The following is a 119,542-nucleotide window of genomic DNA, read 5'->3' on the forward strand; positions in this document are numbered from 1 at the left end:
GGGGGTGATCCGATCCCCTTCGACACCGACATGGACGAGTGAGAGGCCGCTCAGATTTACTTACTGGGCGAGATGCCGCCTCTCGCACGCCCCGGCTTCATCAGATATTCATGGTTCGAGGTCCAGTTTAGGGTTTAGCCGGCCTTGGCTAAGGAGGCACTGATGAGCCAGGAAGAGGTGGAGCAGTACGCCCGCGACTTCCTGATGTTTCTGTTGGGGACGACCATTTTCGCCGATCGGGCGAACACCGTACCTCTCTATTTGTTGAGTGCGCTAGTGGACGTCACACGGATCTTGCGCTACGACTGGGGTGGCGCTGTCTTGGCCACTCTGTATGGATACATGAGCTCAGCCTCCCGTTGCAGCGGGCAGTTGCTCGGAGGCTACTGGTGGGCTTGGGAGGTACGTCTTCTTCTTCAGTTTTTCATTTCTGCTCTACATTTTCTGTACTCTGTACACTGCACACACTGTGGTCTGCTTCATCCTGACTGTATACTGCACACACGGCACACATATACTTTGTTTTACACTGACTGTACACTGCACACACTGTACACTCTACATAATACACTGCACAATACACGGTTCTGTAATTTTTGCTTTATTCTGTATTTCGCTTTATCTGATAAGCATACTGATACTTACTCTGCAATTATGGATCTACGCCTACTTTCCGAGGCTCGCGCCAGTGCCTGACGAGGAGACCCCTCTTGTCATTCCATTCTCCCGACGCTTCGACGTGAGATGCGTGCGGAGACCGCGGGAGACATTCATCTTCTTCCGTCGCTACTTTGACACCATCACCCCCGCGAAGGTATGTTCAACTTTAGAGTTTATTTAAACTTCGCTTTACACTGTATTTTTAATAACAGTAGATAAAAAATTGCCTGCCATTTACAGATCACTTGGCAGCCTTGGGCTCCATTGCCAGCTGCGATGCGGGAGCGATTTGCCGGTGCGGAGGAGACTGCTCGCTTTAGGATTTTGCTAGAGGGGCCGGTCTGTCGGGCCTGGTATCTGGGTGAGCGTTTCTTACGTCAGACCCTGGGTTTACTGGAGCAGATAGTCCCGGTTCATCCTCCTGAGCACATAAGGGATACCGAGAGGTTCACCCCTGAGCAGATGGTCGACTACACAATCGACTGGGATGCGATATGCTTCAGAGGCATAGGCGACTACTCAGAGTACGTTCAGACGTATATTATGCGACCTTTGAGCAGCGGCAGTCGAGCCGAGAGAGAGAGGCCTGCGGCGTCAGCGGCTGGAGTAGGCGCGGGAGCGGGAGCACCGAGGGTGGCTCGGGCCCGTGGCAAGAGCAGAGCTCGAAGAGGACGGGGGGCTAGTTGGCCAGCACTACCCACGACGATGACATGCAGAGGGCGGGGTGGAGCGACTTGCCAGATCCCCATTGCTCCCCCTCCGGCTGATCATGAGTTAGTCAGGTTCTATGGCTTGCCTCCGATATGTACTACTACATTTTGCATTCTACACAGTCATTTCATTTCAATTCATTTGATATTCTGCAGAATACTGAGACTTCTAACACTTTTGCAAGCTTCCTCCGAGTACACTCGCCAGTCCCTGGAGTTGACCGCTTCGGTGATGGGGATGCTTCAGCAGAGCCTCGACCTTCTGGCCATTTACAGTATTCCGGTACGTTCTTCTGACCATGGTCTCGAACCATACATTGTTTCACACAATCTGATGCACAACACAACACTTGATACACGGCCCTCACGGCATCTGATACACTGTACTCATACACTGCATTCTGCACTGACACACTGTTCACAGCATTACTCACAGCATTCATACACTGTACTCATACACTGAATTCTGCACTGATACACTGCTCACGGTATTCACATACTATATTCATATACTGCATTCTGTAGCATACTAATGCGTTTGCCATTTGTACTTTTCAGCATCGCTTCCAGATTCCTACTGTAGGAGGTGCTCCAGCTGGACCATCCGTTCCTGTTCGAGGGGGAGATGGAGAGGGCAGAGTATACCCCCGTACCAAGGCGGGGCGCACTTATGTTGGGAGTAGCTCACGGGCACCAGTCCCCGATGACGATGAGTCCGAGGCGGAGACGGAGTCGGAGGCAGAGGCGGAGTCATCTGAGGAGGAGACTGGAGATGGCACTGACTCAGGCTCAGATGACGGCGCTGATTACGATGCTCCTGGACCTTCGTCCAGGAAGAGGAAGAGGACAGACCCTTAGGCCTGAGGCTGCTTGACATTGATCCAGATTTTTGCTGCTTTTCTTCTTCTTCTTTTTTTCTTTTTTTGCTGGTAGCTAGAGTACCTTGTACTGTCGCAGGCAGGTTTTGTTTTTTCCAAAATTTTGTACTTGAAAAAGATGATGAAATGAAACAAAGCTTTTTATCTGAAAAAGTGTTACATTTGTACATTTCATGCTTCGCATTACGTTACATCTCACATCACATAACAATGTAAATGGAATTGATCTCCTGTCTAAAAGTCAAATATTTGTATTGTAATAGCCAGATAACGAACCAGCCAACGGCAAAACAACTCATACAACCCACTACTTAGTCTGAACATTCGGCCTATACTCTGCTGGGAATTAATCTACACACAGGCCATCTGGTTTATTCTGCACACGGCAAACCCTGAACAAACAGTCCAATTTGACTAGACGGAATACAAAGGTAGAATCGGTTGAAGTTAAAGCACACTTAGATGCCCCAAATTTTCCCTTTCTTCTTTTGCTTTGCATAAATGTGGAGAATGGCACAGCACTCTGAGCACAGCATGATTAAAATTTTTTGAGAGTGAAAAAGGGTTTTTCAAACTAGGGTATTGAGCCTACAACTGAACACAGTAAAAAAGACTCAAACAGAAAGTACACGACCTAATCACAACGAGACACACTCGGAAAAGACTCAAAACAAAAGTTGAGGTAAACAAAACAAAAGACACGACATACCGACGTGTTTACAAAAATGAGAAACCTTAAATCACGAAGAGCCAGTTCCTTCAGGCATTGTTCCCACCATTTCTGATTTGTGATTCTTACATCACTCGGCCCTCAAGCTCGGTTTTTTCTCTAAAAAACGCTTTTGCTCACTTTTCTCTCAACTTACGCCTCTCTATTCTTTATTCTCTCATTTTTCATCCCTCCCCAGGGTGGTTAGTAGATGAATAGGAAGTTGTGCGTTCACGCCCAACACTATTAGCTCGCGACTATTTCCTCCCGGGACGTCTAGTCGATGTTTTAGATGGAGTATCTTGATCCATTCCAATTTGTGCTTCGCACTTGGCTCGATACCTCGTTGCTTGAAGGTTGTTGAGAGCTTTCAGCCCTTTACTGACAGCTTCAGTTGTGTCTTCTTCTGGCGAATAAAGTGCCCTTCTGGCAAGTATTTGATAATCGGGAGAAAGACAGGGAGCCTGACTCAACTGTGCGCCTAATTCATCATTTTGACCATTTTTTGCTTTGGTTTTCTACTAAAACAGTTTTGACCAATATGAGAGTTAGATTAACATACTGGTTCGATTTTTGATTTGAAAGCCATGCGAGTTAGGCTATGAGCACTGAAAATTTTCCTTTCTTGGGTCCAAGAAAATGGTCCAGTATTGGAAAAGATAGAATAATTTTTGAGAAAATAGTCAACCTCAGTAAAAATTCTCAAAAACCATTTTTGCGAACGGCCACTGCTCAATGAGCGCAGAACTTACTCTCGAGATGCACAACCTTGGATCGGAGGCAATGGAAAATTGCCCCTTGTTCCAAAGGGCGCAGCACGGCAATGGAAAGTTGCCCTTGGTTTGGATGGCGACTCATGGCAACGGAAAGTTGCCCCTTGTCTGGATAACGCCGCAGCATACTATAGTCAGTCCTCATTAGTGATGATCGCAACCGAACTCTCGAATACAGAGAAGACGAAGGTGGTCAAAACCAATATATGGACATAGTCACTTTGAAAGTGTTGGTGGCTGGACTTCAGGATGAAGTTGCCTACGTATCCCAAACAAGGGAATCAAACCTACGTAGTTCATGTTGTCACAACCGAACTATCGAATTCAGAGAAGGCAAGGATGATCAAAACCATTACATGGACTTAGTCGCTATGAAAGCGTTGGGGGCTGGACTTCAAGATGAAGTTGCCTACGTATCCCAAACATGGGAATCAAGCCTTACGTAGTTCGGGTTAAGGTACACTCGGGTATTTTAACCTTCACTTTTTTTAGGCTCTAACTTTTACCAAGGCGCCCGTTGCGGGTTTTCGACCTTGCGAGCTTTGTTCTTCTTTCTTTTTTTAATTCTTTTCTTTTCTCTTTTTTTTTTCTTCTATTTTTCTCTTTTCATTTCTTTTGCATTTTTTTTGTGTTTTCTCTTGCTCTAACTTTTGCCTGGGTTGCCCTTCCGGGTTTCCGGCCCAGCGAGCCTCTCAAAGGGTAAAAGTGTAACAAGTCCAGGCTAAATGGTTTTGAGATCCTGAAATCATCTGAATCCAAGAAAATGACTGTTGTATTGATTTGCTGAAGGACCCATCTTCGGTTCTTCGAGCACATCGGACATTTTTGTCCCTAATTGGAGGGGTGCTTCTGTTCTAGCTTCACAAGCTTCTTCTGATGAGATCTGATCTTCTTGATCTGACTTTGGTGCCTCTTGTTCGAGGGCTGCTTCCAATCTGGCCACACAGGCCTCTCTTGATGGTCGATCGTTGAACACTTCGAATTATGGTTCAAGGGTTTAAAGAAAGGGCTCAAGTCTTGAGGCTGAGAGCTATCCTAAGCTGCACAATCTCAAGAGCGATTCCACACAGGTCTTCGCAAGACTGCGCAAAACGTTTTTTGAAAATTTTTAAGAAAGCGACTAATCGCTCATGCTGAAGACAGTGCGGAACCAATCCGGATCAAGTCAGGGTCCTTCTCAGTACTCACGTTAACAAACATGATTTCAATCATTAAGGGCTTAGCATGCCTCTCTTTCTCTCAAATGATCAAAGTTTTGCAAATCCCGAGGAATCCCTTCCCCTTTGTTTTCACTGTAGTGTTCAAAAAGGTTTTGAAAAATTTAGGTCAATGCAATGATTTCAAGGCACAGAAAAGACACAGCTTCTAGTCAAATACTGCCATCTCATTTAGAATTTCTGGCACAACTGGCACACGACAGAAGCAAACACAAGAGTGTGAGAATTACTATTTTTTCATTCAAATCTGTTGGCACAACTGGCTCAAAGCAGCAATAAGTACAAAACATGACAACCACAGCTGTTTCATTCAGATTTCCTGGTTGCAACTGGCTCCACGGCAGAGACAGACTCAAAAGAAAGCAAAAGGGTAATTATAAAACAAAAGGGTGTTCAAGGAAACAACCCCAAAATCACCCGACATTCTATACAATGGGACTGACTCGACGCGACAAGACAGACCCTTAAGCAAAAAGACTGACTCAAAACAAAGAGACAGACTCAAAACAAGACCACCGAACTAACTCAACACCTAAGTCAAGAACCACAAAAATTGGCATTCGCAGATGCTCAAAAGTGCATGCTAGACGCCACGTCCGAAATGCACCGAGCGCCGCCCATAGGTGGTCCAATCCCTGATCACAAACTTGCAGTATCTTCGAAGTCCAATAGCTCAGTAGTGACAGACTTTGCTGACGTAGGTGGGAGGATAACCTCATTGTCGATCAAATCTTACACTTCATGATGAAAGCAAAAACGACCGTCGGTGTTGTGACCGGACTGTTGGTGGTACGCGCAGTACAAGGTAGCATCATGTGAGAGAGGGAGATTCTTCGGGAGAGGCCGAGGCTCGAGGGGTTTAAGATGCCCCTTTTTAGCCAAAATTTGAAATGCCCTAGACAAAGGCATGTAGAGGGCGTGAAAGACTCTGCGCCCTCGAGGCAGGTACTTCGAAGTCTGAGGGTTCTTGCTAGACGCACTAGCGAAAGGGTTGGCAGGCAATGCCTTGGCTTTCTGATCTTTTCCTGGTGCAGGGTTGGGAATGAAAGGAATTGTCTTGGCATGACGGGACCTATCCCGATTTTCTGCCTGGCTTGAACTGCCTTCGGTTGAAGTGGGGAAAGCATCATCCACAGCTTTAGTCATGACTACGAACACTTGCTGCTTATTCATTCCCCCGGATTTCAAAGCCTCGACTGCCCACAGCAGTTGTCCAACAAGATCAGCATCTGTTCCCACTTTGTTCTTACCTCCAGCCTCAGTCTGATCTAGGGTTTGGGTTACTATATCAGAGCGAAACCCGGTTGTTGTTGACACGTCGTTGCTGTAGCTAGAGGCAATCTCTGGTTGACTGAGCTCGATCACAATCCGCCCCAGTAGCGGGGGCTCCTATGGTACAAAATTCCCGACATATGATGTGGCTGGTGGCGAAGCCGACATTCCATAGGCCAGATCGGTCACGGATCTCTGGAGGTCACTGATCATTCCCATTAACTCAAACGTGGTGGGCTCACAAGCCTGATACAACTGGGAGGTCCAGATCAGGTGTGCAGCAGGCGACCTGGGTGGATGCGGTACATCAACATTGGTCTCATCCTGCGAGATGATCCCTTGGTCTAACGCGGCTGCCATAACCACAATTTCCTCTGAGCTTTGGGTCATCATAAGTCCATTGAACCAAACGGAGACGATGCAGTCGGTGATCGATAGATCCGATATCTGTCTTGCCTCAACGAGGAAGAACACCAAATCTCTGAACCCAAATCTCTGAACCCAAATCTCTGAACTGAAAAGGAAAACAAACAGTATTTCAGCCCAACTGAACAGACATAAGCGTAGCCGAATAACTATACTCTACTACTGATCACTGTTCCACAAAATCACTGCCCTGAAACACTGAATCTGATATCCGCGGATATAATCGATTCTCAAATTCTGATACTGATGCCCTTAGGCCTGATGCCCCAGACTTGCAAACTGGTATGTACGTTCCTGTAAAGATACACTCTAAAAGCACATAGCAAGTAAGAGAGAGCCAAAACACCCCTATGTTGGGGTAGGGTTTCCCTGTCCTATTTTATCAGGAGCTAGGGTTTTACTACGCACACAGCGGTTTCAAACAACCTAACATCGGGTAAGCAACCTGTCCTAGCTTGGAATGGTCACTACGGATTTCGATATGCACTAGTTCGAATGGTCAAAAGGGTGCCCCGGTAAAACCGGGATTTGTGTTCCCATACTGTCAGAGCCCATAACCGGTCAACCTTATGGTCATGCCTTGACAAGACAAGCTTCCGGCAAACCGTTCAGGAATGGCAGATGGCAAAGACAGTGTCCTAGGCGCACCAATGCACATGCAATGCAAAGAATCACATAAGTGAAATCAAAAACAGGATATCACGAGTTCGAGTCAAGCTCTCTAACTCCTCAACAGAGTCGCCAGAAACTGTAGACGTCCCCGAGCGCCCCGGGAGGATGAGTCCCGTTTTGTTCGTTTTGGGCTCACTACAGTTTAGACTCTTAAATCGTTACGGTTCATAATCTGAACCAAAGAGTCCAAATCCGGCAAATCATTTTGGAAAACAGATTTTTAGAAAAAAGTGCCAAACATGGACTGCTTTGCCAGATACAGAGTCGCCCCCTAAATATTTTTTTAATGGGGAAATTTAGGAAATCCTGACTCGTTTGCCTAAGGCCACGTGTCCGTCATCACCAGAGTTGCCTCGGCTCGGGAACTTGGGTACGATTTGGGAAGGTCAGCTGTGAGCACCCCCTCTCGCCTGATCCGAAGATCGGCCTCTACTAATCGTGATATCTTGTTTTGAAAACATTATGCGTTCTTATTCCGGTTATTAGCCTAGATTTACTATGTGATACACACAGCATACAAGTATAGACTGAATCGTCTAAGTTAGAACAAAACATTTCATGTTTATTTTTTTTTAAAGCAGTTTGCTGCTCGTAAGTAGGCTAAAATACAGGTTTTGCCACCCTCAAGTGGGCTTTAGAAAAGATGGTTTTTGCCACTATCAAGTGGGTTTAAAACTCACGATTTTAATGCATTATTCTAATTCAGGTAATTCAACCTCCATCCACAAACATTCAAGCAGTTATATCACATAAGCAAATAGCCTCATGGTAATCATGCTGTCATGGCAACATTCACACGCATGCAAGGATGCTAAAGCGTAAAAGCTTACAGTGTACTCCAAGCCAAAACAAAGAACTTGTTAGCAATCAATGTATGATCCAAGTCCATGTTAAGTGACTAATGTAACGCATACCGAATGCAATCAGGATAGGCTCAGCTAATCCTAGGATGGCATGTGAAATGCAACCATTTGATGCACGTATTCAAGTTAGATTTGAAATACTATGCAGTTAGCATGATGTGTCGAGCCTGATGCATGCAATACCGATGAATGATGTACGCATGCATAGCATAAGGTATGCTAATTTAAATATGTCCTAGTACTAACCATCAAAGCAGGTAAGTAAAAGGGAGAAAGAAGTGGGGGTTGGATGACATGCACACACGCACCCACACTTATTACAAATTTGCCCTCGCTCGGAGGGACCGAAAGAATAATACAGATTTAACTAACCTACAAGCTAATTAAAGACCAATTAAACTAATTAAGCAAGTTAACTAATCTAATAAAATAGTAAACAGCCTCGGGGAGAGGGCCCGATGCAATGCGTGCTCGGCTCCGCTCGGAAGTCCACTGTCATGCACAAGTTTGCCTCTGTTTCCCCTGCTCTGTTCTTCTGAAAACTACACAACTCCCAAGGTATGCTCTATGGACACTGTGGATCACCACCGACCAAGTGGAAACCCCACCGACCATGTCCGGATGGTCATCGACCATTTGTTGAGCTCTCGGCCATCAATAATTGGTCGGTCGGCAGTATGGATGGCCCGCCGGCCAAAGTTTCCTGCAGAAACTGTTTTGACAACAGCAGAGGGCAAAACAAGGCATGGCAATGCATTTCAAGCAAATGTGTGCACCAACACATCCCTTATCATGTTTGTGACTCAAAGGGGTATGTTCCTTGATTCTCGGACCACCAATCGCGCATTTCAATGCGTGATGGCCCAAGGAACCAAGTCTTGCATTTTGATTTCAAATGAAATGCAATGCATAGAAACATACAAAGGGGCTCTATCATGGCTTGATCAAGAGGTGAAAGATGCATGCAATGATATGCAACCTAGACATGTGAGCTAAGTGTGCAACATGAGATGTAAACAAGTAAGCATGCAATAGGCACACAACCTAAGCAAATAAGTATGCAAGACATGGAATAACTATGCAAGCTTAACCATACAAGCATGCAAGATGCAACATGGACAACATGTTAGGCAACTTAGCCAAGAGAATGCATGCCAAATGCAAAGCGATTAAAGCATACAACACATGCAATAGGCTAAGTATATGACAACACACAAGGTGAGCATGCAACAACATGCAAACAATGGACTTATACCAATTTGGGCAGCCCTATACTAGGCCCAAAACAGTGGCCAACACACTAAGGAATGAGAGGCAAAACACACACAAACATGCACATGTTAAGGCCTAAATAGTTAAGCATATGGAGACAACTTTTAAGCACACTTAAAAGAGGATAAACATGGACACATAGCATGCACAGAAAGCTCTAAAAATCATGTTATAAAGGTGCCAAACCAGGTAAATAAAACAAGCTAAACATGCAACAATGGTCCAAGATTCAAGGAAAGCCTAAGGGGCTTAAACCATGGCTAAGTCAAACAAGCCCCATAAAGCTAAAAGGACTTAAAACAGGTCCGAGGCAGACCTAAACAAAGCTAAGGACACACCTAGATGGCATATAAGTGGTTCGCACATTCAAGCATACAAAAGAGGCTACACATGGAGCATAAGATGACAACCTTGTAAGGCATTAAAGGGACATCAAATGCAAGCATACAAGCATACCATGAGGACTGAAATGGTGCTATAAGTAGTGCCAAACCACTGAAATGATGCAAGGATGGCATGCTAGAGGGGTCAATGCTCAAGACATACAAGAGAGTTTGCATGGTAGCTATACAAAGCAAAGCATGGATGACTCAAATGACCAAAAACAGACCTTTAGCATGCTAAAACAAGTATAAAAGCTTCACAAAGCTAAGCCAAAAACATGCTAGAAACAAGGCTCAAAGCACAAGGCATGTTAAGGCAATTCATGGCATTACAAGACATGTATGCTAAGCAAGCATGGTGTGCCTAAGCCAACTCACGACAATGCTATATCATGGCAAGATAGTCATAAAAAATAGTTAAGGCATGGCCAACATACACTTAAACAAGGTGCTCACTAATAAGGCTAAAATGGCCCTTTTCAAGGACAATAAGGAGAGGGGGTGGCCCTCTCCTTCTTAGGACCTTAAACCACCATCCTCACCACTGAAATCCCTCAATATTTCAGTGGTGAGGAGGCCCAAACAAAGTGGTCCCGGAGCTCACCAAAATAGCACAAAAATAGGGCCAAACAAGGCCTAAGAGGGGTCAAACAATCCCAAAGTTCAAAGCAACATTAAACAACTATTGTAAGCAGGTAAAAACAAAACTTTTATATATTATAGGCAAAGTCTAAAAACAGTTGCAAGATAGTCAAAAAAGCTATGCAAAAATGGGGAATAAAGGGCAAGAACACTCACCTTTGAAGAACACTTCCAAGATCACAAGACCATACCTCTTCTTGGATCAAAACCAGCTCAAAAAGTCCAAGATCAACCTTCTAATGCCTTAGCAACTAAGGAAAGGTGTAATGGTAGGTGTTTGTGTGCAATAGTAAGAACAAACACACACTAAACACTCAAGAGAGAGAGAGATATAGAGATAGAGTATGAACAAACCCTAACCCTAAAACTCAAAGCTCTGAAAAATTTGTCAACCCTAATGGAGGAAGAAGAGGCTCCCTCTTATAGACAATCCCTCTTGTAAAGCTTTCCATACAAGCTAGCCAAGAGGGGGATCCCTCCATACATGTGTGTGGAGGGGAGCAAAGTGTATGCCAGCTAGCACAGCTGGCAGAAAAATATCTGCAAAAGCAGATGAACAGTGGTCGGCCAGCCAAAAATGCAATTTGACCAAAATATATGGCCGGTCGACCATCTAGAGTGCCGGTCGGCCAAACATTTTGCCGATGGCAACAAAACACAGCCGGTGGCCTCAAGCCATGGCCGGTGGAGTGTGGGGATGGCCAACAAGCCATTCCCTGCCCTCCAAAGCAAAAACACAAGTGTTTGGTGCAAACCCAAATACAAAACAATCGAGTCAAGAGATCCTGAGACAAGGCGCGTAGCCGAGACCTCCGGGAACTCAAGACGAACACAAACAAGGATGATCACCGAGTGTTCAAACGGTGACGTCCAAGTCTTGAGGACGGTCAGAAATGGGGTGTCTACACTTTGCCATCTTTTTCAACTATTTTGTAGCTAGTTTTGAACTGTCAAAAGCTCTATTTTTATGGCTTAAAAGTGTTAGTTTGAGGCCTTTTTCAGTTACGGGGTGGTTCACCCTTCTTGCTTCTTTGTTTGTAAAGCTTTTGTACCTTTGTTCATCACTTTCAAACCAATTTTTTTGGGCCTTTTAACCACTGAATTTCAGAGGTTTTTTAGTGGAAAAAAACTCACTTTGAAGTCCAAAATTGGAGGGGTTAGCCTCCCCTCCTTGTGTCTTGTTTGCATGCCTAGTTAGCCCCATGTATTAGCTTAATGTTTTAGCTTTTTGTAGCTCAACTCCAACATGTTTTAAATTCTGTTTTGCCACTGTTTTGGTTCTTTGGTACCTTTTGAGTCTTGTATTGCATAGTTGTAGTGTAAGTCCTTTCACTAGCTTAGTGTTTTAAGGCTTTAACCACCATTGGTTTGAGTTGATTGCATGTTTTAGTGCTTTTTCTCACCTAATTTCAGCACTTATAATCTCTGCAATCTCCCTCATTTCTTCACTTTTTCATTTGCTTTGAGGGTTGTTTCAACCTTAGGGTTGTTTAAGCTTGAGATTGAGGCTTGTGCTTAATGGTTTAATCCTCCTTTGATACCAACGGCATGATGCTTCTCTTATGCCTTAAATTATCCCTTGGTTAACACTTCTTTTATCTTAGAAGACACTCACCAATGGACAAATTGATTAATAAATGGTTTGGTAACTAAAATGTGTAAACAAAATTGGCAAGTAAAAGAGGCCAGATAAGCATTCTTTGTATTGCATTGCATGTGTTCAAATTGGACGTTAGTTTAAACACAAGGAAAATGGGACATTTCATACTCAAAAGTGATGAAATGTATCATTTTCCTAGGTCTCCACTGCCCTTGATCATGCATGATAGGGTGATGGTCATTTTGGTCTCATTTTGTATTTATTAAACTTGCACAATTGGTTTCACAAGCCATCATGAAATGAAATTGCTTGATTGATGGTCTATGAACCAAATTTTGTCCCTCCTTTGATTTCCCCATGAAAATGAGAGGCAAATTGTGCAAACAACCCTTGAGAAATACACTGTTTTGCTCTGTTTGCTCTCTAATGTAGCAAGGATGTCCAGGTTATCAGTGGCTGACAGCCACCATCAGTGGCCGACAGCCATCACCAGTAGCTGACCGGCCATCATTGGTAGTCGACCGGCCCCTTCTCGGCCATCAGTGAAATTTGCACAATGTGTTGGTAAGGTGGAGCAGAGGTGTTCTGGAAGTGGGTAGCACTATCAGTGCTCAAATGTGCAAACAGAGGCATTCAGCAGCAAGGCAGTGGTTTTTTGGGTGGAAACTGAGCACGCATGGGCCTCCCTCGCTTCCCGGGATTAGCTAATTAGTTTCATTAGCAATAGATCAAATATGCGTTGTAATTTATTAGTTGTGGCTAATTAAGTGTTGTAAATAATTAGTTAGTCTAACCAGTTATTCAATTTCGTTTTATAATTAGTTAACTAGAATAGTTAATTAATTCGAGTGTCGTAATTAGTTAGCCTAGTTAGTGTAGACACCCCATTTTGACCAACCCTAAGACTTGGGCGCTTTCTTTTGATTACCCAATGATGACAATTAGAATGTGTTTCTCACAGAATCCTTAGTAAGAGAGATGGAATTTGAACTTTAGTCCCAACCTTCATCATTATGGCCAAATTGTTTTAAAATACTGAATATTTCATTAATTTAGTATTTTTATAATTTTGCATAATTTTATGTGTTTGTTCATATTTTTGGTATTTTTATATAAATTGGTATAAATTATATATTTTATATATATAAAAGAAAATAATAAAAAAAAGTTATATTATTATATAATATGTTTAATATTATTATTTTATATGTTTAGTATTTTATATATAGTTATATTATTATATTATATATTTAGTATTTTGGTATAAATGATATATTTCATATATTATATTATATATATTATAAAAAAATAAATAATAAAAAATCGTTTGATGTCGGTCAGCCCTCGGCTGTCGACATCAAACATCAAGCATATATATATATATATATATATATATTATTATGTTTTTATTATTATTATATTATATGCATATAGATGAGGCATATATTATTATATTATATTTTGCTTATATAAGGACAAAGAGGGAGAGGCTCAACAGGGGGCAAACAAAATTTGATTCAAGAGAGAGTTAGAAAGAGTTAGAGAGAAAACATTAAACATTTCAATCTTGAGCCAAAACACTTCCATAGCTACTGAAATTCCTCATTTCCATACAACAAAAACACTCTAAAAATTCTGATATAACCAAAGATCAATTGCCTTGATCATAAGGAAGAGTGTTTAGTGATTGAAAGTGAGAGAAACTAAAGAGTTAGCCACTTTCCATACCATAAACTCCATAATTTCAAATTGAGGATTTGAGAACACACTTCCTACACTTGAGGGTGATCAAGAGGGAGTTTGTGAACTAAAGAGTTCATTCTTTCCTTGGAAGGTGAATTTCACAAACCTTTCATTTTCTTGCATTTCTTACTTATTTTGCTCTTTTGTTATATTGTATATTGTTGTAATCTAATTGAAAGTGGTGAATTGATGTCACATATATGTTGTTTTTTAGCATGAGAAAGAGACCTTCCATGCTAAATGGTTTAATTTCTTCGGAGGTTCATTACTAGGGCATTACATCTCTCTCATACCAAGAACAACTCCTTGTTTGACGCTTCTTTCCATTTAGAGGACTTAAACTCACCATTGAACTTAATGAATTAAAGAACGGATGGTAATTTAAAATTGAGTAACTAAAATTAAGGCTAAAATGATACAAGATAATAATTTGGTTGTGTTCAATCGGACGTTAATTGAACACATGGAAACTTGAGGCAATTTATACTCATTAGTGATGAAATGATTCAAGTTTCCAAGGTCACCACTTCCCTTGATCAATTCCATGAAAGGGAAGAGGTTAGAGTCATATTTTGTTGCATTTATTAAACTTGCGCACTTTGATTCACAATCCATCATGCAATGAAATTGCTTGAGTTAGTGGTTTGTGGCTTAAGTTTAATTCTTTTTTGATACATTCATGAAAATGAGGGGTGAGTTGTGCAAATAACCCTAGAGAATACCCTGTGCATGCTCTGTTTGTCCTCTGTTGCAACAAGGTGAACTGGGTAGCAGTGGCCAGCAAGCCACTTTCCATGGCCAGCAGTGGCCGGCAGACCACCTTTGATGGCCGACATCCCTCACCGGTGGTCGGCCGGCCACTAATGCCAAATTCAGTAGTGTGTTCCTTTGGCGGAGTAAAGCCATTCTGGAAGTAGGCAACAGTGTATGTGTTTTATTGTGCAGCAGAGGCTCTCTAGAAGCAAAACAGTAGCTTTTCAGATGGAAATCGAGCATGCGCATGAACATTCCTTGCTTCCCAAGGCGGAGTAATTAGTTGTTTAGCTTACTTACTTCTTTTAATTATACCTGTGTTGTAATTATTTAATTAGCTAAAGTAGTTAATTAGTTGTGAGTTAATTTATTTCATTTGGTTTGTAATAGCTAATTAATTAACTTAGCTTAAATAGTTAGCTAGTTAATTTATTCATTCGGACTCTCCTTCGTGAGAGCATAATGTTGTAATAATGTGTATGTTTTCCAACCCCACGTCTTTCTCTCTTTTATTTAACTGATTATGATGATTAGTATAAGGACATCACGTTTAAATTAGCATCCTTCATGTTTGCATCCATTTGTATTGCATGCACCGAGGCTCGATTCATCATTCCAACTGCATTATTAGTTTAATACTTATTTGAATACGTGCTTAAACCAAATGCTATCAATTGATTCATATGCCATGTTAAGTAGCCGAGCCTATTTTAGATTGCATATCGCATGTGCTGCATTAGTTATATTGCATAGTTAGAAATCATGTATTTTTTCTAGCTCTCTTATGTCTTTTTGGTTTGGAGTACGAGGTGAGCCTTTACTTGCTTTAGCATATTGCATGAGTGTAATTGTTGCCATGTCTAGCATGCTTACCATGAGCCTAAGTGCTTAATTGATATACTTGCTTGTATGCCTGTGGATGAAGGCTAATTGCTTGAATTGAAATAATTTGAGCCATGCACATTTAAGCCCACTTTTCAAGTGGCAAATTCAAACTCTTTTCAAAAAACAAACATGATTCAAGTGTTCCAATTTTTTGCAAGTTAATCTATACTTGTATTTGTGCATCACATAGTAATGCTAGATTAATAACCGAGACAAGAACATATAATGCAAAGTAAGATTCGTATCATGATTAGTAGAGGCCGATTTTTGATCGGGCGAGCGGGGGTGCTCAATTCATGACCTTTCCCTCTCGTACCTAAGTTCCCGAGCCGAGACAATCTTGGTGATGACGGACACGTGGCCTTTGACATGAGTCATGGGTTTCCTAAATATTCCCAAAATAAAACATTTAGGTGGCGACTCTATATCTGACAAAGCAGTCTATTATTGGCAATTTGATTCAAAATCGATTTTCCAAAAGATTCGCCGAATTTGGACTCTTTAGTGTTTATGTATTTCACATTGCACTTGTGGAATTATAGTCAAAACCGCGAGAGTCCAATACTGTAGGACTTATTTCGACTTCTGAAAGGGGGCGCAAAAAAGTCGAGCTATAGTTAGCTTTTATTCATTCAAACCCTCTTTCACGATGGTGTAATGTTGTAATAAGTGTGCGTGCGTGTGTATATGTCTTCCAACCCCGCGTCTTTCTCCTTTTTATTTAATTACTTTTGATGGTTAGGTTAGAGACATGTTTCAATTATCATACCTTATGCTTGCATTCATTCATTTGTATTGCATGCACCGAGACTCGGCGCATCATTCAAACTGCATCGTTATTTCAATATCTTTTTTGAATACGTGTTTAATCACATGTTGTTCAAATTGCTTCATATGCCGTATTAGTAGCCGAGCCTATTAATTGCATTATTCACATGCGTTGCATTAGACATTTTGTATAGTTAGGATCATACATCTTTCTAACTAGTTTCTGTTTTGTCTTGGAGTACTCGGTGGGTTTTTACGCTTTAGCATACTTACATAAGTGTGAATGTTGCCATGATTAGCATGCTAGTCATGAGGCTATGTGCTTAAATGCTAAACTGCATAAATGCCTGTGGACAAAGGCTTGTTGTCTTAATTGGAATGATTCAACAAATGTATGTTTTAAGCCCACTTTGTTGAGTGGCAAATCATGTTTTAAGCTCATTATGTTTGGTGGCAAATCCGCAACTTTAAGCCCACTTGAGGTGCAAATTCAAACCATTTTTCGCAAACAAACATGAGTTGAATTATTTCAAATTGAGCAAACTAGTCTATACTTGTTTGTGCGCATCACATAGTAAAGCTAGCTTAATAACCGGAACAAGAACACATAATGTTTATAAAAAAATCATATCATGATTAGTAGAGGCTGATCTTTGATCGAGCGAGCGGGGGTGCTCAATTCATGATCTTCCCCTCTCATACCTAAGTTTCCGAGCCGGGGCAACTTTGGTGATGACGGACACATGACTTTTGGCAGGAGTCATGGGTTTCCTAAATTTTTTCAAAAAAATATTTAGGTGGCAACTTTATATCTAGCAAAGCAGTCTAATTTTGACATTTTTTATCCCAAAATCAATTTTCCAAAACAATTTGCCGGATTTGGACTCTTTGGTATTTATCAATTTCACATTGCACTTGTGATATTAGATTCAAAACCGCGGGAGTCCGAACTGTAGAGCTTTCTTTTAAACCTTTCGAAAGGGGGCACGAAAAGGCTAGCTACACCTGGTATGTTCAAAAAAAAAAAAATTATGCCCGTTTGATAACCATAATTAATATCACTTAAAAATTTAAATGCATATTGAAATATAGGCTAAAATTTAAAAAAAAATTAAGTCATATGAAACTTACTTAATTCTGACTAAATTTATAAATACTAAACATAAGTATCGATATGTACTATTATAAACTCACCATTACTACCATGCTACTGCCACCGCCAACGCCATCGCCACCGTCGCCGCCGCCGCCGCCGCCGCCGCCACCACTACTATCATCCCACCACAACCACAACCACAACCATACCACCGTCACCACCATTGCTATCGCTACCACCACCACTATTACCATCGCCGTCGCCACCACCACTATTACTACCGCTACCTTCATTACCATTGTTATTGTTTTCATAAATACCACCATCATTTTACTACCGCTACCATTGCTACCGTTACCACCACCACCACATCATACCATCACCACCACCACCATCATAATATAAAAATTGAAATATATAATTTGAAAATAATAATTTTCAAATTTGATCTTATACATATCAAACTTTTTTTTTTTTCGTTCAAAAAAAAAATTCTTTTTAGTTCAGCGTTTAAATTTTTATCAAATAACTTTTTAACTTAAAAAATTCAACATTCAATTTTTAATACTTAATTTTCAGTGTTCAATTTTCAACTTTATCAAATACCATCTTAATGTTCAATTTTAATAGACAAAAGAGAACATTACAAATAAAAAAGAGGAATGCTGTTAGTTTCTTAGGACCCCTTACTTCTTTAAACCCCTACTTAACAAAATAAGTCCCTTCCATTTTCTCTTTCAACCCCCATTTTAATTCTAACTATACCCTATCCCTAACTCACCCTCCCAACTCCGGCCATACCCTCTTCCGCCATCTTCATCTCCGGCGACCAACCCACTGCCATCGTCCACCTCCATAGCCCATCTTCTCAACTATTGTCCATCCTCCAACCCAGACTTGGCAAGTAACGAAGCAGTCTCGTTGGTTCTTTCGCCAACTTTAACAATAACTCAGATGAGATCAAAAGGCAAATTCATTAAAGAATGCATCAATCCAATTAGATGAAGAATCTGGAAAGTTCGAACATAGGTGGAAGTGGTAGCAATCACAGTTCTAGGGTCTTTGATTCCGTATTGAAGCCACTATTCTGTCTGAACTCCCTCGATTATCCGATGAGCTTTCATGAACTCCACTGGATTCGGATGTGGCCATGGCCGAATCAAGATCTCGTGTCATCCAACCACCACTCTACTGCTCGAAATCACTATGATTCCATTCAATAGCGATGATGAAGAAGAAGAAAGTGTGGTCTAAATAGTTAGGACATCAATAGGGGAGAGATTGTTGTTGGTGTTGGTGGTAGTGGTAAAGGTGGAGAAGAGAAGAAAGAAGATAAGGCAAGAGAATCTGAACCCTAGGACAAGGCTGACAAGACAGTAGAGGCCGTGGTGGGTGTGGAAGAATCTAGATCCTCTCCAGCCGTTCCTCTTGTCAAGGGCTAGGATTTGGCCATGTCACTTTCGCTGGAGAGGACGGTTTTTTTTTTTTTTTCATTCAACACAGCAACCGAGCTTCCAACTTGCAGAGCTACTTCGGCATCCCATTCGGCCGGCCAAACCATCTCTAGCACTTCCCTCTGTCAAACTCTTATCTCTCTCTCTCTCTCTCTCCCAAAACTCTCCTCTCTCTCTACAGGAGCACTGTCGATGCCGATGCCGACATCGACCTACCATCACCGAGCAGAAGTTTCCCTACCATTCTTGCTTCTCTTTCCGAAGCGGTGACAACGATTTGCAGCAGTGGAACAAATCTAGATTCAAATTTGAATCGAAGGTCAATCAGAGATCAATTAAAGCTCAACCCAATCAGTTCAAAGCTTAATCGATGCTCAACCAATTCAAAGATGGGTTCAATGATATCGGTTTCCATGTTCATGGTTCAACAATCTGGGTTTCACGATTTGGGTTTCAATGCTCTTGTAATGTCTGGGAGATCATCGACATGCACGACTTCAAGAAAATCGAAGCATTTTCATCTTCATTCCTTAAAAAGAAATTTTGGCATTTTCGATCTCTCTAATCGATTGCAGATTAGAGAGATTAGAGAGGGTTTGCGGGTTTGAAGAGAGAGAAAGAGAGGAGGTGAAATAGAGGAGAAGAGGAAGGAGGGAGAGGCTGAGAGGGTGCTAGAGTTGCCAGCCGAATAGGATGCCGAAGTAGCTCTGCAAGCCAGAAGCTCTGTTGCTGTGTTGAATGAAATTTTTTTTTTTTAACCAAACTTGATCTGAGCTGTTCTCTACAGCCAAAGTGATGTGGTCAAATCCTGGCCTTGACAGGAGGAGCGGCTGGAGAGGTTGGCTGGAGAGGATCCAGACTTGGGTGTGGCGGTGAGGGATTCTAAAAATGGTGATTGTGACGGTGGTGATGGTAACAATAAGACAACAAAGGGATGATGCTATGGCGGCGTAGGGTTGCGTGATGGTGATCGGAGAGGTACCAGAAGTAACTGAAAGGCCGCCGACAGAGATGGTGGAAATAGGTAGAATTAGGATTAGGGTTAGGAATGAAATTTTAGGTTTGGACAAAATTAGAATTAGAAAAAAAAGAAACAAAAAAAAAGAAGAAATGGAGTCCTAAGAAAATCGATAAGTACTGATAACAGTTCTCATAAAATAAATAAATTACAAATACACCTCTTCACATTTACTTAAAGAATAAATTGTCCCATGTAATTCTGAGAATTACTAATATTGCATTATCAAAATTTTATCTTTAACAAAATTAATAGAAGAAACAATAAGAATTGCTTTAATATGCAACAATAAAAATATCAACGTTGTTAATTGATATATATATATATATATATTTGATATCATTAAAAATAATTAATTGACTTAATAATTTATTAATTGAAATGATCATTTATTATACGATTAGAAATTTGAAAGAACGAAATATAATTTCTAAAATCATAGGAGGAAATTTGTATTTTAAACAAAGAAAATGTTATAGGTCTCAAATTTTCTACCAAATAAATGACCAAACATGAGTGTGGAGTCCACAAAATCGCGAACCCCACACCTATATGAAACATTTGATCATTTATTTAGTAAAAAATTTAATATCTCTAGTATTACCTAAAGTTTACTTATTTATAATTTATCCTAAAATAAAATAGCAACTTTACTTATGATCCAAAGTTTTTGTCCCCCTAACCCAAGTCGCGTAAATTAATTATTCCGATGTGCAAAATCTACAAATAAATAAGCAGAGTTAACAATACGATCATCAATTTACTAAATAAAAGAATATTATAAGTATATTATACATCACAACAAATGCTACAAAATTTACTTGAGAGAATTTGTACCAGGCTATGACCACCCAAAAAACAAACTTGAGAATTTGTACCAGGCTATGACGACCCAAAAAACAAACTTGAAAAGAGTCTTTAATATCATATCTGAACGTGTCGAGTAAAATAAGACTCACTTCCTTTAAACTTATTTTCCTCATTTCTCACTTCTAAAACAATGCCACCAAATTCTCTGGCTAAGCTATACACGAAGACGAAGAAATTTAAAAACCAGGCAAAACCGAGAGGTCTGCTATCCCTTTAGGAAGGTCTGCAATTTTCTTGAGTAGAGAAAGCCGATTCTTTCTTATTTTTTCATCTTCCTGCACATTGAAGAGTTTACACAGAAAAGTATGAGGTTCAACAAAGTTAATGTAATAAACTCTTCATACATTTCATGTTTCATTACTCGAGAAAGATAACATTTACAGATTAAAATCAAGATAACTTTTACACATTCAACCCACAAAAATTCCTCACCCAAGAACCAATAATTTTATCAAGTACTAGAACCTGACTTCGCCAACTTTAAAATAAACATTACAGAAAATGGGTTGAACTGTATTATTATTATTATTATTATGATTATTATTATTATTATTATCCATAATTTGTGGTGGTGACCTGGGAAGTGTCAAAAGGAATTTGCTGACAAAATTAAAATAATGTCGTTTGAAAGAAAAAATATCAATAATAAACCAGGTCTCAAAGGGGATTCACAAAGTCTAAACAATGTCGTTCGAAGGAAAAAATATCAATAAAAAACAAGGGTTTATTTGGTAATAAAATAGAATATGCACCTAATCGTCTCAAATTTTATGAATATAATAAAGGCCAGCGCATCATGTCAGTTTTGGGTAAAAGAAAAATGCCACTGATTAATAATGAAAAAGTTCTTTAAATTTGTATGTAGAAAATATTTCTTGTTCACTAAGCACAAAGTGTACAAGTGCAATTTTCTTGTTCCACGTCCTCTACTTTGTATTAATCTGCTGGAAATTGTGTTCATGCATATAATATGATAGTGGTGTTGGTGGTAGATAGTGGCATGTATAGAATATGATAGTGGTGTTGGTGGTAGATAGTGGTATGTATAGAATATGATAGTGGTGTTGGTTGTAGATAGTGGCATGTATAGAATATGATAATGGTGTTGGTGGTAGATAGTGGCATGTATATAATAAGATAGTGGTAGATAGTGGTAATATATAATATGTAAATGGCATATAATGGGTTATGATGATATTTGTAATATCTCCTATATAAGGAGTGTCATTTGGTCTTGTAAGATAAGAAGTTTTGAATATAACAGAAATATATTCCTTCTTCCTCATATTTTCGGAGTTCTTCTTCTTCATATTTTTTAAGTTAATCATTTCGTAAGCAGCCTCAAATGAAAAAAACTAGCAGCACGGGATGAGTGATAGAAAAAGTCTAGGTCACAGAATTGGACATAACCATCGTACGTTAGGGACTATTATAATTTTAAAACGATTATTCACCTTCAAACTAAAACCTACAAGTCCTTCTGGATTACAGGGTGTATTTGGGCATGTAAAGCAAAGAATAGTTTTCCATTCAGCAGTAAAGATGTGAAAGAACATACCACCATCACGAAAACATTATTAAAGAAGTCCTCTAGTGGTTGTGATAGTTGAACAGATGTTTCAACAAAATCCTCAACCTCGATACCTATAGAGCAGACAAAACCGTTAACAAAAGGGCAAGTTTACCAAATATTGTTGAAATATGACCAGTACAGAATAAAGAGAAACAAACACCCAAGCAAAAAAATCAATTTATCATAAAATTCAAAAAGCATCATGCTCTGCAAATTTATGAACCAATAAACAAACTATGAGGACCTTCTATTTCTGCACACCACCTTATCTCAGTTTGCACACTTTTTTTTGTTCAGATATTAACTTCCGAACAAAATCACATGGTGTGAAAATCAACTTCTGAACAAAATCTTATGATTTGGCTACATCTTTGGTTTGGAAGTTGATTTTTCAACCATCAATTTTCGTTCGAAAGTTGATTTCCAAACCATGTAGTTTTGTTTAGAAATCAACTTCTGAATGAAAAATGGTGCGTTTGTGAAAAAGTTGCGTGGAAACAGAGGCTCCCCAAACTATGGTGGACATATAATTATGGGTACCAGGATGAATTCTGCTTCTTAATGACAAGAAAGTGCTCCACAAAGCTCTCTCTTCATCTGTTTCAAATGCGGCTTCATCCACCTGTTAAGATTATTTGAGGGTGGTGTAAGAGCAAAAGATAAATATTGATCATGATAAAAAAGGAACCACACATAATATAGATACCAGAGAATGTTTAATTACATCCGATATATAGGCAAACAGAGTGATCAAATTATTTTGTTATTATTATCTATGTTATATGGATTCTTCAAAATAAATCAAAAACCTGTGTCGAATATCCAACACTTGGACAAGGGTGCGGGATATGTGTCCAATACTTTTTATTAGATACTTCTTATATATTTGTAATTAATAGTATCATTATATGTATATGTTGTATAATTGCAATAAGTAAAATGCTTTTTCGACTGTATGTTACAGATAACACAATTTTATATCACATAATAGATTTAAAATATAAAATTACAATCCTTTTTGCCCAGTCAAGTACCCTTAAATTTGAGATTTGTTGGGTCCGTCCTCTAAATATGCACTCGACCCTACACTCTTACCCAAGTCCATGTGACATTGATTATTATTATCATTTGGTGGACAAGCAATTGTAATAAGGATGGAAAGCATTTTACAAGAAAAAAAGGTTCCAAGACCTTTATTAATGTGCTACCAAACTCTTTTAAACATACCCAGTGATTAATAATGTAAGGAACCAAATGTAAAACTACATTATAATAGTAGTTTGGGTTCTACCTAAGGCTACACATACAAATTATGAAATTGCCAACCTAATGCTAGTCCTAACACTAACATTGATATGGTGAAGGTCTATCACATTCAAAGCCCTTCGATGATATGGTGCTTCATATTTGAGTACCTTGAACAGTGTATTTATTAGTTTTCAGATACATGTGACTGATATGTAAAATTTGTCAGAAAAGCATTAAAAATAAAAATAGAGAAAAAGACTATCTCGATTTGCTGAAAACAACAGCTCATGAAGTGAATTTCTTTCTCTTTCTCTTTTTGTTTTTTGAAATTTTGAAAAAACCTTTTACCACAACATGTTTAGTTGATTTGAACTTCCTACAGCATATCATTGACAAACACTGTATATTAAATTTTAGATATCAAGAAAGAAGATTAGCTGGGGGCCATTTATAAACATCAGTTCGAGCGCTTAACAATAAAACTATACCCCCAAAAAATAATTAATCAAATAAATAAGAAGAGCACCTCCATATCAACATTCACATCCTTTCCTCGAACAATTCTTGTTGGACGAGAATATGCTTCAACAACTTTTGGCAGAAGCTCACCCCTTGATAAGGCATCCATCTGCAGACAATTACTTATATGGCATTATAAATTGATACATCCATAAGCACAATCAAATTGAAAGATAAAATCTCTTAATATCCTTTTTGCAATAGAGAACTATGGAAAGAAAGAAAATCAGAGTCAAAATGAGTGCATTAATTTCCACTTTAGCATGCAAAATTGACACACCACATGAATTTTTAAAAGCCTCTAGAAAACAATATGAAACAATGCCATTTAAAAAAATAAGAAAAACTCTTTATCTTCGGACAAAAAATGTATAACCTCAACAGAAGTACTGTATCTGTAACGCTGTGTTCAGATCATGAATTTTGGTAGGGATTTGAAAAGGAAAAGGAAAAGGTGAGCGGAAAATGAATTTGGGTAGGGATTTGGAAAGAGAAAGGAAAAGGTGAGGAGAATGGAGAATCCCTCCCCTTTTCTAAACACATGCTAATGATGTGTTTGGATCATGGATTTGGGTAGGAATTTGGAAAGGAAAAGGAAAAAGGTGAGATAAATGAGAATGAAGTATAAACTAAATTTTTCTCCATTTCCTTTTTGTTTCCAAATCCCTATCCAAATCCATGATCCAAACACATCCTAAGTGTCCATGCAAACACAAAGATATTGGCTAGAAACAACCAGCAGGCTTTTGTTCCACCAATTTTCTTCATTTTAACTCTCTTCTATGATGCTTTTTAAAATACAAGATAGGAGAAAATAATTCACAAGAAAATTGGTGGAACAAAAGCCTGCTGGTTGTTTCTAGCCTTAACTCTCTTCTATGATGCTTTTTAAAATACAAGATAGGAGAAAATAATTCACAAGAAGCATAGAAGTTAGAACAAACAAAAAAAAATGACTTCATAATCTCGTCAGCCAAGAAAGCAAAAACACTAGACACGGAAGGGCCATATAAAATAAAAGAACAGACCTATGAAATCTTGAAATTTTAAGCAGGTAATCCAAGCATGTCATTCTCCAAGTAATAAACATATTAGTTAATATGTCTAGTTCTCTTCAATCTTCCTAATTTGGAAACTGGATTCCCACAATGCTTCCAGGCAGTGTCGTATTCCAACTGTTCAAAGTTGGAAACTGTCCCTTGGAACAGAGAGAATATCAGAGGTTCAAGGTTTGAGTTGATGGAGTGACTGCGGCCCTTTTATTGTAATCTAACTTACTAACCCACTAACATGCTATCATTTGCCCCCCCCCACCCCCCCAAAAAAAAAAAGAAAAGAAAAGTTGGAAGCTGTCATAACTTGCTCTACTGAAGGAGTAAGGAAATTTTTATGTATCATAGAAGTTATTCCCTCAAATTAATAGAGATGGAGATGTCTATCAGCATTTTAAAAACCATTTATCTATCTCGTCTATTTTAAAGACACTGCCATGACGGAAACATGATAAGTCCAATAAGAAATCAAAAGAGAAGGTTACTCGAGTAAGGATCAGTAAAACAAAAGAAATAAAATAGAGAGAGAGAGAGAGAGAGAATGGTAAGAATCTCACAGATCGCCAATAGCAAGATCAGTTCATAAGCTCAGTTATCCACGGTAGTTGATAAATTCTCGTAACTACTACAATTTACTTACTTTATATGCAGACTTTGCCGCTAAACAAGGCCAGTTTGCTCGCTCCGCAAGAGTCGAACGAACAACTTCAGGATTAATTCCCTTATCAACCTGTAACCAAGACATAGCCAATGTGTATAAAATCACCTCATCTTCCATCTTAGAATATTATGTGCCATCTTTATGCTTGTTCTAGGGGTTGTTTGGATATGGATATTTTCTTATTCAACCAAAATTCAGAGGAGTTTACTAAAGTAATCTTTCATTATTCATCATAACTCGGACTCAGCATGTCAAAGCTCCAATCAGCAACATAAATAGTTATTAGCTCAATAACTAAAGGAGGCACATATGGACAACCAAAATCACAGATCGGCACAAATTTGGAGAAAATCCATGATGTTTAGGGACATATTAGGATTTATCTTTTATTTTATTTTATTTAAAACTTGCTTGGAATAATAACCTCACAACATTTCATAATTCTAGTTGTAAAATATAATTAAAAGCTGCCATTACACATGCTTTCTGTCACGAGACAAAAAGCACTTGTCACGTTGGTCGTGTCAGGCTCAAAAAAATATCATTGGCTGTCCAATCTGAAGGAAAGGCAAGTACTTTTCTACTACTGATTGATTAAGAAACAAGCATATAAACATAGGACACAAATACAACATAATATGGACACGTTGACACGATAATTTCAAAAAATAAGACATGCAAGGGCACAATAACAAATATTTATATATATACAAAAAAATACTAATTTCTTCAATTTTCTACACCACAAATACATTAATATTTTTCTACTCCTATATGTTACGAAATAAGCGTGAGAATAAAGTCCTAATATCTACCTTAAAAAGCAATATTCACAAACAAACTTGAAGTTAAGCTTTAGAGTCCCTAAAACTAAAATTCCAAAAAGGAAGAAAATTAATAGGTATAAATCCACATTGCTTACATTTTAATCATAGGTTCCCAAGTTATTTTCTTCAAAATCTGTGATGTGTTCTATGTATATTGAAGCGATGGACATGTCGGCACATGATAGACATTGACACAGACACGGAATTAGAATGACACCCCCCCCCCCCCCCCCCCCAAAAAAAAAAAAAAAAAAAAAAAAAAAAAAAAAAAAAAAAAAAAAAACTTTTTTATGATTCTAATCTCTTTGCAAGTGGTCTACTTCATGGTTAGATAGAGAGATGTTAGATACAAAACCAGAGTAAAAAGCAAGCTTGAAGTACTCCATTATGAGTTCAAGTGCAAAGAAGGCTAGCTAAGCTTGAGTTGACCCACATTCAAGTTGGAAACAAATGAGAATTGAAATAAAGAAAAAATCCAGGCTAGGTTGATGTTCTCCATAAGGGAGCACGAAATGGGTTGACCAACTAGGTATATCACGGAACCTAGTTTTACCCTTCTTCCTGATTTCAAGTGTTTTTTTGCTTTAATTTTCCGCAAACTGCTTGGGAGATCCCCAGTTGCAATTACTTGACTTCAAATCTGTCCAATCTAAGGCTGCTGTTTGAAAAACTAATGCAGACATAAGAGCTTAAATATGCAGAGCAAAATCTGAAGCATTCATTAAAATGGAGGGCTTTGTTTCACGCCCCTGGTGATTATCCACCTTATTCATTGCATAAAGAAAATTTGAAAAAGAAAACCACCGTTTGACAAAAAACGCAAAGTTGTTCATAAGTCTTAACAACCCTTGATAGAAAATCATACATACCAGAAATTGCTCTAGCCTCCGGGTTACAAATTGATGTACCTATGAAAATAGAAGTAATGAGTAGATGACAATGATGCCTAATACATAAACAGGAAAATCTCAAAAGGTGGCTCAAGATCTAGTGTTCGTATTTGTCTAATATGATATATTTTACGCGGAGTTAAATACAATTAAGATGCATTGAAGAAAACAAGATTTAATCAGACACAAGTTGCAATCCAATCAGACTAAGTTCCCAGCATCACATATTGATCATCCAACAGAATATGGAAAGGTTATGTAGTGCTGCTACCGCAGTGTAAAATGTCTATGCAATTACGATGTTGAACATGGTGCTTGGTAGCAGTAGTAATAGGAAAAGTCAATGTAAAAACTCTTCAATGCTCTATTTGGTTCACTAGAATGAGATGGAATGGAATGGAATGGTCATTCCTTGAACTCCCCTATGGAATAATCATTCCCATACAATGGTGAACGATGATTATGTTTGCAGTACATTTTTCATTATTTTTTTAGTCAACCAAACATGGTAATGGACATTTTGATGGAATAATCATTCCATTCTACTTCAGTCCGCTGAACAAAACTCTACCTAAATGGCTTGACACAACTCAATAGAGGCTCAAATTTCAACAGCTCAAATATAAATATGACAGTCTACGAACTTTCTAAATGAATACAAGAGAGAGGAGATTACATCATCAATTGCTCTGGCATCCATTTTTATGGGTTGGACAGCAGCAGCAAGTTCCAAAGCTTGTCTTAAATCCAAATTTCTGTTGTTTTCCACCAACACTTGAACCTACACCAAATTAAGGTACCATTATGTTGATGCCATCAAATGAGATTGAAAAAGTTTTTAATGCTCATAAGACATACAAGACCATAAGAGATTCTCCGCAGGCCAAATGGGTCATTAGTGGAGCTTGGCTGGCAACCAGCTCCAAACAAGCCAACAAGGCTATCTAACCTGCAGAACGTATAACATAATATGAAACCATTCAATCAACCATTCTAGATGAAAAAGAATATAGGTGTAATAACGATTAACGATAAAGAAAGACTGACTAATCAAGAAGATAAAACTCATATTTTATATGTAGGTTTGACCCCAAAAGAACCATGTATATGCTACGTTTTTTTTTTTTATAAATATAGGATAAAAATAGATGGCAAGTACGTGTCACCCAATACTAAAGGTATGTCAGGTATTATATATAGAAGGAAAACTTACAATTATAAACCATCCATCCCCAAGTCTAAATTCTCCCAAAATCCACCAAAATAGAAGGAACCATAAAATTTCTCTTCAAGCCAAAAATGTATGCAGTGAAGCAAAGCTAACTTGATCCTCTAATCATCATCTCCGCATCCTCAAACATACACCAACTCCTCTCCCTCCATCAAGGTTTTAAAAAGCAGCCGCAACCGTTACGTAACGCCGTTACGTAACGGTTTTGGAGGTTACCGCCACCCGTTACGGCCACTTTTGCAGTGTGATTGAGATTCACAGGTGTATCGGTCGTAGCGGCTGCCGTAGCGGTCGTAACGGTGCCGTAACAGCCGTAACAGCCTGTTACGCACCGTTACGTAACGGTTCCAAACTGTTTCTTCCGAAAAAACACACAAAAAAAAGCTGAAAATGGGGAAAGAGAGATAGAGAGAAGAGAGAAGATAAAGAGAGAAAATGGAGGTGCAAGAGATAGAGAGAGAAAAGGGAAGATGAAGAACATGTTATTGATTGTTGAAACTATAAGACCTATGCTATTCTATTCAGCTGCTATCACTAAACCATTTTGTTTGTGTGTGTCTATCTATATATTGTTTGAAAATAATAATAATAATAAGTGTGGTTATTATCTATTTGGTTTGGTTAAAATATGTATATATATATATATATATTTAGGCTCTTATTTATTCTCTTACTTTTGTCATTATTTATCTTATATATAATAGTTAGTGATTGATTTTTTATATAATATAAAGTCATTAATTATTAAAATAAAATGTAAAAAACTCAGTTTATAGTGATTTAAAAATATGAAATATATTACATCATACTTAAAAATTTACAAAAATTGATCAATATTTATTTTTAACCCAATAAATATGATCATGGAAAAAAAAAATATGCGTATCGGTAAGTTTTTTTCAAATTGTGCAAAAAATAAAAAAATTCACGGTTCCGGTTACCGCAACCATTACACTACGGCCTTTACACCCCGCAACTGCAACCGCGTCACCGCCACCGTTACGGCGACTGCAACCGCTTTTCAGAACCTTGCCCTCCATACAAACCATATTGAACACATGGGTTACACCATCCAAGCCTTGCACACCCTCTTTAAATGACATCCACGAGGCCAACATTGACATAACTGACTAATTAATTCTGGCATGACAGCCACAAGGCAAGGTGGGAAAACCCCCCACCTAAAGTAGGGCCTGGGACAAGGGTGGGGAGTGGGACACCCGCAAAATATCCACCTGTTGCCATCCCCATCCACAAGTATTGGCAACATCATGATGCAACGAAAGACGATTCACCAAAAAAACCACCTTTGAAGGGTCCTAGGCCTCCAAATAGTCTTCCACAAGAAAGAAGAGTCCACAATGCCAAAACAATACGACTTGGCTACAAATTCCCCATTCACTTCCAAATGGTAACATATTAAGGGAGTTCTATATACAAGTAATATATTAAACTTGAATTGCCCAATATGTTTGCTAGGTACATGTTCAATGCAAATGTTGGACACAAATCCCACATCTTTGCACAAGTGTCATGTGCCACACATGGGTGCTACACACATTTAAAACAATCCATGTAACATAGCTCTTAGTTTTAAAAATCCTTACCTTATTCAAAGAAAAAAAAAACACAAAATAAATTCTGCATGACTGCAAGATTTGTATCAAGGAACACTAGGTAGAAGCATTTTTTAAGTAATCTCTACACAAATTTAGCTATCCAATGAGGAACATTTCTCAAAGAGTAGATTTGTGGCAATATAAGATGAAAAATAACTTGTAAATTCTATTTGACCTGTCAGCAATTGCCAATATAGTCCCCGCATCAGTTTTTGGAAGTGTATCTCCAGAAAATCTCGGAAGTGTGATCTCAAGCAATGCCTCTGAAATCTGCAACATGTGGAACACAAGAACAATGCTGAGATACTAAAGGAATTGAAACAAAAATGTTAAAAAAAGGACTGCACTACAGCATGGTAATAAACAACCTAGACAGGACTCATATATGAATTCCACAGGTCAGAGTGAAAAAGGGAGAGGTCTGTGATGATTGCTGCGTCTGGTTTGGTTAGAGGCTTGGTCAGGCTCTTCCTCTAATTCTCTCTCTCTCTCTCTCTCTCCCTCTCTCTCTCTTATTTTTTTCTTTTAACTTGGGCAGTGCCTCCTTGGCACCATCTTTAATCTTTTCTTTTCTTTTTATATATATACACTAAATCAAACATATATATGAAATACAGAGGAGAAAAAAATGCTACAAGTGTTACCATGATTTATCAATACCATAGAAAATCCACAAACCATATCTTGTGATCTGTTAGCATCCTGTTAGCATTTTGATATATTTTCTTCAATCCCGCTAGGTAGCTTGAAAACTTGTGGCTAAAATGGCTTGAGGTGCCAAAACTACGTCGTTTTGGCACCTTTTTTGTTTTGTTTTTTTTCCTTTTCGTCTTCCTTTCCGACTTTTCTATCTGTTTTCTCTCTGATAGAGAGGAGGAAGAAGGAGAAAAGAGGGAGGAAGAGAGAAGAAAGAGAGAAGAGGGTGGAGGAACAAAGAGAGAAAGACAAGAGGGGAGAACAGAGAGAGAGAGAGAGCCATCACCGTCGTCCATCGCCATCACCGTCGCAAACCCCTCCACCCACCGGTGTCGCCATCACTATCGCCCATCGCGACCCTCCTATGTGTGTATACACAGATCTGTTTATATCTCTCTCTCTGTTCCCCCTCTGTTCTTTTCATCTTCTCTCTTCCTCCCTCTTCTCTCTGTTCCTCCTCTCTTTCTTCCCCTCTCTTCTTTTGTTGTCATCTTTCTGGATTTGCATAGACCTTTTTATTGGATATGATCATCAATGAAAGCTGTTAGAATTTCCCATCTTTACCTTCACCTACTCCACTACACACTCCACTTCACCTACCTCCACTTCACCACACACTCCACTTCACCTAACCCACTATCACCTCCACTACACCTACTACCACATTTTCTTCTATATATAGATTGTATAGGAATTGTAATTAATCAATCTTGTAATACAACAATCTTGTAACATCACTCAATAATACATAAATTTTTACATGGTATCAGAGCAAGCTTAAGAAGCTAGTACTTCTGCTTCCCCGGCGGGCGGCAGCCTCGCCTTGGCCGCCCGCCGGACCTCTACACACTAACCGTCTCTCATCTCTCTCTCTTTCTCTTACTCAAATTTCTGTCTCTCCTTCAATCTTGCGTCAGCTACGGAGGAGCGTCGAACCTGTCAAGCGTGTATTCATCAAGATCCGTGGGCGATAGTTTCTTGTCGGCAGACTCGTCCTTGCGAGGCTCTTCCATTCTTCATCCTTTTCTTCTTGTTCACCGGATTTTTTAAGTTCACCGGACTTCTCAAGTTCAACCTCCAGATCCTTTGATGGGTCAAGTTCAGTATCCGTTTGCATTTTTGCAGTCGGATCCCTTGAGTCGGATCCCTTGAGGTCATTATCCGATGTTTCCATGGTGTTGCCGGCATTTGTTTCTTCTGCAGATTCTGTATCTGTTGTATGCACTGCAGCATCATTCTTGTTGCCACAACTTTCTTGATTGCTTGGTGGAGTTCGAGGATGTCTAAGATTTGCATCATACCGCAAAGGTGCTGGAGGTGGTCTATAAGTGTAGGGAATTGAAGTTTCCAGATTTGTGTCGACTAAGAGCCCAGTAGAAAGTGCAGAGACTGTGCCATGGTGAGCTGACAAAGGCTCGTGCTTCTGCTCAACACTCTTGATGACACCAACATCCACCCAACATCCCACTCAGACCATCATCCTCTTCTCTTATTTTAAAATATCTCTATATATATATATCTATGTTTATTTTATTATATTGCACACACCATCATCTTTTCTTTATTTAATCAAACCCACTCAGATTGTCTTCACCTTTCTTTTATTTATACATAATTATCATGTTTTTTTCTATTCCACCCATGTGGGCTTGTCTCCCATTATTATTATTATTATTATTATTATTATTATTATTATTAAAAAAAAAAAAAAAAAAAAAAAAAAAAAAAGGCAGACGACGAACTTGCACAATACACTCATTTTATTCATCTCGGGATCAACCCCGATCACCATTTTCCAACATATAAAAAAAAAAAAAAAAAAAAAAAAAAAAACAAAAACAAAAACAAAAACAAAAACAACCACATCCACAGTGGGATTTTTTCCTTCTCTACTCTGCAGCCGGTCTTTTCTTCTTGCCCCCGTCCTGGGCAGCCCTTGCCGGTGTTGCCTCCGTGTTTCCCACTCCACTGGGCACGATCACTCCCCCATACTCCTCCACTGCAGCATATGGCGGCCCTCCAAATCGGAACATCACGGTGGCTTTCCGCTTCAGCTCCTTGTTTTCTGCTCTTAGCACGCTTATCTCTGCTCGCGCATCCTTATACATGCGTTGGAGCAGAGACAGCTGGGAGTTTAAATGCTGCACTTCATTTGTCCTACTCTGCAGCCGGTTCGACAAATTTGTGACCGCCGTCATACTTTCCACACATGCCTTCAAAGTATACTGATTGGCCTCCACATCCGACAGCACTGCCATTCTTTGCTCCACAGACCGCATCGGAAAGTTCAACGGAGTATACTCCGGGGCGCTTGGTTGAGTTTCCAGTGCCACCGCACCAGTTCTCTCTCTCGTTGACTCATTGAGGTCGGGAAAGAGGGTGAGCAGCCCGCGGGAAGACGATGAAGCCATTTTCTGGGCAACAAAGTGTTACAGACTATTTTCTGGGCAACAGAGTATTACAGACTCTCTCTCAGCAAACGGAACTATCTTTCTCAGCAACACGAAGGATTTTTCAGAGGTTTCTCTCAGTTTTTTTCTCTGCCTCAGCCTCTGCCTTCGTCTTGGTTATATAGCCAAGGCAGACACGCGCATCGCGCGACGCCAGCCGACAAAACGGGCACGCAAGCCAAGACGCCCACGTGCCTCGCCATCATGTTCGGCACACCTTTTGATGAATTGGGCACGCCTTTTGATGGCACGCCTTTTTATGGATTGGGCACGCCTTTTGATGGCACGCCTTTTTGAAAAATTGAGCGCACCTTTTGAGGATGCGATTTTTTATGGGTCCGACAAGACTCTGTAAACTGTCCCGACATTGATTCCGGTTAGCTCCTTTATGGGTCCGACAAGACTCTGTAAACTGTCCCGACATTGATTCCGGTTAGTTTCTACAAGGGTCCAGCAAGACTCCGTAAACTGTCACAACATTGTCTTCTACAACGGTCCGACATGACCCCATAAACTGTCTTCTACAACGGTCCGACATGACCCCATAAACTGTCTTCTACAAACGGTCCGACATGACCCCATAAACTGTCTTCTACAACGGTCCGACATGACCCCATAAACTGTCTTCTACATCGGTCCGCCATGACCCCATAAACTGTCTTCTACATCGATCTGACACCCCATACAGTGTCTTCACCAACGGTCTGACACGACCATACAGTGTCTCCTATCCTTTTTTATTTTTATGTATTTTCTTGTTTTGTTACTCTCTCCAAACTCAAGTTGGTTAGTTTCTCTCCTCCTTGAGTTTGCGGGGGGCTGTTAGAATTTCCCATCTTTACCTTCACCTACTCCACTACACACTCCACTTCACCTACCTCCACTTCACCACACACTCCACTTCACCTAACCCACTATCACCTCCACTACACCTACTACCACATTTTCTTCTATATATAGATTGTATAGGAATTGTAATTAATCAATCTTGTAATACAACAATCTTGTAACATCACTCAATAATACATAAATTTTTACAAAAGCCTTTGAAATCATTGGATTTATATTGATCGTCAATTGAGTTCCTCCTTCTCCCTTCCTCCCTCTTCTCTCTATTCCCCCTCTCTTTTTTCTCTCGCCTCTCTGTTTCAAAGAGAGAAGCGGGGGGGGGGGGGGGGGGGGGGAATAAGCCAAAATGACGTCGTTTTGGCATTCAGGCCACTCGAGCCGCCAAAATTTCAAGCTACGAAGCAATTTCTATTTTCTTTCACTGACGAAAAAGGAGAGTCATCCCCAAGGCAAAGGTAGGATAAGTACTGCCTAATCCTAGCCAGTTAATGCTTAACCTTGATGTGTTAGACTAGGTAATGCTTAAGAAAGGTCCGTGGTAAACATGAATTAACATACATAAGAATTGAAATAATATAATGTTTTGTATCTGTTTACCTCCTCTGAATAGCCATCTCTAAGGGCATAATGCCGGGCCATTATCCCTGAGAGGGAAGTAAATTCTGTAACAACAGCAGTAGCAAGATCTGACATGGCCAGTGAAGCAGCCTCCTCAACAATATGCAGCTTATCTTCACTAATACCAAGAGCCAAGCCAATTTGGGTAACTGTATTTTGAACACGTTTCATCTTGTCCAGCATTGATCCTAGCTTCTCCTGTTTAATTTTCCCATTATTGCAACATAAAGCTATTAATAGAGATCAAAGGGTATTTGTTTAAGCAAGAAAACATATGATGTTAAACCACAAATAGGCCAGTCACTACCATCAGCAATTATTTTGCAAAGACATGGCATATTACTTATGTTAAAAAATAAAAAATAAAAAAAAAGAAGCTATAATTATGTCTCGCTTAAGTCATTGTATCGCCTCTTATTTCCCTTAGATATCAAATGAGAACCAGAAGTGCAAATTCACCTAATCACAACCCCTTCATGCGTTGGCAAAACATGCAAACCACTTATAAAATGAAAATACATACATGAAAAAGAATCCCATTCAGTTGATTTCGAAATTCTGAAATTTTTCTGCGAGTGTCCATCTCATAGAAAAACTTAGCATCTTCATATCGAGCTCTGCACAAAATAATTGAATTATTCCATTTAGACTGTGAAACCTAGAAAAAGAACAAAAATAAAACCATAAAAGATGGCATAATATCGAAATTTTAGAACCAAAGAGTCAATCCAACACATACAAATAAGAAGTGAAAGTAAATGGGCTCTGATGTGAATTTAACTTTTTTTATTTTTTTTTTATTTTTTTGAGCAGTGATGTGAATTTAACTTTATATCTAAGTCATCAATTGAAATTTGTTATCGCAGATTCACTTTCAACTCAAGAAGGAAGAAATCTATACTAAGAAGCATGGACATGGACACAAGACATGGCACATACATGACAACATGACAATTTTGAAACATGCAAGACATGACACAGGAGGACATGCACAAAACACATAGCCCTTGACTAATCAGGAAAAAAAAAATGAATATATTTAATTTAACTAAGCATATAGCTCTTAACTAATCAGAATAAATATAGCTGACCCCACTTGATTGGTACACAAGACTTAGTTTGGTTTGGATGTCCTCTCTCCCTGTGCTTTCCCTTTCTAGACTATGACAGGGACTACGTGGATAGGATGTTTGTTGCAGGTTGGAGGAAGCTGATTTGGGTTTAATTTAGATTTGGGTAGTATTTTTAGGATTTCTGTTTTGTACTTTGTGTTTCCAAGCATGCTAAGATCTAATTATAATTTATAAATAGAAGTTAATCATTATTAATCTCTCTCTCTCTCTCTCTCTCTCTCTCTCTCTCCTTATTTGTCCTCTCTCCTTCTTTAGTTTGTTTGTTAGCCTACATTATAGCGGTGGGAGATACAAGAAAGAAAACAAAAATTGAATGTAGCTTCATATAACCTGAATGTGTAATATCTATATGCCACAATGTTTGATACAAGAAGCTAATTTTGTGAATCAGCAATTCCTATGTCGTTTGCAGCAATTTGCTGGAGAAGCATGGGTCTGGATGCAAATGGGTCCAATACTAGCATGTGTTTGATTCCTAATACTATCTAACTGTATATAGTTATGTAATACACACACACACACACCCCTACACATGCAAATACATATAAATATTACTTTTTTGGTTTTTCTTCTCTGTAATTTTTGTTTCAAAATTAAATTGTCATCATTTCACTAAATTGCACTTAAACTTCTTCACTTTAGGACATTTAATTGTTTCAATTATTGATTGTTCACTCATGTATCCTTTTTGTTTTTCTCTTCATCTGTTTTTGTGAAATATAAAGTGGGAATTTACATAGCATGTCAGTTTTGGAAGGATTTGACACAGTGGAATAACTGTATGAGGAGGGAATTGGTTAGTGGAAGAAGGGCAGGGTAGTTTTTAAGTATAGCGCAAACATGTAGTGTGAAGTTCAGCAATCAATTGTATGCACAAAAAGTAAACGGCCAAGTTCAGCAATGACCTGAGTACAGCTTCATTTCCTTTCTTCACTACCATCTCATTAATTGCTCCATTTGCAACCTAAAAGGAAACCAAATGTCAACTGACGAGCTAAAAAAATAAACAACCTTTCACTTTTAAGATCAGCACCTAACTACAAAGCACATGTAGATTGGAAGCATAACTCACAGCAATGAAGTATGGCAACAGCTTTCCATCCTCATCAGTTATGGCAAAATACTTCTGGTGCTTCTGCATAACCTGCATCATTAGCAAGCATTATCAAATTTTGGCAGTATAGGTGTAGACTAGTAACGCTAATTCACAAGTATCAGATCAGATAGATGATGTTGCTCGAGGCATTGCAACAACATGGAAGGGGTTTAATCATCAAGTCCATCTCTTTATTTTATCTTTTCTTTGTTTAACTTTTACCATACAAAGTTTTAAACAAAATACAAGCTTGTTAATCTTTCTTTTTAGTATAATTTTGGACAATGCATATTTCCTCAAATATTGCAGATCTTTGAAAGGACTTAGATCCAATAAACAATTTGATAAAATATTCAAGATCAGAGTGTTGCAAGTACAGTTTCTACCGCATCAATTGACAGAAATTTAAGGCATCCAGTCACACAATTGGCTAAAAAGTTCATATCTGCTTTGCAACAGAACACAAAACAGGGAAACACAGTTAAAAGTCCTTGCAAATTGAAAATCATACCATTATTAATAGATCTTTTGGAAGCTCTAAGAATGACTCGTTAAACTTCCCCAGTACTGGAACAGGTGCCTCAACAAGATTTGCAACCTAAATTTCATAAGGGCAGATATTTTATCATTCTAGATGATAACAAAAACCACAAAAGCCAAAAACAAATATATTACCTCATCAAGTAACACACTTTGTACAACAATACATCCATTAACACCTTTTGCTAAAGCATTGGAGCGTTCCAAAATTGTTCTCTTGCGTTGCTGTAAAGGAAAACATTTTCTTTAGATATTAGGATTTTCTGCTTGACTAGGCTAATTCTCAAAATGAGAAGAAACAAGCAAGAATCAATAGCATAGTTTATACCTCAATTTCAACAGAAATTCCAGCCTGCAGCATTATTTTGGAATAAGATTCTGCACTTTCAATCTGGGAAAAGAATTTGTACCAGATATTTTGTATGGATTAGTTCAAGACAGTAACCAACCACGCACTATAAAAGTTTGTACTAATGACATGGAATTATGAATGTATATTATGATATTAACAAATTCACAGCGTCGAAGGAAAGATGTCACCAAATGAGGGTGTCGGACAATGAAATCCCTGAAAGCCACATGATGCAGAACGGCTATGAAGGCGGAGTTCATTCAACTATCTATTCAATCTAAAACCGGAGTGTATAGAGGATTGATCCAAAAGAGAATATCAAAAGTTACAAAGAAGAATAAGAAGAGAGAAGAATACAATGGCCAAAACCCTAATCTCACAAAAACGCCACAGCCTTTAACTCAATATCATTATCTCAAAGCTAACCTAAAACTATTACATAAAACCATATATATAGGCAATATAGGAAACCCTAATTAAAAATAGGAAACTAAATCATAACATTATCTGAAAACCTAATCTCTAATAAAATAAGTAACTAAATATATCCTAATTAAATTAACAATAAAAATAAATAAACATAAATGTAAAATTACAAAGTAAATAAAATTGCCATGTCACACTAACTAGTACAAGAAACAAAATATTTTGAAGGTTCATGTTAATATGGACATACCTTTACAGTAGCTGAAGGAGTATTCCGAAGACCATAAGATAGGTTTCCACTACAACATAATATTAGAAAATGAAGTTTTAATTATCAATGGGGAGAAAAACACTAACAGGAAACCACAACGAATACAAATACATTTTGGTCATATGCCTTAACAATCATTATTCATTAGCATAAATCAAACATATAAAAGGTAAAAACTAGCCATATTAAGTTAGTTAAATGATTCAACTACAACCTACGAGATTTATTAACGCTAAGACAATAGTTGATTAAGAATTCCTGTCTGACATGCAGTTTACAATCTATTTTATCTTTGAGAACTAACCTAAATGCTACAACCAAGGTTGCAATTGTGAATGTTACAAGGAAAATGCATAAGATCCCTAAAATATCACCCCAGGGCTTACACAAACAATAATTTAAACTTTGTTTCTGCTAACTGTTGTTCCAGCACAAAGAAACAACTGTAATAACAACAAATAAATCCTTAAAATTGTACTACTAGATAACACAAACATAGGAGGGAATATCCTATAAAAACATATAAAAGCACACACAACTGCACATCAACAGGTATGCATGCACACAGACACATTTAAGACACATGATTCTATTCACCCAAAAAAAAGACACATGATTCCTCGTCCAAACAGACAAGAGCAAACTGCACTCTCAAAGAAACTGTTAAAACCTACCATCACCTACTCCACCTACTACACCTACCACCACCTACTACCACCTACTACACACCTACCACTACCACTACCACCTACTACCACCTACTCCACTACATCTCCTATATAAGGAGCCCCTCACCATTTGTAATATACAACATTCAATCAATCAATAATACATCAGTTTTTTTACTTGGTATCAGAGCAAGGTTAAAGATCTTGGTGTTCTTCGCCTTCCGGCGGGCGGCAACCTTGCCTTGACCGCCCGCCGGATCTCAACCAATTCAAACCTTCCTCTCCCTCTTGAGTCTTGGCCGAAAGGTGTTTGAGAAACTCGTAGGTAGTGATCATGGTGGTTGCTGACATTGACATGTAAGCCCAGCGAGGTCCAAGTCCTCTGTAACAAGCCATCCATCCACCTTCTCTTACCAAATTCCGAACAGTTTGTCGCATTGTTGGTACCCCTTTACGCCCATTATTATTCTCATCTCCATCCAAAACCTGTAACCTTGTCTTGATTGTATCAAGTGGCATCGTAATCAAAGCCGAAACCCCACCTGCCATGGCTGCACTCACCCCCTGAACTGCCATTACAGTCTTCGAATCTGGTCTAAAACTGTTCCCACCATTCTCATTCCTGCACGAGTCTTTCTTGCAAAGATAACATCCAATTCCACCCCAAACAAGCCTCTGCGCAACAGAGTAGGATGCTCACCAAACTGCATTTGAAGGATCATAAGTCAGTATTGAAATCCCAAATCCTCTATACAGACCCCTCGGTCCATCCGTATTCAGAATCTTTCTAAACGCATCGAATCCACCAAATCCTTCTACACCTCACCCAGAGGCCTCACCCTCTTCACTCGATCATGGCTTCCCCTTTCCAGCTCCCCTCCACGTGGCGTCATTCTGATGGTCCACAGCTACGGCAACGACATCAGCTGGACATTCCAGTCCACCCCAATCTTCCTCGCCCAACATGGATTCGCCTGCTTCGCCCTAGTTCTCGAAGGCCATGGCCAGTCCAACGGCCTCACAGCCTTCCTCCCCGATGTCGATCTCGTCGTCGATGATGTTAAAACCTATCACCTACTTCACCCACTAAATCTAACCCACTACACCACTACCACCTCACCTACTTCACCCACTAAACCTAACCCACTACACCACTACCACCTCACCTACTCCACTAAACCTAACCCACTACACCACTACCACCTCACCTACTCCACTAAACCCACTACACCACTACCACCTCCACTTCACCTACTCCACCTACCACCTCCACTTTACCTACTCCATCTACCACCTACTACCACCTACTCTTCTATATATAGGAATCATTGTAGCATTCAATAATTAAAACAATTACAAACATCAATCAATAATACAATTCTCTTTTTCTCTTTATACATTAAATTTCTACATGGTATCAGAGCAAGGTTAAGCACTTAGTATTTTTCACTTCACCGGCGGGCGGCAACCTCGCCTTGGCCGTCCGCCGGACCTCAACCTAATCTGCTAAAATTTTTCTACACATACCTTGAAATTTCCTTTCTGAGTGCACTACTGTTCAGTCGCCGGAGACCACCACCGCTTGCACGTCGATGTCCCTTTGCCAAAGCTCCGTCGCGACACCGGCCTTCCTTGCGTCTGGTTTCAATCCCCTGCTATTCCAAGCCACAAAATAGGGCACGACTTTTGAGGGCTCGATATCTATATCCATGTATATCTTTTGGGCAGTCTATATACACACTCATACAATGTCTTATACACCGGTAACATGGTACAAGGGCCCAACCCTTCTTGATGCCCTCGATATGATTACAGAGCCCAAGAGGCCATCAGACAAGCCTCTTCGTCTCCCACTTCAGGAAGTCTACAAGATTGGCGGTATTGGTAATTTGGCCCACTTTTTTGATCAACACCAGCATATAGTTTCAAAGAGATAACTATATTATATAATTTTTTCTATTTTAAAATATTTTTCCACCGTCCAAACCTTTTTTTTTTATCTTATATATATAAAAAATTGGATGGAACTCACGTGGGTGCTACTTTTTCTTTTTCTTCTTTCCACAGCCCAACTTTTCCTTGAACCTCAATTTTTTATTATTAAAAATAAAAAAATAAAAAAAAATTCATTCCATCTAATTTTTCTGCTAAGTCTTGTACCTTCAAGCCATTCGGATTTGCACAATACACTCATTTTATTTCTATCGGGATTTCGCCCTGATCACAATTTTACATCAAAAAAAAAAAAAAAAAAACAACAAAAAAAAACCCAAACAACCACATCCACAGGCGGGATTTTTCTTCTCTACTCTGCCGCCGGTCTCTTCTTCTTGCCTCCGTTCTGAGCGGCCCTTGCCGGTGCTGCCTCCGTGTTTTCCACGCCGCCCAGCACGTTCACTCCCCCATACTCCTCCACTGCAGCATATGGCGGACCTCCAAATCGGAACATCACGGTGGCCTTCCGCTTCAGCTCCTTATTTTCCGCCTTTAGCACACTTATCTCTGCTCGCGCATCCTTATACATGCACTGGAGCAGAGCCAGTTGAGCGTTTAACTGCTGCACCTCATTTGTCCTACTCTGCAGCCGGTGCGACAAGTTTGTGACCGCAGTCATGGTTTCCACACATGACTTCAATGTATACTGATTGGCCTCAATATCCGTTTGCACTGCCATTTTTTGCTCCACCGACCGCATCGGAAAGTTCAACGGAGCAAAACCAGAGGTGTTTGGTTGAGGTTCATGGGCCACCGCACCTGTTATCTCTCCTGTTGACTCATTGAGGTCGGGAAAGAGAGTGAGCAGACCACGGGAAGATGAGGCCATGTTCTGGGTAGCTGAACGGGAAGAAGAGGCCATGTTTTTTGGGTTGCTGAGTGTTTCCGAGAAGGGTTGGATACAGAGTATTTACAGATTGTTTCAGAATGACAAGTTCAGAGGTTTCAGTCTGGTTTGGTTTCCTCCGCCTCCGCATTGGTTTATATTGACACTGACGACGCGGCCGACACGCCGCTCTGTCGCTCACGTGCCTCGCCGCATCTCCGGCTCACCTTTTGATGGCTCGACGCTTTCTGTCGGGCACGACTTTTGATGAAGTGGGCGCGCCTTTTGAGGGCGCAACTTTTGATGGCACGCCTTTTTATGGATTGGGCACGCATTTTGATGGCACGTTTTTTTATGGATTGGGCACGCCTTTTGATGGCACGCCTTTTGAAAAATTGGGCACGCCTTTTGAGGGTGCGACTTTTTAGGAGTCCGACAAGACTCTGTAAACTGTCCCGACATTGATTCCGGTTAGCTCCTTCAGGGGTCCGACAAGACTCTGTAAACTGTCCCGACATTGATTCCGGTTAGCTCCTTTATGGGTCCGACAAGACTCTGTAAACTGTCCCGATATTGATTCCGATTAGCTCCTTCATAGGTCCGACAAGACTCTGTAAACTGTCCCGACATAGATTCCGGTTAGTTTCTACAAGGGTCCAGCAAAACTCCGTAAACTGTCTTCTACAACGGTCCGACATGACCCCATAAACTGTCTTCTACATCGGTCCGACACGAGCCAGTGTCTTCTACATCGGTCTTCTACAACGGTCTGACACGACCATACAGTGTCTTCTATCCTCTTTTATTTTTTATGTATTTTCTTGTTTTGTTACTCTCTCCAAACTCAAGTTGGTTAGTTCCTATCCCCCTTGAGTTTGCGGGGGACTGTTAAAACCTATCACCTACTTCACCCACTAAACCTAACCCACTACACCACTACCACCTCACCTACTCCACTAAACCTAACCCACTACACCACTACCACCTCACCTACTCCACTAAACCCACTACACCACTACCACCTCCACTTCACCTACTCCACCTACCACCTCCACTTTACCTACTCCATCTACCACCTACTACCACCTACTCTTCTATATATAGGAATCATTGTAGCATTCAATAATTAAAACAATTACAAACATCAATCAATAATACAATTCTCTTTTTCTCTTTATACATTAAATTTCTACAGATGACTGTCTCAATTTCTTCAAATTCATCACTACCCAAAACCTCACCAAGAAAGACATCTTTGCACTCCTCTCTCTCGCCCCTTTCCTTTCGGCGATGGCACCTAGGCAGTATGGTTGGACAGGGTTACAGGAAGGGTTTGTCTGTCAATCTCGGCAAAAAGGGTTGCCCCGTGATGGTGACAGCAAATCACAAGGGCTCTTTCTCTCTCCTTCCTTTTCTTTTTTAATCACACCCTACCAAACGAATCTCAAGGATATCTCCAAGTGGTCTGCGAAGAAGATATTACATTCTCCAAGTGGTCTCACTTTTTATTTTTTTATTACTATTATTATTATATCAAATACTCAATGCACTCCTGTTCCCCACTCCACCTTCTTTTCCTTTTTTATATTTATTTTAATCCATCTTTTGCAAAGCAACCGAAAGTTTGCACACCCATCATCATTATTTTATTTTACCCAACTTTCTTTATGCTGGAAATTGTGTTCATGCATATAATATGATAGTGGCATGTATAGAATATGATAGTGGTGTTGGTGGTAGATAATGGTATGTATAGAATATGATAGTGGTGTTGGTTGTAGATAGTGGCATGTATAGAATATGATAGTGGTGTTGGTGGTAGATAGTGGCATGTATATAATAAGATAGTGGTAGATAGTGGTAATATATAATATGTAAGTGGCATATAATGGGTTATGATGATGTTTGTAATATCTCCTATATAAGGAGTGTCATTTGGTCTTGTAAGATAAGAAGTTTTGAATATAACAGAAATATATTCCTTCTTCCTCATATTTTCGGAGTTCTACTTCTTCATATTTTCTAAGTTGGTATCAGAGCAACAAAAAACACAGCAGCCCTAAAACCGTCATAGCCATGTCGGAAGTCACGTCCGGAACCACTTCAACCCCTGCCGCTGCCATTCCGGTGAAAACATCCAACTCTCACTCTGTCCAAATCACCACCATCCGCCTAAATGGTGATAATTTTCTCCGCTGGTCACAATCTGTCCGGATGTATATCCGTGGGCAAGGAAAGATCGGTTACATCACTGGTGACAAGAAGGCTCCTGCGGTTAATGATCCGCTGTTCGACAATTGGGACGCTGAAAACTCTATGGTTATGACATGGTTGGTCAATTCCATGGAGGAGGATATAAGCTCTAATTACATGTGCTATACTACTGCACAAGAATTGTGGGATAATGTTAGTCAGATGTATTCTGACCTAGGAAATCAATCTCAAGTTTTCGAATTAACTTTGAAGTTGGGAGAGATTCGTCAAGGAGATGATTCTGTCACCAAATATTTCAATTCGTTGAAAAGGTTGTGGCAGGATCTTGACATCTTCAACACATACGAATGGAAATCAGTTGACGACTGCAACCACCACAAGAAAACTGTGGAAGACAGCCGTATTTACAAGTTTCTTGCCGGCCTCAACATTGAGTTCGATGAAGTGCGAGGAAGAATTATTGGCAGACCTCCTCTCCCATCCATTGGCGAAGTATTTGCCGAAGTCAGAAGGGAAGAGAGCCGAAGGAGCGTCATGCTTAAGAAAAAAGGTAATGGTGAATCAATTGAAATTTCTGCTTTAATTAGCGATGTTGCGGCCAACAAGGCTGCAAATTACCAGCGCAGGTTTGATGATAAGCCACGGGTCTGGTGTGATTTTTGCAACAAGCCTCGCCATACACGCGAAACGTGTTGGAAGACTCATGGCAAACCTGTCAACTGGAAAAGCAGCAAACAAGGAGAGAAGAATCGTGGCTTTCCTACCGCTAATGAAGCCGATTCAGGTCCCTTCAACAAAGAGCAGATTGATCAACTCTTAAAGCTGATAAAATCCAACTCCTCAACCGGTACTCCTAGTGTTTTGTTGGCACAAACAGGTAGAAATCCTAAAGCCTTCTCTTGCCTAAACTTCTCTCCGTGGATCATAGATTCCGGTGCCTCCGATCACATGACTAGTTTTTCCCATTTATTTAGTACCTATTTCCCTTGTTCTGGTCATGACAAAATCAGAATAGCCGATGGTAGTTTTTCACCTATTGCAGGAAAAGGATTTATTAAACTAACTGAGAAAATTAATCTCAATGCTGTTCTTCACGTCCCCAACTTAGCCTGTAACCTTTTGTCTGTCAGTAAACTATCTAAGGATTCTAATTGTCGTGTTACATTTTTTGAATCCCATTGTGAATTTCAGGACCAGAACTCGGGGATGATGATTGGGCGTGCTAGGATGCTTGAAGGTCTTTACTACTTTGATGAAGTACCTGTTAGTAATAAAAAAGCTCAGAGCTTTAATAGTACCAGTTCAATCTCTGTTCGAGAAAAAATAATGCTATGGCACTATAGGCTAGGACATCCTAGTTTTCTTTATCTGAAACATTTATTTCCAGAATTATTTAAAGGGATTGATTGTTCTTCTTTTCATTGTGAAAGTTGCATTTTTGCAAAATTTCATCGCTCTACTTATTTGCCAAAACCTTACCAGGCTTCAAAACCTTTTTATTTGATTCATAGTGATGTTTGGGGCCCTTCTAAAATCACTACTCTTTCTGGTAAAAGATGGTTTGTTACATTTATTGATGACCATACCCGCTTATGTTGGATTTATTTGATGAATAAAAAATCTGACGTGAAAAATTTATTCACAAATTTTTACAATATGATTGAAAACCAATTTCAAACCAAAATTGGTATTTTACATTCTGATAATGGAACAGAATATTTCAATGAGCAGTTGGGTGAGTTTTTGGAAAAAAAGGGGATTTTTCATCAATCTACATGTCGGGATACCCCTCAACAAAATGGCATTGCAGAACGAAAAAATAAACATCTACTTGAAGTAGCACGTGCTATAATGTTTTACATGCATGTTCCTAAATATTTATGGGGTGAAGCAATTTTAACAGCCTCGTATTTGATAAACAGGATGCCTACAAAGGTGTTAACATACAAAACACCTTTTGATTGTCTCAAAACTTTTTTTCCTGACACGAGGTTGTTTTCTGATTTACCCGCCAAAGTTTTTGGATGTACTGCCTATGTTCATGTTCCCAGTCAATTTCGTTCAAAACTTGACCCCCGTGCTATAAAATGTGTTTTTTTGGGTTATTCCTCAAACAAAAAGGGGTATAAGTGCTTCGATCCTCAAAACAAGAAATTTCATGTGAGTATGGATGTGTCATTTGTGGAAACAAAATCCTATTTCCCCAACACTTCTCTTCAGGGGGAGACAAGTGGAGTAGAAGACCGTTTTTGGGATATTTCTATCCCGCTCCCCAATGTCATTTATCCTACACAAAAACCACATCTGTCTGATAATGATCACTTAGGAGAACCAAGTTCTATGGTGCCTAGTCAAGAAGATTCTTGTTTAGGGGGAGAAGTACTACAAAATGATCTAAATCCTGAGCTTCAGGTTTATACTAGGAAGCGATTTCATCTGAGGAATAATGACCCGAATGTCCATCCTAATGACCCGAATGTCCACCCGAGTTCTGGCATCGAAATTTTAGGTAATCCTATTCCTTCTATTTCCGACCTTGATGTACCTATAGCAATTAGGAAAGGTGTCCGAAATTGCATTAAACATCCTATTGCAAATTACCTCTCCTATCAAAGACTGTCTAAAAACCATAGAGCTTTCACATCTAGGATTTCACACTTGTTTGTTCCAAGGAATATACAGGAAGCATTGGATGATCCGAATTGGAAATTAGCAGTCATGGAGGAGATGAATGCTTTAAGGAGAAGTGGTACTTGGGAGATAGTTGATCTACCCAAAGACAAGAAAACAGTTGGGTGTAAATGGGTGTTTACGATAAAATGTAACGCAGATGGAAGCGTTGAGAGATACAAGGCGAGACTGGTAGCTAAAGGCTTCACTCAAACTTATGGGATCGACTATCAGGAGACGTTTGCTCCTGTTGCTAAAATAAATTCCATCAGAGTACTGTTATCTCTTGCAGTAAATTCAGATTGGCCTCTACATCAACTTGACATTAAAAATGCATTTCTCAATGGTGATCTTGAAGAGGAGGTGTACATGAGCCTACCGCCGGGATTTGAGCAGAGACTTGGAAGTGACAGAGTATGCAGATTGAACAAGTCATTATACGGACTCAAACAATCACCAAGAGCGTGGTTTGAACGCTTTGGGAAGGCAGTTATCAGTTGTGGCTTCTCGCAGAGTCAAGCAGATCACACAATATTTTATAAACATTCAAAAAACAGTAAAATTGCAATTTTGATTGTTTATGTTGATGACATCATTTTAACTGGTAATGATGAAGCAGAGTTAGCAGCCCTCAACGAGAAACTCGCCAAAGAATTTCACATTAAGGATCTGGGAGCCCTCAAGTATTTCCTCGGAATGGAATTTGCAAGATCCAAGGAAGGTATATTCGTTAATCAGAGAAAATATGTTCTTGATCTCCTTGGAGAAACAGGTATGCTTGGTTGTAAGATGGCGGAGACTCCGATCGAGCCTAACTTGAAGTTACAAGCTGCTAAGGCTGAAGAAGTCAAAGAGAGAGAACAATATCAGCGACTTGTAGGGAAATTGATTTACTTGTCTCATACGCGGCCTGATATTGCCTTTGCAGTCAGCATGGTAAGTCAGTTCATGCACTCACCAGGGGCAGAGCACTTTGAGGCCGTTTATAAGATCTTAAGATATTTGAAAGGAACTCCAGGGAGAGGCTTACTATTCAAGAAACATGGACATCTTCAAGTTGAAGTATACACAGATGCAGACTGGGCAGGAAGTGTTACAGACAGGAGATCAACATCCGGATACTGCTCCTTTGTAGGTGGGAACCTAGTTACATGGCGGAGTAAAAAACAGAATGTGGTAGCTAGAAGTAGTGCAGAAGCAGAGTTCAGAGCTGTTGCCCATGGAATCTGTGAAGTAATGTGGATTAAAAGAATTCTTGAAGAATTAAAGCTTTCTCACCCGACACCTATGAAGGTCTATTGTGACAACAAAGCAGCTATATCTATAGCTCATAATCCAGTTCTACATGATCGCACAAAACATATAGAAGTGGATAAACATTTCATCAAGGAGAAAATCAATGCTGGCATAATCTGTATGACCTACCTTCCAACAGGTGAACAATTAGCTGATGTGCTAACGAAGGGACTACACAAGAAGCAATTTGATAAGCTGACTAGCAAGCTGGCTATGGAAGATATCTTCAAACCAGCTTGAGGGGGAGTGCTGGAAATTGTGTTCATGCATATAATATGATAGTGGCATGTATAGAATATGATAGTGGTGTTGGTGGTAGATAATGGTATGTATAGAATATGATAGTGGTGTTGGTTGTAGATAGTGGCATGTATAGAATATGATAGTGGTGTTGGTGGTAGATAGTGGCATGTATATAATAAGATAGTGGTAGATAGTGGTAATATATAATATGTAAGTGGCATATAATGGGTTATGATGATGTTTGTAATATCTCCTATATAAGGAGTGTCATTTGGTCTTGTAAGATAAGAAGTTTTGAATATAACAGAAATATATTCCTTCTTCCTCATATTTTCGGAGTTCTACTTCTTCATATTTTCTAAGTCTTTATTTTATATCTATATATATATCTCTCTTTTTTATTATACTCTATTATCCATACTTCTCTTCATCTTTATTTTCTTTTCTTTTCAAACCAAAAACAAACAAACCGCAGATGAAGAAGAACTGCACACCACACTCATTTTATTCATGCTGGGGCTCACCCCGATCACCATGCTCCACCATACCAAAAACAAAACAAAAAAAAAAAATACACAAACATCCACAGGCGGGATTTTTTCTTATCTACTCTGCCGCCGGTCTCTTCTTCTTGCCTCCGTCCTGCGCGGCCCTTGACGGTGTTGCCTCCGTGCTTCCTAGACCACCAAGCAAGTTGCCTCCTCCCTGCTCCTCCACTACAGCATACGATGGACCTCCAAATCGGAACATCACGGTGGCCTTCCGCTTCAGCTCCTTATTTTCCGCCTTTAGCACACTTATCTCTACTCGCGCATCCTTATACATGCGTTGGAGCAGAGCCAGTTGGGCGTTTAATTGCTGCACCTCATTTGTCCTACTCTGCAGCCGGTGTGACAAGTTTGTGACCGCCGTCATGGTCTCTACACATGACTTCAAAGTATACTGATTGGCCTCAATATCAGTTTGCACCGCCATTTTTTGCTCCACCGACCGCATCGGAAAGTTCAACGGAGCAAAACCAGAGGCGCTTGGTTGAGGTTCACTGGCCACCGCACCAGTTATCTCTCTTGTTGACTCGTTGAGGTCGGGAAAGAGAGTGAGCAGACCACGGGACGAAGAGGCCATATTCTGGGTAGCTGAACGGGAAGACGAGGCCATGTTATGGGTTGCTGAGTGTTTCAGAGAAGGGTTGGTTACAGAGTGTTACAGAGTATCTCTCTCAAGACAACGAAGGGTTTCTCAGAGGTTTTTAGCCAGTTTTTTGTCTTAGCCTCTGCCTCAGCCTCAGCATCCATCTTGGTTAAATAGCCAAGGCAGACACGCGCATCGCGCGCCACTTGACGCCAGACGACAAAACGGGCGCACAAGCCAATGTGGTGACGCGCCTCGCCATCATGTCCGGCACACCTTTTTATGACATGGGCGCTCCTTTTGATGGCACGCCTTTTTATGGATTGGGCACGCCTTTTGATGGCACGCCTTTTGAAAGATTGGGCACACCTTTTGAGGGTGCGACCTTTTAGGGGTCCGACAAGACTCTGTAAACTGTCCCGACATTGATTCCGGTTAGCTCCTTCATGGGTCCGACAAGACTGTGTAAACTGTCCCGACATTGATTCCGGTTAGTTTCTCCAAGGGTCCAGCAAGACTCCGTAAACTGTCACAACAACTGTCACAACATTGTCTGCTACAACGGTCCGACATGACCCCATAAACTGTCTTCTACATCGGTCTGCCATAACCATACAGTCTTCTACAACGGTCTGACACGACCATACAGTGTCTCCTATCCATTTTTTTATTTTTCAGATTATTTTCTTGTTTTGTTACTCTCTCCAAACTCAAGTTGGTTAGTTACTATCCCCCTTGAGTTTGCGGGGGGCTGTTAAAACCTACCATCACCTACTCCACCTACTACACCTACCACCACCTACTACCACCTACTACACACCTACCACTACCACCTACTACCACCTACTCCACTACATCTCCTATATAAGGAGCCCCTCACCATTTGTAATATACAACATTCAATCAATCAATAATACATCAGTTTTTTTACTGAAACAAACTAATATTCTCCTCTCATAAGAAAATCCTTCCCAAATCCAAGTGATAATCTCAACTAGCGGACCAATCCCATTTAACTGAAAGTCTATATTCTCCAACAATCCTCAACAAAAGGAATCAAAGTTCAAAGAGAAAGAAACAAAAAGTTAATATGGATGTAGGTGGTGATACTAACCTTAACACGGCAGCAAATGTAAATGGAATAACCACATCTCCATGGAGGGCCAAAACCCATCGAATTGGCCTGCTAAACATGACCTACAAAACAATATCAAGCAAACAGTACAACTTATATTCAATGAAGCATGAAAACATCAATAGATAAATAACATATAAACGAGACTAATTGGCAGAGCCATTGCATGATTGATCTGAACAACATGGGAACTGCAAAAAGCCCTTCGCAATCAAGCATCACACACCCAAACTACGTCATCAAAGTGGCACACACCTGAGAGTTCCAACGCATTGACTTCGGGAATGATATTCTAGCGATTGTAGAGGGCAAGTCCTCAGACAAAACCTAGGCAAAGTAACAAACGGTATCAGATGTAAAAGAAAACATAAGTTCACCTCTTGAGTTTAAGCATAGTCATTACTGAGTAGGATGAATATATTGCAGATAACATGGTAGAATCATGAAGTCCACAAATCCAGCAATTTTTCCAGCCAATTCAACTAGAACTATAACAGCACAGCTGAAGGTACACATTCCTAAAACCCATGTTTCCTTTCAACAATTCATTAAAAGGCACGTAAAGGGGCCGCGCGACCATAGTAGACAAAAAAATGTACCAAAAGGGAAAAATTAAGGCCCTAGACACCAAAAAAAATCTAAGTCATCTACAAAATCCAAAATGCCTCGAGGAAGGGATTAGCCACTTCAAAACAAAAACAAAAACAAGGGGAGAAAACAGAAGATTGAGATCAATTGGCAAGAAAGCCTCCCAAAAGTAATGAAGCTTCATCAACAACACTAGCAAAAGATAATGTTTGTCAATATACCTCCAAAGCCAGTCTCGCAGACTCCACCACACGAGCGTAAACATATTCCATTTTCCCTGCAACATAAACACCAATAAACTACATTCATGTACTTTTTACACAAGAGAAATAAGTAAAATTCCTATTATGTAAAACAGATTCAAGTGCTCAGCAGAGAAGCATGTCCTACCATCATAGCTAAGTCCTTTATCCTACCAATCAACAATAACCAAGCATAATCAACAATAAGGTCACTGGGAAGTTTTTGCATGTACTTTTTGGTTGAAATTCAGAAAGAAATTGACAAAATTGCTATAAATTCCTGAAGTTAAAATATGATAACCTAAACAAGGAACAAAATACGCCTATAAATTGCTTTACTTATCAAAGAAAATGCTAAAGATCCACAACACAATTGAATGAGTAATGGTAGGTAGGTTGTTCAAGAGAGAGAACAACATGAACATTGTGTTTGTACAGGCAGCTAGATTTTTAAACAAGGAACATTGTGTTTATACCTATTCACTTATTATGCTTTGTATCTTCAGCAATATTTGTAGGTAACCTTTTCTATATACACTCACAATCCCTCTAAGCACCTCATAATAAAGGATTTTGTGTGAGTAAACACAAAGGAGTGACAAAACTAAACCCAAAGCTGCCCTAACGGGCAAATAATAAATTAATTGGGTGAACACATGTAGCAAACCAAGATCCAACCAAATCATAAATAACAAGGATTAAAGGAAGGTCCAAATCAACTAGCTCCACATTTACCTTACAATTGGAAAATATCACACCAAACCAAACCAAACCAAACCTTAAGTCCCATCAAATGGGGATATTTGCAATTGGAAAATCTTATCGTAATTTTTAATATTATAGTATCACATGCCAATTGGGTGCTCAAATAGATTCCAGATTCTAAATGGCTCAAGCATTTATTTGCATCCAACCAATTGCTAACCCAAAAGAAACAACTCCACATGCATTAAATGAATCAAGAATTTGGAGAAGAAGAAGAGCGACCAATATAACAAGATATCTAATTAACATCCCTTAAAAACATTTTTTTAATCAGCACCAGAAACAGGAAATTAAAAAGGAGAATAAAGAAAGTACAAACAAGAAGGCTACCAAGAAGAATATCCCTTTAAAACATATTCAATGAATCAATGGCTTCATATTTAAATGCTAAGTATCCAACTTTTAGAGAAAAGCAAGAAAACCACAAACAAAGACTTGGAACAAATAGAACTGAATGTTAAGTTGAGATATAGGCACTTTTTATGCATCTGCAATAATATACCTTCAACCTTTTTATACAAGGAATCCACATCCACTTGGTATCTACGACAAAATCCCTCAGCAGCCTGACAGACAGTATGAAGTTATACATTATTCCAATTCAAATTCATATCGGGTAAAAAAAGAGATACAAAAATGCTAAAACTCCCATGTAATGTGAATGAAGTGATAAATTAATATCCACACACAACAGCATATTGTGTTATTTTTGTCCAAATTACACAACAAGCCAGGCAAAAAAAGAAAATTTGCAGAAACAATCATTCAATGGAAGAAAGTTGTGCAAACCTAAGAAGGCCACTGACTTGCAGGGAACCCTGTCCACATCACGTGTGCAAAGGGTACAACCCCTTCCCAAACCCACCTTAAAAATCAGGACAGTGTCCTGACCTAACCATCCCATTGCCATCCCACAAATACTTCAGGTTCAATTCACCATAAAATGAAATTCTTAGTTATAATTTTTCAACAAAAATCATTGGATAAAAGCAAACATTACAAAGCACAATCAACAGCTTATACTTTAAAGAAGGTGAGACCTTCGTAGGATTTCCTTGATGGTCAAATGCCTTTGAAACTGGGGGCCCTCGAACCTCAACCTCATTTTCCACTTGCCTAGAGCATAGGCTCTCAACTTGAACCTGCAAATGGTAATACAACATTGCTTACTTTTTTTCTTTTTATTTTCATAGATTATAATACAACAAACCTACCAATGTCAACAAACAGATAATTGGCGTGCAAAGAACAATAAATATGGACATGTAACATAAAAATCCATCTGTATGGAAGATGGCCAAACTTTAGAACGCCCTTCAAAGAATGAGGGGGAAGAGGTGACATGCTGGTGGTAGTTCCATACAGAAGTATTATTGTTGTTATACATTCCATTTACACCTAGCACAGAACAGAATTGAAACACAATTCCTCTGAGCAAGAATAACTATTTCTCATTATTCTTTCACCACCATCATCTTGATAATTGGGGTATGATGAAAGAACTTCATTGAATTAAATTATTTTTCCTCTTTTTATCAACTATAACAATAGTAGACAGTTTCAGTGGACAAACCTTAACTACAGAGACTTTTACCATTGAGACCCTTCTAGCACCACTGAAGACCACACATACAAACAGAATAAGCAGTCCCAAATACAATCCAGTTACAGCTATGTCCAGTAAAACTCAAAATTACAAAAATAACCTTTACTTTTAAAACATGAAATAAATAAAAGTAACAAGCAGTGTTTGACACACATAAATAAAAGTAACACCCAGACATGCTTTGAACACTTGGTGGACAAACATTTCCATCGCTTATACACACACATTAGTTTGAACAAAAAAGTTTAGAAAATACAATGATAAAAGAAAATTAATATAAAGTTGCACCAATAATATTCTACATTTTTTGAAAATTGACATGTTAGCATGTCCATACAGTGCATGTCTGTGTCTGTGCTTCTCAATAGAATAATGAACATTAAAGTGAACAGTATATTAAATAGAAACAATATATGGTAAAACTCCAGTTAAAAATATTTTTAATTAACAATATCCGTAGCATTTGTGAACATTATTCCTTGTGATCATCCAGATTGGCCTCATGCTCCCATGTACATTCCAAATTGGCCTCTCCTCTTATTAGCATGTTGCACCAACTAATCATTTTATACACAAACACAGTTGGTATACCGAGTGGTGGCCAACTATGATGCTCTTGGACAGACCTGACCTCAATCGAGCTGAGTCACATTTTAGAACTTGGAACAAATTAAGCTTGAACCACGGTTGCATGCTTCTGTTGCTGACAATCCAGGTTCAAACACAACGAAGCTTCACTTCAATAGAGCTTGCATATAGTTAAGGTCATGTTTGGATCATAGGATTGGAACCCCAAGGATAAGACGAAAATGGCTATGAACCTACCTCAAGAAGCAGAGGTCCTGAGTTCGAGTCCGGGGGTACCACATGTTCCTGGGCCTAGAGTCCAGTAGGATGCTCTAACAGACCGTAACACTTTTTAGCTTTGAAGCATTTCAAATAAATAAAAAGAGAGAAAAAAGAAAAGGTTCGTGGGAATAGAAAGTTTTAATGGGAAACTGAATTCAAGTCTTCTTAATTCCATTGCTTAGGCGCATTTAAGGCTTGGAAAATCATGACTAGTAATCTATATCCAAGGCAGAATGAGATTGCAGTGGGAATCTTCCTATAACCAACCCTGGAAGCCCACAATATTTACAATCTTACCATTTCCCAAAAATATCTAGACTACTGACATATGTAATGTTACATGGACTCTTTTATTTCCCCCAAAGCACCCGTGAAAAGGATGGAGAGAATTATTTGGCTTACCCATCAATGAGGTAGAGGCCATGTATGTATAATATATTCATGATACAATTTAGGAAATAATATACACAAGGAGAGATTCCTACAATCAAAATAATTCCTATTCTAATTCTTATTATAATTTCCATATTCAAACATAATATTTTGCTTCTTATATTCAACACTCCCCCTCAAGCTAGGAGTGAAGATATTCAACAAATGCACGTTGTTAATGGAAGACTGGAGCAAAGTTGCTCCTAAAGATTTTGTAAACATATCTGCCAACTGCTAAGAATAAGAAACAAAGGATGGACGCACAATGCCAGTCCAAACCTTTTCTCGAATGAAATGTATGTCAACCTCAATATGCTCGGTACACTCATGAAACACAGAATCAGAGGATAACATAATGACCGATTTGTTATCACAAAATAGAGAGGAAGGAACAATCTCCTCAAAACCCAACTCTGCCAGAATAGAGCGAAGCCAAAGAATCTCACATGTCCCATGTGCAGATCTAGCCTACCTCTTACTTTTCCATGAGATAAAATGATCACCATAGAAAGTACAAAAGCCAAAAGTGGAACGCCGATCAGTCTTAGATCCTGCATAGTCAGCATCTGTGAAACAGGAGAGCCTAGATTGGAGACCAGCTGTAAAGAACAATCCCAATCCAGGAGAAGTCTTCAAATACCTCAAAATATGATGAACCGCGTCAAGGTGCTCTTTACGAGGTGCATGCATGGATTGACTCACAACACTAACTGCAAATGTCAAGTCAGGTCTAGTGTTGGTCAAATAAATGAGGCGTCCAACAAGACGCTAAGACATGCCTGGGTCATCTAGCAATTCACCAAACTCTGATATGAGCTTGATATTAGGATTCACAGGAGGAGAAGCAGGTTTACACCCTAACATACCAGCATCCTTAAGCAAGTCAAGTGTGTACTTTCTTTAAGACAAGGAGATCCCCTCCTTTGAGCGAGCCACCTCAATTCCCAAAAATATTTGAGATATTCCAGATCCTTAATACCAAAAGTTTGGCCCAAGTCCTTCTTACTTGGCCACTGCCGATAGAGTCATCACCTGTGAGAAAAATATCATCTACATAAACTAACAAAACTATACACTGACCTATAGAATTCCGGCGAATGAAACAAGTGTGATCTGAGTGGCACTAAACAAAGCCCATATATATAATAACATAACTGAAGCGACCAAACCATGCTCGTGGAGATGGTTTCAGACCATACAAGGATTTGCGTAACCAGCACACTTTTCCCAAATATTCCCCTCAATCCGAAAACTGGGTGGAGGAGCTATGTAAATCGTCTCAAGAAGATCCACATAAAGAAATGTATTCTTGACATCAACTTGATGAAGAGGCCAAGAATGAGATGTTGCAAGGGAGATAAGGAGATGCACAGAAGTAAGCTTGACAACAGGGACAAAAGTGGCACCAAAATCCTTGTCAGGAATTTGTGTGAAGCCTTTGGCCATCAAGCGGGGCTTTGTAACGGTCAACTGAGCCATCAGTGAGACAGTTTATGGTGAACATCCATTTGCAACCAACCGTGCTTTCCCCAAGAGGTAAAGGGACAAGATCCCAAGTGTGATTTTGTTCTAAAGTTGCCATCTCAGTCTGCATAGCTGCTACCTATTTGGGATTCTGAAGAACCTCAAAACACAAATCGAGGAATGAACTCTAACTCAAGCTTGCCAAGGAAAGAACTGTAAGAGGTGGAAACCCTACCATAGGAAAGATATTGGGAAATAGGACGATTAATACTACTCAAATAACCCAAACGATTTGGAGGATGTCGATCCCGAGGTGGGTTACGACAAAGAGGTGGAAGAGGAGCTAAAGGAGAAGAGTTACCTGACCCAGAGATCGGAGAGGCGGCAGGGGGAGCTGAGTGCGTGGGCGACAGGAGTATATTTGTAATGCGAGAGGGGGTGAAAGTTGAGAAGAAGGAGGGAGGGAGACAACCTCAATCTCAATCTTGTCCAAAATGGTCATCGGGCGAACAATGGAAGTAACGGGCAGAGAAGTCTGCAAATGAGGGTTTGTACTAAAGAAAGTAAATCCTCTCAAAAAGTAACATCCAAAGTGTAGTGAAAGTGACGAGATATAGGGTCATAACACCTATATCTTTTGGACATGGAAGAGCACCCTAAGAAGATACAACGAATAAATTTGTTATCTAACTTTGTGCGAGTGGGACTTCGATTTTGAACAAAACAGGTACACCCAAAGAACAAGGTAAGAGTGGAAACAGAATAGTAGTGGGCATAAAGATATGAAGCAGAGTGAGACCATGCAACACACGACTAGTGGTCCTATTAATGAGCTAAACAGTAGTATACCCTGAAGAAGACACCAGACAACAGACAACAGACATAATATGATGATTTTTGCGTTCAACAACACCATTTTGTTCAGGGGTCCGAGGACAAGTAAGTTGTTGAAGAATATCGATTCGATTAAAATGGAAACACAATGCATTAGAAATATATTCTCCACCATTATCAGAATGAATAGTCCTAACAACTGTATGAAATTGAGTTTTGACCATTTGTAAAAGCTGGACAAAAATGGGAAATACGTCAGACTTACGACGAAGTAGATAAACCAACGTGCACTTAGTGTGATCATCAATAAAAGTCACATAATATCTATGACTCGAAAAAGCGGTGACAGGGGAAGGCCTCAGACATCAGAATGTATAAGATCAAAAGCACTAGGAGCACGAGTCACATGAGGGATATAGTTAGTACGAGTTGTGAGAATATTATGTTAATTATGGAAATGTATTTTAGATTGATTGTGAATATTAGATTGATTGTATTTCCTATTTCAAATTAGGGTTAGGATTGTTATATATATTGGTTGTAATCTTTGTATTAGCACAAGTTGAATATATAGAATTATTCAGAAACTTACAGGGTATCAGAGCGACATCCGAAACCCTAGGTCTGGCCTTGATCATTTGAAGTCCTTCCTCTGCATCTCTGTTCTCTGATCTTCTTCACAGTCGCGACTTAGGGTTCGTGGGTCACGATCATCTTCAGTCATCATCAGCAACTCGCCATCAACTTCAGTCCCCTGCTTCGTCGCAACTCAGTCCTAGTACTTCTGGTTCGCGAACTTAGTATCGTTGTGCTTCTGATTCAAGTTGCAATCAACTTCAGCCCCCTGCTTCGTCGCGACTCAGTCCTGGTATTTCCAGTTCGCAAACTCAGTCCCTCTGGTTCGCAAACGTCATCGTTGTGCTTTCGATTTAGGTCGTGATCGTCTTCAGCCATCGTGACTCACCTTGCAATCGTCTTCAGCTATTGCGACTCCGTCATGGTCTTTTGAAGCTTCTCTGGTTTGCAATCGGTCCTAATATTGATACATATAACTAATTTGCTAGTATTTACATTTTGACCCCAAAATTTCATTGATTATTACACTTGAACTGGTTCTCTCGTGACTTGTCTTTTGCTACACGACTGGTCATCTCAGTGACTAACCCTTTTGGTTCGCATTGCAAAGCTCTTTGACTGTTCTCTGATTCGTTTTCGCTAATTGCTGAATTCTCTAGCTTCGGATGAATGTGCCTTTTGTCATCAGAAGGGCCATTGGAAGTATCACTGTCCCAAGAACGGATGTCCGTGTGGCTTGTCTTCTCAGCAATCTCAGACCCAGTTTTGTCCTTTTTCTCTGAGTAATTTTCAGTCTTCCGCCGATTCTACTGTATCTGCTCCAGCTTCTGATCTTTGACTTGGCTTCCTTGAGAGCTCAGATTAATCAGCTTTAGCATACATTGTCTACCTCCCAGCCCTCCCCGTCTGCCTCTATTGTTTATTCTATTCATTCAGGTTTGTTTGGGACTTCTTCAGGTATCTCTTTGTCTGTTTGGATTTTTTTCTCTGGTGCTTCTCATCATATGACTCCCTATCTCTTCTTACTTCAAAATTGTACTCCCATTTCCTCTCCTATTAGTGTTAATGCTGCTAATGGGTCTAGTATGTCTGTTATATCTGTTGAGTCTGTCTTACCATCTGCTATGTCTGCTGTCTCTATTCCATATGTCCTTTATGTTCCTCAATTATCTATCAGTTTATTATCTATCAGTTAGCTTGATTCCTCCGGTTTTGACGTTGTCTTCTCTTCTTCTATCTATTCTATGCAGGATCGGATATCCAAGCAGCAGATTGGGACTGGCCGTAGAGTTAGAGACCTCTATGTGGTGGAGAGGCCTATGACACCCTCTACGACTGCCTTTTCCTCTTTTCAGTTAGATTCTCTGTCTAGTCCTTTCTCTTTTGACATTCTAGATTAGGACATTTGTCTGCTGACCGCTTACGGTCTTTAACTCAGTCTGGTATATTGGGTAAAGTTTCTCCTAGTAAACTTACTGCGTGTTAGGGTGTAAACTTGCCAAAATGACAGCCTTACCTTTTCGTAAAAGTACTTTCATATCTGATATACCGTTTTCTTTAGTTCATACTGATATTTGGGGTCCTTCTCCTGTTCTTACCAAAGGGGGTTCTGCATACTACGTGTCATTTGTTGATGACTGCACTCGTTCCACTTGGATTTATCTTATGACTCATAAGTCCGACTTCTATTAGATATACCGTACTTTTTAGTCTATGATCATTACTCAGTTTGGGTCTACAATTAAAGTGTTACGGTCTGACTTGGGTAGGGAATATCTTAAAAATGAGTTCTGTGAGTATTTGGCCAATTTGGGTACCATTCACCAAAATTTCTGTACTAATACACCTGCCTAAAATGGTCAAGCCGAGTGTAAACACCATCAACTCCTTGAGACAGCTAAGTCTCTTCTTCTGTTTACTTCAGTCCCAGCTTCATTTTGGGGAGAAGCAGTTCTTGCTGCTGCTTTTCTTCTTAACCGTATGCCTACTCCCCTTCTTTCTGGTCGATTTCCTTATGAGGCTCTGTTCTCTCAACTTCCCAATTACTCTCTCATTCGTGTGCTTGAGTCTACTTGTTTTGTCCTTCTTCCCCGCAAAGATCGAACCAAACTTAGTGCCCGGTCTGTTTATGTGTCTTTTTGGGTTATAGTCCTACTTAGAAAGGCTATCAGTGTTACGACCCTGTTTCCTATCGTCTTCTTTATGTCTTCCGTCATGTTTCTTTTCTCGAACGTCTGTCTTACTTTCAGCTTCCTACCGTCACTGCTCCAGTTTCCAAAGGGGATTTGGTTCACATTAACCTATTTCCTTTTAAGGTACCGTCTGATGAGTACATTTCCACAGTTCATCCTGAGCTTATTTCATCTTCTCCTCCTGCTTCACCTCTGGCTGCTTCTCCTCCTCCACTGTTAGTTTATTCTTGTCGCAAGGCTCCTCATCCACCAGTTGTCTCTACCCCTACTACTGATCCTCCTACTTTTGACGACTTTGATCTTGCTGCACACCAATATCTTACTCGAGCGCGTTATCCTCCAAACAGGTTGGGTTGGTCTAATACATATTTTTCTGCTTCCTATCATACTTTTTTGTCTACTATTCACTCTTTTTCAGAACCTCAGCCTTTACAAGAATGAGTTGTCTGCTTTACAGAAAACTCGTACTTGGGAGTTTGTTCCTTTGCCTGCTGGTAAGAATCTAGTTGGTTGAAAATAGGTCTACAAAGTTAAGACTCATTCTGATGGTTCTCTTGAGCGCTACAAAGCTTGTTTGATTGCCAAAGGTTTCTCACAGGAGTATAGTATTGATTATGAGGAAACCTTTACTCCTGTTGCCAAGATGACTACTGTTTGTGCTTTGATCTCTGTTGCTGATGTTCATTCTCTATTACTGTTGTTCGTTCGTGCTTTGATCTCACTGAGGAGGTTTACATGCGTCCTTCCCCTAGCCTTCACCATTCCTCTAGACAGGTTTGTCGCCTTTGGCGTGCTCTGTATGGTCTGAAGCAGTCTCTTTATGCGTGATATGATCACTTTCAAACTGCTGTTATTGAGATTGAGTTTTATCCATGTGCCCAGGACTCGGCTTTATTTCTTCTCCACACCTCTACTGGATTTGCTACATTATTACTATATGTGGATGATATGATCATCACTAGTTCTAACTCTTCTGCTATATCTGAGGTCAAGCAGCATTTTTTTCGCACCTTTGAAATGAAGGATCTGAGCCAATTGCGGTATTTTCTAGGTATAGAGATAGCTTCTTCTCCCAAGGGCTACTTTCTATCTCAGGCCAAGTATGCCAATGAGGTTATTCATCATGCCGGTCTTACTAACACTAAGATTTCTGATACTCTCATTGTGCTTAGTGTAAAGCTCAACACTACTGATGATGTTCTTCTGGATGATCTTACTTTGTATCGAGAGCTCGTGGGTTGCTTAGTCTATTTGACGGTTATTCGTCTTGATCTTGCCTATGTTGTTCATGTGGTTAGCCAGTTTGTCTCTGCTCCTCGCTCTACCTATTGGGCTGCTTTGGTTTGGATTCTTCGCTATCTCCGGGGCACTATATTTCAGGATTTACTGTTGTTTTCTACTTCTTCTTTGGACTTGGTAGCTTATGCTGATTCTGATTGGGCTGGTGATGTCACTGATCGCAAGTCCACTTTTGCCTTCTGCATGTTTCTTGGTGATTCCTTGATCTCTTGGGAGGTAAAGAAACAGACTATTGTCGAGTACCGTGCTATGGCTCATGCCATTGCTGAGATTATTTGGCTTCGTTGTCTCTTGACTGAGTTAGGTGTCCCTCAATCTTCTCCGACCTTCCTTTACTATGACAACCGCAGTACTATTCAGATTGTACATAATACTGTCTTTCATGAGCGAACGAAGCACATTGAGATTGATTGTCATTTTATACGTCAGAATCTGCAGTTTGGCTCCATCTCGCTTCCTTTCGTCTCTTCGGCATTCCAACTTGCTAATTTCTTTACGAAGACTCATACTACTGCCTCGCTTTCAGTTTCTTCTTGGCAAACTCTCAGTATTTTCTGCTAAAACACCTTAAGTTTGAACGGGAGTGTGAGAATATTACGTTAATTATGGAAATGTATATTAGATTGATTGTGAATATTAGATTGATTGTATTTCCTATTTCAGATTAGGGTTAGAATTGCTATATATATTGGTTGTAATCTTTGTATTAGCACAAGTTGAACATATAGAATTATTCAGAAACATACAATCATAAACCACACAATGAAATTTTGAATCTTTGCAAGCTTTATTAAATGACGGAAAAAGTTAACATAAATACTAAAAATTAACATGATCCATACGAGCATACCATAATTCTAAAGTCTAAATATTAAAAACACAAGACGTAGAAGTAGGCAAAACAGAAACCTGAAAACTAGCTAAGAAAGAAGATGAAGGTTTGTCCAGTGGATCCCTAAAGTAGTACAGTCCATCACGCTCATAGCCCTTGCCAAAAATCCTCTTCAAACTCAAGTCCTTTAAATGGCAAGAAGAGGGTAAGAAGATGACAACACAATTAAATTGTTTAGTAAGACGACTGACGAATAAGAGATTATATGCAAAATTTGAAACATGTAAAACAAATGATAAAGTAATGGTAGGAGATAAAGACACTACAACCTTATGATGAACAGAGGATAAAGAATCATCAGCAAGACACAAAGATTGGGCAATGGTAGTAGGGACTAGCAAAAAAAGAAAAGCAAACTCACTCATATGATCATTAGCCCCAGAATCCAGAACCTATGAAGGACTAGTAGACTGAACAAGTAAAGCAGTAGAAGTACCTATTACAAGGGTGGCATGGCAACAGTGGTAGATGATGTGCCATAAGAACTAGTAGTAAGAGATCTAAGCTGAGCCTGAAGCTGACCAATCTGAGTCTGTAACGCTTGTAAATTAGGGATATTAGGAGACTCAGGAACAGGAATAGCCTCCACGAAAGCAACAATGCGAGGGGTGCTAGTACCACAAGGGCAAGAAGAATGTTGCCTCAACTCAAGATGCAATTTGAAGCAGCGAGCCTTAACATAACCAAAAGCATCACGATGATGACAAATTACCGGACCAGTAGAACCCCGAAAACCAGACTAGGCTGCAAAAGCCATCTGATCCGATGAAACTGGAGACAGAGGAGAAGGATTCGGCTAAACCAGACACTTATGACGCTCATCACTATCAATGGTGGCAAAGGCCTCATAGAGAGAGGACATGAGTGATGTGTCTGAGCTCAAACGGATTCAAACTCAAAGTTTAAACCTATCAAAAAATGGTAAGTGTGTTGGCGAGTAAGGCGTTTGGACACAAGAAAGGCACCATTTGTTAGTAGCCAATTCTTCCCAATGAAACACAAAAAGACCTAAGAAAGACTGGGAAGCACAAGCAATATCCTAATAGAGCTCAAAGATGCGAGCATCATTATGAGCATGAGCACACATCTGTGACAAGGCATGCCATAGATTGGGAACGGTGTCGCAATAGAGAAACATGCGATAAACATGGTCTTCCATGGAGTTGATCATCCATCCCAAAATAGTACACTTATCAATATCCCACTGTGCACGGGGTAGGATCTGTTGCAGCAAGTTGGGTAGTGAAAGATAAAAGACAATGAGCTTTTCCCTTTCCCCCTAAATAGAGTTTAAGGGAATGGCTCCAGGCGGTAAAATTTTTCCCATTCAACACTACACTCGTAATACAATGAACAGAAGTGTGATGAGAAAGAGAAAAATCAGAACTAATTGGGACAGGCTTGGTAGTATATCGGATGAAACAACAAAGGATGGATCAGTCATGGTGGGAGAAGAGAGGCTGAAAAACAACAAAGATAGCAACACAGGCCAAGAAAAAATAAGAAGCCAAAAAAAAACTCAACGACTTATCAAAATAAATGCTACTGAACAAACCCGGCAGTCCAATGAGCAAAGTAAACACAGAAAAGTGCTTACCACATCAAAACAAGAACCCTAGAAGGGTAAGAAAGGGTTAAAACTATCCAAAAGGGACAGCTGCACTAGACCCAAGCTAGAAGGGGTCTAGGTGGCACCTAAAAAACGGGTAGCATCAGTTTTGAAAGGCTGCCGAGGGGCTGGGAAGGGAGAAGGGTGGCAGTCGACTAGGGTAGAAAAAGGAGGAGGGGTTGTCGGGTGGTTGGGGAAGGAGAGAAGGGGTTGTTAGTGAGAAGAGCTGCCAAAATAGAGAGAGAGGGGTGGTGGGTGGCTAGGGTTTGGTGGCTCTGATACCAAAAAGGATGGAGAGAATTATTTGGCTTATCGATTAATAAGATACAGGCCATGTATATATAATATATTTATGATACAATTTAGGAAACAATATACACAAGGAGAGATTCCTATAATCAAAATAATTCCTATTCTAATTCTTATTCTAATTTCCATATTCAAACATAATATTTTGTTTCCTATATTCAACACCGTGTCCCACCAGATATGATAAGGGTGTGGGGATATATGTCCAACACCTATAACCAATCTTCAATTTTTTACAATGTTTGAAGAATAAGAAACTCACATTTACTAGTAAATAAACATTTCTAGCCTCTTATATAGATGAGAGAGAAATTCTATATTTTCCCTTAATCCAATTTAATTTCAAGTACCTTTCTACATAATTTACATCTTATCTAAGAATATTATTCAATATGCAATATATATATGGCGAACCCGTGCCCAATTTAGACACTTGGAGCCTTTAATTTTATTGATATTGAAGAAGATGCTCACATTTGCTTACGAAAAAAACATTTCTAACTTCTCACACAAATGGAAGATATAAAATTTTATATTTTTCTTAAATCCATACAATTTAACTCACATTTCTGAATAGTTTACAACATCTTACCTAAGAATATTATACGATATGTAGTATATATATGTGTGTGTGGGTGTGGATGCGTTTCAAAAATGTCCTTGTACCTATAATCGTTCCTGTACCCGAGTCCTTGCAACATTTTGACACTTGAATGACAATGATGCAAAAATCTCATTACTAGCTAAGAAACATAGACATTTCTAAGAATGTGGTACATCCGCAGACATGCTTAATATTCAGAACTAGACACATGCATATTGCTCACTTTGGGCACACCCGATTTTGAAGGAAATAAATAGTTGCTCACACTCTATACACATTAATAACCTAGGGTTCAACCAATATGTGCTTAAAATTTTTTCAATTCTTGCCTCAGCTCCGCACAACTTATTCACACCCCAAACATTACAATGAAACAGCCCATCAATGCAATGACATGACAAAATGGATTTATGTTAAACACAACAATGGATGAGGGTGTAAGCTTTCTAATTCCCATAATCAGGTCCTAAAATTACAATTAAAATAACAAGGTGAACCATGTCACTTTTTATACCAACATAATTTAAGCCAAAAAACCATCAACAAGACCAAACAGGTAGAGAAAGAATTCCATACCACTAGTCTGCGTGGTGTACCAAATGCTAGCACTTTACCATGGCTCAACCGTTGTTTTTCCAATAACAGCACGATTAGATCTTTAAGCTGCAATGGCCAGCACGATCAGCAGAAGCTGTTAGATAACAGGCAAGTACGACAACATTTTGCCATGAATACTCTACTCGAAGAGCTAAGAATCACTTAGCAACTATAGAACCAGTTGCAGTCAATCAACCCACACAGTAGACTGGTAAACAAGCACATGAAGAAAACAAACATATCTAGCCACATAAAAATTAAATACATACTTGTTGGCTTGCATTAATTACATCTGTAGGTGGCAACTCTTCTGTGCCTATTTCAAGCACAAACATCCTTGGTTCCGCAGGCACCTGTTGTGACATAAAGAACAATTATAAATTCAAACATAAGCAAAACAAAAAAATAAGTACAACTTCCCTAGGTTTTCCTATTCTTTTGATAAAAAAATGGAATGCAGCACAGAGAAGAATAAATACCTAAAGACTGGAGGACCAGGAATCTTATCCATCATGACAATGACAAGAGGAAAGGAAGAAGAAAGAAGCAGAATAGTGGCAGAAATGGCAAGGAAATTAAAAAAATGAAAAAATAGAACACAACCCCTCACAAAAATTATTCACCCAAAAAAAACCCCTCACAAAAATCTACCATCCCCTAGAATAATTTCCAGAACAGTCATGATATCAAGGTGGCTAATAACACTGGAAATTTTATTCCAACAATGAAACTTTAATGTAAAATTAACAAAGTGTGCAATGCAACAGTTAGGTAGCTACATTTCATTTAAAATCAAAATATTAACTGGTAAAGATATGCTAAAATTCATTGAGAGAGAGAGAGAGAGAGAGAGAGAGAGAGAGAATTTTACACATTCAAAATAGACAAAACTATGGTACAGAATGTCGTCGGACAGTTGTCAAACAATTACAACCAAAAATACAATAACTAAAAATTAACTGTAGCCACCACCTCATTTTTAAATGGATAACAACATAAGATGAGAAAAAAACAAAATAAGAATTGAATGCAGTTGTCAGAAGCAAGAACATGCCTGAACAATGACAGGCTAAGAGAAATGTATCTACAGTGGTTTAGTGATATGCAACTAGACAGGGGCAAGTAGAAGCAAGGACTAGTGATTTTAATTCAGGTTGAAGGTGCAACAAGGACAAGATGCAGATGGAAAAGAAAGTGATCGAGCCAACAAGAGAAGGTAGCATGATTCATTTACCATGGAATATGGCTGGATGGTAAAAAGATGATTGGATGAAGCCAACCTACACTAGTTGGAATTTGAGGAACTATTCAGTCACTGTTGTATGGCAAGGTAAGGTTTTGCAGTTTAATGAACCTTTAGGTCCTGAAACAAGTATTACTTTCTTTCTTATTTAATATAGGAAAGAAAACTCCACATGAAGTTCATGTTTAAGTATCCTCCCAAGTTTCTCAAGAGCATGCTGATGAAGTGAACCTAGATTCAATATTATGTAGTAATTGACAACCGAATACAGGCATATTTTGTACGACAGCATGAGAAGAGGGAGTTATTATTTTCTAAGCAAGTTGAACCAACTTCTCTGTTTAATTATAGGAATTTAATGAATTTTTAGTAAACCGAACAACCCTTTAATTTTAAATATTTTGTAAATATAAACATTACCCGGGCCCATTTGCTAATGTTTATTTTTAGATTTCCATTTACTTTGAAAAAGAAATTGAAAATTATAAACAAATGCTAGCTTGGAGTCAATTTTCAATTTCAATGAATTGTAAACCATTTAAAAATTTTACTAAATTCCGCCCATCGCTCATCACCATCACCAGGCACCACTTCCGGTTGCCCCTACACCTTTGACCACCATCGCCAGCTACCACCTTCAACAAAAAACACCTGCAATCGACAACTACCACCTGCTGACCACCATTTCTCACTGGCAATCACCACTACCTTTTGTCATAAAACCAGCGACCACTGCCTCCAGCAACCGGAAATAATGTCCACCCACACCCTTTTTCCAAAAAATATTACCCACCACCCCCACCAACGACAGATAACCACCACTCGCCACTAAATCCACCACAAAGCCATTGCAACCCCAAATTAGAATAAACAAAATGAAGAAGATTCAAAATTAAGATGAGATTTATAAATAGAGTAAGTCGCGGGGGGGGGGGGGGGGGGGGGGGGGGTAGAGATTAGAATTTATGATAAGGAGACGATAAAGAAAATTGTGTTCAAAAGAAGATGAAGGATTCAGAAATTCAAGAAAGAAGAGGAAGATGAAACAAGAGAAAAAGAAGAATTTAGAAGACATGATCGCCCTAAACACGTCCATACCTCAAAGGTGAAACCTAGTACCTTCGGCATGCAAACAACCTACTTGCTTCTACTTCAAAGTACATCCCCACCCTCACCACCCAATTCGAAAAACTCTAACATCCCCACCTTTACCAATTAATCTTCCCAAGAAGAAATTATCCCTCATCACTCTACCACTTCTCCCTCTCATGAAGATTTAGGTAGTTGAATTATTAGCTAGGAAACTGAACACGTCCACCTCAAAGGCAACCAAATACGTCTTTCTGTCCGACCTTGTTCCTTCGGCATGAGAAACCACCCCTTCTTCAACCTACATGCTTTTACTTCAAAGAACATATCCAACCCCCCAATTTGGAAAACTCAGTCACTCATCATTTACCAATTAATCTTCTTAATAAGAAATTATCCCTCATCCTTCTAAAACTTCTCCATCTTTCACTCCACCTCATACCAACAGAGAATCACTAATCTAAAGACAAACCTTAACCTCTTGACCAGGAGCATCTTCTTTGGGTTACCATTCCCATAGTCTCCGGATGTGAAGGTGGCCGGTGGTTGTGATGAGCAGTTAGAAGGATTGAATTTTATTTTCTAAACAAACAGAGCCAACTTCTTTGTTTAATTATAGGAATTTAATAAATTTTAGTAAACTGTCTACAATTTTTTTAAAACTAAAATACACACCGTACGAGCATTTCCGTAAAGTTTTTAAATTTTTTGCAAACATAAACATTATCCGGGCCCGTTTGATAATGTTAATTTACAGTTTTCCATCTATTTAAAAAAAAAATTGAAAATTGTAAAGAAATGCTCATTCGGAGTCTATTTTCCTTTTCAATGAATTGTGAACAGTTTATAAAATTTACTAAATTCCAGTAATTAAACAAAGAAGTTGGTTTTGTTTACTTTGAAAATCAAATTTCATTACGTACTCTATCTTCCACCCTTCCGACCACCACGCATCGCTTATCACCATCAAAAGCCACCACTTCCAGCTTACACCTACCTCCGACGACCCTCGCCAACGATCACCCTCAACAACAAACACATGCAATCGACAACTACCACCCGTTGACCACCACTTCTCTCCAGCAACCACCTATAAACATTACATTTTGTCACAAAACCCGTGGCCGTAGTGACCGGCAACAATGTCCCACACTCTCTTTATGGAGACCACTCATTACCCACCACCGATGACATATCACCATATCACCACACCACTCACCGATTTCTCTGCCACAAAGCCATTGCAGCCATAAATTACAGTGAAAAACATGACAAAAAACCAAAATCAAAATAAGATTCATAACTGGAGGAATTCCCGAAAAAAAAACAAAAAAAAAAAAGGAATTGAGAATCAAGAAAAGGCGAAGACATAGAAAGTACTATTCTTTCGCACAAGAAATTAGAAATTTGTAAAAAGAAGAAAAAAGAAGATAAGGATCGAAGCAAGAAAAGAATTGGTAATTCAAAAAAAGAAAAAGAACAAGAATTAAGAATACATGATCGCTTCCCTCCATACTACCGGACTTAGGCATGAGATAAGGGCCTCACTCTCATGAAGATTCATCTAGTCGGAAGTTATTAGCTAGGAAACTAAACATATTTACATAATCTTTCAATTGTTCAAATAAAATTTCTTTTTGCCCGTAAGTTTCTATAAGCACGCATGTAAAGAATTTGTTCTTTGTTCTTCCCCTTTAATATGTTTGAAAGGACGAAGATTTAAATACAGTTATTGATGTACTATAAAATGAAGTATAGTGAGGCTTAACCAAAGAATCAGTATGTCTAGGGAGAATAATAGTAGTGAAATTTCACAAGAATACACAAACTAATAAACCTGTGAGCATATGGGAGAAAAAGGGCACAAGACAAAAACAAAGCTAGCTTTCATTGCATAAGAAAACTGATAAATCAAAAAAGAAAAGGGAAAGAGATGAAAAACTGAGTTGCCCCAAGCAAACCTTTGCAACTGCTCCCTCCAGAAATTCTTTTGGACAAACAAGATGATCAGGTTCAGAAAGGATACCCAAAGGATGCCCAAGAGACTCCCTTGTCTTTAACCAAAGTTGTGCACATTGACGAGCTAAACTGGAAAAAGGAAAATGAAAATGAGAGCATAATAAACAAAGTTAAGAAACTTGGCAAACATCATAATTAAAGGTTTAAACTCTAAAGTACCCACCAGCCCAAGGAAAAATAAGAGAAGACATCATGTAGTGAGTACTTTAACACAAGCCAAAATCAACACACAAGTGAAAGCAAGAGACGGAAACCTTGACAGATGCATCACCATGTCTATTACATATGCTAATGAGTGAAAAACATCTTTACAGCAGTTTATATCTGAAAATAAGCAAGAAAGGTATAATCACCTACGCATCCGACCAAAATAACGAGCCCGTTCTGTCACCCCAACAAAGCCTCTAGAGTCTAAAATGTTAAAAGCATGAGATGTCTTTAAAAGCTGATCATACCTAGCACGTTGTAGAAGAAAACGTCAATTAAAATAAAAACTTACTCAAAAAATTTCAGGACAGCATATGATCTAAAATACAAAGGACATTAAAATTTCAAAAGCACATGTAGGCTTTTGGTTTTTTTGATAAGTAAAACATACGCAGGTATTGCAAGGCCTAAATCAAGCAAAGAACAGGCTTCTTCCTCAAAAAGATCAAAGTGTTTCTGAAGATGAGCGACACTGGCATGCTCCAGATAGTATCCACTCATTTCCTTCCTGAAAGAGAAACACATGACCAATCACCATTCTTATTTAGTAGGAACATATGAGGCAAATTCAAGCATGGGAAGCAGACACTTGGAGATAAATAAATATAACATAAAGTGCAAAAATCACAGAGCTTATGGCAACATAACAAACAACCTATCCTAAAATATTCCATTCAGTATCACAAATAAGCAAAACAAAAGGCTAAACACACAAAATAATTTTTAGTTATATACTTAGGAACAAAAAAAAAGGGACAAATTTCACTTTACCCCTTGTGGTATAGGCCATGTGCACAAAGACCACCCTGTCATTTGAAAACATTCACTTACACTCCTGTGGTCTGTGGATTATTAAGATTAAAACCACCATCACATTTTTCATCCAAATTAATGGGAAGTGCATTACACGCTAAACTCTTGTGGTTTGTGGCTTAAAATTAAAAACCACCATCACATTTTTCATCCAAATTACACACGCCTATATTTCCAAATGGCATGGAGTTATGTCCACAAAGGGGTAAGGAGAAGGAATAAGTTCAGGAGAGAAAGAAGATGAGAGTTTTTAGGTTAATTTATGTGTCATTAATGAAAGTTAGCGTTGTATAATCCAAGAACCACATGGGGTTATTAAGTGGTTATTTCCAAATGACAAAGTGGTGGTATGTGCACACAAGTATCACAGGGGGATAAAGTGAAATTTGCCCCCAAAAAATTATACTAGTTTTTTTTTTATCAACAACAAAAGCTTTATTGATAAATCAAAAAATGAATAGAGGATAAGGTATCCTCTTACAACAGGACAATGAGAATACAAACACAAAAACCCCTAACAAGCTAAACACAAGCAAAAGCCTACATAACACATACCGCCAACCAATCTCTAGCTAACAAAAAAAGTGAGACTCCTTTAAATAAAGAGTTCCCCGACGCCCAAAAAGAAGATAAGTGACAAACATGATCCCACAAACAGCCCACCTCCCGGAACTTATCTTCAAACAACCTCTGATTTCGCTCCATCCATAGAACCCAAAAAGTTGCAAAAACGGCACAAAACCATAGAATTTTGGCTCTCTTCGATCCTCTGAATGTCCGAAAATCAACTAGGAGCATATGCACACTCCCTTTTGGGGACAGATAAAGAGCCCAAACCCTCTTGTCCTCTAAAAGAGGAGATAAAGAAAAGTGGTCAATTCTGGATAATAGAGAAATCAACTGTGAAGCCTCCCTATCATTAAGATTCCTAGAAAAATCAAAATTCCAAGAAATTAGAGCCAAAAGTGAGCAAGCCATGGAAGAGCCCAAACTCTCTTGTCCTCCAAAAGAGGAGATAAAGAAAAGTGATCAATTATGGATAATAAATAAATCAACTGTGAAGCCTCCCTATCATTAAGATTCCTAGAAAAATCAAAATTTCAGGAAATTGGAGCCAAAAGTGAGCAAGCCATGGAAGCAATTGAAGAATTATGAGAACGAGCCACTCGATATAGATGCGGGAAATCTGCAGCAAAAGAAGATTGACCCCATCCAAACATCCTCTCAAAACCAAACAATTTCTCCATTGCCCGCCTTTACAAAAGGATGTCGAGACCAACATGTGAAAATTTGAGAAATTGACTTCCAAGGAGCACGACAACTACCCCTCAAAACCACTCGTGAACCCCTACCGTTGTCTTGAGTCGCATATTTGCTTCTTATAACCGAATGTCATAGTGAATCAGTCTCAAGTGGAAATCTCTATAACCACTTGCCAAGAAAGGCCAAGTTCCTAGCCACAATCCCGTAGGTAACGACCAAGGTTCTAAAAAGCATCTGTGGTCACCGTAACGGTGGCGGTGGCGGTGGCGGTGGCGCGGTTGCGGTTGCGGTTGCGTTGCAGTTGCGGTAGCGTAACCGTTGCAGTAACCAGAACTGTGAATTTTTTTTTTTTTCGCCCAATTTGAAAAAACTTGCCGATACGCATATTTTTTTTCCATGATTATATTTCTTGGATTTAAAATAAATACTGATCAATTTTTGTAAATTTTTAAGTATGATCCAATATATTTCATATTTTTAAATCACTATAAACAGAGTTTTTTACATTTTATTTTAATAATTAATGACTTTTGTTGGCATATTATATTCGCCGAAAGTCACTAGGGTCTGTAATCATTTTTATGCCTTGTAAACCCTAATCTTCATGTATAAATAAGGGGTGATATCTCATCATACCCTAAGCTGGTTACTTAAAGCTTCATGGTATCAGAGCAGAACCTATAGGGTTTAGGCTCACCCTCGTTGGTAGACCTTTTCACCAACGACACTCTAGGGTTCGAAGCTTACCTGGGTGGATCATCACTCAGCCGTCTTCCTCAGTCGATCTCCTCAGCTCGTCGTCCTCACCTCGTCGATCTCCTCGCCTTCCTCTGTCGATCGTCACTCAGCCGTCAACTCCTCAGCTCGGCGATCTCCTCCAGCCAGTCGTCGCTCATCTTCTTCGTCACTCGTCGTCCTCAGCCTCTGATCTCACTGTGGTATGTATAAATATATATACATATATATCCTGATATATATATATATTTATATATAAAGACATGTATACATAAATAAATCAACTTCAAAAAAAAAATTAAAATTAAAAAAAAAAAAAAAAACAAAACAAAACAAAACAAAACAAAACAAAACAAAAAAAAAAAAAAAAAAAAAAATCGTTTCTTAATTTTGTTATGTCTTTATAGTAGTCATTGTGCCTGTTATCTCACTACCACCTTCCGGGTTTGTGATTTCCACTAGTTTTGTTGCGGGTTTGGTAGTATTGTATCCATGACAGATTCCACTAGTGTGTCCCCTTCGTCTCAAACACCAAAGAGTGAGAGTCTCATTCTACCTACTACCATGACTGAGAACCCCAACCCTAGTCTGAAAATCACCACCTCTCTATTTAATGGTCAGAACTACCTAGCATGGTCTCAAAGTTTGACTTTGTTTTTGAAAAGCAGAGGAAAGATGGGGTATGTTGATGGCAGGATACAGGCACCTAGTACCACTGACTCAGGTTATGACCAATGGGAGATTACCAACTCTTTGATTATGAGTTGGCTTATCCATTCGATGGTTCCAGAACTTGGTGAGGGCTACTTGTCTATGGAGACTGCCCAGGACATTTGGGAGGCTGTGGCTGTTACTTATTCCCGCAAAGGAAATTTTTCACAGGCATTTGAGTTGCGTCGCTCTATTGAGAGCTCACTTCAGGGGGAGCAGACTGTTCTTCAGTACTTCACTTTCCTCACCAACGGCTGGAAACGCCTTGACCACCTGGAAGACTATAAGCCCGTTTGCCCTACTGATTCTGTCGGGTACAAGAAGTTCATCGCACGGGAACGGGTCTTTAAATTTTTGGCCGGCCTAAATATGGAGTATGATCCAGTTAGGGGTCGAGTTCTGAGTATGGACACTCTTCCTTCACTGCAGGAGGCATTTGCCTATGTACAAAATGAGGAGAGTCGTCGGTCTGCTATGATGTCCCCTGTCTCTACTGACCGTTCCGCATTACTATCTACTCCTCGAGATGGCCTCAGCCTGCCTCCTCCGTTTGCTGCTAAGGAGTCTGCATTCTGTGATTATTGCAAGAAGCCGCGGCATACTCGTGAGACATGTTGGAAGCTTCATGGGACTCCATCTGGGGGTCGAGGTGATCGGTCTGGTTCTCGAGGAGGTCGGTCAGGCCAATCTCGAGGACGTGGTTCCTATTCCCGGGCTCATCAGTCTAGTGCCGTTGATACCCTTGATTCTAATTCTACTTCTGTTACCCAAGCTTCTGATACTGAGCTGGAGGATGCTTTGCGCCAATTATTGGACCGCCGATCTTCTACTGCTCTCAGTACCGCTTCCTCGTCCTTTGCCCGCTCAGGTAACTTAGCATCTTCTCCTTGTGCTTTCCTGTGTCATACATCTTTGCCTTGGATTATTGATTCTGGTGCCTCAGATCATAAGTCTGGCTCCTCTGATCTTTTCTTTGCCTATAAGCCCTCTTCAGGTCAGGACAAAGTTAGGATTGCCGATGAAACTGTTTCTTCCATTTCTGAAAAAGATTTAGTCCAAGTCACTCCTACCATACATCTATCTTCTGTTCTCCATGTTCCCAAGTTTTCTGTTAATCTGTTATCCTTAAGTCGTCTTACCCAGGATTTGAATTGTTGTGTGACGTTTTTTCCTGATCATTGTCTTTTTCAGGACCTTGTCACGGGGAGGACGATTGGCAGTGGTAGTGCAGAAAATGGTCTCTACTTCCTAGATCAACCGGACAAACTTGCTTATTCTTCCACCATGTCTTCTACTACCCCCGCTGATGTATGGCTGTGGCATCGGCGTCTTGGGCATCCCTCATTTCATTTACTTAAGCATTTATTTCCTTCTAGTTTCGCAAATCATCATGTGTCTGACTTTCTTTGTGAGTCTTGTCAACTTGGAAAACAACATAGAGCTTCTTTTGCTCCCAGTTTGAATAAAAGCTTAGTTCCTTTTTCATTAATACATTCTGATGTTTGGGGTCCCTCTCGTGTTCTGTCTGTGAAAGGTCATCGCTGGTTTGTTACATTTATTGATGATTTTTCTCGTGCTACTTGGGTGTATCTCATGAAAGATAAGAGTGAGGTTTTCTCTGTGTTTCGCACTTTTCATAAGATGATTTGTACTCAGTTTGGGGCCACTATCAAAATATTTCGTTCTGATAATGGCGGGGAATACATAGATTCTGGGTTAGGACAATATTTCTCTACTCATGGCATTATCCATCAGACCTCTTGCACCAATACCCCTCAACAAAATGGGGTGGCCGAACGCAAGAATCGACATCTTCTTGACATGGCTCGGTGCATGTGTTTTTTTATGAATGCGCCTCGACCATATTGGGGCGACGTTGTTCTCACCGCTGCCCATCTTATTAATCGTCTCCCTACCCAGGTCTTGGACAAACAGGCTCCACTTCACGTCCTCCTCGGTTCTTAGTCCTTGTTTTCTATTCCTCCCAAAATATTTGGTTGTGTCTGTTTTGTCCATAATCACTCTCCCTCTCGTGGTAAGTTGGACCCTCGCTCCCTCAAGTGTGTTTTCCTTGGTTACTCTCCTACTCAAAAGGGGTATAAATGTTACCACCCTTCTTCTCGTAAGTGGTTTGTGTCCATGGATATTTCTTGTCCTCTCCGGTGTCACCGTCCTCATTTCCGGGGGAGCCTTGGTGTGAAGTGAGTCTTGTGCCTCCTATGGTAGAAGTGAGTCATGTGCCTCCTATGGTAGAACCAGTTGCTCTTACACCCCCCTCTTCTACTGGAACTATAGAACCCACTGTCACCAAGAATAAGGATGGGCATGTTTATGTCCGGGACATCGACAAAAAACAAGTTAACTGGATACACGGGATCGTTTCTGCTACTCCACTGCCATCTCCTGCTTCTGATGAGAGTCTAGGTAACTTTGAATCTCGTGAGCCCATTGATCTTGATGTTCCTATTGCCAAAAGGAAGGGTGTGAGATCTTGTACTCAACATCCTATCTCACAGTTTGTATCATACTCTCATTTGTCATCCTCATATAGAGCGTTTGTGTCCAATATTTCCTCTGTTAGTATTCCTAACCATTTTCAGGATGCTCTTGCTATCTCTGAGTGGAAACTAGCCATGATTGAGGAAATGAAAGCACTTAGGAAGAATGGCACTTGGGAATTGACTGAGTTACCTACGGGCAAACGACCTGTGGGCTGTAAATGGGTATATACTGTGAAACACAAAGCAGATGGGTCTATTGAGCATTACAAGGCAAGACTTGTGGCAAAAGGGTTTACTCAGACATATGGCATTGATTATCAGGAGACCTTCGCACCCGTAGCTAAAATGAATTCAGTCAGAGTACTTCTCTCTCTAGCAGCTAATCTAGATTGGCCGCTTTATCAATTTGATGTCAAGAATGCTTTTCTCCATGGTGACCTCGAAGAAGAAGTATATATGGACATTCCTCCGGGTTTTGAGGATCATCAAACAGAAGGCAAAGTATGCAAACTTCGGAAGTCATTATATGGTCTCAAACAGTCTCCAAGGGCTTGGTTTGAGAGATTCACTCAGGCTATGTTTAAATATGGCTTCAAACAAAGTCAGGCAGATCACACATTGTTTGTGAAACATTCTTCATGTGGTAAGACTACAGCACTTATTGTTTATGTAGATGACATAGTTCTTACAGGCAATGATAGTGGGGAAATACCTCTGTTGAAGAAATATTTAGCCAAAGAGTTTGAAATCAAAGACTTGGGAAGCTTGAAGTATTTTCTGGGAATTGAAGTTGCTCGCTCTAAGGATGGGATATTTATCTCACAGAGAAAATATGTGCTTGACCTGTTGAAGGAAACTGGGATGCTTGGCTGCAAGGCATGTGCCACCCCACTGGAACCCAATCAGAAATTGGGGGATGATGAAGGAGGAGAAGTTGTGGATAGGGGGAGCTATCAACGACTAGTGGGTAAGCTCATTTACCTATCTCACTCCCGTCCTGATATTGCTGTTGCTGTCAGCGTAGTTAGTCAGTTTATGCATGCTCCTCATCAGATTCACTTTGAGGCTGTCATGAGAATCTTGAGGTATTTGAAGTCTGCTCCTGGTAAGGGTCTGTATTTTTCAAAGTATGATCATCTTCGTGTAGAAGCCTATACAGATGCTGACTGGGCTGGATCAGTAATTGATAGGAGATCAACTTCAGGGTATTGCACATTTGTTGGCGGCAACCTAGTTACTTGGAGGAGTAAGAAACAGAATGTGGTTGCCAGGTCAAGTGCAGAAGCTGAGTTTAGAGCTATGGCACAAGGTGTGTGTGAACTTTTATGGATCAAATTATTGTTGAGTGATCTAGGTATTGCTCAGACGGACTCCATGCGGTTATACTGTGATAATAAGGCCGCCATCAACATCGCTCACAATCCAGTTCAACATGACAGGACAAAACATGTTGAGATTGATCGCCACTTCATTAAGGAGAAACTCACTAGTGGTACCATTTGTACTCCTTTTGTCCAGTCTGGTGAACAACTTGCTGACATTCTCACCAAGGGAATTGGGAATAAACCATTTCATGACATATTAGGCAAGCTGGGCATGAGAGATATCTTCGCACCAGCTTGAGGGGGAGTGTTGGCATATTATATTCGCCGAAAGTCACTTAGCATATTATATTAGCCGAAAGTCACTAGGGTCTGTAATCATTTTTATGCCTTGTAAACCCTAATCTTCATGTATAAATAAGGGGTGATATCTCATCATACCCTAAGCTGGTTACTTAAAGCTTCAACTTTATATTATACAAAAAATCAATCACTAACTATTATATATAAGATAAACAATGACAAAAGTAAGAGAATAAATAAGAGCCAAAATATATATATATATATATACATATTTTAACCAAGCCAAATAGAAAATGACCACACTTATTATTATTATTATTATTATTATTATTATTATTATTATTATTATTATTATTATTTTCAAACAATATATAGATAGACACACACAAACAAAATGATTAAGTGATAGTAGCTGAATAAAATAGTATAGGTCTTATAGTTTCAACAAATCAATAACATGTTCTTCATCTTCCCTCTTCTCTCTCTCTATCTCTTGCTCCTCCATCTTCTCTCTTTATCTTCCCTCTTCTCTCTATCCCTTTTCTCACATTTTCAACTTTTTTTTGTGTGTTTTTCGAAAGAAGCAGTTCAGAATTGTTACGTAACGGTGTGTAACAAACCGTTACGGCACCATTACGACCGCTACGGCAGGCGCTATGGCCAACACACCTCTGAATCTCAATCACACCGCAAAAGCGGCCGTAACGAGTGGTGGTAACCACCACAACCATTACGTAATGGTATTACGTAACAGTTGCGACCACTTTTTAAAACCTTGGTAACGACACTAACTTCCAATTCACCAAGTGATCCTTTTTCCCCCCATCCTTACCTTCCCAAAGAAAATCCCGCATCCACCCTTCCAATCTCTTGCCAATCTTTTTCACCACTGGAGTCCAAAAAACTTCACTCCTAGGATTACCCCCCAATGGAAGACCAAATACTTAAACGAAAGTAACTCTATACCACATCCTAAAAGAGAGACTCTGTTTTGAAGTCGATCTTGCTGTATATTAATTCCCACCACACTATTTTTGCCCAAATTATCCTTGAGCCCCGAAAGAAGCCCAAAAATTCTCAAGATCGAATAAAGATTAATTAACTATCTGATTTTCATCCCCTGAAGAAAAAAATATAGTGTCATCCGCATATTGTAAATGAGTTACACTAACTCTATCCCTCCCCACCTCCAACCCCTCAAAAAGACCTGTTTCTTTAGCTTTATTGACCATCCTACCCAGTACATCAGCCACCAAGATAAAAAGAAAGGCAGAGAGTGGGTCCCCTTGTCAAAGCCCCCGCGAAGTCCTAAAGCACTCTCCTGGTTCACCATTAATTATGACTGACATATTGCAAGTCGACAAACAACCCCTAATCCAAGATCTCCACCGTCCAGCATATCCTTTCTTGTCCATTACAAAATCCAAAAACTGCCGATCCACATGGTCATATGCCTTTCCAAAATCTACCTTAAAAATAATTTCCTCCCTCCTTGAACTCCTATATTCCTTCACTACTTCATTTGCCACTAAGGCAACATCTAAAATTTGTCTCTTTTCACAAAAGCCCCCTTGCGCCCTAGACACCGTATCCCCTAAAGAGATCCTTAGTCATTTTGATAAAACCTTTACCAAAATCTTATGCAGTGACGTTACCAAACTAATAGACCTAAAATCTCCAATTCTAACAACATTTACTTTCTTAAGAATTAAACAGATGAATGTGGCATTTGAGCTCAAATTAACAACCCCCGACTCATGAAATTCTAAAAACAATCTCAACAAGTCCCCTTTCACCACCTCCCAGCAATCCTGAAAGACAACTATAGAAAAACTATCCGGACCTAGAGCTTTGTCTCTCTCACAATCAAAGACCGCCTCTCGAATTTTTGTTTCATCAAAAGGCCTTTCAAGCCATGTTGCAATTTCCAGATCAATGGTTCCCCATTCTAGTCCTTCAATCCCCGGTCTACTCACGTCTTCCTTCGAATAAAGTTGAGAATAAAAATCATAAATACCACTGACAATCTAATTCTCCCTGTCCTCCACAACCCCTGGGCTTACTTCCAATCTCTTGATGAACTTCTTCTTCATTTTCCCGTCTGCAACCTTGTGAAAAAATTTTGAACTAACATCCCCTTCCTTCAACCATTTGATCTTTGCTTTTTGAGCCCAAGAAACTTGCTCCCTAAAAGTCAACTCTTCCAATTTCAATCTAAACTCGGATGGTATTAAAACTTGAAATTCTGATGGTATCAATCAATAATTGATTAAAAGGAGACAAGTGCGTGTTAATTGGTGATGTATTCGTAAGCATGATGAGGAAATGGTCGACTACGTGCCTATCCATTGTGAGTTGGAAAGGGAGTTGTGGTCAATAATCGTACTATCGTTTCGTGTTGCTTGGGTGTTTCCAGGTAAGGTGAACAAGCTTCTTTTCCTTGGAGTTGTGGTCGGGTGCATAGGTAGAGGAGAAAGGCATGAGGCTTGGTGCCATTGGTGCTTATGCAATTAGGGTGAGCAGAATAGAAATTTTTTGGTTTTATGGTGCGGAGAGACGTGAATAAATTAAGAGTAATTTTTGTCGTTGATGTATAGTTGGTTCTCAGTTAACCTATCCTTGAATCTGTTTTTGGACTTTGTAGAGAACTTTGAATAGGTTTTTGTTGTATAGCTGTATATGTCTTGTGTATAAGATCTAGGCACCCCTTTAGGGCCTTTTATTTAATAAAATTTTACTTTAAAAAAAGAAGAAAAAAAGAAAGATAGTCTAATGGCATTAGCAAAGAAATTAAAAAGAACACCTTTAAGGTGACGTCCTAATGGGAAAAGAGTGAGGAAAATGAGAGCTTGAAAATGTCCATCTAAGCACGTGCATAGCAAGAGAAGATGGTAGTTTCCGCTCCATGAGATTTTATTCAGTTTATTTAGATACATGAGATGGAGAGAATATGTTGCAGCAAGGATGAATGGTGCATTCCAGGACCAACAATTATCTTGTGAAAGAAAGAATGCAGTAATCAACAACAATTAATTAAGCTTCAATTTCCATAAATATATTCTGTGCAGATTATTGTAATAGTAAAGTCAACTAGCTTACTCATTCTCTAGAAACAGCTCTCCATATGTAATTCCATCTGCATATTGAATTTTCTTGAAATGATCGACTCCCTGCAAATTAGTTTGACCAAACTTCAGGCAAGCATATACGGGGAAAAGCTAAAAAAAGAAAAAACAAAGGAAAGAAAAAACAAAGGAAGATACAAAGTGACCTGAAGTAACATGAGGATACGTTCAAGACCATAAGTTATCTCAACGGATACAGGCATCAATTGCAGACTTCCAGCCTGGAGAAAGAGGGAAAAAGGGGGGAAACAAACAATGAAATAAATAACCGAAGGAAGAAACGAAGGAAAATAGATTAAGCAGAAGGATGTTTTACAAACTTAATTTTCAATCAGGTTATGCAATAAGTTCATAATCTTTAAAAAGGAAGATCATATCACTTAGAGAAAACACCTGCTGGAAGTAGGTGAATTGTGTGATTTCCATCCCATCCATCCAAATTTCCCAGCCCAGTCCCCAGGCACCAAGTACCTACTAGCATTTCAAGTCAAGAAAAAATAACCAAGCTTGCAAACTGATGTTTGCAAATACAAAAATTTATATTGAATAAAAGACAAGGTAAGGAAAAGGGTACAGATTTATATAGCTTTATGGTGTTGTTGACCACTATGAGCCAGAGTTACATAACCAAACCAAAATGCTTGGATTGCACCCCAACGAAGTGGCATCAATCTATACTGCGTAACCTCAACTAGAAAGATTACACGCATCCAAAATAAGCTAAATCTTACCGGGCTTTCCCAGTTGTCCTCCACAAAACGTATATCGTGCTCATTAACATTAATACCTGTCAAGCATTAGGCTGCAAAATCTCAAACCTAGGAAATAAATCAGGGAAGAAATGCTATAAGAGGATCACTTCTGAAACTAGTACATGATCTCATTGATGGAAAAGAAGAAATTAATAAAGCAAACAACTCACAACTGATGATGACTACTCTATAATTTTTTAAGTGATATGACAATGAGTCTAGCCCGTCCTTGCTTTCCATTGTCAATTAAGAGAATTAATATTTGCCGTGGATCAATTCATTTCTACATAATCAAGTAAATGCTCAGCATATAAATCTATACCATGGCTAAACACCAACCTATTACTAATCCCATTTAACCAAGATGCAGGAATGATACACTGTTCATGATTTGTGGACCACCATGTTGAGGATGCTTCTTTTTTTTTCTTTTTTTTTTTTGGCTGAGAAAGTGTTTTCCTCCTCCAACTTATTTTTTTATTAATTTTTAGAGAAATTATATATAAGAGAGGCTTATGCTTCTTTGTATATGGCCTGTGTAGAAAAAACAAAAAAACTACACAGAATAACATGGCATAAAATGAGCACAAATCAAGAAGAGAAGCATTAACATTAACAACTGGAAAACCAGATATAGACAACTTTCAAAAATAAGTTTTGGTAATAGTAGTTGTAATACAAGCAGCAACAACTACAACAGAAATAATAGAAAAGGTCCAATCACTACCTAGGGCCGATAGGCTGCGGATGAATAGGTCTTGCGAATTTCCAGGATCAGGCTTCAATATCACCTGAGAAAACATCGAAAGATAAACACAAAGTCATATAAAAGACAATCAAAAGCCAAAATGATAATCAAAGATCAAAGAAAGCTCCATAAGAATATCATGATTGTATCATTTCAAGTGATTCAAAAGTGAGACCAAAGTTAACCTGAAATTGAGTATGCCGCTGAAGTCTATTTGGGTTTTCACCATAGCGACTGTCATCTGGCCGGATACTGGGCTCCACATACCTTCCACCAGAAATACCAAACAGTAGTCACATCAACCAAAATTAAAAGGCCATTGTGTACTCTCAGTAGTCGGAAACTAAAAAGAGTAAATATCGCAACAGCACATTAGTTCAACTGTAAACGAAGATCTCTAACAAAAGAAGAGTACTATAGCTAATATCAAAGATAAAACTCCCACACAACAATAAATAAGAGTTATACAGAATCCAGCAAAGATTACAAAGACAGTAATAAACCCAGGAAAACATTCTTAAGAAGGGAAGGTCCATCAAGTGAAGGCAAAAGTTGGGGCATCCTTCCATTCCATACAACCCCTTCACTAATGCATTAAATCTATGGATCTACAATTTCTTTTTCAATTTGTGTGGCAACATTTTACTATACAAATCAGCATGCATTATCAGCTAAAAAAGAACAAACTCAATTTTTTTAAATAATTGTAAGCTTCCAAGGTAAACAGATTAGACTTCGCACAAGTGGAAGATTTTCTTAGTCAAACCACAAGAGAAGATGGAAGTGACAGAGTGATTTGAACCACATCAAAGCAATTAGTTCATAACTATTTTTCCATTGACGTGGGTCATGATATGCTTATTTTTATCACAGGAAGGAACTCCGATAAAAAGGCCATGTTACCTTGAATACCTTTAATGGATTACCAAGTAGTTGGCCCCCACAGCAGTCTCATCTAACTTCTTTGACATTAAGGGTTAGTTTGGCATGTTTGAAAAAAGTCAAAAAGTCACTATCCCATTTAAGTCACATCATCTTATTTAAGTCACATCACCTCTCTAACACATCACTTCAAACCCAACCCAAACCCAACTCATATTTCATAAAATGTCAAAAAGTGCACTTATTTAGATCATCCCAAACAACCCCTACATACTTGCTACTACAGATGGAAATGTTTATCGATAGTATGCAACTAGAGACGATCATTACAAGCTTATTATTGAGTCAATTGGTATACACTAATAATCATAAGACCATTTTTTCTTAAGCAGATGCATGGAAAGAGCACATGGCTTGTATAAGACACATCGGTGGACTTGACTAAAATATTACGAACAAGCATACATCAGGATAGTACAGAAGGGAAGGGCCCAATAGAAGGTGAAGAATTTCTTAAATTACCAACTCACATGTGTGTGTTTGAGCATTTTATGGTATCACAAACAACAAAAGCTTGTCATTAGAAAGAAAAGATCAATAACCACACACGCACATAAAGAGAATGAACAACAACATTTAAACCACAAATAACTCATGAGACTAGATCAGTATAAGAGTAAAAATAAAATGAAAACAATGCAAACATGTCTCCTTCAGAAAAACATGTTAGGAAAAAAAATGTGTGAATTACTTCTGGAGACTCTTTGACTCATATACGCTATTGAGTTAACATATGTATTATTCTGCAAAAAAGGACAATGGTCATCTCAACTCCCCTAAGCTACAATATGAAAGTATTTTTTGACTGGAAAAAATATCCATGGCATACAGAAAGCCAAATGGTGGTCCCACTTTAAAGGTAATTATCAGACCAAACTTTCATTATTCCCCCCTAACAGCCCTTCAATTTCTTTCCCAACAAAGAGATTCAAAGAAGTTAAATGGTAAATTCAAGTGGTCAAAAGTTACCGCACAAATCACTAATTTCCCTAACATCTTTTTACCGCATTTTTCCCCTATATCTCTCTCTCTTCTCATCTTATCTTTTAATTCTATCTGGGGATCATCACACACAACATCCATGTACCATTTTCTACAATATATTATTGGGAGATTATTTAGAAGGGAGGGAGTGCCAATTAAATTATTGCATAATACACCACTCATTACACAATGAAGAAACAATCCCACAATTCATTTTTCTACAATTTAACAAAGAAATTATACAAGAATATCTATCATTAATATTGTTGACTGGACTATGAACCATTCATACAAGAAAGAAAAACATCACAGGAAGTCATACAGCAATTTAATAAACCATCATGTAATATACCAAACCAAATTAAGCCTTGTGTCCCGATCAAGTGGATTAGTAACATAAACAATGAATGATGGATAGATTTAACTTGTTCAAATATATTGAAATACATACATACATACATACATAAATACATACAAATAGCGTGTGTGTGTGTGTGTGAGTAACATGAATATTTATTATTGATTGGTTTACATCTAAGCAAAGGTACAGTACACAAGCATCAGTATGTAGATTTAGATCAGCATAAATTTCAATACTAGATGAAAATATAAATTAAAGAATATAGCGCAATGTCACCAAATAAATGAAAAAAGAAAAGCAACGACAGTGATTCCCCACCCAAGACACAAGTACAATTGTCATGTTTCTAAGGGCAACCACTCTGATCAATATTGAATTTGCATTGTGACTGTGTCAGTTCCAAAATTTAACATGTCTTCAAATACCACTAGCATAATCATCACTACTTAAACTACAATTTCCATTTAATTCAATCCGTGCTTCTTGTGATCTGAATCAAAAATTTTGACATTGATATAAAAATTCATTTAAAGTGTATTCTGATGTTCCCAGCATAACCAATGTCATCAATATCTAGAAAGCATGAACAGCTACAAAGGCCAGACATACTTTTTTATAGGAACAAAATAAAAACATACTTACGCAACATTCCATGGTTCTGGACCAAGTACCCTTAAGAAAGTTAGAGGATTCATAGTCCCAGCTCCAACCTGGACAACACAGTCAATGCCCAACTAAATCAGAAAATATATGACAAGAAGCTGGATTTGCAAAATGCAAATATGTTTCATCCGTTCTCAATACAGCTAAAGACATATCCCAGTGTGTGCCTGTGCTCGCATCCTTAAACCTTTTTCTTTGACCATTAATTAAAATGTTAATCACAATAAACCGGTATACTGGAAGACATCACTCCAGCGAAAGCAAGGACATGACCCACAGTTAATGCCATGATATTTCACAATTTGGTTGCAATAAATAATAACAGTAAAAGGAAAGGAAATGCAAGTGTAGACAAAAGTCTGAGAAAAATAAGCTAATATTGTTGATTACCTCAGTGTTGCTGCACTGCATTATGGCACATCCCACAGAAGCCCAATATTCCTACAGTATTTAAAAAGATAATAAAGAAGAGGGGGAAAAAATCATAAAATGGTAAGGCATGGAGGAGAAATACCATTGCTCAAATTCTAAACCCAAATCACAAACTTCTCTCAAAAAATATATTTCTCTAAAACACTGAAAAACTGGAGCAAAGGACACTATAAACCAGATCCACTGGTTCCACTTCAAAAAATCCGAACCCTATTTGACAAGAACCGAAACAAGTCAAACAACAATCAACAAATTGGGCTTATACATAATGCCAGTGATTTTCCACACATTTGGAAGCCCATTTCAAACAAGTCAAACACTTCAGATTCTTTCATCAAATACAGAAAAAAGGGGAAAACCAGCCAGACCTGTAGATGGGGATGGCAATGGGTCGGGTTTTTTCGGGTGTCGCAAGCGAATTCTTGATTTTAAACTCAACTATTTTGGTGATACAATTTCATACTTTATTCCAATCCTGACAGTTTTAACATTCCTGCTCCTATAATTTACGCTACCTACCCTATCAATGTTCTCCCAAACATTTGATTTTAAAATAGGGCTCCAAATACATTTGAGTCGGGCCATATACAATTGGTTTGGGTAATTTTGCCACCCCTACCTGCAGACACCAAATAGCTTGTTGGAAAGTGAGAACCAAGGTGGCTTTCTTAGTGGGCCCTGGGTCCGTGGATGCATGCTGGGAATTCACAGAGGTGGGTGGTTGCATAGTGGTGACTCTGGTTGTGTTGTATGTGCAGTGAGAGGTGGAATGTGAAGAAAAAGAAAAATATATGTTTCATAAATTGACCAAATTATGTGATAAGAGCCAAATTATCCCTCCTTCCTTTGTTAAATAAACGGAACTCGACCCATGATTAGGATTGATATCAATTTAAAATAGAAAAATTAAGAACTCATTCAATCCTTAAACCCTCTTTATCTAATTTCCCCAAAAAAAGGAAAACCTTCAACTTCTTTTACTTCACTTTCCAACATTTTCTCAGCAAACAAAAGGCATCATCAAAATCTAAAAGTGGGTAGTTCATAACATCAAACAAACACACAAACACAATGGTGGGTTTCACTTGATTCCACGTCTCAACTCTCTCTCTCTCTCTCTCTCTGTCACACACACACGCACACATCAAAACACTTCAAATTCGCAAATATAGAACACAATGAAGAATGAAGCATACCTGGAGACGCTGAATGGCTTGTTGGAAAGTGGGAATTGATGAGCGTTTTTTGGTTTGTTCTGGATCAGGGTATGTGGAGGAATGGTGGGGATTCGCAGAGGTAGTGATTGCAGAGACTGTGCTCTTCGCGAAATAGCGTTTGCGAACAAGGAGACTGTTGGGTCGTCTTGTGAAGAGGAAGGAGAGGTGGGTTTTATGGGGTTTAAGGAGAGAAGTGAGTAAGGGAAGAGTGAGAATCGCCATTAGTGTGAAAGGCGCAGAGACGAAGAGAAAAGACCGTTGGGTTGGAGCTATCCGAAGTGGCAAAGACTAGGGTGAGAGAGAGAGAGAGAGAGAGAGTTCACTTCGTTGGATCTTTGGGCAAATTACACGTTTAACCACAAATATTTACTTAATTTTATTTTGATCCCTCGTCTTCTACTTTTTAACATTGTAAACCTTAGACTTACGATCCCCACAACCAATAACAATATAATAATAATAATAAGGGAAACTTGCATGTAAATCTTGCTAAGTAGAATTATTGTCTAAGAAGTCTTACAATAATTAATGATATTTTTCATCATACACTATTAAAAAATGTCATTAATAGTTAATTTTTACTATAATTTAAAATTTTTGTCACAAAAAATGTCACTAATTATAAATTTTAACGACATTTTAAAAAATTAATTACAAAAAAATCACTAACTGTCAATTTTAGTGACATGTAAAAAGTCGTCACAAAAAATTATTTTTAGCAACGATTGTACTAATACTTATTTTTAATAGTACTTGATGAAAATTAAATCCAACTATTGTAACTTATTGATAATTTATCCTAATAGTAATAATAATAATAATAACAAATAAATATACCTGTGATCCCCCAATTCAATTTCATCTTTCAATATCAATCACTTTGCTTAGTTTTTGTTAGGGAGGCTCGCGGATTGATTTTGTGCGGCTTGGAGAAAAGTCAAACCGCAGCCACCTGCAGTGCAGTTTGCGGTTTGTGCAGATAAGGTTTGCAAATGTACGGGCGGTTTGCGGTTTGAATTTTTTTCTTTAAAAATTAATTTTTGAGTTTTGTTTTCCTATTTTGTAAATATTTATTTCGGTGTCATTTTCTTCTAATTTTCTAAAATGCTCCAACATTAATAATAATGAATTAAAACTTATAAAATTAAAAACACAACAAAATCAATTCCTAATAGGGGTGGGCATAGGGTTATCTGACCCGCCCTACCCTACTCTACCCGCAGACTTTTGGGCGGTTTCGCAAACACGTTAAGGACGGGTGCAGTTTGGATTATGGCTGAATTTCGGGTTGCGGGTTTGAACCGCACCCGCCCAACCTGCTCGCTTACACAGTTTTTTTTTTTTTTATATGTAAAAAATGAACCGTTGATTTTCATCTTTATTCTACAAACAAAAGTAAAAAACAAAACCCTAACAATTCATTCTCATCTCATCTCACACATTTGCGCAGCTAGAGCCTGGAGGAGAGAGTTGAGCTCCTTCTCTCATCTCATAGCAGTCTCTCTCTCTCTCGTTTTTCATCGCCGATCGATCTCTGCTTTCTCATCGCAACTCTGTCCGCAGCTTCACTTCGAATCTCACCCTCTCGTGCTTCACAAGATCAACTCTGCTCAGGTAAGACTCGGTCTCTGTTTTTTTTTTTTTCTGAATTTGTTGATGTCTATCTGCTCATCCTTAACTTTGCTTTCTCATCGCCGATCGATCCCTGCTTTCTCATCGCAACTCTGTGCACAGCTTCACTTCAAATCTCACTCTCTCGTGCTTCGCAAGATCGACTCTGCTCAGGTAAGACTCAGTCTTTTTTTTTTTTTTTTTGAATTTGTTGATGTTGAATCTGTTTTTTTGAATCTGTTTTTTTGCTTTACTTCGACTCTGCTTCACTTCGAATTTGTTTTTTTTTTTTTTTTTTTGAATTCGTTAATGTTGAATCTGTTTTTTTTTATTCACAAGTAAGCTTCACTTGGACTCTACTTCACTTTCGAATCTGTTTTTTTGAATTTGTTGAATTTGTTGTTTTTGAATCTGCTCACAGCCTCATAGGTAAGACTATTTGTAATTAAATATGTTTATGTTGAATTCGTAATTAGATCTGTTTATGTTGAATTAGATCTGTTTATTTTCTGAATGTTTTAGTTGGAGCCATATGTAATTAGATCTGTTTATAGATCTGTTTATGTTGGATATGTAATTAGATCTGTTTATATTGGACTTTGTAGCTTGCCCTGATGATCTAATTAGATCTGTTTTTTATTTGATATTCTGGTTGCCCTAATTAGATCTGTTTTTTATTTGATCTAATTAGATCTGTTTTTTATTTGATATTTTGAGGAATCTGATAAGGCATATATGAGTTGCTTGAGGCATCCTCTTGTTTGACTCTGAATGTTTTAGTTGTTGGGTTTGATCTGGCAATTGAAAACTTGTCTTTTGTTGTATATCCTTTTCTTTTTTTCAAATGGGAAGAGATATTGTGTTGATGTCAATTATTAGGAACTTTATAAGGTTCTTTTTTTTTTATGGATCAAGCAACTCTTTGGAGAAGGGTTCTTAATGTTTTGTTTGCAATAATGAGCTTTTTTTTTTTTTTTTTGGTTAACGTCTTTGATATAAAGGAATTGGGGTGCTATTTTACTTTATTTGAATCCAGTTGTATGGTAATTTGTGAGTACCAGACATCAATGGCAAGACCATATTGTTAGTATTACGAAGTCTAATCCCAGTGGTTTTTCTTCTTAACTTATCAATAAAAAACAATAATAGCTGAATCTTTTGGAAGAAGTATCTGTGAATTCTCAAAATGTCACTGATGTTTTTGCATGCTTTTGGTATGAAAACCGTTAATACAATGCTACATAAGATTTAATAAGACAAGTGTAATTATTCTGCTTCTTTGATGGTATCCTCATCAAGGTATCTTTTCATTTTGATTTTGTGTCTTGCTCTGCTTCTTTGACTGCATGTCATCTTTAAAATGTAAATATAAAATGGTAAAGCATAAAGGGACACCCAAGAGAGCAAGTGGAACTTTGGAAATTTTTATTTTGTGATTTACCTGTGTTTGCTTCTGAACTGTGATAGATTATACTTCCCATACATTTCAGTTGTATGTAAGATGGCAAAGGCCAACTTCCCATTACAGTCAAAAAAAGAAAAGGATATACAACAAAAGACAAGTTTTGTTTGAGAATTTTTTTATTTTTATTTTTATATGTATTATTCATTTTCTAATGTAAGTTTTATTAATCTTCTCTTGTTGACTTCTAATTAGGTACTTTGGAGTCAAGCACATCTTCAACTTCAACCTATAATGTTGATGCTATAATTGATGTCTAACATCCATTTGGTCATTGGTAATTTTTTCATATACTAAGCACATTTTCTTACTATATTGAGATGCAATACATGGACATTTGTTTATCTTTTCATTTCTTACTATAATTGAAGATTAAAGTTTATATTTTTTCAATTTGTTTTTGTGCAGGGTTCATCAACCAAATGCATGGAATTAGAATTGGAATTGGAATTGGAATTTGTGAAAGTTGAATTGGATGTGATTTATGAAGATAAAGTTTGATATCTTAGAAATGTTTTAATTTTATTTCATGGGTTTGTATTGAATGAAGTTTGACAACAATTTTTTTTTTTTATTTGTGTTTTGGTTTTGGATGAATGTAAGTTAATGAATTTTTATTTTTTTTGCATTTTGGATGAATGTAAGTTAATGAATTTTTATTTTTTTTTGCATTTTGGATGAATGTAAGTTAATGAAGAATTACTTTTTTTTTTAAGGGGGTTAGGAATGATGAATGTTGAATTTTCAATGTAGGATTTTTTTATTTGGGTTATGAATGATGAATGTAGGATGAATGCAAGTTAATGATGAATGTAGATTTTATTTAGGTTACAAATTGAATTTGTTGTGTTTTTTATGTTATAAGTTTTTTATAAGTTTTAATTCATTAATTATTAATGTTGGAGCATTTTAGAAAATATGAGGAAAAAGGTCCAAAATAAAGATTGACAAAATAGGGGGAAAAAAAGGTTTAAAAATAAATTTTTGAAAAAAAAGTTCAATTCACAAACCGCCGGCAACCGCTTGCACATTCGCGAACCCTATCCGCACAAATCGCAAACCGCATTGTACATTCGCGAACCCTATCCGCACAAACCGCAAACCGCATTGCAGGCGGTTGCGGGTTGACTTTTTTTCAAACCGCATAGATGCGACCGAGTTCAAATCAAACCGCAAACCGTCCCAAACCGAATCGCGGACACATCTAATTCCTAACACAAACAAATTATTCAAAATTCTAAAATCATTCAAAATCCTAATCATTCAAAATTAATCTACTACCCGACTGTCACGACCCAAACCTGCCCTTAAGGGTGTAGCATCGTAACCGGCCAGTAATCCGTGATTACCAAAGGCCTGCTTAACAGTATTGACAATAATACAATATAAAAGGGGACTGACAGAAACCAATCAATAATAATATGATGTCCAATGCGTTGTGGGAACCTGAAAGGAAATAAACTTTCATGCACATAGCCGTATTCACAACCACTTATACCAAAAATACATATGTAAGCCATTATGCAAGTTAGGGACATAATTCCATCATCAAAAACTGTATAAACAAGAGTCTTAAACATTTTTTACATTAGAAAAGACAAAATGGCGAATTTGAATCACCTAAAAAGCCTTGACTTGTGCAAGTTCTAAACCTCGTTATGAGGTATAACAGTTGGCTTGACAAAACGTGAGCTTGGGTTAACACCTTTAGCTTTGATCCGATGCCTGGCCACCTATATATATATATACAATAAACTGTGAGCTAAAGCCCAGTGAATAACGAATGTGTAAAGGGGTTAAGGATGAATGTCCTTTTAGTATTTAAAGCAATCAATTACATCTGTAGATCAGTTATTCAATCAATGTCTTATATTTCATGTCATATCATTCATTTAGAAATCATAGCAGTCATACGTGGTACATTCAATAGCAGAACAGTACAGTAAGTCTTAATAGACCAAACAGTAAGTTGATGACCATCAATACAGTAGCAGTAGTTCCAAAAATAGGAACTGACAGAGATCTCTGTAACAGTAATAGTAACAGTAACAGTAACAGTCAGTTGCTATGGATGCCACGAGTATAGTTCATAAAATAGAACAAACATTCATCCAATAAACAATGTCATTTCAGAAAACAGAACAGTCAATTGTTCAGAAAATAATTATAATTGAACATAGTTTTATAACATTGTTACTCACAGATAATAGGGTTGTAAGCAGGCTATTCAGCTTTCTTGAGGTGCGTAACCTACACAGTTACAAAACGAACGTATACTAAATTACACACCCGGAGTTGATAACTTAGTCCTCTCTACTTGTTTTGGTGTGGTTCTACTTCATTATCCTCATTATAATGTCTTAATCATTGCCTAGGAATGCCTAGGATGGAAAGATGATGCAAAAATATACTTGAAAATATTTTTTTTTAGATTATTTCTTCTACTCCTTTTTGGAATTCCTCTCTAGATAATCCTCATTTCATTAATTTCGTATTTAAAGTCATGGGGAGATTATCAAGAGAAACCATTTTTAGGTTTTGGTAGTTTTCGATCGATATTTTTTATACAGATCTATTGGTAATAAGGATACTTATTGTTTTGTATCCTATTTATTTTTTCATCTGAACTTTTTTGTACACGAGATTCTTGTACACTGAATTTGTCAATGATAGCCCCATCTTTGTTTTTTTATTCTTTCTAGGTTACTTATAGAATTGGATCTAGTAAAAAGAATTGATTTTCGTCTAGGTTATTTAGATAAACATCTTTATTTTCTCAAATTGTTAAATTTTTGACATTTTTTCGATCTGGAGTTTCTTCAAAAACCCATTTCTTAGGCCATGATAATTGTTTTACATTAACCTTTATGGATTGAAATTTTATTTTATGAATTTTTTTTCTATTTTTTGACAAATTTTTTCTTTTTAATCAATGATTTGGATTTCTTATCACAACCATAATTTTCTACTATACCTTCTGTTTTTAAACATCAATTATAATCCATATATGTTTTTTTCCATATTTTTTATAGCTTGTCATTTTGCACAATATATATATTTTATAACTTCTTGCACAAAAGCTATTCTTCCATCTAAATAATTATAGATTTGATTTTTTTCCGATCGCCTTTCAAACTCATTTTGAGATAGTTCATCCTATGGTTTAAAAAGTCTGACTATAAATTATTTTTGCCAATGAATATTACTTTTAGGTCTAATTTATAGAACTCTTTTTTATATTCATAACCATAATTTTCAAAATAGCATATATCATATATTCCTATCTTAATTGGATTTGTGATTGCTAAGGGATGTTCCACAAAATTCTCGTTTAAGGTTGTCTACCATAAACATGACACTTTCTTTAGTAGTAGATAAAGCTAACCATTGAGCTCTTATGTGATCATTATCTGATAAAGTATCCTTAAATTTTATAGCTTGACCTCTCAGAATAACTTTTACAAAAGCATTTAGGCCACTGGTGTCTATAGTTTGTCTCGCTATAATAATTCTTGCTAGTTGAACCCAATTATCTATAACATCTTCTGTATTAGTTACATAGTCGAGATCAAGATATATTCCATATTTAGTAACAACACACATTTTTTGCAACTTTAAGAATAAAGTCTTGTTTATATGAGTTTTTAATGATAATTTTTTTCCTAATCTCCGAAGATTTTTCTTCATTATCTCCAAAGATATTCATAAAATCGAGATTTTCCAAAAAATTGAAATTTCCAAATGTTTTGTTTATTTCGGATATTTTAACTTTTCTTTCTGATTGATAGCGTTGTTCTTTTAATTCCGTTGGATCAATAGAATCGCTTATTGGTTTTTTAAGCGATTTTTCTCTTTCTTAATTATCCATATATATATATTTTTGAAGATCTTCTGAGAATATTCATTTTATATAATTTTTTGGTACGAATATACTATTACCATCCTGGTTTTTTCATATTTTACAACTTTTGCAGTTTATTCAATAACCATAAAAGGAGTTATGAATCTTTTAAACTTTTTGATTTTTAAAAGAAATTCCTTTTATTTCTATTAACTCTTTAGATAATTGGGAAAATTATTTATAAGTCCCATTAGAAGAACTTATTTAATGTGTAGTCCTGTATAATTTCTTAAAAAGTTTTAAGTCCTATTTAGATAGAAATGTGTTCCACAATGTCTTATGAGTTGTGAATAAATGGTATTAATATACTATTACCCTTTATACGTTTCTATAAAATGTATCATTCAGCATATTACGTATTTGGAGACTTTTAGGAGAGTGGATTGTACAGGTTGCTTCCGTAGGCATGAATTTCGCATTGATCATGGATTCTGGTGGATTGGATTTTACCAAAAAAATTGAAAATTACTTCACAAAAGAAATCTTTTTGTCATTGAATAATGTGACCATATAAACAAGAATGTGCTACGTGAAGGTTGACATATAACACACTACGAACATGAATGTGACACCATGAAATGGGGACAATACACAAATTGACATATATGAATAATGTCAAACAAGACATAACACAACGTGTAGGATAACGAGACGCATGCCGCTTTTTCGAACAATGTGAATACATAAATGAGAATGTAAATTGAAAATATTGACGTGCGGCACACCCCTACACGAATGTGGCAGCACATATAATGGGATATGTAATACTTTGAAAATGTGACAAACTGAAATACAATGTGACATATGCCATTTGAAACGTGAACCAAATCTGTCCAACATAAAAACACAACCTGGAGTCGTGTAAGTTGTATTTTTCGGCTCCTTGTGACAAATAACAAACACTTTCACAAATTCATATTCACATTTTGCATACTACATCTGGGAATTCAAATTTGGTAAGAATGTGACAACATCGACACGTAACGTGAATGTCACAGCTAACAACTTAGACGACCTAGACAATATATTAACGATTACCATGTGCATTACAAAAAGAAACCCACATATTGTACGACACTCTACAAATGTCAGCTCATCATTTCTCAATCATATTAACATTCCTATTGACATTACTAATTGATAAATGTTGCCATATTATACCAAACAAGTGCAAACAAATATTTATGACTGAACCATTTTAACATATTCCCACAAAAAATGTACGAATCGGAAACCGTATTGACAATGCTACCCAAAATAGCCAAAAACATGATAACAACAAAAAATGTTTAACGTCAAACGTAATGTGCCATTCAAATACTAACTACTCGTGAACTTAAAAAAATAAAAAAATAAAAAAAACACGATGTGTCCCATTTGTCACCATTAGAAGATTGTTCTGTATGTCAATTGTTGTCAACAAATGACCTTCTTGGGTCGTTCACAAATGACTTCACCATCCCAGCTCGCATCGTTTTACAACTTTCCCCTCCCCTTGACTTCTCCATGTCAAGATGATGCATGAGTTGCTTGATAATGAAACATATTATAATTCCACAATCAGCCCTATCAGGAAAATTTAAGACATTAGTAAAAACGTTAAAACGCATCATATGCAATATTTGGAAACATCAATGAAATTCATTGCAAACAAACATAATTCACACATATGAATCTGTTTTTTGTTGCGGACAATCATCGACCACTAAAAGTTCCTTCACCAAATCTTGCATTTCAACTGCGCCAACCTTAAGTGTACGCCTTATGTAATTCTCAAAGTATCCATTCTACATTATTGTCAAATTTATACTACCAAGTAATTAGTACTGGTGTAAAAAATAAATTATAATGACTAGCGAAATAAACTAGTTCACGTTTACTAACCAACAACCATGCTTCCCAGTAATGTTTGTCTTCCCGTCCATGTCTTGGTTTCAATGAGTTGTAATGCATCCAGAATCCCTCTTTGGTGTCATAAACCATAACTGTCTAAATTGTACTAGTTCAGTAAACTGAGCTTCATATTCTGCCACTGATTTATTTACTTATTTTAGCTGCTCAAATTCTGTTACTTTTTTATCCCCGAACACACTGCGGAAAGTATTTCTCATAGAAGATTTCTAAAAACCGACCCCAATTAATTTCCCTGTTAGTATGTTGCACTAACATCCACCACATTCTTACTTCATCTTCTAAGGTGAAGACGGCTAACAACACTTTTTGTGTCTCTGTGCAAGGAAACACTTCAAATAGTTTCTTGATTCCCAATACCTAGCCCTTAGCCCTTAATAGATCAATTCTCCCATGGAACAAGAGTGGCTTCATCTTTTTGAATTCTTTAATGAGGGTAGTAGTTCTGTCATCTGCAGGCGGTACAGACATTGGCAATAGGGGTGATGGTTGTTATTGCTACCATTGTTGTTATTGTCTTAGATTCTTAGCCATATCATGCATCATCATTTCCATTCGATCAAGATGATTGGAGATAGACTCATCCAGTTCATCCCCTCTCGTTCTCACTATTATCTGTATGAAACCTGTATCATAACAAATACGTTGTATGCACACATATACTTATAAACATTTTATTATTCTGATGTTCCAATGCATATGAATGCAATCCCTAAGATTTATAGACACGTTATTGCTCAATAGACAAGTGAGTGAGGTATAACTCGTGCTCTGATACCAAATTGTCATGACCCTAGCCCGCCCTTAGAGGTTCAGGCCATAACCAGACAGTAATCCTAGATTACCTTCAGCCTCAAAGTCGAAATCATTCATAATATAATAATGGGGCTTAGCAAAAGTAATAGCATAAGATAATAACAGACCATTGAGCAGTGCATACATGGCGAAATTATAAGCATTAAAAAAAAAATTAACTCCACACAACTTATATACAATATCTCAAAGTCAGACTTCTCACCCAACTACATACATCCAAGTTGCAAAATTCACAAAAAAACAAATGCAAAGAAAAAGTTGGGTTGATGACGGTTGACTCCTCTCAAGTCCAAGGTCACCTCTTTATGGAGGCATTTTCCAAAAGGCTTCAAGGGGTAGACACTGAGGTGTCCTTAAACGTGACGTTCCGCTTGCTCACCTACATACATATAAGGAAAATGGGTAAGTTGGAGCCCAGCGAGTAATGTCAGTATAAAGGGTTGCATAAATGAAGTCCAACAAATTATGACATATCTTCCATTATTAAAACAATACATTCCAGTAAGCAATTCAATATAATTCAATCATTTCAATTCCTTTATGCAATAGTGATAAACAATCATTCAATTTATGTGGTACATCCAATAAAGTTCAATAGACAATGTGCTGAAGCCAATGGACCACAAAGGTCAATCCAATAGGACCATGATAGATCATTTAATAATTCAATGGACCTTTAAGGCCTAACATCAGAGATCTTTGTGTTTCAATTAATCCAATAAGCCACGGTATTGTTTCCCCTGGGCGAGGGCCAATGGCCACAATATTATTCCCCCAGGCAAGGGCCAATGGCCATGGTGTTGTTTCCCCCAAGCAAGGGCCAATAGCTATGGTATTGTTTCCCTCAGGCAAGGGCCACACTAAATGATTCCACAAATACATTTCAAAAGGGACATTTATTTATTCATGTAAAATAACATTTCAAAATCATCATCTTGTAACAATCTTCAAAGCATATTTTGAACATATCTTTATAAAGACAATACTCACAGTGGGTTAGATCGATAACAAGCCCCGGACGTCCACCTACACAAAACACATAGCACCAATACACATTGAAGCAGATATTCAAAACGAGTATCATATCTTAATTATTCTTTTACGTGTGTTTCTAGCTTATTGCATGATTAAGGATGTTCAAATGAGGCTTAAGAATGCCTAAATGGTTACGAGGATGTGAATATGAACACTTAGCCGCTCGAGTGCACACTTAGCTGCTCGAGTAGTCTGTAAAGACTTTAAAAGTACTGGATGCTTGATTTTTACGCTTGATGGTCACTCATTAGTCGCTCGAGCCAAGTATTGGGCAAAAGTGGGTTCGCTCGAACGCACACTTGGTCGCTTGAGCTATTGGCCAAAAGTCTGTAAAATTACCGGATGCCTTCAAAGTTTGCTCTAGCCATGGTTCCTTCGCTCAAGCAAAATGTAAGGATTCTAGGTTTTCCAGATTTGAGTTTGAAGTTCAAAACCAATGTTTTCATGCCCAAGACTTGCATGGTTGGTCTCAAAAGCTTAAAATTCATTACAAAACATGAATTGTTGGAGATTAAAGAACCATGATCTCAAATACTCCTTCCAATTCTTCAAAACAAAGCTCAAAACATCATATTCTCGAACATGCATGTAACAAACTCAACTCTTTTCTTTCTAACATATGTTTATATGAAAATGTTGAGTGCAAAACCATGAAAAACTTCAAGAAATAACCTAAGGTTCATACATGTATGAATTTTGAAGAACTAAGTTCAAAGGTAAAGAATTATGCATGCATGTATACAATTCCATTGAATTCACTGAACTCTTGTTGATTCTAGCCCATTTCTTTCAATTACATACAAATGGTCCTACAAATTGGTGAATTCATCTTACTACATGGATTAATTTCATGAAGTATAGGTAAAGATCATACCTAGACCTTGGATTAAGCTTTAGTTAAGCTAAATCTCCTCAATCCCTCTTGAATTCCTTTGAATTCTCTTTCTCTCTCTCTACAATGTTGAGTTCACCCTCTTTATCTCTAAATTTCAGCAAAGAGTTGAAGCAAAAAATGAGTTCCTAAGCTCAATGAAGACATATATATATATATATATATATAGGTTGATTAAGGCCTCACTAAACACCTATGTTTAAGGCTAATCAAGTGGGCTTAAATCTAATCAATTATGATTATTTTATTCTAATTATTTTGATTCGAATCAAATTTTAGTCAAACTTACTATATGATTCTAAAAATTCCAACTAGCCTATTGAATTAACCAATTTCGATTTCTGAATCCGTTTCGACTTTCAATTTCAAATTCTAAGTCGACAAGCAAACAGATATCTCACAAACAAACAGATAAGTATCAAATAAACACATAATTATGCAATGTATGCCCAATAAAATATTATGGAAAAATAGTACGAAGGTCGGGGTCATTACATAAATTGCATTATCCATGTCCATCATGTTTAAAATAGAGGACTACCATACCCTAGGTGGCGACATCTCTTTAAATTCCTAGCTCACAATGACTAAGTAAGGAAAAAACTTCTTTTGGACCATTGATCATACCCTAGCGGCCTTTATTGATCATCATTAGACCATCATGGCTCGATGAAATCTAAGAACCACTAATTGGATATCTGCTTTAGGCCATAAAAGATTTATTCACTGTGTTTGGTTTGAGTTTTCTGGATTAAGTTTTTTGAAAATTAAGTTTTTTGATTTTCGTATTTTTTTGTTTTTAGTGAATTTTTTTAAAATTTTAAACATTTTTTTTACTTTTTTAGATGCACCTTACTTAGATGTGTCTAAAAAGTAAAAAAAATTGTGAAAAAATATTTTAAAAAATTAAGAAATACATAAAAATACAAAAAATGTACTAAATTCTTGTATTTTTTTTTTGTATTTTTGGTATTTAGTGAATTTTTAAAAGATTTTTTTTACTTTTAAGGTGTATTTATGTTAGGTGTATCAAAAAAGTAAAAAATTTGCATAAAATATTTAAAAAATTCAATAAAAACAAAAAAACACGGAAAATAAGAGTGTAGAATTTTCTGAAAATTGTTTTTAAAAAATGGGAACCAAGCAAATTCTTGGAACTAGTAACCTTTTGCGCTCCAAACCTCTTGCTATAAAGCAGAAAGTGAATCCTTACAGATGTACTTATCCAATTCAACAATGAGAAGTTAGGTCACAATGTTCACAAAGTAAAGTTCCAAACTCATGTCAATCATAGCCTAAGTCGAAGTAACCTCACTCCCCAAAAAGAAGTCTTCTCATAGACTACACATTCCTCAATGGTGCGACTTTTCGATATCGAGCGAGCCTTATGCCTCAAAAAATGACTATCCAGATTGTGCGCAACTTTAAAACATTTTCACATCATAGTGGAAAGTCAACCAAATCCTAGAAATTGTTAATCCTCAAAGACTTCGTCTTAAAATACGCAACATTCATCCACTTTCAAAAAATAGTAGACTAGAGGGCCTTTGGCACTACCTAGGCTCTTTATTATCTTGCAGAGCAATCATGAATGTTCTCTCTCAATCACATAGGATGACGTGCAAAATTTTCACATTCGCTACCACGCAACTAAGAATATAGAGTATTCTTCTCTAATGGAGTAATCCACTAGTAGGCATGTCGCTCCCACTGTCCCTAGAATATTGAAATTTCTTTTCCATTCTCAACTAATGGTTGCCTAAGTGGATTGAGAATTGAATATATCTGGCTCTGAGGGCATGAGGGGCACGAACCGCCAAGTACCTATCACGCGCATCTTCGCCCACATCTCTAATCGTACGCTGCACGCATTTGATTTTGTGTCAGTTACAATAATTTATCAAATGCCACATCTTACCAAACACAAAGTGCTGCAAATACATGAATTCTCCTCATCTGTGGATCCATGTTCACAAGATTCAAACGTTGCAAAAAGAATTAGGGATACCATACTTACATTGCCTCGTAATGTCAATCCCTTAACAAGTGCCCGTATATCATTGAAACACACATAATTGGAACCATTCTGCCTAGTCCAGATGTGCACACTACCAATTCAACAATACATTGATCAAAAATAAATTCACTTGCAAATGGAACTAGTAATTGTAAGTTTGGAAACGTACCTATCCCCACCTTTATCATAAGTTTCTTTAATCTTGTCTTTTTCTTGTTTTATTAACAACTTCCAAATCAGTAAATGGTTGGTCAAGTCAACATGAAATGGGGACGTGAAATGACAACCACAATACGGTACCGTGTCACATATAACAATGTATCCATATTCCCATACATGTTTACAAAAGTGACATTGCAGTACTCAACTTAAACGTCAACAATGTGACACATGTCGATTTATTGAAATATGTGGCAATATAAACGAGAATATACTATGGGGAGTTTCACGTACAACACAATACGACTATGAATGTGACACCATGGAATGGGGACGTGAAATCACAACCACAATTCGGAATCATGTTAGTTACATTAGTCGACTCCCTGTGACAATAAACAGATAGTCTCATAAATTCACTTCAAATTCAGAAAATGTGGTCATATTCGCATTCAGAAATTGTTGAATATGGGGTGACATTCATATTTAGATAGTGGACAATACAAAACATAGGGGCGTGGCACCTGTTGCATTCAACAACATACTTTTGTTATTTAATGCCAATAACCAAACGACATCATAGCACAATGTGAACCCCCTAAAAATTAGAAAATCAACCACTATCATTTTCATGGGTAAGAAACAACCACGTCATACCCACCATGTTACATGCCACCATTCAAACCTATACAACACGAAATAGACCCCATATTCAACAACACAACAACAAATCACACGCAAAACACCCAAACTCGACAAACCACCGAACCCCTATCCAAAAACACCAACAAAAACAAGACATAGCATACACCCAATTGACAACCCACATATATATACTGACATCTTCAAACCGAAAACAAACAAAAGATGAAATACTCATAAAACTCACAAAATATACAACTAACATTTCAGCTTTTGACCGATATAAATTGAAATTGACAATAACCCCATATTCACATAAACCCTAGTTATGGATTGATAACCAAAATCAAATGAATGAACATTGCAAAACAGGGAGAGAGCCACACTTACGTTTTGGGGCCATCATTCATTGTTGTTCACTGGAGACGTAATTCCGATCCCACCGTTTCGTCGAACCTCACTGTTGAATCGCACTTCCTTTTCATCTCGATGGTAGCCTTCCAAATGTTCTATAATGAAGCAATACTTCATAATGAGACAAAACATATCTCATTTATTTTGTTTCCTAATATTTTGCCTAATCAAGGCTGTAATCACCAAACAGAACAGGTATTTTGAAATTCAAATTCACATCCATATAAATATGAGCTATGGTAACATTCAATTTCCTATATATGATTTTGTCATTATTTATGATATTAATATCTAATATTGAGGATAAATGTATCAACAAATGTCCCACAAGACTTATGGGAACATAAATTTTTAATCTATATAATAAGGGAGAAGGGTTTTTGAAAATATAAAAAGTGTATGAGAGACATATTTCCTTTGAATGGTTCAGATCAATTCTAATATCTATCCATGGCTCAGATCAATTCTTCAGATGATGTTCCCGCCCAAGACTATACCGTCTGTTTCTCCACTCTTCTCTCTCAGTATCTAACCTCTGTCTCCCCATCTACCCTCTGTCTACCCACCTTCCCTCTCTATTTCTCTGCCTACCCTCTCTATCTCTCTCTTTCCCTCTGTTCTTCTTCTTGATTTTTTTTGAAAATCTCAGCTTTTGTCTTCATCAGAGCTTACACCGTTGTTCAAATCAGAGCCTTCATCAGAGCTTACACCGTTCTCACTCTGGCACTCTGGTACTTTAGCACCGTTGTTCACTCCGGCACTTTGGCACTGGGTTAGTTTTTTTTTTTGCTTTGGTAACTGAAGAATAAGAATAAAATTGACTCAATCATCAATCTATTTTTTATTAGTCATCAGTGCTTCTACGTTTTTTATTAGTCATCAATATGTTTTTTATTAGTCTGAATTCAGAATTTGGAGCTGATTTATATTAGTCATCAATCTGTTTTTTTATTAGTCATTCTAATTGCCTAAGCCATGGTCCTTGCTCTTCAAAGCCGTAAACGATGCCGAAATAGCTCCAGTCGCCATTTTCACAAACAATCAATAAAATTTGGAGTTCCTCATTTTCTCTAATACATGTTTTCTGGGTTTGTTTTCTCGGTCTCCGAAGTAAGATCTACCATCATTTCCATTTGTTCATCGTGAATCTGATTTATCAAATCGATTTACCCATGTCAGAATGATGATATGCTTAATATTTGGAAAATTTGAAGCTTTTGATATTTTTTTAGTTGTGTTTCATTAAGTTCTGATTTATGATTCTCATTTTTGTTTCTTTCAAAGCAAATAGCGCTCCAATTAAATTTTTCAGGAATAAAATTCGTTCTTTCATAAGCTGATATTGGATTTGAATATATTCCTTTCTCTGTCTGGGATTCAATGTATTTTGATTCATCAATTTATGTTTAAATCTCGCTGTCTATCAATCAACACTTTCATTTTTTGATGTTGTTGTTTTATTTCTAATCATTTGCTTTCCATTTCATTAAACCATAAGATTCTAATTGAATTTAGTTGTGTTTGATTTTATTCTGATTTGTAATTCTCATTTGATGACTTTGGATCTCATGTGTTTGTTCTTTACATTTCGAGCAATTTTAGTGTTATGAGTTCCAAACAGTTCACTTATTTCTCTTGGCCTTATTATTATTGCATCATACCAGAATAGATCTATATTTCATTTGTTTTAGTTTCATTCATTTTTTTTTTTTTTTATTTGTCTTTTGGGTAAAACAACCAGAACAACTAAGAACAACCAACGATAAGAACAACCAACCAACGAGAAGAACAACTAGAATGGATAGAATACGATTGGACAAAACATAGAAAATCATCTGCATTTTCAGCTGGAGTGATCCGTTCAGCAACATCTTTTATGTCTTTCATGTCTTGGCACGTAGTGTTGATTTTTTTAATCAATCATCCTCTACAATTAACTGGTGTTTCCCTTTTTCTGCTATTTTTCTACTTAATCATCCTTTTTTCTACTCCGAAATAGTAGACCTGATTGAACAAAAAGGGCAAGACTTGGTGTATAGCTTAAGTCTAAAATAAAGGAAACAGAGTATTGGTGTATAGTCCTTGGATATATGTATTGGAAACATGAGTACTGGATATATGTATTTGAACTGGTTTCTGAATAATGAAACATGAGAAAAAGTACTTTCTAATTCAAAATAAGTCCTAAGGACTTTCTATTTCCTTGGATATATGTATAAAGGAAACAGATATTGAAAATCAATATCCTTAATAATATTTTGAATTCTGAATTTCTGTTTCCTTGGACTTTCTGTTTGCTTGAATTCTGAATTTTGAATTTTGAATATTTTGAATTCTGAATCCTTCATTCTGAATTTTGAATTTGTTGTTTAAATTATTTGGATTTGTTGGTGATAGTTGCAGATGAGTTGCTACATCAACTTATCTCAAAGTATTCATATCTAATAAACATATTAAATATTTGATTATATCATTAAAATATTTTAAATAAATAATATTAGACAGCACAGTATTCTCCTATAATGTATTCATATCATTATGGAATTGTTAAAGTATATCATTATGGATATATGTATAAAGGAAACAGATATTGAAAATCAATATCCTTAATAATATTTTGAATTCTAAATTTCTGTTTCCTTGGTGTGGGGATGTATTTTCTGAATACTAACACATGGCATGGTGTCGCCGACGTGTCAGCCGAGGTGCCACTTGTCTTGGTAGTTATGCCGAGGTCTTCTTTGGTGAGGCTGAGGTGATCTCCGATGATATCGGAATCCGAGATAGGCGGATAAATGGATAAGGGGCAAGAGTCCTAGAGTAAAGAGAAGACTTTGCTAAGATAATGATAAAGCTCTTAGGGAGTTTATCTTTATCTCTTGAAGAGGCCAAAGTTGACATTGAATTGGAGTCCATAGAAATCAAACTTCTAGTGGGACTTGGATTTAGTAAACTATAAAAGAGAGGCACCCCCGTGGGTCTAAGGTACGCAGTTTTATACTCAAGCTTGTGAGTTTAGCACTTGATTATCTTTGAGAGATATACTGACTTGATCGTCGGAGTGCCCCCGGGTGGAAGAGCCACCACCGGAGCCTTTTCTTTTTGTTACAGGTCTGTTGAAGCCATCTATTCTGCCGGTGCTCTTCAGCTGATTACTAGGCGGACAGTGTGGTCAAAAAATTACCCACACAATTTGGCGCCGTCTGTGGGAATCTTAGAAGAATAGATGGCCAGTGACGGACAAAGGGAAAACATTGGGGGCGACACTCCTGCTAGGAGTGGCAGACCAATTGATCTTGACATTGAAGGAGACAACCACAGTACAGAAAATCATGACCAGGGTCCCGGAGAGAAAGATGTCGGCCAGGAGGGCAGTACTTCGAAGCGAACAGACCAAAGCAAGTATTATAACGAAGATAACCTTCAGGTATGGAGGGATAGGTGCTTACGGAGAGATGAGGAAGTAAAAGACTTGGCAAACAAGTTGGCAGACCTACAGTCAGTGGTTAACTTCATGATGCAAAACAATGTTATGCAGCCACCATACCCGCTGCAAGATACGCCGATGCCAGCAATTAACACCCAGAAGGGAGGAAGGAAAGCAATCCCCGAAGCCCCTCAGCACACCAGAAGTGGAAGACACTCACACCGGCCTTCCAGGGAAGTCGAACGAGAGGAGCCGCGGCAAGAAGAGTCCCGAAGAATGAAGGATCCAGGGCCCAAAAAACATCGGCATGTTCAAGGGCAGGCACTCTGCTTTGACACAACCCATGGAGAAAGATCAAAACGGGCCCACCACGAGGCCGAAAATAGTGTGCCAAAAAGATTGAAGTCCAGAGATAGCCGAGCTCCAGGTAGGAGTAAGGAAGACTTGAGGGATTACCTCAAAAGGAGGCAGCAGAATGTTGAAGCCGAGGTGACATCCCAGTTAAGCCGAGAACACTGTTCTCGGTGGAACTAGACAAATTTGAAGCACCAAAGAGATTTAGTATGCCAAGGTTCCAAATTTATGATGGTAAGACAGATCCCAACTTTCATGTTGGACTATACTATACCTGAACTCAATGGCATTATACAGTGGGAACGAGCCGTTGCTCTGCAAAGTATTTCCCTCATCCTTTGGGGAAATTGCATCTGATTGGTTCCATAAACTACCAAAGGGAAGCGTAAAGACATGGGAAGGCCTGGCCGAGATGTTTGTGGCCAGATTTGTAACGAACAAATTACAGCCCTTAAGGGTCGACGCCCTGATGGCTTTAAGAATCACCAAGGAAGAAGGCCTTAGGGCCTACGCAAAGAGGTACTACGAGGTGTTCAATCGAATACCCGAATGCAACCAAGAAGTGGCGGTCGTGTCTTTCAAGAACGGCCTGAAAGATGACTGCCCACTACGGAAGTCTTTGGCAAAAACATTGCCAAAAAGCATGGAGGAACTCATGGCAAGACTCAAGAAGTACGCCAGAGCCGAGGAAGATACGTCAGGAAACAAAGAGATGAAGCAGGAGAAGGGAAACGGCTCGCCGAAGTGAGGCCGAGGTACCAACGGGTTGACCAAACAAAAAACAGAATTGAAGGGTAAACAGGCAATGACGACGGTGTTCCGAATCCCTATCCATAAAGTCTTGGACCAAATACGAAACCAACCCTATTTCAGAACTCCGGCAAGAGCACCAGGGGAATTCATGGGAATAAACGTTGGTAGGCGTTATGCTTACCACAATGAAGAAGGACACCCAACTCAGGGTTGCAGAGCCTTAAAAGCACACTTAGAAGACCTAGTAAGGCAAGGCCATCTGAGGGATCTTGTTGATGAGGCCAGGACAAGAGAAGAACAGGCAAGATTGCCTCAAGCACCAGCAGCACCGCCTCCCCCAGCACAGCAACCACAGGCAGGAGGACCACGGGTGGTTAATGTAATCCACTCAAAGGTGAACGAAAACGACATTCGGGGAGAAACCCAAAGAGTAAAACACCTGCAGCACGTAAACCAGGTCGGATACAAAAGACCTCGGCCTGAAGAATGCCAAGGACCGATGATAACTTTCACTGAAGCCGACCTGGAGTTGGTCCAACATCCGCATAATGATGCCTTGGTAGTATCTCTCCAGGTTGGGGAATGCCAAGTAAAATGCATCTTGATAGATCAAGGCAGCTCTTTTGACATCATGTACGCCAGATGTTACAAGGAGCTGGGCCTTCACCCTGACGACCTGGAACAATCCAGCAACCCTATAGTCGGCTTCAATGGAACGCCGACATGGCCACTAGGCGCAGCAAGCATGGAAGTACAAGCTGGTACTAAAAAGATCAAGACAGAATTTATGGTGATTGACACACTCTCGCCATATAACATCATCTTGGGAAGACCATGGTTGCATGCAATGGGGGCAATTCCCTCAACACTGCATCAACTACTACGATTCCCAACAGAGCATGGGATTGAAGAAGTCAGAGGAGATCAACTGCAGGCAAAAACTTGCTCCATGGCAGCAATGAAGACTACTTGCAGCATTCGAAAGCCAAAAGATGCAGAGATTGAAGACGAGGACATGGAGGTCCTAGATGATGTCAGCAAGGAGCCAACCGAAAAGAGTGAAGAGACACTAAAAAAAATCCTTGTCCAGAAGGACGACGAAGAACGCTTCTTTCTTCTCGGCTCAGGCTTAGCCGAAGAAGAGAAAAGAGAACTGGAAGATTTTTTGAGAGCCAACATTGAGGTGTTCGCCTGGACACCTTACGAGATGCCTGGCATTGACCCCGAGGTCACTTGCCACAGACTGAATGTCGACAGGTCAGCAAAACCTATGATTCAACGAGCCAGAAGACCGACGTTGATGCACGTCGAAGCAGTAGAAGAAGAAGTAGATAGACTTCTGGAGGACAGAGCCATCTGAGAAGTTCACTACCCAACTTGGCTATCCAACACAGTAGTGGTGAAGAAGAAGAACGGCAAATGGAGGGTTTGTGTAGACTTTACCAGCCTCAACAAAGCCTGCCCCAAAGACAGCTTTCCTCTGTCCAAGATTGACCAGCTCGTAGACACTACTTCAGGGCATGAAAGGATGAGTTTTCTGGATGCATACAGGGGGTACCACCAGATTGTCATGTACCCTCCAGACGAAGAGAAAACCGCGTTCATCACCCCTAAAGGCCTGTACTGCTACAAGGTAATGCCTTTTGGGTTGAAAAACGCAGGAGCAACTTACCAAAGGTTAGTAACAAAAATGTTCAAGCACCTGATTGGCAAAACGGTAGAAGTCTACATCGATGGCATGGTCGTGAAGACCAAGGAATCTAAGGGTTATCTTGCCGACCTAAAAGAGGTCTTTGATATACTCAAAACATACCAGCTCCGACTCAACGCATCAAAGTGCGCGTTTGGAGTTGAATCAGGTAAGTTTTTAGGGTATCTGGTAACGAGAAAGGGCGTTGAGGCCAGCCCAGACCAAATCAAGGCCATCCTAGAGCTGCAGAGCCCGACGTCGGCAAAACAGGTTCAGATACTTACTGGAAGGGCCGCAGCCCTAAACAGGTTCATCAGCAGAAGCTCAGATAAATGCAGACCCTTCGTCAACTTAGTGAAAAAGCCACAGACTTTCTGTGGACAGAAGAATGCGAAGCCGCTTTAACCGACCTAAAGAAGTACTTGACCACAACGCCGGTTCTTTCCAATCCAGAACCAGGGGAAGAACTGTTTTTGTACTTGGCAGTTTCAGAACACGCAGTAAGTGCAGTACTAATCCGAGAAGAAAAAGGGGAGCAAAAGGCTGTTTATTATGTTAGTAAAACCTTGGCCGATGCAGAAACAAGGTATCTACCACTAGAGAAATTAATGCTAGCCTTAGTAATGGCTTCAAAGAAGTTAAACCATTACTTTCAGGCGCACAAGATTGTGGTCCTAACAGAACACCCACTGAAGTCCTTGTTGCAACAAGGAGACTTAACAGGAAGGATAGCAAGATGGGCAGTAGCCCTGGGCCAGTATGACCTAGAGTTCAGGCCACGAACAGCAATTAAAGGCCAAGTTTTGGCCGACTTCGTGGCAGAATTCACACCCGAAACCATCGAACATCGGGCTCCGTTGAGCCAGGATGAGCATTGTCCCAGCAAGCAAAAAGAATCCCAGCCTAAGGCAAAAGAACAAAGGAAGGAAAAACTCAGACCCTGCAGTATCTACATCGGCGATTCATTCAGACTGTTCGTCGATGGAAGTTCGAACCGACAAGGAGCGGGGGCAGGAGTACTGCTGATATCTCCAGATGGAGAAATAATAGAACAGTCCATCCGTTTGGGGTTCAAGGCCTCAAACAATGAAGCGGAATACGAAGCATTAATTGCAGGGCTAAAACTGGCAACAGCAGCAGAAGCAGATGAGGTAATAGTTTTTTGTGATTCATAACTTATTGTTAACCAGTCCACAGGTGAATTTGCAGCCAGGGACGAAAGAATGTCGGCATATGCAAAAGAGGTCATCAGATTGGCAGCCCTATTTCAGAACTGCCGACTACTCCAAGTTAGCCGAGATGACAACACCCACGCTGACGCATTGGCTAACCTGGCAAGTTCAATGCAGACTGGAAAAACAAGGACAATTATGATCGACTATATGTCGGGCCCAAGCATAGAACCAGAGAACACAGAGCAGCAAGCAATGTGTGTGGATATGGGGCCTGGCTGGATGGATGCAATTGTTGCATTCCTGAAAGAAGGAAAGCTGCCAGAAGATCGTAAGGAGGCACACAAAGTCAGACTGAAATCGGCAAGATTCTGTCTGACAGAAGATGGACACCTCTACAGAAGGTCCTTCACTGGACCACTTTTAAGGTGCGTACACCCTTTACAGGTTGAAGATTTCCTGTATGAAATTGATGAAGGAATTTGTGGAAGCCATGCTGGGGACAGATCATTAGCCCACAGGGCCATTACCCAGGGGTATTGGTGGCCCTACATGCAGAAGGATGCTGAAGCCTACGTAAAGAAGTGTGAACAATGCCAAAAGTTTGCACCTTTGATACATCAGCCAGCTGCTGACCTAAACCCAGTGTCCAGCCCTTGGCCGTTTGCCCAATGGGGCATGGATCTGGTTGGGAAACTTCCCCAGGCAACTGGGCAGAGAAAATACTTGCTGGTGGCAACAGATTACTTTACAAAATGGATAGAGGCAGAACCTCTTGCCAAAATCCGAGATGTGGACGTCAAGAACTTTATATGGAGAAACATCATCACCAGATTTGGGATTTCAAGAGCAATAGTTGTCGACAACGGAACACAGTTTGACAGCAAACTCATCAAGAACTTTTGTGCGAAATTCAAGATAAAAAATTACTTCTCAACACCAAGTTTTCCCCAAAGTAATGGGCAAGCAGAAGCATCCAACAAAGTAATTTTGGATGGAATAAAGAAGAGGCTGCAGGCAGCAAAAGCAAAGTGGGTAGACGAGTTACCCAATGTGCTTTGGGCATATCGGACTACGCCGAGAAGATCAACAGGAGAATCCCCCTTTGCCATGGCTTATGGCACAGAAGCTGTCATCCCATTAGAGATCGGCATCCCAGGGATCAGGACCCAGGGAGTAGAGAATGGCACCAATGACATACTCTTAGCCCGAGAGCTGGATTTTTTGGAAGAACGAAGAGAGAAAGCTGCAATTCAGTTCGCAGTATACCAGCAACAGCTTGCCAGAGCTTACAACAAGAAGGTCAATCCAAGAGATTTTCAAGTCGGCGACCTAGTCCTGAGAAAAGTCATCGGCAACAAGAAAGATCCCAGAGAGGGCAAGCTTGGCCCAAACTGGGAAGGACCCTACAGAATTACTTCGGTATTAGGCAATGGAGCTTATCGGCTTGAAGATAACGAGGGCAAAACATTGCCAAGACCTTGGAACACTTGTAATTTGAAATTCTTCTATCATTAGATGTGCAGAATTTTTGGCCGATGTCATCAATAAAATCTTTTCCCTTTTTCTTTAAAACACATACGATTGATAAAGTTACATATTGGTGTTTTTGAGATATGAATAATGAGAACCCAAGAAGAACTCAGGTTCATATTGGGGGCAGAGAGAAGACAGATTATTCCTTAATTCACTTGTTGAAATTTGTAGCAATTTACAAGTTGGAATTAAGCTGATTCCTTATCTTCACTTGTTGAAATTTATAGCAATTTACAAGTTGAAGTTAAGCCGAGATTATTTCTTAATTCACTTGTTGAAATTTGTAGCAATTTACAAGTCGAAGTTAAGCTGAGATTATTCCTTAATTCACTTGTTGAAATTTGTAGCAATTTACAAGTTGGAATTAAGCTGATTCCTTATCTTCACTTGTTGAAATTTATAGCAACTTACAAGTTGAAGTTAAGCCGAGATTATTCCTTAATTCACTTGTTGAAATTTGTAGCAATTTACAAGTCGAAGTTAAGCTGAGATTATTCCTTAATTCACTTGTTGAAATTTGTAGCAATTCACAAGTTGGAATTAAGCTGATTCCTTAATCTTTACTTGTTGAAATTTGTAGCAATTTACAAGTCGAAGTTAAGCCGAGATTATTAGCCGAGATTATTCCTTAATTCACTTGTTGAAATTTGTAGCAATTTACAAGTCGAAGTTAAGCTGAGATTATTCCTTAATTCACTTGCTGAAATTTGTAGCAATTTACAAGTTGAATTAAGCTGATTCCTTAATCTTCACTTGTTAAAATTTGTAACAATTTACAAGTCGAAGTTAAGCCGAGATTATTAGCCGAGATTATTCTTTAATTCACTTGTTGAAATTTGTAGCGATTTACAAGTTGGAATTAAGTTGATTCCTTATCTTCACTTGTTGAAATTTGTAGCAATTTACAAGTCGAAGTTAAGCCGAGATTATTCCTTAATTCACTTGTTGAAATTTGTAGCAATTTACAAGTTGGAATTAAGCTGATTCCTTATCTTCATTTGTTGAAATTTGTAGCAATTTACAAGTTGAAGTTAAGCCGAGATTACTGGTTCTCTTCACTTGTTGAAATTTGTAGCAATTTACAAGTCGAAGTGAAACCGAGGTTATAGCTTGCACACTTATAGCAATCTACAGGTTGGTCCAACCAAAGAAGATGCTTAACACTTGTTGAAATTTATAGCAATTTACAAGATAAATGTTAGGCCGACATGTGATCATCTGTTGAAATTTGTAGCAATTTACAGGTTGAGGTAAAAGCTAAGTATATTGTTGAAATTTGTAGCAATTTACAAGTAGGTTAGCCCAAAATCACTGTTTAAATACTTGTTGAAACTTGAGAAAAAGTTTGCAAAAGTTAAACATCGAATAAGTATATGTTTTATACTTGTTAAAATTTATGAAAAGATTGTAGGTCAGTATCTTGCCGAAGTAAAGCTTGTAGTTATTACACCCGAGATATGTAACCCCGAGAAGATTGCACAAAGATGGCAAAGTATGAAAGTCATACAAAATATTCCAAGTATAGAACTATGCAGAAGCAATCAAAGAAAAGACAAAGATTCAAGCAAAGCTGAGTTAACATTTACAAAATTGGGAGGCATGTCGGCTACGCAAAAGCTTACATTGTTCAAAAAAAGATAAAGGAAAAAACAAAATACAAGTAAGCAAAAGAAGAACATAAAGCTAAGGGTCTTCTCCTCCAGATTGTTGGATTTGGAGATCAGATACAACCTCAGCCTCCTTCTCTACCGCTATTTCGGCGTCAATTTCCTGAAGAGTTTGTTCGACAGTCTTAACCTCGGAAGGGATGTCGGCTGGAACAGTGTCAGGAACAGCTTCAAGGATAACCTCATCACCTTCTTCATCTTGAGTCAAGTCAAGGACTTGCTCATTCTGAGGAGGGGACTTAGCCCCATCAGCATCCTTTGGTTTTCTGACCAAAGCTTCATCATCTTCCTCATCGGCATCCTCAGACTCAGATTCAGATTCTCCTCCAGGTTGACTTGATGGAGTAGGAGGGGGGAACGGCAGAGGAATAACATCGGCATTGCGGAAGGGTAAGTCAGCAGGAAAATCAAGTTTCTTTATCAGGGACATCCAACCAAGGGAGAAGCCCCTGTTGCATGCCTGCCTGACTTGAAGTTTATACTCCTCAGTAACGTCGGCCATACCCTGGGCGTAGGCGTTTTCGTCGGCCGCCTGGATTTCGGCATCTTTAGTAGATAAAGCATCTTGAAGTTCCTTTTTCGTCTGGGCCTTTTTTTCCTCGGCCTTTCTCTTCTCGGCCTCAGCAACCTTTCTAATAGTTTCGGCAGATTCAGCCTTTTCCTCGGCAAGGGTTTGGGCTTTGGTGGCAGCCTCAGCCTGGTCTTCCAGTTTTTTCATCTTTAATTAAAGAGATTTGTTTTCCTTTTTAAGGGCAGAAACCTCTCTCCTCAGATCAACCAACTTTGTCCTGTTTTCAAAAGCTTGCATTGAAAACGAATGGGCATGCTGAATGGCCTGAAAGAAAACAGAAGTATTAGAGAATATTTCAAGTATGAAACAAGAAAGAAAGTAGAAAATTCCAAGCAGGAACACTTACTTAAACGGAGTGCTGAAGCATTAGAGCGTAATTCTCGTACTCACTGTACTCAGCATTTCGCTCGAGGTCACCCGGAAGAAGCAACACCGTACTGAGGGCAACGCCGACATTTATGTCGTCAGCACTTTCATTGGACATAATTGGCCTGTCTTCCAAAGTAATTTTGGGAGCCCAAGGGACATCCGGTTTCTTGGACCCCGAGGTAGTAGCTGAGGCCGACCTTGGTTTTTTTGTCTATGTGGACTCAGAGGGTGGGTTTTCAGCAGACCTTTTTGCAGAAGCAGAAGAAGTCTTCTTACTCTCAGCCAGTTTAGAGGTGGGCAGAGCATCGTCAGCCTCAACCTCAGTAGCTTTGGCCTTGGGCTGAGCTTTTTTTATTCTTTTTGGCTTTGGTGGGGGCATGGATTGGGTTGGAACAGCGTCAACGTCGGCAGGAAGGTCGGCTAGGAGATCTTGGGCAACAGGCTTCGGGCGACCCATCTCAGCAGTTTTTACAAGTCGTCGCTGAGGTTTTCTTTCTGGTATTGGGATTAAGTATGAGGCCGAGGTAGATGGTTGATTGATTGGGTCAGATGTTGACTCTTGATCTGTTCGAGATGTAGAAGCGGTTTGAGTTGTGGCAGTCGGAGGAGAAAGGCTTTTCTTCTTTCGTTTGGGAACGTCGGGCAGAGTGGATTTGTACGTTGGAATAAAGTTTAGAAGCAGAGGTGCTTTTCTTTTGTGGACAGGCAAGTCCAGGAGCCTCTTCAGGTCCTTGCTAGGAACGTAAGATTGGCGAAAGTCTTTCGCTAGCTTGTGAACGTCTGCAAGAAGAAACAGACATTAGAAACAGATAAACTATTGAAAACTTGAAAAGAAACAACTAAACACTGGGCTCTTACCCTTGCCCTTTTTAACCGTTCGAGGAAGAGGGTATAGATGGACATCTTCGTCTGGGGCAAATTCCCAATTTCCAGAGACAATGAAGTAGTCATCTCCAGCCCCCTTGTTGGAGTCTGGGAGGTCGGCTACGATTTTGAATTCAGTAGACCTCGGCTTGAGGTAGTAGACGTAACCTTTTTTCTTCAGGCTAAGGGGGCACATGGTGTAACAATATTGTATGTCGGCTAGGGTGATTCTAACGTTTTCTTGTCTGGCTAAGGCGATGATACCAAAAATCACTCGATAGGAGTTTATAGCAAGTTGCATAGGGTTCAGCTTATAATAATGCAAAATCTCGCGAAAAAGAATGTTAAGTAGAAGCCGAAGTCCACATTCAGTAAAGGCTACAATAGGGAGAGGCATGGTGTTTTCGGTAGGCATGATGGAGTCATCATCCCCAGCCAGTTTCAGGTGAACATCGGCAGGGACGGAGAACTCCTGCCTAAAGTACTTAAGTTTGGATGGGGTATCAACCCTATGTCTCCACATATCCATAACGTCGGCCTAAAGACAGAAAGCTAGGTTTCAGAAAGAAGGTGTTCTTAAAGGGTTATTGGAACCTCGGCAAAAACCTAAGAGAGTATTGGTACGGCTTGTTTCAGTTTTCCCTAAATTAAAGGTTCTACAAATAAATCCCAAGCCTAAGAACTATGAAGATGAAGATCAAAGGCACAGATCTGGAAAGGAAAAACAGAAAACAAGAAACAAAGAATGACGTTTCAGAAACGAAGAACAGAGGTATGGCTCTCAAAAGCGAAAGAAATACAGAAGTAAAAGGTCGAGAACAGTGGCAAGAAAAGTATTAAAACAGTGCAGGTGTTCAAGATATGAGTAAAATCATGGAATAGACATGTCCAGATGAATAGTTCAGCAAATCAAAGGTTTGAACAGCGCAATAATGGCAGTAAGTAAACAAAAGCACATAAAAGAAATTGGGAATAAGAGGAACAAAGGCTTACCAGAACAAATGAAGCCGGAATGAAAGTCGCAGAGGTAAGGCAACGGTTGCAGACAAGACGGAACGATGAAAGCTTCGATAGAATGGAAGAATGAAGACAGTTGCAGAGCTTGGAGCTAGAGCAATGGCAGGTTTGAGAAAGTTTAGAGAGAGAGAGAGCTAGAAAATCGAATGCAAAAGTAAAGAAATGAAGATGGAGAAGAAAAGTTTTATCAAAAACTTAAAACGGCGGCAAAAGCAGGGCATTTATTACGCCTGGAGCAACGCACATGTCAGACGGTGCAGATGGGTGAAATACAGCTTTCAAGCGCGTCACAGACACGGGCCAATGAGGATAAAGCACGTGAGGGGAACGATTGAGAAAATGTGCATGACAGCTCATGCGCGTGGAGGAGTTCGTTTGAGTTCTTGTTCTTTGATGAAGGCATGTCGGCCTAAAATGAATGATCTCGGCCAAAAAAGTTCTCACGCCGAGGTACTGAAAGAAAATACAGATATAGGTTCCATCACCTCAGAATGCCGAGGTAATAGAACCTAGGGGACAGTTGTGGGGATGTATTTTCTGAATACCAACACATGGCATGGTGACGCCGACGTGTCAGCCGAGGTGCCACTTGTCTTGGTAGTTATGCCGAGGTCTTCTTTGGCGAGGCCGAGGTGATCTCCGAAGATATCGGAATCCGAGATAGGCGGATAAATGGATAAGGGGCAAGAGTCCTAGAGTAAAGAGAAGACTTTGCTAAGATAATGATAAAGCTCTTAGGGAGTTTATCTTTATCTCTTGAAGAGTCCAAAGTTGACATTGAATTGGAGTCCACAGAAGTCAGACTTATAGTGGGACTTGGATTTAGTAAACTATAAAAGAGAAGCACCCCTGTGGGTCTAAGGTACGCAGTTTTATACTCAAGCTTGTGAGTTTAGCACTTGATTATCTTTGAGAGATATACTGACTTGATCGTCGGAGTGCCCCCGGGTGGAAGAGCCACCACCGGAGCCTTTTCTTTTTGTTACAAGTCTGTTGAAGCCATCTATTCTGCCGGTGCTCTTCAGCTGATTACTAGGCGGACAGTGTGGTTAGAAAATTACCCACACACTTGGACTTTCTGTTTGCTTGAATTTTGAATTTTGAATATTTTGAATTCTGAATCCTTAATTCTGAATTTTGAATTTATTGTTTAAATTATTTGGATTTGTTGGTGATAGTTGCAGATGAGTTGCTGTGTTGTATTTTTTGTTGGGTTTGTGTTCAAGCCTAATTATTTGGATTTCTCTTTTGTATTTGCTTACTTGAACTGGTTTCTCTGGGTTAGGGGTTTGTGTTCAAGCCTAGAATTTAACAATAGGACATCAACTTATCTCAAAGTATTCATATCTAATAAACATATTAAATATTTGGCTATATCATTAAAATATTTTAAATAAATAATATTAGACAACACAGTATTCTCTTATAATGTATTCATATCATTATGGAATTGTTAAAGTATATCATTATTGTTAGGTTTTTATTCTTGGCAACCCCGTTTGACAAAACTCCTTTCAGTTGTATTTGTTTTCGCACTTTTATTTATGTGAGGCTATAAGTTTATTAGATGCGAATCCAACCCGAATTATGCCGTTCAGAGAAGTTTGTGATGTTAATGCTTTCAAGATTGCCACTTCGCTGACTATGACGGGGGTCGAGTTGCTGTAGACGTCCCCCGAACGCCCCGGGAGGATGAATCCCGCTCTGTTTGTTTTGGGCTCACTACAGTTCGGACTCTCAAATCGTCATGGTTCTTAATCTGAACCCAAGAGTCCAAATCCAGCAAATCGTTTTGGAAAACAGATTTTTAGAAAAGAAGTGTCAAACATGGACTGCTTTGTCAGATTCAGAGTCGCCACCTAAATATTTTTTATGGGGGAATTTAGGAAACCCTGACTCGTTTGCCTAAGGCCACGTGTCCCTCATCACCAAAGTTGCCTCGGGTCGGGAACTTGAATACGATTGGGGAAGGTCAGCTATGAGCACCCCCTCTCGGCCGATCCAAAGATCGGCCTCTACTAAACATGATATCTTGTTTTGAAAACATTATGCGTTCTTATACCGGTTATTAGCCTAGAATTACTATGTGATGCGTACAGCAAAACAAGTATAGACTAAATTGCCTAAGTTGGAACCAAGCATCGCATTTTCGTTTGTTTGGAAAATGGTTTGAAATTTGCTACTCACGAGTAGGCTAAAATACAAATTTCGATGAATTATCTCAATTCAAACAATTCAACCTTCACCCACAGGCATTCATGCAGTTATATCACAGAAGCATATAGCCATATGGTAAGCATGCTATCATGTTAACATTCACGGTCATGCGAGATGCTAAAGCATAAATATTTACATCGTACTCCGTGCCAAAACAGTGAACTAGTTAGTAATCATATGCATGACCCTAATTCATGTTAAGGTGGCCAATGTATCTCGTACAAAATGTCACTAGAATAGGCTCGGCTAATCTATGAATGGCATGTGAGATGCGACAGATAACATGTATTCAAGTTTGATTTTAAATACTATGCAGTTAGTATGATATGCCAAGTCCGGTGCATGCAATACTGATGAATGATGCACGCATGCATAGCATAAGGATGCTAAATTAAATATGCCCTAATACTAACCATTAAAAGCAGGCAAGTAAAAGGGAGAAAGAAGTGGAGGTTGGAAGATATACACACACTCACACACACTTATTACACAATTGCCCTCGCTCGGAGGGTCCGAATAAATATTACAAAACAAATAGATAATTAACTCTTCTAACTAATTAAGTATTACATATCTTTTATTTAATTAACAAATTAAATGCGGAAAGAGGATGGCCACAGCCCCGCCTCGGAATGCTAGGATGATGCATGCTCGACTCGCCCCGCCCGAAAACCCGTGCTATGCCACTGTTGCCTCTGTTTATATTGCCTTGCTCCTCTGAAAATTCTGAAAGTCCCCAGACCCATTTTGAATCACCCTCTGAGTGCTCTAGGGCGTCACCGGCCACAATTCAAGTTCACCGGCCATGGGGATGGGTTTATCGGCCAAAAGTTACACCACCGGCTGGATATTGATGGTCGGTCGGCACTGTATGTGGCCGGTCGGCCATTTCTTCTTGCAGAAACCTGTTTTTGACAGTAACAGAGGGCAGACAGTGCGTGGCAAGGAAATTCAAAGCAATGCATGCATGGCCACTCTCCCAATCATGCTATGGACTCATGGGAGTGTGACCCTCGGTACTCGGGCCATCAATCACATATTTCGACGCATGATGGCCTAAGGCACCAAGTTTGTAACTTACTATAAATGCATGCATAAAAGAGATGAATGCCTTATGCCCTATCATGTTGGGGTCAAGGGCATTGGCGACCGAGGATTGAGGCGTGTTTCGTTACTTTGAGTACGAACACACCTCACCTTTCATGCTTGGTTTGACACCCTAAACCAAACCATGCAATACATGTATACAAACATGGCTAAAAAATGCAACGTGGCTCAAATATGCAACATGAGGCTAAGTTACAAGGCATGCCAAATGCAAGGTAACCTATCATGCAAGAATGTAAAGTGCCAAGTATGCAATGCTATAATGCGATGCAACCTAACATATGATGCAAGCATGGTATAATGTAAGCACGTAATTAGAGGCAATATTTCAAACATGCAACTATACACAAGGAGGGACTTAAACCGAAATGGAAGGCCTCAGCCACACTCCAAAACAGTGGCCAAAAGATGATGCAAAAGGGGACAAATTATACATGCAAGTGTGCACACACCAAGGCCCATTACCCAAGCATGGAGGGCTACTCTCAAGAACACTCAAAGGTGATATACATGGACATTAAACACTCATGTTAAACTCTGAAAAGCATGCCAAGAATGATGCCAAAACATGCTAGGGAATGGATACAAAACAAAGGTGGATTCAAGACCAACAAGAGGGCATTGTACCACAACCACCTCAACCACTCATGGCATGGGCTACACAACCAAAAACAGAGTTTCAACATGCAAAATAAGCCCCCAAAACCCACTGATATGGCAGCCTAAAGCCTTAAACCAAGAGACATGCATTAAGACC

At 38.7% G+C, this 119,542-nt stretch overlaps 2 protein-coding genes and 1 long non-coding RNA gene across 9 annotated transcripts; 2 read left to right on the forward strand and 1 right to left on the reverse strand.

Moving 5' to 3' along the window:
* Nucleotides 1-20,534: 20,534 nt before the first annotated feature.
* EDD1 (glycine-tRNA ligase) lies at nucleotides 20,535-87,499 on the reverse strand. 7 transcript variants are annotated; one of them, XM_082916427.1, is made up of 37 exons: nucleotides 87,161-87,482; nucleotides 85,923-85,973; nucleotides 85,512-85,579; nucleotides 82,768-82,849; nucleotides 82,562-82,625; nucleotides 81,814-81,869; nucleotides 81,476-81,553; nucleotides 81,229-81,303; nucleotides 81,057-81,127; nucleotides 70,701-70,817; nucleotides 70,456-70,557; nucleotides 70,045-70,171; nucleotides 66,021-66,104; nucleotides 65,731-65,817; nucleotides 62,650-62,757; nucleotides 53,529-53,630; nucleotides 52,991-53,054; nucleotides 51,703-51,758; nucleotides 51,149-51,220; nucleotides 50,873-50,955; nucleotides 38,695-38,743; nucleotides 37,995-38,057; nucleotides 37,802-37,891; nucleotides 37,638-37,724; nucleotides 37,103-37,174; nucleotides 36,936-36,994; nucleotides 35,421-35,514; nucleotides 34,877-35,095; nucleotides 30,460-30,554; nucleotides 28,293-28,383; nucleotides 28,111-28,215; nucleotides 27,414-27,452; nucleotides 25,697-25,786; nucleotides 24,012-24,113; nucleotides 22,778-22,859; nucleotides 22,223-22,308; nucleotides 20,535-20,939 (listed from the first exon to the last, which is right to left on the reverse strand). In XM_082916427.1, exons 1-37 carry the CDS (start codon nucleotides 87,401-87,403, stop codon nucleotides 20,841-20,843), a joined length of 3,312 nt encoding a protein of 1,103 aa, XP_082772553.1. In that variant the 5' UTR covers nucleotides 87,404-87,482; the 3' UTR covers nucleotides 20,535-20,840. The 7 variants fall into 7 exon arrangements, with proteins under 7 accessions (XP_082772553.1, XP_082772556.1, XP_082772558.1 ...); XM_082916430.1 differs by having other exon boundaries at nucleotides 85,508-85,579; nucleotides 87,161-87,456; XM_082916432.1 differs by having other exon boundaries at nucleotides 82,768-82,925; nucleotides 87,161-87,447.
* LOC145820512 (uncharacterized) lies at nucleotides 44,615-45,763 on the forward strand. Its single transcript, XM_082916434.1, has 2 exons — nucleotides 44,615-45,295; nucleotides 45,610-45,763. The coding sequence occupies exons 1-2, from the start codon at nucleotides 44,620-44,622 to the stop codon at nucleotides 45,642-45,644; spliced, it is 711 nt and encodes a 236-aa protein (XP_082772560.1). The 5' UTR covers nucleotides 44,615-44,619; the 3' UTR covers nucleotides 45,645-45,763.
* Nucleotides 87,500-88,420: 921 nt separating the features above from the next.
* Nucleotides 88,421-91,002, forward strand: LOC114278382 (uncharacterized). The gene is made up of 4 exons (XR_003634905.2): nucleotides 88,421-88,795; nucleotides 88,916-88,966; nucleotides 90,450-90,531; nucleotides 90,663-91,002. It is a non-coding gene; the product is annotated as an uncharacterized LOC114278382 (long non-coding RNA).
* Nucleotides 91,003-119,542: the final 28,540 nt, after the last annotated feature.

The sequence above is a fragment of the Camellia sinensis genome, chromosome 2 (genome assembly GCF_055761805.1).
Source record: "Camellia sinensis isolate YWXY chromosome 2, ASM5576180v1, whole genome shotgun sequence".
Lineage (NCBI taxonomy): Eukaryota > Viridiplantae > Streptophyta > Magnoliopsida > Ericales > Theaceae > Camellia > Camellia sinensis.

Coding starts and splice junctions, on each gene's coding strand:
- LOC145820512 (XM_082916434.1), top strand. CDS start 44,620: ATGTATTCTGACCTAGGAAATCAATCTCAAGTTTTCGAATTAACTTTG. Junction 45,296..45,609: donor TGTTTTGTTGGCACAAACAG/GTAGAAATCCTA, acceptor TGTGAATTTCAG/GACCAGAACTCGGGGATGAT.
- EDD1 (XM_082916427.1), bottom strand. CDS start 87,403: ATGGCGATTCTCACTCTTCCCTTACTCACTTCTCTCCTTAAACCCCAT. Junction 82,850..85,511: donor CCAGAACCATGGAATGTTGC/GTAAGTATGTTT, acceptor TTCTGGTGGAAG/GTATGTGGAGCCCAGTATCC. Junction 62,758..65,730: donor GTACACCACGCAGACTAGTG/GTATGGAATTCT, acceptor TGCCATTTAAAG/GACTTGAGTTTGAAGAGGAT.